Source organism: Apodemus sylvaticus, chromosome 7, assembly GCF_947179515.1.
Source record: "Apodemus sylvaticus chromosome 7, mApoSyl1.1, whole genome shotgun sequence".
NCBI lineage: Eukaryota > Metazoa > Chordata > Mammalia > Rodentia > Muridae > Apodemus > Apodemus sylvaticus.
In genome coordinates, this window is record NC_067478.1 from 1,507,756 (window position 1) to 1,651,934 (window position 144,179).

The window sequence follows — 144,179 nt, forward strand, 5'->3', positions numbered from 1 at the left end:
TGGCGTGGGTTCACAGCTCACCTGACGTGAAAAATGGAGGAACTGAGGCAGCACCTGGCAAAAGATCTGCTCTACCAGTGGCTGTTGATACAACACTGCCAAAAGGAAATAAAGATGCAGGACTCAGTAGAGAACAAGTGATGCCCATGGAGGATGTTCAGGGAGGACGCACAGGGAGGATGCACACCCGGCCATTCATTTAGCAGACACTAATCATTCTCAATGGCAGAAAATATGGGGCTGGAGAGGATTCAGGGGCGTGCAGGGCACAGTGAAGGAACCTGCACAGACTGTGATCACAGTTATCACCTGCCTCAAGGCCCCTGATAGAGAGTCTGATGCATCAGGGGACACGGGGCCAAGGATTCCATCTGTGTCCCACAATGAGGCTGAGTCAGGAAGAGTCAGATTCTCAGAGACGTCAGGTTCATGGTTTATGTGTTCTAATGAGATGCTAGAGAGATCATTCTAAGAGCTCCTTTTAGTCTGAAGGCAAACACGATTTAGTACAAATGCCACATCTGCCCTTAGAGGTTTGGGAATGGGGTGAGGGACCAGAGATTATAAGAAGCAAGAGGCTCTCCTTCCCAACTCTAAGGTGACAGAGACATAAGTGGCTCTGGTTCATCTAGAATTTGTCTGGGTGAACTTTATGCTGGTCAGTGTTTGCAAAGGACGTGTCCTGGGGTTTTTTTCCACTTCCTATGGGGTCCCAGCACAAGCCTCACACAAACAGCCTGCAGTACAGGGTTCAGGGTGTCTTGTCTCCTTATGCTACACAAAGGCAGAGAAGAAGGTCTTTATTTTTCCTTAGAATGTCAGAAAGGATGCTATACGGCTCCTAAGAGTCTGCCTGGGCTCTGAAAAATAGTGCCACAAGAAATTTTGTTAGACACAAAAATATTCAAGTTCAGGAGACCTTAGGTCTTCAAGTCTAAAGGGTCTCTGGCTATGACCACTTGCCAACTCAAGTAACAGCATGTGTGATCTTACAGGAGCCTCTGACATCTTCATGCACTAGTAACACCAAATGCTTGGTTCTGGTCCGTCCTTGTCACAGACAGGCACGTGTGCATGTGCCCTGTGGAAATCTTGCTCTCAAAGGACAGAGTCAGCTGCTTAGGGAATCTGGCACCATTTGGGGCACAAACAAGCTGCCCCTATAGGGGAGCCCTTTGAAGGCTACAGGGGAGTCACCTTCTAAGGCCATCATCCTGTAAACAGCTTCCTCCTCCTCCACTGCTAAGACAAAGATACCATTGCTAATATCAAAACAAAGAGCTGAGTGATAGCTCAGCCTGTAAAGTGTTTGCTGGCATGACAACCTGAGTTATCTCCAGCACCTATCTAAAGGCCAGGCACAGGAGCACACATCCTGGGAGGCAGAGTCAAGAGGATCCTCTGGGCCTGTTGACCAGCCACTCTAGAGCTCTCGGCTCACTTAAGACTCTGCTAAAAAAACAGATGGGATGGTTGGCGAGATGGCTCGGCAGGTGAAGGTGCTTCTTTGCCAAACCCAGGACTCACATGTAGAAGGGGAGAACTAACGCTTACAAGTTGATCTCTGACCTCTACATCAGTGGCTCTCAACCTTACTAATGCTGCAACTCTTTAATATACAGTTCCTCATGTTGTGGTGACCTCAACCATAAAACTATTTTTGTTGCTACTTCATAACTGCAATTTTGCTACTGTTAAGAACCGTAATATAAATATTTCTGTTTTCTGATGGTCTTAGGGTAACCCCTGGGAAAGGATCATTTGCTGGGTCAATGACCCCCAGGTGGAGAATCACTGTTACCTGTGTGTTATAGCACTAACATGCATACATAGAGACACTAAATAAGTCAATATAAATGGGGCTGAGGAGCTGGTTATGAGGCTTAAGAATGGTTTTTCGCTCTTGCAGAGGTCCAGTGCCCAGAACTTACGTGGCTGTTCATGACCCCTACAGCTCTAGTTTCAGGAGATTCGACCCCCGCCTTCAGAATTGTTCAGGCACCTACACTCATGGTACACATAAACTCACACAGGCACATGCACATACATAAATAATTAGAGTTTAAAACATTTTTAAAAAGAGAGCGAATTGAGAAAGATACCTCTGGCTTACATCCCCCATACACATGCAGACACATTCACACCCACACATATACACAGTTTTTTAAACAGTAACAGAAAAATAAAAGGAAAGAAAACAAAAGGGGAAAGTGGCCTGCTTCTATAGTCTCCGTGTGTTTTTAGACCGTCTGAGGAGACATTCACTTAAGAGCGCTCAGCCTGTCTAAGGGCCTGAGAACATCTTCTTCCCTCACGCTGGGAGGCCTGTTTGTGCTGTCGCCTATGTGGGAAGCTAATGCTGCCCAGAACTGGCGCTCTCTCCTGAAACTGAGCAATTTATGTTACAATAAACAGCAGCTTCAGTTCACCATGGGGCAGGAGCTGGAGAGTGACCACCTGTGATCTGGAGCCAGCCGGAGGAGTCCTGCAATGACCCAGGGTGAGGAGGAGGTTTCCTCACAGGCCGGTGCTCTTGCTGGTACCCCAGTGTTCAGGTGTCCGGATGCTCGATGCCTGTAGTGCAGTGTGACCCTGGTGTTGTGAAGTAGCCGTTCTTTGATTGGCAACGGCCTGATTCACAACACCAGCTGTCCCACAACACCATGCCAGAGGTTTCTGGAGTGGCCAATGGAGAAGGGGTCGCCTCTGCAGCACGTGTGTGCGTGCGTAGTCGCTGCTGGGTAGACCTGGGACGGCAGATAGTTGATGATCCGAAGGTGGCTGTGCAGAGCTGTTGCTGGAGGAGGGAAGACGAGGTGACAGTGAGGAGTAAGGCAGGGCCAGGATGCCTACAGAGCTTCCTTTCATCTCCTAGAGCAGACATTTTCTGTGTGTGTGTGTGTGTAAAAATATGAGTGTGAGAGAGTATGTGCATGTGTATGTATGAGTGTGTCAATGTGTGTGAGTGTGTGAGTGTGTGTGTGAGAATGTGTATGCATGTGTATTTGGGTGAGAGAAAGTATGTATGTGTGTGTGAATGTGTGTGTGTATATGTGATTGTCTGAATGTGTATGTGTGAATGTATGAGAGTGTGTGTATGTGTGTGTGTGAGTGTGTGAATGTATGTGAGTGTGTGTAAGAGTATGTGAATGTGTGTGAGAGTTTGTGAATGTGTATGAGGGTGTATGTGTGTGTGTGAGTGTGTATGTGTTTATGTGTGTGTGGTCAATCTTTTTGTCATTCCTCAGGAGCCATCCACACGTGACAAGGGTAACTGCTGAGAACTCAGACTGTCAGTCAAACCAAAAAAAGAAAAAAGAAAAAAACTGAGATAGTTATCAAGTAGTCCTCATGAAAGCCAGGGGTTGGGGAGATGTCTGTTGATAAAGTGCTTGCTTCGGGGACCTAAGTTAGAGTCCTAGACCTCACATAGAAGCCAGACATAGTGGTGCATGTTTGTAGTTCCAGCACTGGGAGGGAGAGACAGATGGAGCCCTCACTCTAGCCTACTTGGTGAGTTCCAGGCCAATCAGAGACCCTTCCTCAAAAGCTGAGGAGGATAGTGTCCTGAGAACCAACACCTAGGGTTGACTTCTGAACTACATACAGACACACACACACACACACACACACACACAGACACACCCTCATTCTCATAGCCTCATTCTCATATCCTTATTTGCACATATACTGTCACACACTCACTTGCCCTCACACACACTTACTTATTCACACATACTCATATATATTTATACACACAATCACAATCACACACATACGCTCAGATTTATACAACTTCACTCACACACACACTCACATGCCGTCACATTTATACTTATACATTCACACACACACACACACACACACACACAAATACACACACACACCAGTGATCCTACATGGCAACTGGCCTCTCTGTCAGCAGGTAACCTTGGAAGTTTTTCCTTTCAGTATCTGCCTGGATTTTATTACTTTTATGAAATTACTAAGCACCAACTGACATGAAATGGCATTGGAGGTTTAATTCCTATATCCAGATGTCAATAAATGCTTTAAATGAACAGCTCTTTCGCCCCAGTGGCTCCTGCCTGCTTCGTGGTTCTTAGTCATCCAGTAAAAAAAAAAAACAACATATTTCCTCTTTCTGCCATCTATCTTAGAATCTGCTTTAAGGACCTAACAAACCTAACAAGTTCCTAGCCCTGGCACAGAAGTTCTGGCCAGCATTAGTGCCCACAGTCTGGAGGTGCTTTGAATAAGTTACCCACTGAACTCCATATTATATCACATGGACCATGGAGCCTCGATATTCGGAAGTACTTCAATTTCCTGCCAGGGCACTGTGAGTTGCATAGTGCAGGCCACCGTGCTGTGGTATTTCTAGCCAATATGGCTATACATCCTAGATTCCCAGCAAGGACTCAAAATTAAATGTGACGCTTGCGGTGAACAGGGACAGAAGGTTGCTGCCACTGGACCAGGGGTGGTGCTAGGCGCTGCACCTCAAACTCTGTGAAAGTCATGCTCTGTGTCTCACCAAGGACATTAGAAACTGGGAAGGTGGGCGTCATGAAGGGTCTTGTGTGGGGAGGGTGGAGGGGTCTCACCACACTGGCATTGCCCATCTGCTGAGGGAGGCCCTGGAGCACGTGCCCCAGGTTCCACCCTGGTACTGCTCTCTAGACATCAAAGATCAACAAGCGGTTGGCTATGCAGCACCCGCCTACAGCTGTGGGAGCCAGGGTGCTTGGGCAGCTTCTGAGCGAGCCTGCCCTTTCCTTCCTGGGTTCCTGGGGAGTTTATGGACCTTTCTGGATTTTAGTTTCAATATCCACCAACCAATGTACTTAGCTCAGAAAGCCTGGCACAGGCAAACACTTGATAAATGGGCACAGTTGATGCTGACTACCAGTGCTGACAAAGGCCATGTGGCTGGCTCTCTAAGAACTGGGTGAACGGTGTGTGCTTCCTGTGGACTGTCTTGGGGGTCAGTACCACTTGCCAATGAATAAGCCAGTGGCTGACAGTGGGGCCAGCTGCTTGCAAATCACAGTGAGAAAACAGGGGAGTAGTTAGTCATAGTACAGGTAACACACACCTTTGGTTAAGATTCACAGGAAGATCTGGCAGCTTCTGGGTGTACACCTGAGTATGCTCCCAAAAAGTACAATTTCTAAACCCTTTGTGTTGGCTCCACCCCAACCTTGCACTAAGGGACAAGGGTCACTCAGAAACAAGGGAGAGGCTGGGGGCCATAAGCAGGCCATCTGTAGCCAACTCTGCTCCTTAGCTTAGAAAATGATTATCTCAAATTGAGTGAGTTGCCTTAACTTGTAATCTATGCAAAGATAAGCCCTAGCTGGCCTTCTCCTCTCCATCCCCATAACTGCTTTGGCTCCAGCTCCTTTGTGTTGGGTGTGCACAAGGACACACACACACACACACACACACACACGTGCATGTGGAGGTTAACCTATGGTTTCCTTCCTCAGAAGTTTTCTACCTTCTTTGTTTGAGACAGGGTTAATTGCTGGCACTGGCACAAGGACTGGTCCATTAGGCTAGGCTGGCTGGCCAGGGAGGCCCAGGGGCAGCCCTGTCTCCACCTCCCCGGTACTGGGATGATGGGTGTGCACCCCCACTCACAGGCTTTCATGGGTGTGTAGTGAGCACTTCACAGATTAGGCCATCTCCCTAGTCCTCTGACCTTGGAAACTCTGCTCCTACCTTGGGGCAAACCTAACAACTTGGAACCTCTATAAATGGCCGCTGGCAGGCAGCCCCGTTGCAATCTCAGCATTCTGGAGGCAGCTGCAGAGGATCCTCAGAGTAGGCCTGCTAGCCGGAATCGTCCATTCTGGTGAGCTCTGGATTCAGCTGAGAGGCCCTGTGTCAAAGAAAGAGGTGGAGTGCAGTTTAGGAAGGCTCCCTAGGTCAGGCCTTGCCTCCTCACTCCCCTAAGCCAGCCTGCAGGGAAAATCCTTCCCTGTGGCTACCTACAACAAAACAGGCCACAGAGAAAAGCCCCCCTCCAAGTGCTAGGGAAGCAGGTGTTATGTAAATGACCTGTGATGTCTGGGGGATGGGCTCTTGAATCTCAGACCAGTTCCAGCTCTGTGCCTAACCTGTTTCAAGGGCTCTTTCTCTTCCTTTTATCCCAATCTTTATTCAGCGTTCCTAGTCCAATTCTTTGTTGAAGTACACAAGAACCCGGAAACTTCAAGTGGGTGTCACTCACACCCTGACTCACACTTTACACTCCTTGTGGCCTAGGCATTCTTGTACACAGTTGCTCTAGGGTTACTGGCTTCTTTGGGGAGTGTGTCTAGTCTGCATGACTTACTCTCCAAGGACAGCTACCATCCAGGTACAGTAAAGAGCTGGTAGACAAATGCCAGGCTCTCTAGCTCTTTGGTTGGAATGATCTGAGGTGTATTTTATAGGATTCCTCAGAGGTCCCCACCTGCCTACATTCTTTTCCTCCACCACTCCGCCCATCATCCAGCTGTCTGCTGTAAGTGTATTGATTTTGAATGGGTATAGGTTACACTGTTCCTATGGTAACCTGCAGTAGGGCAGTCTGACTGGCAATGTGTGAATCTTTAGGCTCTCACCTTGTTCTGAGAAAGAGCCAGACTGTGGCACCTCCTGAAATGTCACAACCCAGGAGTCTTGCTTGTTCACCCTAGTCCCATACAGACTTTCAAGGAGTCAGAATACACAAGTCAGGCCAACAGCCTGGGTCAGGTAGGTATTTTCTTCTTAAATTTTATATTTTTTATTTTATGTGTTTTCCATGTGTGTGTATGCACCATGTATGTACTGTGCCTGAAGATGTCAGGAGAGGGCTTCAGATCCCTCAGAAGTGGAGTTAGATGACTGTTGGCTGCCATTTGGATACTACAAATTGAATGTGGGTCTTCTGGAGGAATAATAGCCAGGGCTCTTAATCACTAAGCCATATCCCAGGTGGATATTTTTTTACATGTGTTCAACCTGCGATTCTTCATTGCTTTTCCATAGGTAATAAATAAGCTTGTGAGTGGGATCTGCTTGAGTTTGGAGTCAGTAAAGGGCCCGTGCTATTGCGGGCACTGAGGACAGAGTGGAGATCTGAAGGCAGCTGGCTCACACGCACACATCTTGGCAGATGCCAGAGGCGGGATGTGTGGGAATCAAGTCCTGGTTCAAAGGCACTCCTGGGCCGTTGGAGCCCAGCCTGGAGTTTATTAGTACAGTTAATATTACATGCAAATAGATTTCTCCACTTTGGCCATACCCGTCCATTAATTCAGGTCCCGTCTGCTACATCTTTATCCTCAGCAGGTTAATCCTGCCAAATGCCTTTTCTGGAGTTCGCCTCACGCTGCGCTTGTGTGTTAACAAAGCAATTGTCCTAATCCTGTTGTATCAGCTTTGTGGCCCTGTCTGGTCAAGGCAACAGTGGAGGAAGGGCACATAAGATTTTTGAAAAAGATCTTTTCTACTGCCTGTCCTATGTTGCCTTATTTTCTTTCATTTTTTGTGATTTAATAGCGTTTTCAATTAAGTGGACGTAAGGTCAATGTGTTGGACATTGGTCCGCCAAGGCCAATTGTTTTTTTGTGGGCAGGAAAGCTGTTGGTGATCTTCAAACCTTTTCTAGCAGTTCCACACAGCCATCGGTCAAACTCACCGAGGACGGCTTAAAATGGGAAGCTGGGCTATCTAGGGCCTTTTTTGGTCTGATGGAAGAATCATAGTGTGGGTTGTTAAAAAGTTGGCTTTTGCCATCACTAGACAGGGTAGGAGAATGCCCAGGCCCCGTAGCGTGCTGTACCTTAAGTCCACGTCCCGGTGTTAATAAGGCCTTGAATTTGAACCTGGGCTTATCCCCAGAGGAGGGTCTGGGGATGTAGCTCAGTTGGTAGAGTGCCTTCCTAGCATTCAGGAAGCCCTGGGTTCTGTCCACAGTACCTTATGAACTGGGTATGATGGTGCATTCTTATAATCCTGGTATCCAGAGGTAGAAATACTAGAGAATCAAGTTCGAGGCTATCCTCAGCTCTGCAGTTGAGTCCGAGGCTGGCTCGGGCCTCATGAGATCCTGTGTTGTGAAGAAGCAAACATGGAACAGAGCCTAGGGAAGCTGCCTTCTGCTCTGATGTGGAGCGTGCTGTTTCCTTCTGGGGTCCTCAATTATAAAATGGGTGGCTCATCTATAAAATGGCCACACCACAGACCCTCTGCATAGGACAGCTCCAGGGATTTGGTTGCTGAGACATGTTAGCCATGCAGAATGCTGCACATAGCAACCACCAGGGGAAAGGTAGCTCATGGATCTGTAAACTGATCACACCTACACTGAGTTCCTGGCAAAGTTTCACGAAGGCACGCCTTTGAGGATCTTCAGACAGGAACTCCACTCTCTTGTCTGAGAGTTACAGAATATAGCAACAAGGAGACTTGTTTACCTCACTTCTTACTGTGGTGTCGTCTTCTGCATGATTCTGGAAGACTTTGGTGGGCCTGAGGAGGCACTGTAAAGAATATAAGGACAGGACCTATAATTCTATCCCAGCCCCTGGGTCCTTCACTAGCTGCAGTGACTGGGCAATTTAGCCAACCTGAGGCAGGAGGATTCTGAGTTCTGGGTTAGGCTGGGCTACATACCAAGACCCTGTTTCAAAAACAAACAAAAAACAAAACAAACAAAATAACAATAAAACACCAAACAACAACAAACGCACCAAAGAATAAAATAAAATGACCCCAAACAATAACCTCAACCCAAAAGGTATAGCTGAGGTTCCTGGCACACCTCTAAAAACACAGGAAATACCTCTTGTGGCTTTGTGCCTATGGAGTCCCCTGCAAGGGACCAGGGCTTTGTTTTCTAATTCTCACCCAGCTTTGTGCTCACAAGGCAAGGACTCTACCAACTGAACTACTCTCTCTTGCCTTCTAGTCTCTCCACTGCATTCATGGAAAGGCCATTACACGGGATGAGGAGAAAATCCACCAGTATAGCACTGGGCTTCTGGCTCAGGCTCAGAAGTGAAGTGCCCACACCGTCGTCTCCCTGTGGACAGGTTACTTGGCTTGTGTCTGAACATCCTAAGCCCCATGCAGCCTGTCCATTGACTCAAGCATGTGGGGTGTGCTTTTAAATTATGGTATCCATGTACAGATTTGAAACTACCCCAAATGAGACACAGCTGGCCGTGTACCTGGTGTGAATGTTCACACTCTTTCCAATGACCTTGATGTAGAGCTTTAAACCTATCTGGTGTCAGATATGTCATTACAGGAGTCTCCACTTTGCCATGGAGACAGACTTATTTTGCTAGAAGCAGGTGCAGCAGGCTGCCTTCAGGGATCCAGCCACCCCAACTCCTTTCTTTTCCTCTCCTGGATCCTGATAGATCTCCTTAGAACTCATACTATGCCCGTGTGATCAGATTCTATACCACGTTTGTTACCTTTTCTTCAAAACAACAACTAAAACATTCATTCATTCATTCATTTGTGTGGGCAGAGAAGGGAGGTGTGCAGACCAGGGAGCTTGTGTGGAGGTTAGAGGACAACGCATGGGCCTTGGTTTTCTCTGTGTACCATGGGTTCTGGAGAAAATACCTTTAACAGCTGCACTGTCATGCTTGCTCCAACCCCAGCTAATTTTCTCAGTTTTGACTAGAATGAGAGGCTACTGTTTTACCAGTTTCCCACCCAAGGAAACAGAGGTATAGACACGGTAACTGTCCTGACCAGCGGTAGCTAGCAGTCATTGTAGAGTCCAGGCTTGAGCTATGACGTACATACATATATATGTAGAGTCGAGGCCACTAAGCTATGACGTACATACATACGCCTTCAGTGTGATGTGATGTCTGCTAGGGCCATGGCTGGGCTTCCCAAATCACCAGTTTCATCTAGCATTTACTTATTCCGAATTGCAGCTATGCCTCCTGCAAAAATTCCAACCTCATGTTTGCTTTCTTTTTATTGTGTATTTTAAGGAGAGGGTTTCATGTATCCCAGGCTTGTCTCCAACTTCTTATGTAGCTGAGAATGGTCTTGAACTTCTGATCCTTCTGTATCCAACCCCTAAGGGCTGGGGTTATAAATATCCATCACAATGTTATATTTATGCAGTGCTGGGGACTGAACCCACTGGGCAAGGACTCTACCAACTGAGCTACATCCCTGGTCTCCTTTATTATTTTGATGAATATTGTATCTGAGTTTTTCAGGGCCAGGGATAGGATGAGGGTATATGTCTTATAGATATCACAATGATTAGAACAGGAACAAACACACACACACGCACACACACACACACACACACATCCCCCTACCTTAACCCAGTTTTCACTTGCCAATCTGTTGAGTAGAATCAGTCTGCAATTCCATGCTAATTAAAACACATTGGAATCAGGCTATTTGCAAAATTAGCAGTTCTGACTGTCTGCCCTCGGTGGCCCAGGGGAGGTCCACTGAAGCCTGCTAATGCATTGCTGAGAAGACAGTTTCTCCATCATGGTCTGGATCAAGTCTTGCCTACCTAGCAACTGCAAACATCTCTGAACTTTGTGCACTGGATAAGAGAGATTAGCTTCCCATTAGCAACTGTGAACATTTCTTCCAGAAAGATCAATCATGCTCCAGGCCAGACACATGGCCCTGGCTCATAATTCATTGTGGGAGGTGGGAGGCATAGCTCTTCCATGACGGGTCTAGGGATCTGGGTGTGGCTTTGGTGGAGGGAGCAGAGGAAAATTAGGTTTGGGAGCAGAATGGTAAGTAGGGCTTTGGGAGGATGATGTCTGTGTCATGTGATCAATTCAGTCAGCAAATTTGCTATATGCTTTATGCGTGCTATTGGAGGTTTTTTCCATACCTCAAATTTGGTGGTGTGTGTGTGTGTGTGTATGTGTGTGATATGTCTCATTCTCTTTTTATCCAAATCAGTGTTGACTGTGCTCCATGTCTTCATGTCCTTGGGATCCTAGGGCTGAGCAAGGGACAGGGTGCTTAGTGCTCTCTACCCAAATAATTCAGGTATGGTGATTTCAAGACATCCTGAATTCCTTTTACTTTGCCATTGAAATTCTGCTTTTCTGAATCTGAATCTGAATCTGTGTCATCCCCCTTAACCCTGCGTTTTATCCCCCCAGCACTGTCCTCACCTCTGTCCTGGGCTAGTTAAGGGGTTAGATGACAACAGGAAGTAAAGCCCTGAGGAACTGTGAGATGAAAGGCTCCCATAGGGTTGTTGGCCCCTTGTCTCCCCCAGTCATGCCACCTGATGCCTCTTCACACCATGGAAACACACACACACACACACACACACACACACACACACACACACACGAAGCTACTTCCCCCAGAGATCTAGTAGGACTCTGCTGAAAGCTACCTCCCTGCCACCTGGAACTTCCTATGAGACACACTCTATTTTAGGGACATGCCCCGGGGTAAGGAGAGTTGCTGTCTGCACATATCTCTAGGAATCCACAACCTTTCACCAGCCCAGGGACACAAACACAGTTCTCAGCCAAGACAATGCTTCTCTATCATGCTAGCCGCAAGATCATCACCCTCAGGAGCCCTCCTGCCTGTCCCATCGGACTGCATCAGAACTTCTAGGGAAGTCCTAGGCTTTCTGAAAAGCTCCAGGCCCAGAGCAACCGAGCTGTTGTCTCTTCCTGTGGGGGTTCTTGGCAATTCCATTTTCACAGCGCCACATGCTCTCTTGTCAGATAAAATACACAACTGTGGAGCTGGAGGAGCAGGTTTTCTGGGTCTGGGATCCTGGCCCAGCATATCAGGGCCTGCACAGCCTGCCAGCCTGACGGCATCCGTCTTCAGCAGACCCACTTCCTTCCCACGGCCCTGCTGTGAGGCCCTGTGATGTTTCGCTTGAAAGGTCCCATGACTTTTGCCATGATAGATTCGCCATCTGTCCAGTATTTCTCCCAAGACATTCTCTTTTTAAAAGCGCAACCATCAATGTAGTCACGGAGGACAATAAATCTTTAATGGAAGGGACACTCACAGATCAGTGATAGGAAATCCTGCTCCAGGATAGAATAAGTTACTGATAGGCCAACCAGTGCTCAGGGATGGCTTCCAAGGATGAATAGGGAGTTCCCACCACTCACACCTGCAGCCCTGAGCCGGGAAGACAGGAAACACAGGCTCCCTCCTGCAATGTCACCGCGTCACTTTCAGACCTGCTGGTACCTAGCACACTGCCTAGCAGTGTGGCAAAATGACCAGCAAAAGCACAGGCCAACCTGCAAGTGTGAACTGCTTCAGGCAGCCTAACTGCCACCTCTGCACAGGGACCACTGGCCTGGCAGACTATGACTGGACTTTATAGGGTTTAATGCAGCAGTGGCTGAGGATACACTACATCTAGCACTTCTGAGGTCCCCTGGAGTCCCGGACTATCAAGTACACTCCAACAGTGTTTAAGGGGCTGGGAAAATGGCTCAGACAGGAAAGGGTTTCATGCAAGGCCATCAGGACTTCAGTTCAAGTCCTTGAACCTCAGATCTCCAGGAATAACGCTCACCTGCATTACAAGTTTTGAGGGGTAGAAGACCAAAGAATTCCTGGGGCTTTGTCGACAGCAACTCTAGCTCACTCTGTGAGTTCCAGGTTCAGAGACCCTGTTTCAAAAAATAAGATGGATGACTCCTGAGGAATGACACCTGATACTGATCTTTGGTCTCTAACACACGTGTACAAATGGGCATGCACACAGGAATACACACACATGTGCACAACACAATGGCATGCACATAGGAACACACACACACAGAACACACGCACACACACACACACACACACACACACACACACTCTGCTGAGTTCCAGGAACAGAGGGCAGCCTACTGCACATGGAGCTGCTCCAGGCCTGAGTAATCATGGGAGAAACAGAAAGGTGAGAAACACAAGGTAAGATACCACAGTTAAGGGAGCAACATGGCTTCCCTAATAAGTCTCTGCATAATTAAATATTGACATCATTAAGTAAGGAATGCTTAAAAATTCCAGCGGCTTTGTGGATACATCTCCATACTCCAGAGATGATGTCTTACCTGGAAATGCTACGTCCTATGCTGACCGGTGCCTCGGTTTCCCCGTTGCTAAAATAGGATTAGCAACACCTTGGAGTCTCAAAATCAAACCACATGTGCTGGGTCTGAGGCTATAGCTGTCACCAGTTCAGACCTCACCAGCTGGCCCAGAATAAACCCACTGACTTGTTGTCACCCTGAAACAGCCACAGTCCTCATTCTGCAAAGACATCCACAACTGTCATCCTTAGCTAAGGCAGCTTTGGAACTAAGATGAGCTTCACGGCCAATGGAGGGTCCCTGATACTGTTGGCCTGACCAGAAACGAGGTTACAAAACTGAGGGCTGGGTGGGGAATGGCGGAGGGGGGGCTCTCTCCTGTGTGACCAAGCTCATTGACAAAGAGACAGGGCCCAGCTAACACTATCACGCTCCCCTCGAGGTACCTCTCAGCTCCTGTTTGATTCAGTGCTGTCATAGGCCTTTCAAGCACACGCAGAGAGCATTAGAGTTTTTGCTGTAGGCCTGGGGCTCTGATTGGTTGTCTCTGATGCTGACCTTTCCAGACCACCCCCCAAGCGCAACCCCCCCCCCCCCCCAGTCTCTTCACACATTGCTAGAAAGAAAAGCAAAATGGTGTAGTGCTCTGTAGATAAGGCACCAAATATACAGCTTAGCCAATGACATTCCCTTGTCCCCTCCTGGCTAGAAGCTCCACAGACAGTTACAGAGCTTCCAAGAAGATCTGGGGAGAAAGAAAAATAAAACCACCACCAACAAAAACCCTTACAATCTTGTCTTCTCAGCTGAAGAGACCTCGGACCTAGTGACACTGGTCTCTGTTTTGTCTCCATTTTGTAAACAGTGAGACTGAGAAAGAAGAGCTTGAAGCAAGCTTTTCTGGAGGGAGCGTAGCAGTTTTTGTGAAAAATCACAGGTTGAAAGGGCTTGTCCCTATATTGTAAACATCTTCAACCCTTCCTCAAAGCAGCCTTTGGTTCATGTCTGGTGCTATGCTGCTACAGTGGGTCCACAGCAGCAAAGCAAAGCAAAGCAAAGCAAAGCAAAGCAAAGCAAAGCAAAGCAAAGCAAAGCAAAGCAAAGCAAAGCAAAGCAAAGCAAAGCAAAGCAACGCAACTAACTCCTTCACAGGGTTTCACTGGACTAAGTTGGCAGGGGCTTGGGGTGGGCACGCTGTACTTTAGAGGTTCTCTGGGAGCACCCACAGAGACCTGAACTCCTGGGGTGGAGGGAAAGGTCAAGACAGACTTTGTAATTAACTGAGTCTCCCACTTTGACTGCGGGAGAAATGAGGCAAATAAAGATTTGTAGCCAGTTCCATTTACCATAGTCACCACAGCAGAGAGCTCACCCAGGCTTCCTTGTCTCCACAGAAATGGCCCCAACAACATAGTGTTCCTAAGACAGCTCTGCCAGGCAAGCCCTGAGGGGTGGTGTGTACCCTATCAGTCACTCTTAATAATGCCTTTGGGCATGGGGAACCATTGGTTCACAGAATCCATCACATTCTTGGAAATGTGGTTTTGTTTTGCTTCCAATATCAAAGCTTAAGGAGACAGCTGGGTGTGGTGGTAGACACCCTTAAATCTCAGCACTCACTCAGAAAGCAGCATCAGGAAGATGGCCTCAAGTTTGGGGATGCATATATTAAGGCTGTCAGAGTGACTGCAGTGGGCAGTGTTATAGAACCGAGGCTGCCAACATTAAGAGCACACTTGGAACCCATTAGTCACCACAACCACCTCATACCTAGAGCTTGTTCACCGTGACCTATCTTACCTTCTGAAATCAGAGAGCCCCTCAGAGGAGGATGCTGCACCCAGCCACCATGGGTCTGCTGCTCTTCTCAGGCACATATTACCTGGGACCTTGGTAAGAGGTCATCTTTCAGGTCTGCTGTGGAGACAGGCTGAGGACGTGAACATATGGAGCATTTATGGGATATATACTATACTATATGGGTTTCCAGAACATTCCATATACATCATTCCAAGAACTTTTGGAAGTGGAGCCCATAGTCCGACTTTAGCCACCCAACTACTGCTGTGCCTGTGGGGCAGACACCTTCTCTCTTCAAGGCTAAGGCCTGGGCTCTCAGACCCAAATCCTCCTGAGTTTCCAGGGGCCTCTGACATTTCTACCAGTGGTAACTGGCTCAGGAACTGAAATTCTCTGACAGAGATAATTACTTTGATTTTAGTGTCTTGCCAGAGGTGTAATCTTGATCTTGAAACTGAAGGAGGGTCTGGGGACGAAGGCACCTGTAGCAGGCTCATGACTTTTCTCAGCAGACCCAGGAGTCTGAGGTAGCCCACCAGCTCTGACTAGGTCTAGGAGTTTGAGGTCATTCCCTGGTACTCTCTGGCCTAAAGCAGCTGCTTTTCTGAATTAGTCTCCATGGGCTGGGGCCTAAGAAATAATGTTCACCTTCAGAGCACCTTGCTGTTCCAGACACCAGAGACTCAGCCTAAAAACTAACAGTCAGCAGTAGCCTAGTTCAGGGCTGCCGAGGAGGGACAGAGACACTGGGCAGGGCTTGCAGGTTCTGGAAACGCTGAGTCCTGCTGCCTCATTCCATACACATCTGCTTCTACCCTGTAGTCCTCTAGTGTGCTGGCTAGTCTTAAGTCAACTTGGCATAGCTAGATTTATCTGAAAGAAGGGCACCTCAATTGAGAAAATGCTTCCTAAAGATACAGCTGTAATGCATTTTCTTAATTAGTAATTGGTGGGGGGGGCAGCACATTATGGGTGGTGCCATCCCTGGGCTGGTAGTTTTGGGTTCTCTAAGAAAGCAGGCTGAGAAAGCATGGGGAACATGCCACTGAGCTGCATCTCTCCACGTCCCCTGTATCAGCTCTTACCTCCAGGTTCCTACCATGTTTGAGCTCCTGTCCCGACTTCCTTTATGACGAATAGCAATATCAAAATGTAAGCCCAATAAATGCTTTCCTTCCCAACTCGCTTTTTGGCCATGGTTTTTCATTGCAGCAATAGAAACCCTAACAAGGTCATCTACTGAGAGGGTATCATCAACCCTGGTTTGGGAGTGAGAAAATGGACACATCCCCACCAGTTCGTGTGCTTCCAGAGAAAGGAGGGCCAGACAGGGCAAATGCCTTTGTAATCCCCAGATGATGAACCTGCAGTAGTGCAGGGCACTCCTAATCACAGTAGGGGGAGGGTGGGCAGGCTCTGGGTAAGCAGGCTGCTGCAGAAGGTGATGGACATATTCTTCTCCATTTTCCTGCCTAGAAGTTCCTCCCTTCTCCCCCGTAATACTATCTCTAAATGTATAAGGCAGTCCTCTGCTGTGGACTCAACTCTTGGAAATCATCTTAAGCTTTGAGAATACTTACTAACCAGAGTGTCCAAGACTAAATGCTTTAAAAGCTCACCTCTGGTGTGTAAGTACAAAAGATACTCATCCCAGTTGGTAGTTTATTTTTCTTTCTTTCTTTCTTTCTTTCTTTCTTTCTTTCTTTCTTTCTTTCTTTCTTTCTTTCTTTCTTTCTTTCTTTCTTTCTTTCTTTCTTCTTCTTCTTTTCTTCCTTCCTTCCTTCCTTCCTTCCTTCCTTCCTTCCTTCCTTCCTTCCTTTCTTTCTTTCTTTCTTTCTTTCTTTCTTTCTTTCTTTCTTTCTTTCTTTCTTTCTTTCTTTCTTTCTTTCTTTCTTTCTTTCTTTTGGCAATGAGGATAAATAAATGTCTAAGTCATAAAGGAACTCTCACAGGAAATCATGGGCCAGGTAGAAAAATTCTCTTTTTGTGACCAGAACAGAGGTCCCAGAGGAAAGAATAAACTAAAACACTCTGGGTTCCCCTGTTCTCATCTGCCCTGTTCTCACCTGTGTCCTGTGATGCCTCCTCCTCTACATCATCTGTAGAGATCTGCCAGCAGGTCCCCAAGGCACACTGTCCCCATTTTGCACCCGCAGAGGTAAGAGGACACCTTTTGGGCGCTGTACCTCAGGAACTACCCTTGTTTCTGAGACAGTGTTCCCTTAGGATCTTGGGCTTACTCATTATATTAGCAGGGCTTGTCTGCCAGCCTCAGGGCTCTCCTGTCTTTGCATCCCCAGTGTTGGACTTGCAAGCAAGTGCCACCACACACAGCTCTTTCCTGTGGCTTTTGGGAACTGATTTCAGGTCTTTAGCCTGAAGGAGAAATGTCTTACCAGCTGAGCTATGTCTTACTCCTACACCTGGCCGCCCACTGTTTTTGACAATGTCCTGCTATTATAACCTTGGCTGGTCTCAAACTCATGACCCTCTTGCCTTTGCTATCTCTGCCGCTTCTGCATCCCATGTGTTGGGATTACAGGTATGTGCCTCGGGTGCCCGTCTGGTAGTTACAATCCTTCTGAAAAGGATTTGCAGAAAGCACTGTGACTTTGCTTAAGGCCAATGCTTAAGCTTGCTTTCTGGCTCTGTCATTTCCCTGCTGCGTGTATCTCAGTCTCCTCTTGTGTAGAATGGGGACAGTGTCCCTTGGAGGGCTGCTGGGCAGATCACTCCAGGTGATGTGGGGGGAGGAGAAACCATCACAGGGCACAGATGAGAACAGGGGAGCTTAGAGTGTTTTAGTTTTATTCTCACTGTTGGGACCTCGGTTGCGGCCACGATAAGAGAAAATTTCCTCCCGGATCTTGATTTCCTGTGAGAATTTCTTTATGATTTAACGCCAAAGAAGCTGGGCTTGATACCATAGAGTCTGGTGAGCAGTTATCCAGCACACAAGCCAATAAAAATCATGTAAGCACTGAAGGTAAGCCAGCGAGATGGCCCCTGCCACTGTGTGCAGGACACCAAGGTAGCCTGTCAGCCTTTGTTCATGAGGATTAATGGACCTAGGCATTAACTGTCAGCTACACAACCAGAAAATTAGTCAGCAGTTTCCAGTGACAGCTCTTCTTCCAAACAGTGAGAGAATAATCCAATGCTATGTCCTCCCAGTCAAGCTCAAGACCTGAGAAATAAGTGTGTCCCACCTGCCAGTCACTGGGGAGGAGGGATTTAAATCTGTGAGTGACAGAGTGCTGCTGCTGCTTCAGCCTTTATTGAATTCCTCAGGCTTATGGGAGTCTGGAAGGTCTGAATGTAACAATCACAAAGGGATGGGAGGGGTGGGCAGGCTGAGGCTTCTGGGTCTGGTTTGTGTCTGGATAGAGTCGGAGGGCACTGAGACAGAAGTGTGACTATTGGGGAAGAGCCTTAAGATCCCAGTGCACCTCACCGGGCTGGGCTGGCTCTTCCCCTTCCACTGAGATCAGCCTTGCCTTATGCTCTTAATGAGCAAATACTTCCTGCAGGGGACCCAGGCAGGCCTGTTGGAATGGTGTTTTGTGCTTTGGACCAGGTAACCCTAGCAGGTTCACTGCCTTGACATCCTGGTCTTGTTTCTGGTCCACCTTCAATGCAGGTTATCGGGAATCCTGGAACAACCTTTCCTGCCCCTTCTCTGTACTGCACTCCCCTCCCCCAGCCCTCAGTCCTGGCTGCCAGGGCTGATTTCAAGTGCGTATCATTAACTGACATTCATCAAAACACTCCTCCTTGTTCCCAGACACAAGGGCCGAGAGGTGGAACTGGTCGGCATCTCACGTTAATCTGGATTGAGGACTTGCCTGACAAAGCACATTACTGTAAGGGCTGCCAGCCTGAAACGAGGCTCTGTTTAGGCCTCACCCTGAAGGAAATGATGCTTCCCTTCTCTATCCTGAGCCTTCCACGGCTCGCCCTCCCCTGTCATCCGCACAGCCTTAACATTTAATTTCTCCTTCATGAGTAAAGCTTTTGTTGGCTATGTCTGCAAAATTATAATAAACATCTTGGGTTTCTGCTCTGGTGTCTGAGATTAAAAACACGAGACAATGAGTCTCGACATACTGCCTTTAATACATGTGATGAGTGGCATTTCCCAGGGGACCATGCTGTGGCCATAACTGCAGCTACATAACTGTGAGCTGTGGGCTGGGGAGGGGCGTACTGGATGCATCCATCCCACAGAGGATCCAAGCCATGCTGAATGATTCTCACACAGGAGGGACGTGAGGGCTCCTGTGTCTGTGTGCCAGGACTTCTATGTCCGTATGTCAGAGCTCCTGTGTCCGTGTGTCAGGACTCCTGTGTCTGTGTGTGTCAGAACTCCTGTGTCCATGTGTCAGGGCTCCTGTGTTCGTGTGTCAGGACTCCTGTGTCTGTGTGTCAGGACTCCTGTGTGTGTCCGTGTGTCAGGACTCCTGTGTGTGTCTGTGTGTCAGGACTCCTGTGTGTGTTTGTGTTTCAGGACTCCTGTGTGTGTCTGTGTGTCAGGACTCCTGTGTGTGTGTGTGTGTGTGTCAGGACTCCTGTGCCTATGTGCCTGTGTGCCCATAGCCCGGGCTCCTTTTTGGAGCCTGAGACCTTTACTTCTGTGTTTCAGGTTACTTTTGCCTGTAAAAACTAAAGGGGCTTCTGTCTCACATGGAAGATCTCTTACTTATTTTATTGTATTTTAGCACCGCCCACCTCCCCCGCTTTGGTCTGTCCATCTCCCTTTAGGGGCTAGGCACTCTGTAAAGGGGCCTTATTTTCTGGCCTGGTTTACAACAGAGCTTCTGGCCTGGTGGCAGATGGCAGACAGAGGAGGCTGTGAACGTCACAGGAAGCAGGGACACCTGGCCTTCACTGGTTTCTTCCCTCTCATCCCCCCTCCCTTCCTGTGGCTTAGAAGTTTGTGAGGTCACAAACCAACAGTCTGTACATCCTCTGAGGAATTCCTGGACATGCCCTGTGTTTTACTGAGATAGAATCCACATGCCATTCAGGGGCCAGACTCCTGGAACTATCCCCAAGGCCTTGAAGGCATGAAGTCTGGCCTGATAGCCTTGCTCTCCTAACCTTTGTGAGGTTCTGTGAGCAGGAGTCTCTCCAGGAAGTCTACCTCACTGAGAACAGGAATTGCTCAGTGCCATTCTGACAGCCAGCTTCCCAGGATTCTGCATCAGGAGATGGGCACAGAGTTTGTAGGCAAAGGGGTTTCCTGGGAGGAGTGGGCATCCAGGCCCTCCAGCTAGTGGTCTCTGGGAGTGGGTGGGCCAACCGTGTGTCATGGGAACTAGTTCTTACGACATGGAAAGTGGTACAGGGAAAACCAAGCTTTGTGCGGGGTGGGGCTACTTCACACTATAGAGAAGGCTAGCCCTGATGAGGTCAGGGAACTGGGCTGAATACAGCGCTTCTGTCTGGGACCAAGGCCCTGTGTGGCTCTTCTACTGCCAGGTGGGTGCCACAGATCACGTTGCAGTTGAAAGCAAATCTACTTTTAAACGGCTCACAGCTAAATTCATAATTCAAGTGTCCCAGGTTGATGCAAAAAGAATCAGCTCCAATGGCAAAGAAGATTATTTGTAATTAAATCCTGATGGATATAGCTTTTTCCTCTTCGGTACAAATCCATGCTACACAGGTGATTTTAAAAGACATAATTGGTTTTTTTTCTTTTCATTGCTGTGACAAAATGTCCCACAAAACCATTTTCAGGAAGGAAGGGTTTATTTTGGCTCATGGTTTGTCGGTTCATTCAGTCTGTCATGCTGAGGAAGGTGTGATGGCAGGGACCTAACATGTCCAGTCACAGCTCAGTGAGCTTTCTCTCTTTTCTCTTTTTATTCAGCCTGGGACCCCAGCTTGTGGGATAGTACTAGTCACCTTCAGGGTGGGTCTTCTCAGTTAAATCTCTCTGGAAACCTCCAACAGACAGACACACCAGAAGTATATGCCCCAGGTGATTCTAAACCCAGTCAAGTTGACAGTGAAGATGAACTGCCAATATGTGAGAAGATATTAGCTGAAGCAATAACTTCAGTTCTTTACCTTCTGAATTTGAAAGATAAATAACAGAAGAGAGCCTTGCATGGCTTGGATTTGGGGCAGATGCTATCAAAGTGATAAAAACTAATATTGACCAGCCACACAGTGTCTGGGAAGCAGGAATGAGGTGACATCTATTCTAAATCTCTCGTACCATTGTCTCACTTAGGGTTTCTATTGCTGTGACAAAATACCATGACCAAAAGTAACTTGGGGAGGTAAAAATTTATTTTAGGTCTCACGCTGTCATCAAGGGAAGTCAGGGCGTGAACTCAAGGGAAGACCCTAGACACAGGAACTGAAGTAGAAGCCACAAAGAAACTCTGCTTACTGTCTTGCTCCCCAGTGTTTATTCAGTATGCTTTCTTATATACCCCAGGACCACCCACCTATAACTGGCACTGTCCCCAAAGAGCTGGACCCTTCCACTTCAATCAACAATCTGGACAGTACTCAACACATTTGCCTACCCGCCTATCTTACAGAAGGGAACTGCTTCCCCAGTTATCATTCTCTCTCCAGATATGTCTAGGTCTATATCAGGCTGACCACAGTCCTGATGTGAGAATTAGGTTAAGTAAATATGCTCCATTAACTTCATGAACAGATATTAAATGGATACTTTCAGACCCCTGGCCTAGATTCAATCCAAAATGACCACCTTGCCTTGCCTCTGAGAGCTAGCTATCCGACAGCTTGATGCCTCCTTCTACAAACTGTCTGCAAAGAGCTCCAGGACCACGTTGGCTGCTCTCTGCAAACTCTCCGCATCTAGCCCAGTGGAAAAGAGGGAGCAGACAGGAGGCCTGAGCAGTGATGTACCAGCTCAAATCCCACAGGTAGGTGATTCAGCAGGAACCAGAGCCCAGAGCCTACAGAAAGTCTTGGTGACTCTTCTGGGTTTCATGGTAATGCAGCTGATTCTGATTGTAATGTTTATGCCCATCTCTTGTATTTTTGCACTAGGTACATCCTATGCCTCTCCATGGGAACAGGAGATCCTTAAGGATAGGATATTCTATGACTTGTTCAGCATCTAATGCTAAGTAGAGTATCTAGCACATAGATACACAGCATCCACAAAACCCTTTCCTAACCTGACCTATCACTGAAAGTCCAGGTGTATGGTGGGACTGGGCAATTATACATTTATTTTGCTGGCTTGAATGTAAATCTCCATGCCCTCCTCCAGTGTTTCACCCACATGAACTCTCCACCACTGAACTGGACTCCAACTTGCACGGACTTAACTTTCAACTGTTATTTACTAACCATCTGGCCTCACCAGGGATCTTTACTCCTCATTCTTAGGCCCTTCAAATGATCAGCCAACCTTTCTGTAAATGGTTAAGATTCTTATAAAAACTAAACTTAAGGGCAGAAGGACATTCAAATGGTCTTGTTCATTGCAAACGGAAGCGACTACTTCTTCCCTGAGCTCTATAGCTCTACACAGGAGCTGGGGGTGGGGTGGGGTGGGGGACTGGCTTCAGGCTGAGCCAACTGACTGTTTTTCTATGTTGGAGCAAGTCCCTGCTTGTTATGGAGTGTCTACTGCAGGCTGAGAGTTAGCCCATGAGAGAGCTGAGACAGGAGGCTGAGCCAGTACACTCGGCTAGCAGGGTAGCTGGGCGCTCAAAGCCGAGGGAGGGCCACGCCTAGCCTGGCTACACTCCAGAGGGACAGCACTCATCTTTGCTAGCCATTTTGAACTTGATGACCCACTTCAAGGGCTTAGATTACTCCAAGGAACGCTATGAGACATTATTCACAATTTCTGGGACTGTAGATGATAAACCAGCCTGCCTCCATCTTAAGTCATCCTATGATAAAAAATGAACTAGGGTTCATTCCTACTTATGATTAAATGTTTCCCAAGGATTGGGCAATGCCACACCTGTAATCTTAACTACAAACAACTCTATACTGCCTGTTTCAGGAAATGGCAACCATGCCACTGTTTCTAAAAGCTGCTATGACCACCTTGTTATGCCCGCCTTGCCACATATCTTTGTCTCAGGAATGTATTATGACTAGCTTGCTGTATTTATGTTCTGCTTCTGTAACACTGCCTACTTGCCTGCCAAATTCCCCCTCCCCACCTCCCCAGTTTGGAAACTCCCTACTCCTGAAGTATAAAAACCCCTATCTTCCCCCATGTCCGGTGCTAATCTCTTGAACCCCACCTTTAGAGAGAGGCAGCCTGTGTACACAAATGAAAACTCTCACTTTAATTAATCTGACTGTGATGAGTGGTGGTCAGTGATCTTTCTCCTCACAGCCATGGGATTAATAATAGCTCAGAGGTTAAGAGAAACTCTTCTCTTCCTGAGGGTACAGGCCCAGCTCCCAGCACCACATGGGGCTCACAACCACAAGTTCCTCCAGTGCCAGGGTGTCTGATTCTCTCTTCTAAACTCCTAGGTTGCTCTGCACACAAATGGTGCACATACATACATGCAGGGACACATGTAAGTGTAGGAGTGGGGCTTAGAGCTCGGCACAGAGAACTGCTGAGCAAAGCAGCCAGTGCTTCTCACTGCCTGGGTCAAGAGAAGAAGATTCCTGTAAAGGGCACCACGGGGGTAAGGAGGAAAATCCGAAGGTAGAGTCTGACACTTTACCAGCTCAGCCAACGCAATACAGCATGCAGCCGAGCCAAGACACCACCCCATTGTCATACTTTCCCAACTGTACGGTGTGTTGTGTTCTCAGGGAGTAGAGGCTGAAATTCTAAAAGCCATATGAACTCCCAAAGGGTTTAAGGGTTTTTTTTTGAGATGTATTTATTTTTATTTTATGCATATTGCTGTTTTGCTGGCACATATGTGAGGCACTGAATCCCCTGGAACAGGAGTTACAGATGGTTGTGAAGACACCATGAGGATGTTCAAAACCAAGCCTGGACGCTCTGCAAGGGCAGCCAGTGTGTTCCTGACCACTTTAGCCTTCTCCCCAACACCCTTGTTTTCCTTTCTGTTCTGAAACACGTCAGCCATAAACACACACTGCTCTCCAAGGACACAAAAGTCACATGGTAAGCTACCGACATCACAATGATTCCTATTTATTTATTGTGGTATTTCTGTGAACACCGGCATCACGTGGCCCATGATTTCTTTTCGTGTCACATAAAAACCTAAACTGTTTCCTCATTTTGGTGTCTTTGTTGGAAAACTGCTTGGGAAAGGAAATGATATTTTTATTTTATACAAAATTATGTAAAACAGATGATTTTTGCTTTTTTTTTTCTTGCCATAGTATAATAGGACTGGAATCACCTTTGGTTTTTTGATTATGTCAGAAAAATAAATTCCAGAGTCATTAGTATCTTCTACTTGGGTTTCTGAGGCCAGTACAGCATCGCCCAGGAAGCCAGACCATGTCTCACGAGTGTCCAACCATTGAGAAGAATTCACTTTTAGCATGGAATACTCACACACATACTCATGGACACTAAAATATATTTTCTTCCATTCAAACTTCAGATAATCAAAAGGATGTAAAAGCAAGAATATTTTGCTTGGCATGTGGCCTAAAAATTCTAAATTTATGTATTCTATTTTTGCTTCTTTCTTAGACTGGATTAGTTACTAAGCAACTGAAGTATTTAATTTCATTTGCTAATAGTTCCATGTGCACAGTGGCAGCTAAGCATGTGGGACTGTGGACGCCAGCACAAACACAGTCCCTCACACAGCCTCTGCTCAGTCCTCACTGAGCCCCAACACAGCCATCCTTCCGGTCTGAGAATCTGACTGGTGCTTATGGGGAAACTCACGTGTCTTGTGGAAATGTTTATGGTAGTGAGGCTCTGGTGTCTGTTATCCTCAATTGAAGAGGTCCTTGTGGGCGACTTTCAGACCTCTGGTTTAAGATGGCAGACCAAGCGCATATGTTTTCTTCTCTTCCTGAAGAAAAGAAATAAAACTTTAGTAACATACTGTGTTGGAAAAACAAACAGGTCATTGTAAAAAGAGCAGCCGGAGAGCAGGAGAGTCCCTGGAAATTAAACTATGTAAAAATGTGTACAGGGTTTTCTCCTGAGGGGAGGGCAAATTATGAATTCTGAATGAAATTATATCTTCCTATTAGTGGCAAAGTTTAAACACGATTTTAAGTAAAAAAAAAAAAAAAGAGCAGTAGGATGTAAAATTCTAAATCACTTCTCACCAAACACACACACACACACACACACACACACACACACACACACACACACATATACACTGATATGCTCACACACACACTCATACAGATACTACATTATACACTCATATACACACACACACATAGACTCACACACATGCTCATATACACTTACACATATACTCACACACTGACATGTTCACTCACACTTACATACTTACATACATATATTACACACACGCACACACACATATACTCACTCACACTCATGTACTCATACACACTGACATGCTCACATACACACACAGAGATATACATGCACACACAGACATGCTCACATATACATACAGATACACATGCATGCACACACTGACATGTTCATATACATATTTACATTTCTATACTACACATACATATACACATATATTTACAAGCTCACACACTCACACACATGCACACACACTGACATGCTCACAATATACTTACACATTTATACAACACATACTCATGCACATACATACATATATACTCTCACACTCATGCATACATGCACACACACACATGCACACACACATACACACATGCATGCATCACTCAAACCCCACTGATGCAGTGAGACAGGAGAGATGGGCAAGGAGCTGCTCACTGAGAAGCATGTTAAATAGGAAATGAAAATAAATGAAGTGATGACCCCAGGTATGCCAATGGGTATGATGTGAGGGACTTAAAGTTCTCCTATTTAAAGTCAGTCTTTTAGATGGGGAATGTATATAACCACCTATGTGGTACCTTGAGAAAGATTTTAAATGCCATAGCATGGAATAACTGGAAATAAACAGTGTTATCAGAAAGGAAAGAAGAAGGAAGAAACAAAGAGTGAGCAGGCATTGGTGTACTCAGAAGAAAACAGAATCCAAGGACAAAAATAAACGTTGTTATTGTGGGTTGAAGAACCACACTGTGTGGATTGGGTTGAAAACATAGGGGGCACCTAGGAAATCCAGGGGAAGAGTGGGGGAAACCCAGGCTTGTCTCTCAGAACCCGATTAACCAAGCTCAGGGACAGAGATGGTCTGAGCATGCAGGCATGGAACTGGTTGTTTCTCATTTACACTCAGTGCCAAAACTGCGCAAATGTTGGTGGTTAAATTTCTACAGAACACTTCAAAAATCTCACCGGTGTTAGGCCACAAGTATTATCTCAATAAAACTTACTTGAAAAGAGAAATCTTCCAAGCTCTGACTCAAGAGTAATTTATGAAGAAAATGAAAGGTGAAATTAGAGACAGTGCTGTGAAGTGCAAGGGAGGGCTCAGCTCAACGTCTCCAGGGGGTATCAAAGAGACGAAGGCTTTAAATGCACCCAGGGAGCAGGGAAGACCAAAAACCATGGTTATCTCAAGAAAAAAAATAAAGTTGATGGAATTCAATAAAGGAAAAGATGAAAGAGAAACAAGTTGGTTTGATCTTAGACCCTAAAGATGTCACAATTAATAAAAAGGAACTCCAAAACAAAACAACTCCCCCCTTCAAAAAAGAAAAATCCAGTCAGAAAACAAAAACCTTCAAAAGGTTGAACAATGCAAAATCAAGAACAAGCAGGGTGTTACAGGCATGGACTTGATTTCAAAATAACAACCTGCATGTATGTGCGAGTGCTAATGCGTCTGAAAGGGTAAACGAGGAAGCAGAAGCAATATGATGTGAACATATAAATCACTAAAACGAACTAGGGAACCAGGGAACCGGGATGCAGACCTGCAGGAATCCCACATGAAGATGGAAGGTTTAGGGCGCAGCACTTTCCTGTTCCTTTGACAACCTCTAAAGCATACGTTTGCCTCTGTGCTGGCCTGAGGAGACTCAAGGTCATGAGAAGCTTTTCTGTTGACTGCACAAAGCTCAAGAAACATGTACAGACCACATGACAACTCCAAATACCTACCAAGGCCAGGAGGGGGCTTAGTAGGAAGAAAAACTGCTATTCATTCTATAGAGCTCTTTAGAAGGAAGACGCCTGCCTGAAAGCAGCAGTTCAGCAACAGCAAGGGACATAAACAAAAATCCAGTACAGGTTCCTCAACCCAAATTGAGATTGTCTTACCAGATCAACACGGTCAGACCTAGGAGGAACAGGGTCAGCGCTGGAGACCCTTCAGCAACAGAGCAAAATCACCTAGTCACCTTGACTCAGCGAAGACCTCAGACCACAGGGCACATCCATTCCAACAGGCAAAACAGCCTACTACTTCCTGAGAGGTGAGAGGCAGGAGACAAACATGTGCCCATCCCCTGGGCCTGTCACACCTGGTCCTGGCCAGAGAATGAACCGTGGCGTAAGTATTAGAAAGGAAGAGGAAACAACGGTTTGCAACATCATCGTGTGTCATTTAACTAGGAGGACATGCTGATGAGGCCGGTTCGTATGTGAGCATTATAGAGTATATGTGCACAAGGAACCAGACATGACATCACAAGGTGGTATGATGTCACGGGAAGGACAAATGCCCGTAATAACACACAGTGTGAACAGTGGCTAGGCAGTGTGGGAGGCATACAGCTGGGAGTGGGTGAGGACACCCTTTAACCCAGGTGACATGCCAGGGACTGACAGGTAACTAAAACTTCCAGGAGCTTCCCCATGCCGTCAGTGGGATCTGCTAACTAAAAGTGTGCACTTGCCTCTTGCACACACCTGTGTCCAAGTGTTCTGAAACATGGCAACCACCTTCTTTTTTATTTATGTATTTATTTTACACTGTCACTCTCTTCAGACACTCCAGAAGAGGGCATCATATCCCATTACAGATGTTTGTGAGCCCCCATGTGATTTCTGAGAATTGAACTCAGGACCTCCGGAAGTGCAGTCAGTGCTCTTAACCTCTAAGCCATCTCTCCAGCCCAGCAAACACATTCTTAAAGCCATAGTGAATGGCAGTACGGTTCCAGCCAGTCAGTTGTTTTCTGTGGGCCAGGATGTAAATTCCTTTTTGCTCCTGGGAAAGCACCTTTACATTATCAATTTCTCTCTTAACCTCTGTGCTGTGTTAGATTGTGTCTCGCAGGTGCACATCTTAGGCAGCCTGTGTCCATCCCTGTGCAAAGCAGACAAGACAGGGAAGCCCTCATTGAGGATGTTCAAGTTTACATTAGAGCACAGCTCATGGTGCTCTTCTGGGAACCTTTACCCACAATCCCTTTGGAAGCATGTCATAACCCTGGGAGGCAGAACTGAAGTGGTCTCAAGACTCGAATTACTCAACCTAGCATTTCCTAGCCAGTGAGTGACTCAGAAACCAAATGAGGCTCTCCTGCCTCTTATTCTCAGCAGCATGGTGGGGAGATAAACACCTCTTCCGTTACTGTCTACTAGAGAGGAGTGGTCACTGGCAGGCCACAGCTGCCCTGCTTTCTGACTCGCTGGCTTCATCCTTATACCCGTTTTGCTTGAACATAAAAAATGTTTAAAAAATTGGTACATATTTATTGATGATCCACTATAATTAATGGTTTAGAGGCTCAACATGGAAGGGCCTAACTTAATTTGTAAAGAAATAGTGGGAAAAGCAACCTAGAATAAAGAGGTCTTACCTTCAAAATTATTTATATTTGTATCTATTATCTACCTGCCTGTCTGCCTGTCTGTCTATCTATCTATCTATCTATCTATCTATCTATCTATCTATCTATCTATCTATGTAATCAATCCATCAATTTGTAGTCATCTTTCAGTACTTTGTGGGTTCTTCTTTCTTCTACCCTTCCCAATATCTTTTCTTCTACCCTTTCAAACCCCTAACACTTGATAAGAGAGAAGAAAGAATAGAGATGAAAGGAAAGAGATCATTGAATAAGCTCAAGGATTTGAAAGGGGGCAACATTACCATTAGACTGCTTCTTGCTAATTATGGGCATCAAGTTCTGTGGGGCAAGTGGACTGTGCCACCAGACAGAAGAACTGGTAAGGTTGAGCAAGCCCCAATCCCAGGAAATCTCAGAACTGAGAACGGCAGGCACAGGCCAGCTCCCTGAGCTCTACTTGTCCTGGAAGCAGGACACCTCACTGAGAGGGCCTTGACAATCAGTCATGTAGGGACAACACCAGAAGCCCTTCCCATGCAAATAGAGCATCCCTAATATTTCAGATTGAGCCAATGGGAAGCATTTACTCCTGGATCCCACCCTACCCCCAAAATATTTACGAGGTCCCTATCTACATGGAATAAAGTGCACGAGTTATTTCACCTAGAATCGTCGGAGAGAGGCTGTATTATTGAGCTGAAACACTCCGGGAAAGAGTTTTCTCTCCCAAAGCATTCATCGCTGGACCTTGGGTCTGACTAACAGGCTGGGCTCGTGCCCCTGTCACAGCTTGTTGCTGTTCATAGCTACATCCAGCCGCCTGCTTGCTAGGGGCTCCAGCTGTGGTTCTCTGCTGCTTGCTGCAGCTTGCCGCGGACCACCCCCACTGCTACTGCTGGCATTGGTACTTTAACAGAATCAGGAGAGATCCCAGCTGCCTGCCCCTCATGGGCTTCCCTTGGGGGAGCTGTAACACTTCAGCTTTTCCAGACAGTCCTGTACTCTAGGGAACCTTTTATTCCAGCTGGACTTTATCCCTACTGGTTCCTCAGAGAACTACACTTGGAGACTGCTATCATGGACTTGGTTCTGTCTCCTCTGAGCAGCCATAAAACCTCCAGCAGCAAGCCAGATAGGCGGCCTGACAGCGTTCCTTAGGGTGAATTTGATCTTTGCCATCAGGATATCTAATTTCTTCCTGTTTTCTCTTTGCATACGACTACAGACTACATAACAAACCTCAACAGCAAACAACAACCAACCAACAACCCACTAGCAACCTCCCACCTCTTGGGCCCCCTAGTATTTATAGACCCTCTGAAAAGACCCCAGAATTCTAAACATCACACAATCACAGAACTATCTGAAGCTGGCAAAATAATGTCCCTGCCAGAGCATGGAGTAAATCATAGCTTCTGTGACAATCTGAAGCAGCCCAGCAGCCCTGCACCTGGGATTAAACGAAAACACATTCTTACAATATTCCTGTAAGAAATATCTATTTTTTAAAAGGAACAAAAATTCAAAAATTGTCACTACATATATTCATACACATATATGGGTGGGCATATGCCCACAGGCATACATATGTGTATAGTGGCATATGCCTGTAATTCTAGCATACAGGAGCCTGAAGTGGGAGGGTCATAAATCTGAGGTCAGTCTGGATTACCTAGTGAGTCTCTGTCTTGAAAGGTGTGTGTTTGTGTGTGTGTGTATGTGTGTGTGTGTGTGTGTGTGTGTACCCATGGAGGCCAGAGGTACTGAATCCTCCGGAGCTGGAGTTATAGGTGGTTGATTGTGAGCTGCCCAATGTGGGTCTCAAGAACTGAATTATGCTCTACAAAAGCAGTAAGTGCTCTTAACTAATGAGCCATCTCTCCAGCCCTGAAAATACATTCAGAAAATTCTGTTAAGCACAACAAAGCAACTGCAGCAGGCCTTCAGAGACTATGTTGCCTTTGTTAAAAGAGGCAGACTTACTAAGTCAGACAAAGAGTGTATGATCACCTACCACCTCAGCTTTAAACTCCTCCTTGGGGAAATACATGGCCAGAAGCTGCTGGGCCATCTTCTGAGGGAGAACACGCTGATGAATTCCACACGATACAAATACAAAAAAAAAACAAAAACAAAACAAAACAAAAAAAAAAAAACAAAACAACAACAACAACAACAAAAAAAAACCACTGGAAACAATATGGCAAACAACCATTGGGAGAGCCACTCAGTAAGAGGGGGGCTGGGACACAGCAGGAAGGCCAAGTAGCTGAGAGACCTAGGAGCTCTCTGCTTCAGAGGCTGTGAGGGAGGCTTTTTTAGGAACCATTGAGAGAGTATTTTTGTGATGGATCAAACAACTCCCTTCAGCCTGTGTTTTAAAAACATACATTCCTTAGTGCTTCTTAAGCCAATATTCACTCTAAGGTCTAGCCTAGACTAAGGAAGTTCCACATGTCTAAGACTGTGCTTGCTTTGAGAGCAGTGGCCTCACAGAAGCTGTTACATCATAACCAGGTCCTTCCCCATATCTACCCATTCAATTTAGGGCAAGGCTTGGAGGAGGAAGAGGAGGAGGAGGAGGAGGAGGAGGAGGAGGAGGAGGAGGAGGAGGAGGAGGCTGCTTTTCTTTCCTCTTTGTTTCTTCCTCTTTTTTCTTTCTTTTTGTCAGACAGGGTCTCATGTAGTCTAAACTGGCTTCCAACTCACTAGTCCAGGCTGGCCTTGAACTCCCGATCTTCCTATCTGTACCTCCCAGCTGCTGGATTATAGGCGTGTGCCACTTTAATCCAAAGGGGGCTGGGACTCTAATTCAGGGCTAACCCACCTCAGGAACCATAGACTGGCACACTGCCCACTGAGCCACACCTGTTGGCCCTGAAGTCTTGGATTCAAGCAATTCTCCTGCCTCAGCCTCCACCACAGTAGCTGTGACCGCAGTTACCACCACACCTGGCTAGAGAAAGCTTCTAAAAGAGAGAAATACCCCTCACCCAGGTACTTCTTAAGTCCTACAAGGTAGTCAGGTTGGGATATCCTGAACCCTGGATAACTGCCGCCTTTCCCACGCCCCTTTCCATCCTTTTCCTGGCCTGCAGTTACTGCAAACCTGGGGGGTGGTGAGGTCAGAGCAACAGCCGTCCAAGGAGGGATGTCCTTCTTTCCTGGCAAAACCAGCTGTGAAGCACTCTGGGAAGCCTTCATCCTCACCTTCACCTAAGCGGTAGCTAAGAGGCAAAGTAGCAATGAGGTTTGGTGTTCTCTGCCTCATGCAGGGCTCAGCCTCAGGGGGAAAGTGCTAAAAGAAGCCTTGATGGCTTCGCTGAAAATGTCCAGACACTCTTGCATTTTAAACCGGTGGAAAGGGTTAGCCATTCATCTCTGCCCTATCTGTACTTGGAAATTCAACCTCAGAGTTCATCTGACAAGTCATATTTTCCCACACCAACCTGGTAGGACTGTTCCTCTTCTGACACAGAAATCAATTTCCTCTCCCTCTCCCCTCCCTCCCCCTCCCCTCCCCTCTTCTCCCCTCTCCTCCCCTCCCTTCTCCTCCCCTCCATCCCCTCCCCTCTTCTCACCTCCCCTATCTTCCTCTCCCCTCTCCTTCCCTCCCCTCCCTTCCTCCTCCCCTCCAGGCTTCTCCTCTCCCCTGCTCTGACCCTCCCTCCTTCCCCTCCCCCTGTCCCTACTTTTGCCTACTGGCCACCCAGCTCCAGGACTCTGCTTGCCTCCACCTCGCCAGTGCTGGAATTACAAACTTGCTTCACCACACCAACCAGCACACAGCACACTCAGTGCGGGAGACTGAACACAGGACCTCACACTTCAGTGGCAAGCACTCCACTGGCTGAGCCATCTCCCCAGAAACCTCTGGGGGGGGGGGAAGGTGAGTTGTAACTGAAGAGATGTCTCATCCTCCTACAGCTGCACTAAAGGCCAGTTAGCTAAGCACAAAAGTCAGATGTGGAAGGCTGACCCTTGGGGAGAGGGAGTGAGGCTGGGCCACGCAAGCCCGGGGGCCCATGTAGAGCAACGTCAGCTGACTTAATTGCTTAAAATGGAAAACCAAGGCTTTCGGTTAAGACCATCAAATAAAAAGGCAGAAATTATCAAAGCCTTCATGTCTCAAATGCTTTTCCCTCCCGTCTCCTCCCATGGGGCTCTAGAAACAGACAAGACAAACAGCAACCAGGACAGCCCAGGTCTTGGCCAGTCTTGATCAGGGCTGGGGCTGAGGTCAACCTTGGTCCCACTGGCTTCAGACCCACACAACCCCTGTGCACCTGCCGCAGTTGTCAGTCCCTCAGCCAATTAAATGCTGCTGTTATCATCCTTCCCACTACTTACCCACCCAGCATTAATCCCTTAAGACTGGTCTTTGCTAGGGAATTCTGCTTTAAAAAAAAAAAAAAAAAAACAACAAAAAAAACAGTATGCATTTAATAAAGGCAGCCAGCCATGGCCTCAGCTTGGCTGATGGGCAGATGGCTTCTCTGCCTCTTCTTGCCTTAGAGGCCTGCCTGTCTTTACCACTTGGTCAAAGGCTTGCCTTTCTGGGCTAATAGACTGTCTTCAAAAATGGCATTTAATCCTGCCTTGACAAAATGTTAAGCCGCCCAAGGAAGAATTAAATATTTCAGAAGAGGAGGCGAAAAATTGGCAAGTGCTATTTTAGATTCTTTGAAAAATTTAAGCAGAAAAGCAAAAAATAGAAAGTGGCTTGTCTTGGGTACAATGGATCAGAGTTCACTTATGAACTCTTAATATCACGGGGAGCGGTCGGGGACAGTGACCACTAATAGGAGGGATGCTTGCCTGGAAAAACCAGTGCTTGAATTTCAGATGTCTAGAGACCGTTGGAGTTCCTTGGGCATGGTACAGAAATATGATTTGAAAGCTGAAGATTGACCTAATTTCTTTCTCTTGAAACAGGAAGCACCCCTTGCATTCTTGGGAGAGTGGGCTCTGGGATATGTTGCCTGGGTTGGGTTCTGGGCTTTGAACCTTGCCTCCACTGAGTTAAAAATCAGGAAGGCCAGGAGAGCATGCGGGCAGAGAGGGTAAAATACTAGGGGCATACCTTGGGGTATCGAGCCATCGGTACAAGCGATGCTGTGATGATACAGTGACCACACAGACTTAACCAGGTCACATTTTTACCTCTTACACAAAGTGAGAGAGAGAGAGAGAGCACTTTTCTCTCCTACGACGATGGAGGGAAACCAGGTAATTGTAAAAACGCTGCAATCATTTTCCTACCCTGTACTTTTACAATCCAATTTATTGCTCAGCTCCTCGCAGCTGCTTTCCAGAGCCTACAGACCCAGCGAGGTTCAAACCTATTAGCTGGGATCTGAAAGGCAGGTTTGAGGATTTATATATTTATGACTCACTCCAGAGAGGCACAAGTGATGTGACTTCAATTGTTTTAATTTGCTATATCCAGTCTCCAGCAGCCCTGGGGTACTTGGAAGGACTGGAATTTCCGGGTATGCTGCTACAAGGTTCTGGGTGGTAAGCATGGGCTGGAATAGGCACATTCTAGGGAACATTTTCAGCACATTTTGGAAGGTGTACCTCAGGTCACCCAGAAAGTGCCCAAGGACAAGTGCCCAAACTCTAAGACACAAGAGTTTGTGGCTGAAAGAGGGACAGACCCTACCACTATTCACACCCCAAGGATTCTGCAGGGCATGTGGCTTTTGGAGGTGGGGGACAATACCACTGTGGCAGAGAGCCAGGTATGGAGTGGGTGCAAGGGTGGGGACTCGGTCCTTGAGAAGATACTGTGGTTTTATTTTCTATCTCCATCTATGCAGCTCGGAGCCAGGCCTTGGTGTTTCTTGGTCTCAGTCTTCTCCATCTGTGAAATGGAGATTAAACCTACTACCTGCAGTACGTAGGAATGGGGAAAATTCAGTGAGAACTTTGTAGAAGAAAAGAGAGCAGCAGGAAGGGGGAGTGTAAAAAAGAAAGCCTTGGTATGAATACACTTGTGTGAATGTCATTGTGAAGAAAATCGTTTGCATAATTTAATAGAAATTAGTAAAACACTTTTGAGCACCCAGAGAGGAATGTGGGACTCTAGATGTTGGCTCTGGCTTAAGAGATTAGATGCCTGCTTCCCTGACTGTGTGGCACACAAGAACCCCCATTTGTCCACTCCTTGCATAGACCTCTCCCTGCAGAGCACTCCGTATTCCGGGCTTTGACAAAGACCCTTCTGCCATGTTCCAGTTTCCTCCCAAGTGCCACCTCCTCCATATGTGTCCCTGCTCACAGCTGTCCTTCCCTCCCTATCTTCCTACAATATATTATAAAGCCACTGTGTGACATGCTCCAAGCCACCATTGTCCGTGTCCCCAAGGCCCAAGACACAGCGCTCATGTCTTTGATATTCCTTCTGGCCACTCCACCGAGCCCCATGTAGAGCTCAGGCTAAGCAGGAAGGTATGCATGTGTGGACCCCATCTTGTATCATAGTCAAAGAAATAACCCAGCTTTCACAGCTTTCTGACTTAGAGGCCTAATACCCACCTCCATCAGACACAAGCCATGCTTCATACATAGCCTTCTAGAACCAAGGCAAGGACCTGTGGCTGAGGCCCCCAGGAGAAAATGCTAACCCCATATTGCATCTGTGTGCCCTGGAAGAGTCCATGGTGTTATCAGCATGCCTGGTGGGACTCATTGAAAGACCGTGCCTAGACTAATGCTCTGAGACACACTTGAAAGGTACACAGAATCTGCTTCTCCACCAAGACCTTGACATTGTTGGATTGCAGCACTTTAACTAAGAGGCTATTTTAATTTGAAGTCTCAAATGACTATGGTTTTGGGGCTGATTCTTTGTTCAAATGTAAGCAGCTACTGGTTAAGGACTTGGGTCCTGGAGTCTGTGGGCCTGATGTTAATTCTTTGCTGAAGATTCAGGCACAACTCCCAAACATCTCTGTGGTACGAGAACTGATTGTTCCCTAACCTCAAGGGTATCTGACCCTGCAGAGGGCCGTGCAGTGTGCAACAATTGCCAGTGTAAGGACTCAGCAGGGCTCTGGGATGCTACAGCAGCCTCCATCCCTGCAGGGTGGTTGAGATATGGAGAAGTAAGTTAAGCCTCTGCAATCTAGCATAAGTCAGAGATGACATAGCTGACCTGGTTCTGCTTGCTGAGTTTAGCAGGGTGCATAGAACATAAACTGGAAAGAGAAGGAAATGAAACGAAGTTCAGGTGTAGCAAGACCATAAGGCTGACAAAAGGCACCACTCCAGTTTTATAAAGTTTAGCATTCAGCAGGCTGAGGTAGGAGGATTGCCATGAATTCAAGGTTGTCATGGGCTACAGGGGGAGACCCTGTTTCTAAAACAAAAGGAAATGAAAAAAGAAAGGCAAAAGCAAAGATAATTTAAGAGGTGACAAGAACAGGAATATATTTGCAGCTCACCTCAGAGGCATAAGCGACTTGATATCTGTTGTTTTAATTCGATACACAAAGAAGGAAAAGGGTAGGCAGAGAGCGGACAGTTTCCTTTCTCGTGGACTTGAGTTTTGAAAAATACCCGTTCTTGTGACCTCAGCCACGTCCCCAGCTTTCAGCTCATTGCTAAACAGTCATAGGAAACAACTAAATGGCAAATCTCAGCTTTTGATCCACACAGGTCACTCTTAGAAAGAGGCTAAAAGTCCAGGGTCTGAGAAATCACCATCACCCATCTCCTTTGCTTTTTAAAACCAGAGAAGCCTCAACAGCCTCTTTAGCTAAGGAGCGCAATGGGCTCAGATTTGCTAGTGATAGTCAAGAGGGACTGTTAGCCTCATGGTTAGCGGTGTTAAGGAGGTGGCTAGGTTCACGGAGGCTGTGAAGTATCTGCCTCCATTCACAGGCTCAAATCACCCCGAGGAGCTGGAGGAAACCACTTTCTGAGTATGCAGCAGGCAGCGGGAGAAGGTGGCGCAGGGGAAGCTTCTGACTGTGAAGTAGAGCGCCATTTCAAGAAGGAAATCAGCAACCCACAGGCCAAGCTATTTATGATGCCCCTGCTATTCACAGGTAATTTACTGTGAGCTTGAGAGCCTGCTGCTGGCAGTGGCAGCGGCTTCAGCATCGTGAAGCTGAGGCTCAGTGTCCCAGAGAGCCAGCTCCTGGAGCTGCGGGGCTGTTTGTTCTGAAGGGCAGGAGAAGGCCACGCAGGGCGGTGTTTCCTCCGGTAGATGTTCACCATCTAGTTTCCATCCTGTGATCGCCTCACCTCATGCTTGATTTTTTTTTCTCTTAAATTCTAATCATCATGAAAAAAAAAGTCTCCCAGGGCCTTGCTTCATTTCCAGAGACCAATATCATCTCCCTGTGAGATCTGTGGCACCTATCCTAACCCTGCTGGGGGACAGTGCTTTTTCACAAGATCCTACATGTGCACCCACAGAGCAGCATGAGCCCTATTCCCAAGTAGGTTCTGATGGGCTGGGGAGGACGGAGTGCAGGGCTCCTTCCCATCCGGTGTTCAGTAAGTACTAGCTGGGTCAGGTCTTCAGGAAGGGAGCAAGGGGAGTAGTAGTTTGGGCATTGTGGGTTCTTTTTAACCCCCTCTTTTCTACCCTCCCTGCCTTCTTCTCCCTTCCATCCTCTCTTCCTCCTTTTTTTGGATATATGTAGTTCAGGATACATTTTGGATACAATTGATGCTAGGTAGTCTAGGATACATTTAGTTCTAGGTAATCCAGGATACATTTTGGATACATTTGATTCTAGGAAGTCCAGGCTGGCTTTGAATTCACTATGTAGCCAGGGATGGATCTGGCCTTTTCACTGTCCTGCCTCCATCTCCTGAATGCTGAGATTCTAGCCAGGGCTTCCCATAATGTTAGTCAAGCACACTATCAGTTGAGCTACATCCCTGACCCTGATTCTTGTTAATTTCATAAAAATTACACCACCGTAGGGTAGAAAGCCTCCTCAGTGCTATGGAAGTCTGCTGGGATTCTTCACCAGTTACCTCAGCTACACAGGTCATACAGGTACATGTCTTCTACTTATTGTTATTTTGGAGGGAGGACTGACCATACTCTGCCTGACTCTGGGACTCAGACCCACCCCCTTCCATCCTGGCTGTCCTCTGGTGTTGAGCTCTGATTTCTCCTCTGTGGTTTTATTCCTAGAGTCACACACAGTTGGCTCCCAGCTTCTCTACATCATGGGCTGGGCAGGCTATGAGGTGATCCGTGCCGGCTATGAGGTGATCCGTGCCTCTGTTCTCTTATTAACCTGCCACTATGCCACCCAGGCTGCTAAGTTGCAGTTGGGTTCTGATGTTTCCTGCTCCCACCTCTGCATACCATTTGCTGTCACCCTGCTGTGGCTTTGGGAGGCTGACAGGAAGGGACTTCATCATTGGCTTCCTCCTCTTCTGGCAGCAAGCACAGGATTCAGGCTCCCTTTCTACACAGAGCCATCAGCTCAGATCTGTTTGCAGCTCCTTCTGGTACCTGCTGGCCACTATGAGTCCCAGACAGGGCCACATCTGTGCAGGTTCATTCTCTGTAGTTCATAATCCCTTTATCAAACCCTTCTTAATGCAGGCCCATCTGTGATCTGTTGCTTCCTGGGCCCTTGACCAGGCACACACCAGGCTACTCTATACGCCTCACTTTCCTGAAGGCCCCGCTGGCTATTTCTCCCCCTTTGTTATTTTCTTGTTACACCCAATAGTCAGTTCCCCTCATAGCCTCACACATGGCATACTAAGGATGCGCCCGGCAGGCCAGCCTATTACTGCTAGCTGGCCGCAGCATTACCATTTGCTCTGTCCAGCTGCTACTGCTAGCTGGCTACAATGTCACCATGTGCTCTGTCCAGGGTATCTCCTCCTGTCTCCACCCATACTACCCTTGAAAGCGTCTCAGGAGTCAGATGGGGAGAGGCCTTGGACTTCTTCAGCCCTGGAGAACAGTCTCCCAAACTCCCTATGGTACAGAATACAGTGGCACACAGACCCTCTATGCCCCAAGTTCCTGATCCCCTAAAGTACCTTCCTGACAGCCTCCTACCTCCCACCCCAATCAATCCATCCCTGTGACAGAGACACTTTGGAAGATGTCAGCACAGCTTAGACACTGCCTCGGGTCCCCAGAATTCTGTCTCCTGGCATACAGTGCAGGTGAGCTGCCATGCCCCTAGCTAGTGTCCTTTCTAGCCCAGTGGAAGGAAGATCTGTCCTCCCCCTCATCCCTCTGAGTCAGACTGCTTAGGAAAACCCCAAAGGGCTCTGCTTTTCCCTTACTTCCTACTTTCTGCCCTACTTACCATTAAACAATTAATCATGTCCTATTTCTGACTGGCTTGAACAACCTCAAAAGACACACACTTCACACTTTAGCAGCCTGGACCTAATGGCCCCAGGCACACCTGACTTCTCCGGAGGTGTCGCTACTGTATCTGAAAGCTTCTCTGAACTTCTCAGCATCCAAGATCCAATGGGGTAGACTAGAAACCAAAGATGAGCATGCACCCCTCCCTCACACTTTATGACATGACATTTATAGAAAGATTTGTAAAGGTCTTTGTGAGTCTCACAGACAAAGAAGGCACACTGAAAGGGACTCCAGCATCTACATTCCCCCCCAAGGCCCCAACTTTCAATTGGCTCCTGCTTGCTCTCTGAACCTCATTACAGCTGATCAGACACATTGCAATTTCTACTTGAATATAGGTTGTGATGTACAAATCTCTTTTTCCACAGATACCGAAGAGCTTCTGTGTGGTGACCCTCATGTGACATTTTGCTGTGAAACAGTCACACTACCTCTGCCCTAAGGTGCAAGATGCCTCACTACAGCCTACCTTGGAGGTCACAGTCATTTTTAACAGGTTACCTCTCCCTTCTGCCTACCAGTCAAATCTACCATCCCCACGCAGTAGAAGGGATTGGGCAAAGAATTTATTAGGTCATTCCCCACCCTAACATCTCTGCTCCTTTAAGGATGCCCTGCTGTGATCTCCTGCCCAGAGGTAAACCACTGCCATTATTCCTCCTCAGTCCCTCATAGTGTGGCCTCATGAACCCATCTGACACAACCTAAGGTCACCGGGGAAGAGAAGTTAGGAACTAGTAGATTGATTACAAGACACACTTTCACAGAAAGGCCAGACAGAAGTATAGGAAAGGAAAAGTGGACCTCGGCGGCCACAGAGCACAGACTCAGATTCCTGGAAGAGGCTTTACAGAACAATACGTTTTACAGTCTCTTGTGAACACACATCACCCATGTGTTCAGTGTAATACACATGGTGGTGTGGGGGCTCCAAGGACCTTACTTCGAGCCCCAAGATTCCAGACCTAACTGAACCATCTGTTTTTATAGGCTGAAGCCAAAGATGAAGGGGCAGGAATGTCGGTGTAAGAACTGGGATAGTCTAGAGCAGGGCCTGTAACTCCTGTGCACAGATAGTTTCAAGAGAACCATTAAAATGGACACAGGTGAGTTCGTCCTCTACCTTCACAGTCAGCTTTGGGTAAGATGTCTCTTGTAGACATTGCTTGGTGTAGAGGCCTAATAAATGATACAAAGGACTCAGTGCCTCAAGAGGAATGGACTCACCTGCATGAACCTGAAAAAAAAAATCTAGGACTCTTAAAACGGGACTCTCAGGACCACAGAAAATGACTCATTCCCCAGGACACACAGTGCCTGAATTCTGCTGGGACAAGAAACTTCGGCTTTAACTAGACATTTGCATAACACTCTGCAACAATGCACAGTCTTCCTGACCCAGAATGCAAGTTACTCATCTCATTTCTGTGACAAAATACCTGACCGGAGCAGCTTAAGTGAAGAGCTACCCATTTGGCTCAAAGCTGAAGGGGCAGAGTGATGAGGAAGGCAAGCCTTCAGAAACACCTATGGCTGTGGCCGTGGAAGTGTAGGGTGCTTGTTTATGTCTCGACAGATCAGGAAGGAAGCGGTACCCAGGCACATTTCATGGCCTGCCTCCCTGACTTCTCCCTCCTCTAGCTAGGCTCCATGTCCCGGAGGCTTCACGGCTGTCCCAGATAGCAACACTGGTTGGGGAGCAAGTGTTTAAACCCAGGAGCCTGTGGGGGCAGCTCACATCCAAATCGCGCTGGGAAGGAGAGCAGGCATCAGCTTCTGGAACAGTTTAGTGTTCCCAGAGGGGACGGTCCAGCAGCTCAAGTGACTTGGCAGTTTCCAAAGGAGCTCACCCTTCAGCTCCACCCATGAATTGCAGTGAATGAAAACCCTATACTTCCCATCACTTCGTCTTATCCCTTAATTAACAGCTCAGTAGCCTGTGCTCTGGGATAAAGAACTGCCTGGTGCAGGCCTAGGCCCAGAACCCTGACTCTGTGTTCAGCCCATAGCTCATTTAATGCCAACCAGGTTCAGGACCCACCAGGCTAGAGGACTGACAGTACCCCCTCCCCCCTCAACTGCATTTAGCATGGGGTGTTGTTGCCTGTGTGCCTCTGGTAGTCACATCAAAAGGGGAATCCAGGGGCCCATTGCCTGAGTTGATGCAAGAGGAAATGATGGTGGCTGAGGCCCTCCACCCTCTGATTCTGTGTGAGGACCAACAGGACTGAAGATGAGCACAAAGACGCCTGCCTCCACAGCGGGAAAGGCAATCTCGGTATTTCAGAATGCATAAACTTATAGAGAAGGGATCAAGACTGAGTTGTCACCTCAAAGAGCAAAGGGATTGTTTCTAGAAGACACTTCTTTCAAGTGTGTTTAGAACTAAGTGAACATCATCAGATTTCCACCTCGAGAGTAAGCAGCTTGCTGGGGGGTGGGGGTGGGATGGATTCTGAGCCTTGTACAAAAGCAAAGCTATTAGGACAGTCCACAGAGGACGGACTCTGTATCTTCCCCTGCCCGCAGGAGAAGGCAGAGGAAGAAGGCTCTACCGAGTGAGTCTCCAGGGATGAGGAACTGAAGCAGGGGTATTGGGAGTTCCCATTCTTATCCAATACCCTTCCTCTGTCTTGAGAACTTCCCCTCTACACACAGGGTAGGGAGCATCCTTGTCCTCCCTTGACTTTAGCTTGCCCAGGAAACTTACTCTGACCAATAGAATGAGGCAGATGGGTAGTATGCTACACCGTCTACATCTTAAGAAAGCTCACGTGTGTTAGCTAGCTCCTCTGTTGTTGCTGTCACAGAGTTCCCCTGGCTACCTGATGGTCCACGGAAGAAGAGCCAGAGGAGTGGAGCTACTCAGCCAACCCCAGACATGGGGAGTAGGGAACACAGACACATAGGGTGATACCTGAAGCACTGGGATCCAGGAGAGTCAGCTCAGAGAAGCTGAGCTGTAACATCCCTGTGGGCCTGGGATAACGCTGGTGGAATGTAGGAGCCGCTGAGTTCTGAGACGGTTCTTAACTCAGCCATTGATATCTGGAACAGAGGCCTGGAACAGAGACAACTGGCACCAGCCCCTCTCCGGCTGCCAAGGCTGGGTTCTGCTCCAGGCAGCTCTCTATCCCAGAGGGCAGACTACTGGGCTGCTAATGGAGGGGCTAAGACAACTTGAGGACGGGGTCATTAATGACTCTAATTTTGTTATCCCACCGTCTCTGTTCTAGCACGTTGCTGATATTTCCCCCACAGTATGCAGAGAGACTTTGTGTCCTGCCCATTGGCTGGAGAGAGGGACACTTGTGCTGATAATGGACTTACAATTACTCATGCTTTGCCTTACCACATGCCTTTTCTCAGGTCTCCTGGTGTCTCCTAAGCACTTCCCCACCATCATCTGCAGCCTACAGCCCACTCTGCCCTGTGGGATCTCTCCCAGGCTCTTAAGTCAACAATTTTCTGAGAGGGAAAGACAAGGAAGTACCCATGGCCTCACTAATTAAACGACTCCCCACCAGTCGCTCACACCCGAGTTTGGCTGAGGTCTTCTCTATGACTGTCTTAGCTTAGGAAAAATCTGTTTTTGTGCCTTCCATCCTCAACATAAAGGCTTAAAGGAGGCTGTTGTGGTTAGCATAGCACTAAGAAAAGCCTGGCCCTATGCTTACACATGGAGATAGTATATTAGCTTTCTGTTACTGTATACAAGACAAAAGGTTTATCCTGCTCACGGTTTAGAGGTTTTAGGTCCATATTTGACTGGGTCTGGTTGTTTTGAGCCTGTGGTGATACATGAAGGTGAGCGTGTATGGGAACTGCTCACCTCATAGCAAGGGAGAGAGAGAGAGAGAGAGAGAGAGAGAGAGAGAGAGAGAGAGAGAGAGAGAGACAGAGACAGAGACAGAGACAGCGGTGAGCTGGGGGCCTAACAATTCTTTAATGCATGGGGGACATGGGGGGCACTGGTGGGTGTGGTAGGAACTGGAAATACCCAAAGGGAGCCATTTGGTTTAGGGGCACAGATTTCTCCTGGTCACAGAGCTAAAAGGTGCTGAGAGCCATTGCTGTATAAGACCTCACCTCCCACAAAGCCTGGAGCTTCCCAGAAGGACTCCTGCTTCTAACTTGTACAAAGGCATTGTGGCAGAGGACCCAGGGGGCTAAGCCTGAAGATGGGTTTGAGCTGAAACTTTTTTCAGACAAAATGAAGACTGTCTCTTCTCTCAGTGGCTTGAAAAGAAACACATGAAAAAGATTCACCTTTGCCCCAAAGAGTCTAACAGGGTGTATGTGAGAGTGTGTGTGTGTGTGTGTGTGTGTATGTGTCTGTGAGAATGTGTGTATCTTAGAGAGAGAGACAGACAGAGAGAGAGACAGACAGACAGAGAGAGAGACAGAGACAGAGAGAGAGAGCACCGTTATAGGGTATGTGGAAAGGCTAGGACTGGAGTCAGAGCCTTGACCTGACTTCTCTTGCCTAGCAATTTCTCTCTCCCTCCCTCCCTCCCTCCCTCCCTCCCTCCCTCCCTCCCTCCCTCCCTCCCTCCCCCCCCTCTCTTCCTCCCCCCCCTCTGTTAGACCCTGCAAGTTAGTGTGTGAGTATGTATAGCCATGAGAATGTGTATATCTCTGAGTGAGAGAGAGCCTGTGCATGCAAACTTGTGCAGAGGTCCAACCTTAGATGTTATTTTTCAGAAACTGTTTAGTTTGATTTTTAATCTCTTGGAGTAGAACTTGACAAGCAGGCCAGGCTAGCTGGCCAGTGAGGCCCGGGAATCTGCTTCGCCTATCTCCCCAGTGCTGAGACTGCAAGTATGCAGTCGTATACCTGGATTTTTCATTTTTTAAAATTCTTTTATGTGGGTTCTGGGGCTGGTGCTCAGATCTTCATGCAAGTACTTTATCTCTCCCCCAGCCTCTTTCGATTTGTTTTTTTTTTTGTTTGTTTGTTTTTTGTTTTTTGTTTTTGTTTTTTGCTTTTTGAGACAAGATTCTCATTCAAGCTGGCCTTGAACTCACTACATATTCCAGGCTAGTCCCTGACCCTGTTGTCTTTGTTTCCCAAAGGGCTGGGATTCCAGGCATTCACTGCTCTACTCCACAGGCCTTGGGATGTCCTCATCAGCATCCCGAAGGAAGCTGTATATAAATATCCTGGCTTGAGAAATGCCAATGTTATGTTTCTGGTCTCTTTGATCTAGGCTTAGGCTCTCAGAAGCCAACAGCAGGTCAAACAAACAGACCAAAATAAATAAGTAAACAAACAAACAAATTATCATCCCACAAACAAACATTGTCCCTAGCAGTTTATGTTTAAACTCTAGGATTAAAGCTCCAGCCATTTCCTTTGTGTCTTGTTAACAATGCCTTAGTAAATCAGAACACCCCCCACCCCCCCCACCCCACCCCTGTGGCTGGGCCAGGGAAAAGGGCAGGGCCTGGAAGGGAATGTTGGGCCAAGGGAACAGCTTGGGAGGTGGCCTGGTCCCTGCCAAGTGGCCTCTGATGGCACACTAATGATAGGAAAGAGCTCGGCCACCAAAGGCAATTAGGGAGGATGAGACACCGCACACGCCAGGCAGCCGCGGGAGCACGGGGGTGGGGGTGGGGGATCTGATTATCCCTCTGTCTTGTTTAATAGGAGTTAATAGTTGGAAAGGAATAGAAGAATAGTGTGTGAAGTTCACTGCCAATACTGTCTAATATGCATGCTATGTTTTTATTTCAAAGAGGATAAAGGCCCAAATTTTATACTGAAAACAAATGTTAAAAATTAATTATAAAGAAGATACCAGAGGGCCTCCAGCCTGTTCCCTGGGTGACTGATTAAATGCCTGCCTCATTTAGGCTGGTATAAACCCAATCTGTTGGAAGGAGGCCAAAACTATTTGCCAACGTCCACAGAGACTCTCCAAGAAAATGATCTTGGTGCCAGGAAAGAGAAAAACATGCTTACCACTGCTGCCCGGAGCCAGCCACCGCCACAGGGTGCCACCCAGGCACAGGCAGGACACAGACATTCTGCAGAGTCACTGGGGAGCAGGAGTCTACTTCATCAGTTGGTCACCAATGAGCCAAACAAACGGGGCTGCTCAAGTGGGAGAAAAGTAGCCTCCTACTCCTTCTCCCTGCAGGATGGGGCGGGGTGGGGCGGGGTGGGTGTGGATGGGAAAGTTTTTTGAGTTTTGTTGAAAATATCTGCCCAATTCTCAGAACATGCAAGCTCCAACCGAAAAGCTAGAGCAAGCCAGAAACTAAGCCAATGACTCCATTTTTTTCTTTGAATTTTAAAATCAATTTTAATGTCAAGATAACATTTTCCTTGTTCAAATACAACTAGAGGATTGCTCCAGAATGCTCACAGCCTCCGCCCCGATCTTAGTTCTCTCTTCTTCTTCCCCAAAGGTTACTGCTGTGAACGGGCAGGTGTGGGTCCTTCGAGAGTTTCAGAAAACACAAAGATAGTGGATGTCTATGCTCCTGGGTGGTATTTGGTGGTGCCTATAGTAAGACCCTCCCTATGTTTTATCTGTGCCCTTCCCCCTCCACTTCTCAGAGGCCCTCAGAATAACCCATCTGTTGACCCCAACAAAGGAGGCCAGGCGCTGCCAGAGAGCACAGCACACCTTCTCCATTCTCTCAGAGCTCCTCTCAGGGGTCTCAGGGGCGGCCACTACTCACTTCTCTGGACTTCAGGTCCATTCCCCATGTGTCCGGTCCTTGCCTCTTTTGTTGCATTGTTGAGTCACTGTAGGAATTATAGGCTAGGCTTCCCTCCCCACCCCTATTTTGAGACAAGATCTCAGAGCCCAGGCTAACCTCAAACTTGCCATGCAGCAGAAAACGACCCTGAATTCTGGATGCTGCCTCTATCGCCTGAGTCCTAGGATCACAGGGGCACACCACCATATGACTTATTCACCTTCCCATCATAATGGGTAGCTCCTTAAGGCAAGAATATACAGAAAGGATGCAACAGATGTTCAAAAACATTTTGTTGAATTAAAAAAGGCCTGGGAGCTAACTCAGTGAGTAAGAGAACTTCACACACACACACACACACACACATATACATACCACACACACACATACACACATACACACACACACACACACACACACACACACACTGGGAATGGTTACATAGGCCCTTAATCCCGGAGTGGTGGTGCTGAAGGCAGAAGGGTCACTGGATTGTGCTGACCTTCAGTTCAGATAAGAAAAAGCAGTCAGTGGGGATTCAGAGAAGCAGAGCACTGCTTGGGACTGGATGTGCGGTGCTGCCCTGGCTAACTAAAGATGCAGGTTTGACCAATAGATGAGTAATTAAGGGTGGGCCTGCCATCCCATTCTGAGTGTTACAGCCCACCATCCTCTCCTCACTGAGCGGTCTAAAGCCCACGGTCCCTCCCTTTCCACAGTGGGTACACCTGCCAGCCTTTGCCAGGTCTCTGTGTAGATGCATGTATCTAGCACTCCATTTCTGTTTACTCCATTTAGTCTGGGCATCTCTGCAAAACAGCACTGTCCTGCCAGCCATTAATCTGGCTGTTGCTTCTTGTTACCTATAAGTTTTTAACTCTGTCTCCACTGTTACAAAGTGTGTGGTGTGTATGTGTCTGGGTGCATTGGAAGGTCAGAACACAGCATCAGATCCCCAGAAATTGGAGTTACAGGAAGACTTGAGGTGCTTAGTGTGGGCACTGGGAACAAAACCTAGGTCATTTGCTAGAGCAACTAGTGTTCTTAACCACTGAGCCATCTTTCCAGTCCCCATAGCTGTACGTTTGATTCTCCTGCCACAGAGCCTCATCCTCGGCTTAAAGCAGACCATTGTTGATTTCCCTGGAGGTTGCCTGTGGGGACAGGGACAGTGATAACCTGGCTGAGCTCCCTGCCAGTGTCTGATATCTGTTTCAGCATCTGATGGGCACACCTTCAAGAACTGGCTTGGAATTACTGTGCAGAAAGCATGGGTTTGAAGGGATTGAGGCAAATAGGAACATGAGGCACCCAAAGTGCTTCTGCTGATATGATTGGCAGATGGGAAAAACCATAATTCCCGTCAATCTTGCTCGTCCCAGCACAATGAATGAACACCAGGCACTGGCAAACACAGAAGAGCACTCATGATAATGGGGGAAGATTAAATCAATGAGTTTAATTTCTAGCAGTCAAATGAGTTTTGGATATACTTTTGTTTTAATGACTATGAGGTTAAGTTAAAACCTATAGTGATCTGTGGAGCTTTCACAGCAAGCATTTTAAAAATAGGTACATTAAAAAGTTCCAGCAGGATTAATTAACTATTCTCATTTTTATTTCAAAAGCACAAGACAAAGAGTTACTCTGATATTGATGTAAAGAAGAAGATAAATGATTCCCAAGAACATTCTGTCTTTTAGACTGGTAAGCCCCTAAATCATTTATGGGGTGAAAATGGACTACCTAACCCTCAGGAAATGTCCCAACAATCTTTTATTTTATTCTTCATGAGGGAACTAAAACACTGTACATACTTCTCAGTGAAGGAGAATATGCCAGTTCTGTTTTGCCTGGGACGGCCATTGTCCCTAAAAGCTTGCGTTTAAAATGTGTCTTTCTTTGTCCATTGAACCAGAACTATGATTATTCCCACCGTGAGATCAGGCACCTCTGAAATATATCTGATGCTGGCTTCTTGAGACCAGCTGGGGAGAGGGATATGGAATCAACCTGCTCCCTTCATAGTTGAAACCAAATCAGCTTTTCTTTTAAAATGACAGTGGAGGGACTGGAGAGATGGTTCAGTTGGCAGAGTGCCGGGGGACCCGAGTTTAAGTCTTCAGCTCCCACAGAATAGTCTGGGGATGGTGGCAAGTGCCCGAAATCCCAAGGACAGGGACACCAAGTGTCTCTAGTCTCACTCGCAGAGACTCTCCTGCTGTGAGCCCAGATCCTCTGTGGCCCCACTTTCCAAAGCACGCAAGCCAGGGCGTGGCTCATGAAGGGGCGTGGGTGTTACCTCTGCTCTACCAGTCATATCTATTGCTCAGGTCTAACGACCATACTATCTTTGCTCCCAGGTCCAAGAGTCTGTAATTTAATCCGAGCATTTTTACACCAAGTCTGAGCCCTGCTCGCTTGTTCACCAGCTCTCTCGACTCCCTTTGTGTTTCTAAATTAGAAAACTAAATGTCAATTCTCTCAGATATAAAAATTCTCAAGGTCAAGGGAAAAGAATCAAAGCAATTAACTCTCTGGAGAAATCACAAGACGGCGGTAAAAGAACACACCCAAAAAGGTGTTTAAGAAGGAAACCCGGTTCTTGAAAATGCTGCTCTGTGGTGCCTTCCCTAGGCTCCCTTCACAGCCAGGTAGAGGCATCCCCAGCTGGCTGCAGGGAAGGGCTGTTCTCACACTGCAGGTGGGGCATGCTCCTGGATGTCTGGTGGGGCACATCTGTGGCTGATTTCTTTTCTTTTCTTTCTCTCCCCCTTTTGACACCTTCTTTCACCACCACCCCCCATAACAGAAGTTTCATTTCTGGATTTCCAGGGGGCCTCTGTGGTCTGTGTGCACTGCCTTCTGCCACTGAGCCTGGTAATTAGGAAAAAAACAGACTCTAGAAACAAAAGGAGGAAGGCAGGATTCTACTGGGTTGGTCAGAGCTTCCTTCACCTTTTGTCTTTAGCCTTGATTAATACGAAGCTTAAAACTTGCTTTCCTAGTGTCTCCATAAAAGTGAGAATGCGTTTGATCGGTAAACCTCTTTCCAATAGTCCACATGATGGCTCGGAGGGCTAACGTTACCTGCTGACCACAGCTAATGGATTTTAAAGTTACAGCTTGAGCCAGGCATGATGATGGACAACTGTCGGCCCAGTACCTGGGAGGCTGAGGCAGGAGGATTGTGAACCTGGGGTTACAGCCTGGGACACAGTGTAGGAGTTTGATGATTTAAAACACAAATGACAAAACCTACCTTGAGATGTATGTAGGGCTAAGTTCAGCATCTTGGAATTTCCACATTCCCATGATCCTGACTTGTGACTGGATTTCCTGAGATCCTAGTGTGGGCTGGAGATGCAGCTCAGTTGGGAGACTGTATACTTTCCATGCTTGAAGCCCTGGGTTTTATTGTTAGCACAAATAACTGAGGTATGGTGGCCATACTGTAATGCCAGTACTTGGGAGGATCAGAAGTCCAAGGTCGGCCTCTACTACACATAAATTCCAGGCCAGCTTGGCCTCCATGCGATGTTGGAGTGCTGTATCATGTGGCAGCCTCCTGCACACGATGTAGCTGTGAAGTCACACAGCTGTGACTACTTGACCAAGACTGGAGCTCTCAACTGAGAATGTGGGAGGGTCCTGAGAGGTCCCACGCCTCCCTGGGTACCTATGGACTATTCATGGCTACCAGGGGTAGGGAAGTCATTTCCCTTAGTGGGTTAGCCCCTGGTTAATTGCTCACATTCCAGTAAATAATCTCTCACTGGTGCTATGAAAGCAATCCTAATTAAAATGTAAAAACCCATAAAAATAGGAGAGGAACCTCTGAGAGGAGTTCAGCAGGCACTGGAAAGGGAGGAGAGGGTCACTGGGGTGGACATGATAAAAATGCACGAAGTCATGCATGAAATTATCAAATGATAATTTTTAAAAGTAAGCTGACTATGAACCACATGTACATAAAATTTAAAAAAATTAAACTACCAGAGAGAAAAAGAATGTAATTATAAATTTAATTAATCTAGCAAAGAAGGAATGAGAAAAAAATAAATGTAGTAAAACCAAATGTAACTGATAAAAAATGTTAAAAAGAGAAGGGGAAAAAGACACCAAAAGGGCTTTGATCTGAGACCATACGAGGTGTAGAGAGGAGCTGCAGCTGGCCCACCCATGGGTGCCCCGAGACGGCAGGACACACCCCAAGGGTGGTCTGGTCAAGACCTTGGCATGTCTGGTCACCTTCTGGCTATAGCTAGGAGCGGGCACACGTGACTCCAAAGGCTGTGAAATTCCTGGTGTATGTCTCCGGGGCTGTGGCTCATTCACAGGGTCTCAATAGACACAAAGGAAGACAAACCTGACCACAGAACTGCCACCTACCCTCCAACAAAGGCAGAGGGGCTACTCAGACAGGGACCAAGTCACCCACTCCCCTGACTTCCCAAACCCACCTCCCCGCAAAGGCCCGTCTCTCTTCTTCCAATCTCCCTGGTGGAACTCAGGTTTCCTAGGACTATGGAAAGACCTCACAAGCAGGTTCTGCAGAGATCCCGCCAATATCTTCCTTCGCCCTCCCACCCACGGACCACAGCACTCAAGTCTCCTTATCCTGGGTGTGGACATACTCCATGCTGAAATCCTCAATGGGTGAGGTTAGAAGAGGTGACTGGTACCAGGGACCAGAGGGGCTGCATGGGGATGATAATGAGGAAGGGAGGTGCTCTCAGAGTTAGGGTTAGGGTTAGGGTTAGGTTAGGGTTAGGCCCTCAAGGCACTCATGTCTTAGTTGGGGTGCTGGATGAGGTGTGGGTCTCACACACTCTACTCCTTAGGGGTTGGAACACAACCCCCTAGGAGCCTGGTGATCTCCTCAGTGGATTGGCCAAGGCAGCTGCCGGTGCCAAGAGGTGGACAGGTGCAGGAAACCCAAGGAAGAGGGCTGCTCACACCCTCCCGAGCCCCTGCCCCACAGGCTAAGGAGGCATGAGGCACAGTCCATCTGTGGGCTAAGGAGGCATGCAGGCGCAGTCCATCTGCGACTCATCCAGCTTTTGCTCTTAGGACTTTTTAATGCCTTTTATCCTCCACAAATGATCTTGTCAGGCAGCTGGGATGTGTTAGATGTTCAAGAAGGCTCAGGGGGGTAAGCATGCACACACAGCATCCTTTAAAAAGCACAGTTGTTTCATTCACAATAAACAATAAACACAACACACCTGCCTGCCTCAGACCACGCAGGGGATGAACAGCTTGCTGGTGACACCAGAGCTCCCACTTCACAAAAGATAGCAGACAGCTGGGTATTTAGTCAGTGGAAGGGTGGGTACAAGCCAGAGATGCCCTGGGTGTCATTCCCAACACAGAAGCAAGAAGAAGTGGGCCACCTCAGAAATATGGTGGGCAGGATGGAAGCAATGAGTGCACAGGAATTAAGATGGCTTCAGTCAGACAGCTTGAGCACAGACACTCCTGATTTTGGTCCACCTATTGACCTGGGCGTTGGGCAGTGGAACTGGATCCAAAGTGGGGTTAATAGGGCCGAAGAGTGTTAGTGAAAGAATAACACAATTTACAAAATGACTCTCTCAGCTGAGTGTGGTGGCCAATACCTGTAATCCCAGCACTTGGGAGGCAGGCGGATCTCAGAGCTGGAAGCCAGCCTGGTCTACAAAGTGAGTTCCAGGACAGCCAGGGTTACACAGAGAAACCCTGTCTCAAACAACAACAAAAAATAAATTATCCTCTCTTTATTATTGACAAAGGGTTTGATACTCAGCAATTGGGGGGGGGGATAGACAAGTTTATTTCTCAAATCTTCTCACAATGTGGGGGGCACCATTCAGTAGGCCAGGGTTCTGACCTGAATAAAAGGGGGTGAGCCAGCTGAGTTCATCTCTCTCTACTACTTGAGGAGGACAGGATCTGCCTCGTGCCCTTATGCTTTCCCCACCATCATGTCCTGCCCACATACCGTACGCAAAACAAACCCTCCCTCCCCTTCTCAGCTGCTTCTTGTCAGCAACAAGAAAAGCATCCACTATGGTAACTGATGCAAGGGAGGCCCCAGGAAATACACTGTGTAGAGGGGGGACCTGTACTCAGAAAGACCCCAGAAAAGAAGAGCCACCCGGTCCTTACGGTGCAGTGAGGAAGCCGCAGAGAGAGGAGGGCTGTTGGGGTATCAGGGATCTGGAAGGCTCAGGCTGGGCCATGAGTGGCAGACACGTGACACAGAGCAGAACTGCCAGCCTCTGCCGGGCGGAGCAGGCAGGTGGAAAGAGAGCTGGCGGCACACCACATGCTTCTGGGGGCTGTACAGGGCGTAGGGGACTAGTCTCATGTGAGGGTCTGCCTGGGAGGCTCTTGGTGAAGAGAGGGACCGGAGGGAAGGTGGGTCCCTGAAACCCGTTCAGGGAGATTTGGGGAGGAAGCAGTAGCCACAGGACAGGGGTGGGGGTGGGGGTGGGAATCCGGAAGGCTGTGGGAGAAATTAAGCTGTCATCGAGAAGCAGTGCTGGGGGTTGAATATGTGGCTGACCCACCATGGTGGGGCAGGGTGGAGACAGAACAGAACCGGGCAGCGAGGTGCAGACTGTCACCATCTCAGGGCTGCGGAAGCTGGCTTCTTCCACGGGCCATTAGACATCAGCATCTAGATGAGAGTCTACTTTGCGGCCAGAAGCCAGCAACCTGTGACAGAGCATCACCGTGCACTTACAAACACAGGCCAAGAGAGCTTGGCCAAGGACACACACAGGATCAGACACAAATGGGGAAGAGACAAGGGGGCCATTTTCAAAACAGGACACAGTTTTTAAGGCAAAAGAGAACTGAGGTTTATTGACAGCCTTTCTCAGAGTCGCAGACCCTCACAGACACTGACAGAAGGCTGGCCCAGGAGTCTTCAGGCAGGGTGAGAAAGAACTACTGGGCGGCTCTAATTCCTAGAAAGACCCTGGAAGGATTAAGGAGATAGGGTCTGTCTGGCGGGAGTACCAGACACTTTAGAGACTTTATTTTTAGATTAATGTGAAAAGGATTTTAATAACACTGGATTTCTGGCAAGAAACGGGCTGCAGAGATCAGGTGCATTCGATCTCTGGCCTCATTTCCGGCATGCCTCTCCCTTCTCACCTCCCACAGTGGTCCCGTCTCTCACACTGAGGGAAATCCTGCCACTGGGGAAGCTGAGGCAGGAAAATGGCTGTAGGCCATGAGCCACCCTCCCAGGACTACCCGAGCCTTGTCCTGTTAACGCCTCCATTGAGAGCACAGCTCCTTCTCAGGAGCTCTCAGCCACCACACTGAGCAGACATCACAGGCTTCTCAACCTCTCCAGGGCAGACTCACATGTTAGAGGTTTACCAAGCAAGCTCTTCTTGGAGCTGGTGGACTCCTCAGGCTGACTCGGACTTCCCTCCTCATTCTGATAAAATCAACAGAAGACAGAGTTTCATCTCACAGAGAAATTTGGTTTTCTTCAGTAAGCAGAGAGTGCTGAGCAGAGGGTTCAGCTCCCTGTCCTATCCTACAGTTGTGAGGTCAGTGCCACCAGGCAAATGCTGTGTGTGTGTGTGTGTGTGTGTGTTGGGGCATGTCCGAGTCTGTCTTTGTACCCCAGACTGGCCTGGAACTCCTCCTGCCTCAGTATCACAAGCCCTCGGATTATTGGCACAAGCCTCTGACCCAGCACTACACTGTGTTTGAAGAAATGAATCGAGGTAACTGAGAGAACCAAGGATCCTGTCCTCAGTGTTCCAGTTCACAGAGCACTGATGTCCCCAAACAGCCCAGTCATTTCAGAATAAAAACTCACGGGTCTAAAATGAGACTGAAGTGCTGATTTAAGGAGGAAAGCATACATTCTAGGGGCCACTTGCCACCTCCGTCTCAGGTCTACGTAGTTTTGCTTCGTTTCCTTGTCTCTTAGAGGTCCCCAAACTTTTTTATCTTTTTAAAATTTCTTTTCTGGGACAAGGCTTTATGTAGCTCAGGATGACCTCAGAATTGCCACGTCAAGGATAACCTTGAACTCCTGATCCTCCTGACCGTATCTGCCAAGTGCTGTGACCACAGGCACGCGCCACAGCAATGCTGGACTCCTCACGGCGTTTGAGGGTCAGTCTAACTGCTTTCAAAATGTTACAGAACAACCAACCAATCAGCAAGCAGCATGTGGTGCTCACTGAGAACCATAAATGAGCCACAGCCAAGAAATTCACCCCCTGCCTATCTCATCAAACGCAATACTGTGCGCTGACCACGGACATTTCACTCTTACATTGGGTCAGAGTGGCCAACATAACATATTTGAACAGCATGTGAATCTTTTCCTTATTCTCCAAAATACTCAGCCTGTGTGTGTGTGTGTGTGTGTGTGTGTGTGAGCACAGTATTACAACCATGTTGGTGCAGTACCTGTGGAGACCAGAAGAGGGAGTTGGATCCTCTGGATCTGGCAGTTCAACACATGGGTGTTGGAGACCAGCTGATCCTTTAGAAGAGCAGAATCTCTTAATCCCTTGGCCATCTCTCTAGCCCCCAAAACAGCTTTTAGAAAGAACAGTGCGTTCCAGGCTGCTTTATTCCAACTTTAGTTGGACTGGCTACTCTGGCCTCTTAGTTTAGTGGAAATCTTTTGCAGGGGTGGAGTGAATGGACAGGAGGGTTTAGAAAAGAAGTAAAAAAGGCAGATGTCTGGTGTCTGGGCTTTCTCCTTCTTATGCCCTTGGCAGACATTAATAATCAATTATAGGACCCTTGCTGAGCATTGATTAGATTTCAGATTTCATCTCAGATGGCAAGCTCAATCAGTCCCAGAAACTCTACACAAGGATCCACTTTATCTGTTAGATATAGATTTTCAAAAGCATTATCACTGGGAAAAGGACACAGGGTAACACCTCTGGTTTTACTGCCATGTTTTTATTTTAAACCCGTCTTTCTTCTGGTACTGATATCTGTGGCCCTCTTGATACCCTGTTTGAGCAGAACCACACCCTGATCTAGCGCACGCTCCTTGAGGATGCTCTTGGATCCTTCCTGGCAGCCAGGTGCCTCTCCTCCCACACCTGGCAGACCTCTGGCAGCCAAGCTGGACACTAGAGATGCACATGGTCTCTCCATGGCTCTCACTCACAGATGCTCAGGCAAACCTGCCTCTCTAGGGCACAGGAATGGCTCCCAGGTGGCCCATGGCCCAGTCACATCAGAAATTGCTCCCATTCAGCCATTTGTTTCTCCCAGGGATTCGAGGCTTTGCTGGGCTACTGTGTTCTTACACTCTATCAGCGCGAATGTAGATGTGGAGACCTGTCAGTTAGGGATGCTCTCAGGCCTCTCCACAGAGGTGTGATGAATCGATAGGAGAAAAGAAAGTGAGTCCTTGTCCCCATCACTCAAACATCACAGAGACAGGAGGAAACCCAGAAACCACAACTAGCCTACCTGCTCTACGAAGCTGGAAGACAGTAAGGGCAGGACAGAGTTCTCCTTGTCCCCTTTCCCCCCAGGACAAGCCAAGAAACAGAAGGACTGTAGCTTTCCAGTCCAGAAGAAGCAAAAAGGTTTTCTGCAACTTAGGATTTACAGCCCAGGCTGCCCTTGAACTCCCGATCCTTCTTTGAGTGCCATAGTCCCAGAGAGGAGGCATTAGCAGTCCACTTTAATGGAGAAGAAAATAGGCTAGAAAAGCTTGACCACTTGCCCACAGCTCAAAACCAGGAAGACCTGGAATGAGAGAGAGGTTTCAAGGTCACCACGCTTGGCCTTTCGGTATCAATTATAGCAAACATCTCCCTGTCTTCTCTGTGATTCTTAATGGCTTCAAGGTGGGACCAGTAGATGGAAACTCAGGACGATTTCTTAACTTAAAAAACACCAGTCTGGGGCTGGAGAGATGGCTTAGAGGTTAAGAGCACTGGGTGCTCTTCCAGAGGTCCTGAGCTCAATTCCCAGCAAGCGCATGAAGGCTCATAACCATCTATAATAAGATCTGGTGCCCTCTTCTGGCCTTCAGACACACATGCAGCCAGCTCACTGAATAATAAATAAAAGAATAACTCTTAAAAACAATAACAAAAACAAAACTATCAGTCTAGCCATGGAAGGGTTTATCTAGGTCATTAGTGCCAAAGACTCAGACCCAACTTTATGTCCTGACTAGGGGTGGCACCATTCAATGGGCTGTCTAAAAAGGAAGGGGGGGGCACCATCTCCTGCTGTTTCCTGGTGTCCTGACATTAATGGTCCTAGCTTCATTTCTGCTGCTGTGACCTCTGCCTTTGCCTTCCCTGCCACAATTCACTGTTCCCTCCTAAAACAAGCCTTTCTTCCACTTAAGCTACTGGGTGTTTGGCCAAACCTGAACACCAAGTTATCCTTAAAGATAAATATGGGAGAGTGAGGGGTGACGAGGCTGACGGCAGACACTGCAGTTTGTTGAACTACAGTAAGCTAAAGACACTGTCCCAGTGAGGTAAGATGATAAATCTCACTTCTTGTGAGGAGTGGGGTGTTTATTGGAGAAAGTGCACTGTGTGCAGAGTGTTAGGACTAGACGATAGCCTTTGGGTAGGGAGCCCATGATTCGAGACAGGTCGTCTGTCTAGAGAGGAGGGCAGGCAAGCATTTTTGCCTCTGAGGAGGTCAAGGTCCGGGCAGATGCGCACTGCAGGTGTTGTCTGTGAATGGTCAGAGTTTGTGCTCTATATTTCTGTTCCGGTTCCTGCTTCCTGTTTTCTCACAGTGGGTCTGTGTTTAGAAGCGCCATCCAGGCTGCTCTCCCTTGCTGAGGCCTGGGATCTGATGACTGTGCCCAGCAGCCCTGGGCTTGCAGGGTGCTGAGCTGGTGCTGGCAGGGACTTCCAGTCAAGCCAGACTTGGGGCAGAGAACCCAGCACTCAGAACTGCCCATCTCCAAGATGTTTTGCTCTGGAGATGGGAATGCAGGCCCAAGGGACAGACAAGGAGGCCAGCTGCTGAAGATCTTACTGGCTATAGCTGCCCTGCAAGCGCTCAGTCACATTTAGACCAACAAAGGCCTTCAGTTCCTCCTTGGTGGGTGTTCAACAGCCTCTGGGGGTGGGAGAGATTAGAAAGCCCCCTTGTGTCACCCCGGGAACTCCCACCAGTGCCACCCAGAGTTGGCTTCCAGGACGGGGAGATCAGGCTATTTACCTGTATGTAGGCCCTTCACAGCCTTTACCCTTCCCACTTCTCCACCAACGCCTCATCCTGGATCTGAGCTGAGATGCAAGACCCTGGCTCCTCTGCCCTTGCTGTGGGCTGCCCTCGTCAAGCCTACAGTTTCCCCTTATTCCTTCAGGGAAAGGAAGCATCTGAAAAACAACCCTAGCACACACACACACACACACACACACACACACACTTCTCATTGTACACACCTGTGTTACATAAGGACAGTCCCACAAATACATACAGCCTGCCTCCTTACTGCCCATCTCTTTTTGTCCCGCCCCCTCCCCTCCCATTCTCCCAGAAAGTTTTGCTTCTTCCCTCTTACATACATGGCTTCATGTAACCATATATCTAGGAACCACAAAGGAACGAAAACATAATACTTGTCTTTCTGAAACTTGCTTAATTCACATACTACAATTTTCTCTGTATGTATTACTTTCCCTCAAACAAAGTAACCTCATTCTTCTTAATGGCTGAGATAATATCGCTATGTGTATACATTTTCTTTTAAGCTCATGCCTCTGATGTGAGGCACTGAGGTCGGATACATATCACAGGGTAAACAGGGCTGTGGGAAGCACTGATGGCCGGGATCTCCATATCAAGGACAAACCATTTTAATAGTGCTCTGGAGCTGATTTCATGTCCTTCCTGCTCCAGAGACTTAGTGGAAACAAAAAAGTTTGAGACCAAACTCAGCTCCTGAGAGTGGCGGGTGTGGGGCTTTCTGCTCCAACGGCTCTGCATGACAGTAAGGGTGTGTTGGAGAGCATCAGACCAGACTTTGTGCTTTGTGTCAGCAACAGGGCAGCTGTGCAGCTTGGGAGGGTGAGTTAGCAGCCACATCAGTGCTGGAGATGTCCAAGGGCTCCCGCCTGTCTGATTCAGTACCACCATGCTCAATGGGAAGCCCTTTACGACAGCCTTGTGCTCTGAGGCAAAGACATAAGGCGCAGGGAAGAAGGACCCGTTTCAATTCAACAAAAACTTATTGAGATCCCAGGTGCTGGCATCGTGCTCAGCATGGGGAGAGGCCAGATGAGGGGGAAGAGAGGACAATTGTGTGAGGACTGCAGTACAAGTGTGTCTAAGTCAGCCGAGACCCTGGCATTGCACTGCACAGACTGGACAGTGAGTTCCTCACATGCCATTGTCTTCACAGGGCAGGCCACTCACTCCAGAGTGGGAGCACTGTGCCCTTTGAACAAATGGACACACGTTGCTTTCTGCTTGGGATGCTGCCTTACTGGAGCTGGCCCTGACACACTGCCCCTTGACAGGCAGCGGTGTGGATGCCACAGAAGTATCCAGATACTCCGGTGTGTGTGTGTGTGTGTGTGTGTGTTGTGTGTGTGGTGTCTCTGCCAGCTGCTCTCTTTTTACACCCTGTGCTCCTTGGCTCTCCATGTGTGGTGGTCAATCCTTAACCTCACTGGATTTAGATAACCATGGAAACACACCTCTTAGTGTGTCTGTGAAGGTGTTTCCTCTGAGAAAGGAAGAGCCGTTCCTCATGTGGGTGGCACCATGCTGCAGTCCTGGGTCCCTATGAGTACAGGATAGAAAACAAGCTGAGCCCCAGCATGTCTTCCCTCCCTTCCTGACTGCGGCTGAGACTGCGGCCAGTCTTCTCACTGGAAGGGACTGTCTTTGAACTGGGAGCCGCAGTGAGGATTTCCTTCCTTAAGCTCTGTTCATTGATTTGTCCCAACAACAAGGAAAACGACACAGGCCACAGGCACACCTTGGCCCGCCTCCCTTCATTTGTGTCTCTGAGTCTCAGCAACTTAACACACCAACCTCTGACCAGGACTGAAGTTGACTTCAAAATGGATGAAGCATTTCAAACATCAAAAAAATTAAGTTATCCTTAAAATGTGAAGACAAAAAAATTCTCTGATGAATTTGGATAAAATTCCTTTAAAAGAAGGGGACACTTTTTTGCTTGAGCCAAAGGAACAGTCGTATAAAGATAAGTAAAAATACCCACATCAAAGAAAAAGAAACAAAGGTACACCTACTCATTTACTCTGGTTTTAAAGGATTTTATACAAGACATAAGTGGGCCAAGATCATAAATGAAATTTATCCCCAAACCATCCTCCCATGAAAACCACCATAAGGTCTCCCCCTAACATCCCTGAGCCCCCGGGGTCCATACTGTCCTAAGACAAGTGAGACCACAGAGAGCTCCTGCAGAGGAGGCTGTGGGTACAATCTATATAAAAGTCCTTATTTCCTAAGGAAGACGCTCTGATCCCATGTGGCAGCTTTGCCCACAGAAGCAAAATCAACAGGTGCAGATGTGGAACAGACTCCACAGAACCATGTGGTTCCTGTGCTACTGAGAAAAAGATCATGGCTCTGTGGTGGCAGGGTAACCCTTACCTCAGGGAAACGGGTGCTTGGATCAGACACTGCTCAGCACCCAGAGGCAGAAGCTTGGTAATTTCCTGTTAGTTCTTCACTAACACAACCCTAGGCTCGGTGAAATGACAGCACTGCCTGGCAGCAGAGCAGGACCTTATACAGGAAGGCTGGCCCTGAGGGCAGGGAGAGAGCAGGTTGTCACTTCCTAGCTGGACACAGAGACAGCATGAACCAAGGGGATGAACTAACTATACTTCCTACCTCTTAAGCAGCAGCTCACTTCTGCACACCTCAATATCCCTGCCACGCTCCTTTCCCCAACTAGGACAAGAGTGTCTTCTCATTTAAAGCCAGAGGGAACTTTCCTTACCTACAGAGTATGGGCCCAAAGCCCAGGGCCCCTGCTAGAGAAATGGATTGTGGAAACTCTGTACCTAAGGTTGTCAGATGTCAACCATCAGTCAGGCTCAGAACTGCAAGAATGGATGGTCTGAAGAAAGCTGGTTCAAAGAACTCAGAAGGAATACCAACAAAGCCTGCACACTGGACCCTTTGTTTATCTGGGCTCTTCACAGAGAACAGTCCCATTCACAATTATTCACAAAGAGATGAACCAACCATTCACCAGAGACTTCTTGGGTTGTTGTGAATTGATCAGTGATGGAAGGTTCAGCCACTAGAGAAGACTGTTGGAATTTGGAACAGTCCAGGAGCCAAAACAGTGCTGTCCCAGTGCATTTCCAAGATAAGGAGACAGTCAGACAGGAATACAGTAGCTTCTGTGTCAGCTGGCTCGGGTCGCTCCTTCATCCTGAGCCTTGCTGGTTACCTTGCCAACTCTGGAGGCTGCCGAGGGCCTCCACTCTTCCGCCCTAGAACCTTGAAGCTAGGATGAACTGAGACCCTTGGCTCCCCACAAGCACATAGGTGCAACTCACTGAGTGGCCTGTAAGAAATATGGGTGCTAGAGATACTTTTGGATGGTTGGATGAACTCAGAGAGGTTCTTCTAGCTCCCATGTCATCCCCTGCGTGGATAAAGTGCTCCTCCCTATGATGTCACGTGCTTGCGTGCGTGTGTGCGTCCCTACATGTGGAGGACCAAGGTTGATGCTGGGAATTATTTTCCTTGATAACTCTTCCTCCTTAGTTTCTGAAGCTGGGCCTCTCTACCAAACCCAGACTGAGCTTGCTCATAGGGCTAAATTTTTTCAACTGGACAAGTGCTAGAGTCATCTGAAAGGATGACCTCAACTGTGAGAAAACACCTCTGTAAGACTGGCCCGTAGGCAAGCCTGTGGGGAATCGTCTTGATTAGCGATTGATGTGGAGGGCCAGCCTGTGTGGGAGGTGCTACCCCCGGGGCTGGCAGTTCCAGAGAGAATAAGTAACACATTGAGCAAGCCAGTGAGTGTTCCTCCATAGCCTTTGCTTTCATTCCTGCCTTCGCTTCCCTCAGTAGACTGTGACAGGACACATGTAAGAACCCTTTCCTCCCCAAATTGCTTTTGCTTGGTGCTTTGTCACAGCAATAGAAACATAAGTAAGACACCCTGGCCTCCAAAGTCTCAGGATGCTTTTACAGTCACCAGTGCTAGCCTCCTGTATTCGTTTGGGTTTCCCAGGATCCAAACTCTGATCCTCACACCCGTTATCAGTGGCAAAGGCACTCTAACCACTGCTCCATCTCCCCAAGCCTGAAGAGAGTTTTGCTGCTAAGAGATCAGCAAATAATCAGAAGGTGGTAAGTCACACTCTGGCTTTTGATTGTGCAGCTGTTGCATCACACTGTAACTTGAAACCAGTAAGAGTGAGCAAGATGTTAGAAGTAAATCTAAGAGTTTTAAAAAATAGCAATCATCAGGCCTATCCATACAATCATTTCCCTTGTATCCTGAGGAGCCTGCTGCAGTGGGAGGGGGTGACTGTCGGTGACTCCCGTGGAACGGCTCACAGTACCTCACATGTCAGCGTTACCTAATGCCTGTGTCTGGGGCGGGGGTGGAGGAACAGGTTTTTCTGAAGCAATCAGAATTCCTTTGATGGAGAACTTGGAGCTGGGAGAAGCAGGTCAATGCTTGCAGCAGCTGGTTACAGCTCGGGCCCTGTGTGGCTGGAAGGGCTTCAGGTTCGGATCAAGTCTAGGACCTTCCAAAGCCTGATCTCAGGGTGTTTTCTGATAAGGGGAACAGAGACTATTCCTGGGTCTGTCAGAACTGTGGTGTGTGTAGAAGCTGCCGTCCTCCTGAAGCTGCTGGGCATTCGGTTTACAATTTAAAAAAAAGTACAAGGAAAAGGCTGGCTTTCTCAAGTCTTACTCAAGAGCTAAGAAGTTACCATCTTTACAAACAACCTGTTCATACTGTCTTCTTCTCACCTTCGGATGAGGAAATACACACGCACTGAGAAAACTGGAAAATAGGGGCTCTAGCACACTGTTCAGGAGAGAGCTGGGGCGGTGAGGTGCTTGCTGTACATGCATGAAAGCCTGAGTTTGGATCTCCAATCCATGTACAAAGCGCCATGTGATGGCTCTAACCCTTGTGCTGAGGAGGCAGAAATGGGAGGATCCTTGGCACCTGCTGGCCACGTAATCTTACTGAACCTATGAACTCCAGGTTCGTTGAGGGACCCTGTCTCAAAAAAATAAGGCAGAGAGTGACTGAAGAAGACACCCAACATTGACCCATAGCCTTCATATAAAAACACACTCGTGTGCACATATCCCCCTCCCATGTACCCATGTACACACATACCTCTTAACACAACAACATAAGCAAAAAATGAATATAAGGTAAAAGGAAGGCATTTGAAACAGGGAGCAAAATTTTAATAATGGGTCTCCCCATCGACTGTGTGCTCAGTCCTTTTCTCAGACAGAAGGGGGTTGATGGCATTCTGTCTGTCTCTCTAGAAGGTTCTTCAGACTATGAGACAGAGCTAACAATAGACATCAAATGTGACATCTCACACCCTGGACTTCTTCAGGAAGTAATTCAAGTCTGTAGCACGTAAGCACACAAGGCTTAGAGGAGAATTACCAGAAGCACGCAGAAAACTGAGGGCTCTCAGTGTCTTTATCCATTCACCTTCTCTAGGTTAATAATGACTGGCTGAGGGAGCATGTATAGCTGTCTCAATAGCAGAGAGAGAGAGAGAGAGAGAGAGAGAGAGAGAGAGAGAGAGAGAGAGAGCTGTTGCTCTCCCTCAGTCATGTGCATATTATTCTGGGCACATTCACCAACATACTAACAGACTGTTCATTATCAGTATTAAGAGGATAGATAACTGTCTGTCTGTCTGCAATCTTTCCTTCCCGCAGTGGGTTATCTTCTGTTGAACAGTTAGGAGAGGGAAGTGTCCAACGCAATGTGGCTGGTGCTAACTCGCTACCTGGGAAGTTTCTGAGACAAGGGCTCCAAGAGTCCCACACATTCACTTCTTCCTCTGGCATGAAGAATTTATCAGCCATCACCTTGGAAACCCACATTCAGATATCACCAACAGCACTGGATTCTACCTTGGCCTAAAGGTCTCTCCCACAGGCCCTCAGGGCAGCTGAGACTTGGGATCTTAGTATGACAGATCAAGGAATGAGGCTTTTCCCACTATTTTGTGTGTGTGTGTGGGGGGGCAGTTTATCTACAAGATGGTTAAATAGACAAGTTTTGAGGGTTCATTTTCTGTTAGAAATATACAACTATAAAGAGAAGAGTGTCATTAATAATAGCACAGGATTTCAATGTTCTCATGAAAAATCTGATATCAATTAGGACACCAGAAAAGTCAAAATATTTCACAGTCGATAAGAAGTGTGCAGAATCTGTGTGATTCTCCATTTCATCCAAACAGGCTCTAAACAGCCTGAAGAACCCCTTCAAGTTCAAATTGAGTGAAAGTTAATGAATAATTAACCTTGAATTAATGCAAACCCAACACAAAACCTCACAAAAATGTTTCTTAACTCCATCTCCACATGCACCAGGTAGAGACTCTAAAATGTCAGAGCTCAAATGCTAACTAACACCCAAGTGTTAGCAGACAGTTAACAGTGACCAACCGTAGGATGAAGGAAGGGTTGAGTGGCCACCACAGATGTCAGAGGTCCAGGTGTAGGTCTGTATGTCCTGCAACCCATGTTATAGATAGATCTGGTGTTACAGAAGCTCCCTTTAAAATATTCTCTGCTAGAAAAGAAGGTTCTGACCTCAGTGCACCAGCAAAGTGGAGAGATGACTGGGAGGTCACTTCAGGGTGCTCTCCTGAGCAAGCTGCGGACGTCTGGGGGAAGAACCCTAACCCCACCAGGCAGAAAGTTCCACGAGGAGCCAGGAGAAGGGAAGAAAGAGTGACCTTTTGCAGGGCCACTGGCTATCCTCTGCATTGGGCACACAGCCATGGACCCCCCAACCCCACACTGCTCTGCGCTGCCCCCTTCTGGGAACTAAGGAGTAAGGAATATGTCTTGGATCCTCATCATATCCCAGCCGCTGGCTGACTTTCATTGTGTCTTTTTGCCCCTCCAGATATGCTAAGGAGGGTGAGTGGACCATTACAGTCCTCTCACAGGCTTCTCCTGAGTTTGTAGGCAACTCGATCAGTGTTTGTTAACATGCTGCCTGGACATCAAACACTAGCCCGTGAGTCAGCGTTATAAAGATGGTTTGAAGGGAAATGAGGGTCTGACCGTAGGACCACACTGTCCCAGCCAAACTCTCCAAGGAGCAAATGGAAAACAGAAACAAGGCTGAGACAGTCAGAGCTTTGCTCCCTCCCAACTAATACAAGACGGGACGAAATCAGAGGGCGGAATGGAGATTCTAATCGCTGCAGACTTGTGGGCTGTGCTTGCAGGACGGCCTTGACCAGCATCTCATGCAGTCCTGCCTTCCGGGTGTGACAGGCTCTACGTAAGAGCTCAGCAGCAGGCTGAGCTGCCGCCTTTCAGATTTCACTGTGCATCTCCTCAGATTTTAGTGTGCATCTCCTCATTACCAGCTGAATTCCCCCCCCCCTCACGTTTATACACTGCTAATCCCTTCCCTCTGTGGGACAGCTCAGGCCTTTACCCCCTTCAGCTTCTTGGTAGTCTGGGTTGGCTTCTGGGATCCCCTAGGAAAGCCGAGATCAGTTCTTGGTGACACAGTGGGAATACCTTCTCCCACCCCTTCAACAGGGTTCCTACTGCACATGTCACACCTTTCCTTAAATCATTGGTGTTTTGGTGGATGGCTCCTTTAAGACACCTTTCCTTCCCTGAGATCATAAAGATGTGTGTGTGTTTTCCTTCTAAACATTTTAAAACATGTCTTACATTTAGTCTGGGGTGTAGTCTGGAATTTTTTTTTAATGTCACATTTGAGAAAGCTATCCAAATTTATAGTTAGCTCCCTGTATGAAAAGGTAAAGCAAAGCAAAGCAAAGCAAACACACACACACACACACACACACACACACAAACCAAAACCAAGACAACAACAAAAACCCAGCAGGGCCTTCTGAGGTGGCTCCCTTTGCCAACTGTCGGACAGTGTCCCCACTGAAAATAAACCTGGACACACCCTATGCCTCAGGGGCCTTGAGCTTCTGGTGATCCCCTGCCTCTGTCTCAAGACTACAGGTGTGCCCACCAGAACCATGTATGCCAAACTAGACTCTCTGCAGGCTGGGCAAGCACTTTACACCAGAGCCACATCAAGTGTGTGAATGCCTTTATCGAAACTGTATCAGAGTGACATGCTAATTTGGGGGAAACTGCACCCCCATTTATGTATGGTATTTGTTTTTATTTAAATACTCTTTCTTCAGTGAAACCGTCACAGCTCTCTGTGCCCGCATTCCTTCACTATTAGAATTATTTCCGTTTCCCACTTTCCAGCTAATGGAATCCTTCAAATTTCATTTCCTACTTAGAAGTCACTAGTGCTTCAGAATGTTACCAAACGAGTCTCTGTCAAAATTCCCAGATGCACGGAATGCTTCTAATTATGTAGATTATCTGGGATTTTCTAGATAGACTGCCATATGGGTTCCAGAAAACTGAAATTTCTCTCCTTTTCAACCCTTTTTATTTCTTCACTAAGTTGCGGACCCCAGCCCGTCAGGATCCAGGAATGTGTCTTTGCTGCATTTCTCACAGATTACTCTCTGGCCAAGATGTTTACTTTAACTTCTTGATAAATATCCTTTATTCATGTCGGTTGGTAATTTTTTTTAAAAGACTGAGAATAAATGAAAATTTCTGTAAGAAATCATTTTATTCATTCACTGAAACACTGGAACTCACGTGTGACTGAGGTCGATTTACATTAGATTTTTATGTAACGCTACCCATGTGTTTCCCAGACTTCTCGAAGTCTTTTTTCTGCATTCAACTGACTTGTAGGCCATTTAGAATTCCACTGTCAACTCCTGTCTCAGAGCCTTCACATATATATGTGCGTATGCATGTGTGTATGTATGTGTATAATACACGTATGCATATAGAGTCAGACATTTTCAGAAGTTCTTAGTTACATGATAAAAAGTTAAAAAATACTTTCATGAGAGTTTTATAAAGATACCCTGGCATTGTGTAGCTATCTGACTTTTATATCCATTTTTATATCTTAGGACCTACCATCAATGATCACTGAAATCAAATGTAGGCTGGCAGCAATATGTCGAATTTCCCAAGTCGCTTGCTTGCCCCTGCAGGGCCAACAGGCAGGTGAACTGGTTTGAGCTTGTGGGAGCTCAGGAAGGCCAGGTCCACCCGGGGCTTCATAGCATCCTGGTCCTTTAATCTTACATCAATAGATAAGAAGTTTGGTATTCTATCCACTCCTCAGAGATGCCCCACAGATCCCAGGGAAACAAAATCCCCCTCAGTTTCTTGCTTCCTCCGAGCTTCAGCCAGCATGTTTGGTTTACCCTTGGCATCTTCTCCTCTCCTTTCCCTTACACCAGAGAAACACTGGAGACATAGAAGGAGTAGCAGAATGAAGTCACTTAACCTACAGAAAGGACATCAGAGTAAGAGAATCTGAGCAGAGAAGCTAGCAGCTACTGGGGCCAGGAACATGATGCTGACCATGGAAAAAGAATCTTGGTATATCACCAGGGACAACCACAGTCCTGTGACCCCACCTCTCTTAGGGCTCTGTGCAAGGGAGGCTGCTGGATCAGTCAGCATGTGCTAGCGTCACACATGCTCTGGCTGAGCCGAGGCTCTAGGGGTTCCTTCCTCTTGGGAAACCCCACCATTTCAATCAAGCCTTCTAGCCTCAGAAAAGAGGTGTCCCCTGCTACACACACACACACACACACACACACACACACACACACACACACACATGATGGAGGAGACTGGTTCTGAAATAAAGTAATGTTGTGTGAACTTCACAGAGCTGTGTGGTTTGAGTCTCATGTCAAGGGTCTGCTGTTATGGGAAAAAAGAAAAAGCCCAGTAGTTAACATTGCCATGGAGTGTGGTGCTATCTTAAATGCTAGGCATCTATGAATTTGTTTGATTCTTGCTGCCTTCCTAAGTAGTACTGCCATTATCCCCACTAACACCTCAGAAAGGGTAGCCAGCTCAGAGGCATAGCTTCTGTAACCAGCCTTTTAAATACTAGCTGTATTTCCCCAGAGATTGCAAAAGCACTCTAAAGAAGTGGCCTCGGGGTGGCATGTGGGGTTACCTACATGAGGGACACCTCAGAGGCAAGGACAGATTTGAGGCTGGTTTCTGAGTAACACTCTGGGTGTGAGCAGCCTCACACCACAAGCTGGGGCAACTCCCCTGATGTGCTGTGGGCAGCAGCTCACAGAGGACTTGGCTAGCCTGTTCTTTGAGCAGTTGTAGGAATGTCTTTACCCATCTCACCCCAAGTGATTATTTTAGAATTCTATGTGACACATACAGAGGTGTTCTTGGAAAGGCAATTTTCCTATGTTGGGACGTGTCCCAACAGCAGGGGTGCCTCAGGGAGGGACACTAATATGACTGCCTTTCATCAGCTGTCTCCTTAGGAAGCAGTGGGGTGGGTTGGTAGGCTCTCGATTTTCATGTGGCCAGATGAGATGCCCCAGGCAGATGCCTTCCCGTCCAGTGTAAGTCCATCACCCCAGGCAGACACTCAGTGTCACGTGAACTGAACAGGCTTCATAAGACAGCCCCAGAGTTCTGCACACATCCACAGTCTATACCGCACCTGAACAGAGGCCGTCTCTTTCTTGGTGCCTTGGCAACCAAGCCCAAGACAACTTGTTAACTGGTTGTCATCGGGTTCTGTGCTCAGAAGCGCCTGTCTTCTCGGTAACAGAACTGGGAAAGCCTGAGTGTGGGAAGGCTGTGTGTGGGCTGGGCAGGGCTGCAGCAGACAGTGCCTCCCAGCCTTGAGCATAATGTGCAAAGCATCACCCAAATCCACAAGATGTCACCCAGACCTGAAGGAGTGGAGCCAGTCCTCTGGAGATGAGGATGCTGGTCAACTACTGGTCTCCATCCGTGCTGTGCACGTGGGTGTCCACATATGAGTGTGCACACATACATATGCACAGAGGCCAGAGGACAACTCTGCTGTGTCTTTTCATGTGTCTTCCACTTCTGTTTTTTTCTGACAGGTTTCCTCACTGTCACTGGGACCTGGAGCCTGTCAGCTATAGGCTAGGCTGGCTGGTCAGCACAGGGATTACAAATGCTCACCTGGCTTGATTTTTTTTTTTAATATGGGTTCTGGGTTTCTCTTGCTTGCCTAGAAGGTACTTTACCAAATGGATTATCTTCCCAGACAGCACCCTCCAAACTGTGATTTAAAGTGGTGGTGGTAGAGACCCAAACAAGATGAAACCAGTGCTTTTCTGTTCTATCGGACGATGCCGGTACTTGTATTTCTCATTTTCTCAGAGAAAGCATCATTAAGCTCTGAGTGCAGGTGGAAGGGATCTGGATCCAACTGACCCTTGCCCTATGACCTCAGGCCCTCAGTTCTCAGCCTCAGAACAGGGCAGTCAGTATCCCCATTGCAGGGCACCTTTCTGAGCAGAATCCTATGTGGCCATCCAAGGGGTCAGTAGCAAATGACTGAGCACAAATTTGATTTTGAGAGAAATGAAAAAGGATCCTTAAGTGTTGGATATACATGGTGAATTCATGTGCAGAATGCACATGGAGGCCCTGTGTGCCATACTACATACATGACAGACCTCATGTTCTAAAGTGAGGGGCTGGAGACTCGCTTATGGGTTTACTAACAATGAACAATGGCTATTTACAAAACTTAGAAAGGAAACATTTGTTAGTAGGGGAACACTTAAACACATGTAGCTTGGGTACAGTCTTCAGAGATCACTTAACATGATGAGAGCATGCTCACCGAGGACAAAGAGGAGGATGTGAACCCTGACTTCGACCCCGTGTTAGCAGAGACCAAGGCAAAGGGCCTGGACTGGAGTTGGTCTCTCATTGTCCTAGGGTATGGCTGTGGGTGGTATTTATTTTATTTTTCCTGTGTGCTTTGCTTTGCTGTACTTTCCAAATTGTCTAAAATGAACATATCTTACTTTTAGAATCAGAGGAGAAAAAAATGGATAGTAAAAAATAAATGTGTGTGCCATACAGCTCTTGGGAGCAGCGGTGCCATTATGGAAATGAGGTACACTCCACAGTACTGTACTCCTAAAAGGGCGTGGGTGTGGGTGGGTGCGAGAGAGAAAACCTGCTCACTACTCCTCTCCACAGAAAACAGAGGCTCTGGCTCCAACCTGAAGACAGAAGAACTGAGAATGGGCTTCAGTATAAAACTCACTAGTACAAAAACCCAAGGAGTTATTTGAGCTATCTAATTGGGAAATGAGAAACCGGGGAGGGGGCAAAAGTCACAAAGTAGTTTCTCAATACAAAATTGTTTTCAAACAATTGTTTTATATGACAGAGAATATTCAGGAATTGCATTATTATTGTTATTGTTATTATTGTTATTATTATTATTATTATTATTATTTTGAAAAAAAAAACATAGGCTAGGGCAACAGCTCAGTCAGCAACGTCAGCCTTGTAAGCAAACATGAGGACTCCAGAATATTTGTTAGAGCAAGCCAGGTAGGGGTGGGGTAGTAGTTAATGGTGGTTGCTGCTCTTCCAGAAGACTTGACTTTTGTTCCCAGCACCTAACTATCTATAACTCCAGCTCCAGGGGATTCAAGACCTCTTCTGGCCTCCAAGGGCACATACACAACTCCCCGCCCCAAGACACACCATATACATGTGCATGCACACACACACAAACAGTAAATTTAAGTTTTCATTTTCTGAAATATGATGGCTTTAGATGTTTGACCTTAAATGATGGATAATGGAATTTAGCCCCAAATGGAAAGAATACTAAATCCCTGTAGCTATGTGTACTTGCACTGGGAGGAACTTTTCACTTATAACTTTCCTCTTTTCAAAAAGATCTGAAGTAGAGTATCATCTTTGATTTTAAGTTTTTGTATCAAAAGGTCTGCAGGGACAACATTAAAGAGGCCCAAAAAATATGTGAATTTTGTCATCCCAGAAACTTCATCATGGCTGTGTGGGGAGCGCTTAATTAGTGAGGCAGAGTACATGGGGCCGCTGCCAGGGAGGGACTGCAATGCTCCACAGCCTCCTTAATCTACCTGCAGCTTCAGTTATGGCTTCTAGTTTATCTGCTGTCCTCAGAGTGCACCACTGTGGTCTCTGTGTTGGCTAGCCCTTGCTCCCATGACAACATAAACTGAATCCCAGCTAGACCCAAGAGGCACCATGGGCTCAAGATACTATGAAGTCACATCCAGAAATGGTGACACTCTCAAGAATCTGGAAAAAAAAAAGAGTAACCAGGTAAATGGGCGCCCAAAACTCTGGGGTGAACACAGGAGAGGCCATCTAGGAGCTGCTACCCACAGACAAGAACTGTGCAGGTAACAGAATGTAGGTCTCTGCCAAAGGCTGGCAATCCTGCCTCAATTATCAAGACAGGGGTGACAACATCATTCACAAGGAGCTCTTTAGGGTAGCTGTTCCTGAACTGCCTTCCATGAGAACTGCAAACGGCTTCATTTGTCATCTTATGAGTAAACCAGGAAGACCTCATCCATTCATCCATCTAGCCATTGATCATCCATTTATTCACCTATCCATCTGCCTAACCATCTCTCTACCCATCTGTTCATCCACTTATTCATCATCCACCCCACTATCCATCCATCTGTCCATCCATCCATCCATCCTTCCATCTATCCATCCATGTATCTATCCATGTATGTATCCACCCATCCATTCATATCTTTCCCTTCATCCATCCATCCATCCACCCATTTATCCATATATTCATTCACCCACTCATCCATCCATCCATCCATCCATCCATCCATTTTTAGTTACCACTCACACTATACTAGGTGCTAATAGCATACAGTAAGATTTACCATTTCCTAGCCTTGAGGTCAGAGTTGAGCAAGGGAGACAATAATGTACAAAATGATAACAACAACCACCTTTAACAAGGTATCTGTAACTTTCCCTGATAAAGAATAGCAGGTTGGTGATATGGAAGAGAAAAATTGTAACCCTGGCAGGGACTTGTGGTCTTGTGTAGAGGCTAGCACTAGCAAACTCCTGCTTTATACCTGTTTACTGTTGTTATTCTTCGAAGTCCTGGGGAGTGAATCTGCAGTTCTATGCATGCTCTGAAAGTTTTCTATCACTGAGCTCCAACTCCAGCCTTTTCAATTTGTATTTTGATACAAGGTCTCACCAAAGTTACCCTGGCTGGTCTTACACTCAATTCTTTAGACCTTGGATTTGCACTCTCTGTGTCAGCCTCCCAGTAGCTGTGATTACAGACCTGTGATACCAGGCTCAGCTGTGTCCCAACTTCTTTAAAACTCTGAGAAAAGCAAGCACTTTGGAAGGCCTGGAGGGTCAAGCGGTCAGAGAGGGGTTTGGCATGAAAGGCTTATGAAGGGTCCCACCTGGACCTGGAAAGGCGTGTCATATTGCAGAGGCAAACCCCATGCAGAGGGAAATTAGGAGGGACAGAGTTTCTTGTTGCCAGTGAGACTTTGTTTCAGAGCAGCAAGCCTGACAGCAGCACTTGCCCCCTAGGGTGCAGCTGAGGAGTGCTGGGCTCCTGGATAGCTTCTGCTGTGTTCTGTTTCCTTCTCCTTAAAGGGGCAACACTTAGGATAACTGAGAGCTGTTCACACAGTATTGCTTGCTTGTTTTAATTTTGCCTCCTCTGAGTAACAAAGGCCTTCTTCTTTTAGAGGTAAGCCTGGTGGTGCTTTCTGGAGTGCTTCCCAAGCCTCCATCCATAATTCCCTGCCCCCCCTTAGATTTTTTTTTTTTTTTTTTTTTAGCAAAAAATGCCAATGCTAAGAATTTTATTTTAGGTCAGCGAGATATCTCTGTGAGAAAGGTGCTCGCCACTAAGCCAGGTGACCTGAGTTGAATGCCTAGAACCCTCACAGTGGAAGGAGAGGATTGATTTTGGAACGATGTCCTCTGATGTCTACACACATGCCATAGCATGCTCAACACACACACACACACACACACACACACGCATGTGCCTGTACAAAAAAACAAAAATCTACTTCACAATCTGGCCCCCTTTACTAATTCTACCCGCAATAAGTGTATTAAAAGGACTCTTGAAGTTGGGATTGCCTGTCCTATTGAAAGCAAGAAGCTGAAATCTGAGTACAGCAGCTGGGAGGAACATGAATGAAGCTGTGGAGTGGCCTTTGAGGGGAGACATCGGAGAAATAACAAAAGGCAAATGGTGTGGGAGGGAAGACATTATGGACAAGGTAAAATCTGTGACTTAAGCAGTCTCGTGCCTGACTGTGCTGTTGTGAGGAGGAGGAGGAGGAGGAGGAGGAGGAGGAGGAGGAGGAGGAGGAGGAGAAAAAAGAGGAGGAGGAGGAGGAGAAAGAGGAGGAGGAGGAGGAGGAGGAGGATGGTAACAACGACTGGGAAGAAGACTAAGCTCAACACTAGAACAGCAAATGCTCTGCTGGGATGCACACAGGGAAAGCCCAGCCAGACTCCTGAGTCCATTCCTTGGGATGATTGACAACTCACAAAACCCAAGCACTATTTAGAGCTCCAGGCTGAAGGTTCCTTCCCCTTCTTCCTCTGTGGAGCACACAGAACATCCGGTGTGTGAAGAGCCATGATCAGGTTTTGGAGCTGCGGCAGGACTATCTCTGGACATCAGGGTACTTTGTCTCTTACTTTAAATAGTATAAAGGAAGCACTTTTGAAGAATTGCCTTTTGAGTCGAGATCTGAAGACCACAAATAGAGAAAAGGGCCATATTTCAAGGCAAGAACCTTAGGTTGTGGGGCTATGTGGTTTGTCCAAGGAATTGAAAGGCCAGGTGGCCTGAGAGTGACTGGCAGTAGGGCTAAGTACACAGGGCAGTAGAAGGAGCTGTATCTTCCTTTCACAGGTAACAGAGAGCTTTGGATAGGGGTTTCCCTCACTCTCTCTTGAGAGATGCTTTCTATCTGGTGCCTAGGAGCTTAATTCTTTCAGAGAAGCGATTGTTACAGCCGGAGTCAGGCTGCTATTCCAGTAATTCCCTCATTCAGGGGACTGTGGCCGAGTCTGTCAAGGACACACCATGTAGCTGGGGCAGGCAGAGGGACCCAGGGCCGACACTTGGGTTAGAATCCCCTGTGGAATGTGCAGTGCTGCTAACCCACTGGATGACCCTTGGCAAGTTATTTGACCTCTACGTCTGTCTCAGTTCCCTCCAGGCTGGCTTCCAGTACTTTTTCTACACCTGCGGTCTCTCGTCTAAACACCACAGAGCTTGACTGTGGACTGAGTCTATTCCCATGGAATTATCATCTGTCAGTATTGGCAGAAGCATGCCCCATGCCATTTGAGACAGAGCACTACGCCCATCTTCTGTCACAGAAGCCTACCTTGAATTCATGGTCTCGTTGTCCTAAAATAGTCCAGGTTTCCAGTAAGTCATAACAATTCAGGGTAACCATGTTCTCTGGAACCTGGTAGAGTAACTCATGAGGTCTCTTAATTCTGCAGTCAGTTATGCATGGTCTAGCTTCAGGCTGGCACCATATAGAAGCCAACATAAGAAGGAACTATGAGGTATGACTTGGGAAAGCCTGCCTTTGTGACTTGCTGAATTAGAAGGGTTCTTCATGGGTCTGGAGAGTTCTGGAAGGTTGGACAGTTGAGAGCTTTGGCGAGGCAAGTCTCTTCCTGGCTTTAGGAAGCAATCAGAACAAATGGAAGAAGTGTATGGCCAGAGTTATCTTGAGATCTGTGCAGAAAGTGGCTGAAATCTGACTGACAACCTTTCTACCAACCAAACCACAATGCTTTCCCTATCTGGGTCAAAAACAAATGGTAGGAAAAAGTTTCCATTGTTTCCCAAACACCTAGAACTATGGAGCTCAGCATATGCATGGGAGGGAGGGAGAGAGAGGAGGAGGGAAGGAAAAAAAAGATAAAAGGGGAGGGAGGAGGAGCTGGGGCTAGCACTCTAATAAGAGGAGGTAAAGATGGAGATCTGAGTCCTCAGAATCTTATCTGGAAACGAGGAATAAAATAATTTTCAGCATCTGTCTATGCAAGGCAGGTTGACCTCACTGAGGGTGGAGAGCAGAAACTCCAGAAGGAAGCTGAGAGCCGAACCCACGGATCCAGCAAGCTTCAAACTGTCTCATTTCGCTGTTCCCATGGCCCTTGCCCACAGGTTCTCTCAGTTCCTGCCAACAACCCTGTGAAATAGAAGCTATTACCCTCTTTTTTAGGGATGTGAGAACTGAAGCTAAGAAACCAAATGAGACTGTCAGTCACAGGCTTCAGAAGGCTTAAAATGCAGACTCCCAACCCTGCCTTCAGATGAATCAGGAACAGCAGGCTAGAGTTCTACCCCCCCCCCCCAGTGGTCTCAGTGTATCACCACCAAGGGTCCATTGAGTCCCTGGGAGACCTCTGTGCTGGGAGTCACCCCATCCACATCTCTCCATCAATCTACCATCTCTAGAGACTTGTTTCCTAATTGATTATGGATTTCTATCATTTGGTGACTCCAGCAGAGCCAGATATAACCACCATCCTGGGCACAGAGCTGACAGAGGACTGGCTCTAAAGAGTGGGGGGGTTCACCAAAGCCACACCACCTCGTTTCTTCTTTTCACAATGCATCTTTGAGGGTATTTCATTCATGCTATACTGATAATAAGACAGATGATAAGATATTAACAATAAGAGGAATCCATGGTTTTTCTTGTTTGTCTTTTTTTTTTTTTTTAGTGGTCCTGTGTACAAAGAATCAAATACAGAAGGGTTGGAAAGTCAATCACTGTGTGTGTAAGATGCCTCTTCACCCCACAGGAGCATCTTGTCTCCTGTAAGTTAGAGGGGAAGAGCAACGGAAGTATTTGAATAAATCATGAGTGACAGCTGCTCTTCTGCTCTCACGGGCATTTTCAGCTATTGGTAATTTTATGCTCTTAACCCGACCAGTTAATGGTTTCACTTTTCAAAATGCAGCTTTCTTTTTCATCTTGAGGTTTTTAAAAACATGAAAGTTGGTTGAATTAAAAGAAACAGCAACAACAACAACAAAAAACTAAAACACTTGACCTAGTTCTCCTACTTGAAAATGTGGATACATTGTCTCAACTAAGTCAGAGGGTGAGGTAGATACATTGTCTCAACTAAGACAAGGTGAGGTGGATACATTGTCTCAACTAAAACAGAGGGTGAGGTGGATACATTGCCTCAAATAAGAGAGGGAGAGATAATGGCAACCTCCCGGCCAACAGAAGATAAGGAGTTGGCTTGAGCTGTAGCAGTTGAAAGTATATGCAGTTTTGCTCAAAAGATGTTGGTGGCTTTGCCCACAGTCCGTGGGAAGAAACACAGAGCACCACAGTGACAACATATCCTGCAGCAGGAAGAGGAAGAGAGCAGCTTTGCTTTTCAAAGCTTGACTCAGTGTGCTGATGAGTAAGAGGAGCATGGTGGCATGAGTAAGATTTCCAGACAGTATTTTAAAAGCAAGCCTTAGAAAGCAACACTAGGTGCCTTGGTTACTTTTGCTGTTGCTGTGATAAAATACCCTAACAAACCATTTAAGAGAGAGAGAGTGTGTTTATTTTTGGACCACAGATCAAGTGTACAGTTCTTCACTGGGGAGAAGTCAAGGCATCAAGGGCTTCCATAGAAGCAGCTGATCCTATCACATCTCTGGCAAGAAGCAGAGAGTGATGACTATACTCAGTTCACTTTCTCCTTTTTATAGAGTTTAGGACCCCAGCCTGGGGAGTGGTGCCACCATAGTGGATGGGTCCCCAGCCTGGGGAGTGGTGCCACCATAGTGGATGGATTCCCAGCCTGGGGAGTGGTGCTACCATAGTGGATGGGTCTTCCCAATTCAATTCACCTTATCAAGGCCAGGAGCCTCTCATCTATGAGATTATAGACCCCATCAAGTTAACAAGTGACTTTAAGCATTATACCAGGTAAGGAGTCTCTTTGGAACAGCGGGAATCCAAAGGCTTCAGTTGTGCTTTAGAGAAATGTTTTCTGGGGAGGATGGTAAAAGACCTAAAAGAAGAGAAATGCCTGCTATGTCCACTTATGTTCCATAGAGACCAGGGGTCCTTCAACTAGAATGGAGGATCACATTTAGAGAGTAGGTTTCTCAAAGTATGACTTTGTTTTACAATGGAAATACAATGCCATCTCATTGTGTGCAAGAAATCAGGACTGAAGATAATCTTCTTGAGTGCAAGGAAAAGGTGGAGGAGGAGAAGGAGGAGGGGGAGGAAGATGAGAAGGAGAAGGAGAAAGCCACGTTCAGACAGGTGAATTATCTTATGTTTTCTTTTATTCTTGGAATCTAGATTTGAAGGGAGACTATTAGGGAAGAGGAAAGAAAGTGGGAGGGGACAGGGGAGGAGATACAGGTGGAAATAAATGAAGTGATCAGAGGTAGTTATGTTTATGTATGAAAGTGCCATCGTGAAATTCATTATTTGACAATTAATATATGCTAATAAGAGGTTTAACAAGCCACCAAGACAATCTATCTACTGCTTATGCAAAGGCTCTGTTTTCTTTCTTCTTTCTTTTAAAAAGTGGGGTGGGGGAGGGAGGGAGGAGAAGGGGAGGGAGAGGAAAAGGGAGAGGGAGGGGGAGAGAGGGAGAGAGAGAGGTGTGCTACATGTGTGTGTAGGAGCCTAAAAAGACCAAATGATTGCAGATACCCTGGAGCTGGAGTTACAAGCCATGGTAAGCTGCCTGGATGCTGGGAACTGGGCCAGGGTCCACCGACAGAACAACCGCACTTGTCACTGCTGAGCCTCTCCCCAGCCCAGTCTTCCCCAAAGCAAAGATACTTTATTTTCCACATCAGTCACTTTGCTGATTGGTTATTCCTTGGTTTTGTAAAGGGGATGGCATGTAATTTAAGGCTGTCTGAGGCAGCAAAGCCCTGCGTCTGGATGGATAAATTATTATCTGTCATGTCAAGAGTCCTACGCAGTAAAGGAAACTGGCAGTCCCCAGAAATGAATGCTAAAACAAGAAATCTGTAATGTGCCACTGTGTGAACATCCTGGCCACTTTGATCCTTCTGGAAGCTCAGACACATCCTCTGGCTCCTGGCATATCCCGTGTGAATGACTGGCTCCCTCAGGGACTAAGAACTATCCCCAGAAGTCAATGGTCTATGTCTGTAATTCTGGAACTTAGTGGAGGTGGGGGATCAGGAGTTCAAAGTCATCCTCAGCTACATAGTGACTTTGAGGTTAGCCTGGGCTACAAGAACCCTGCCTTTAAAAACCCCATAAGCAAACAGATAGACAAATTAATAAATATTCTCACTGAGCTACACTCAAAACCCCAATTTTGAGTCATCTGTGATGAGCATGTGTGTAGACAACATGTCCACCCCATGCAAACAAGGAATGCAACACGCACGTGAGGAAGCTTCAATCACACGCAGCCTGATGGTGCGGTGAGGGCTCAGGCATCGAGGAAAGGAAAGACGGTGACAGTACCCATCCCTTCTGTGTTCCCATCCTCTCCAGCTTAAAGGCAGAAAGAATAGAAGACAGTTGGCCCACCTCACCCTCACTCAGTTCCACTGTGACCTGTATATCCTAAAATGTCAGAGGAGTCAATGGTGCAGGTCAGTTATAGCCCATCACCCCCACATCCAAGCCCCCACTGCGATAGGGACCCTCAGGTGCTGGTTGTCCACAGTGACAGAGCTAGTGGGTATGGGCTTCTACCCATCCCTGCACATTTTGAGTTCATTGGGGGAAAAAAAAAAGAATGGCTAGTAACGGGACCCTGGTCTCCTACACCACTTTCAGAGACTTGCTTTAAGTCAGAGAAGAAGAGCAGGGCCAGTGGGACAGGAGAGGAGGGATGACATTGGTGAAGAAGCAGTGTGAGACCGCAGGGAGGCTGAAGGGGGCCAGCCCCGGGTATGGTTCACCAGCACTTCACTTGGCTAGCTTGGGCTGCTGGGTAACCTACCACAGTTACTTGGTGTCCCTGAGCTCTAGTTCCCTTATGAACTACCCCATGTTAGAGACTGCCATGGAGCAGAGCAACTTAATTGGAGAGAGAGTCTTAGAAAAATACCGGGTCACCTGGCATGCCTTCTTTGCTTCTGTGAGTTCGTCTTATTCATTAGCCAGAGTTCCACCCAAGGACAGTGTCTGGAGCCAGGGCTCTCCTGCTAACAATCCAGCTGGAGTGGGGACAGGAAAATAGGTCAAGAACTCATAGGATCTATGTGCCGTGAGTGACAGGACCATCCAGGGAGCCTGAGTAGATGGAAGTGAGCGGAGGAGAGAGAGATCTCCCCAGGGCCCTCTGTTCCCTGTTGAAGCAGTCTGGCTGAAGTGCATGGGTAGCATAGGGCCAGAAGTGAGACGCATCCCTTCCTGCACCTGCAGGAAGCTGCCAGAAGCCATCACTAGGCTCTGCAAGGCTGCAAGTCGCGAGGACTCAGAGCACAACATGCCCGTATATTCCATTAGCAAATACTAACCACCTGCCTGGTTCTGGGTGGGGAGGCACAGCCCAGAACACAGGCACCTCTCTCCATCTCTGCAAAGGAAGTGACAATTGGGAAACAGGCAAGTGACAGTGAGACTTTACCTCAGGTTAAAGTACTCGAAGAAGATAAAATGGGGTGATGGGAAAGGCAGAAAAGTTCCTTTAGATACAAGGATGGCCCTCTCTGAGGAGGTGAAATTAGAGTGAGTCCTGAATTATACAAAGGAGCCAGCCACAGAATACAAGGGCTAATGCCCAGAGGTAGAAAATGGTTAGTGAGATCTAGAGACCACTTAGGAAGAAGAAGGAGATTCCAGGGGAACCACGGGTGCCAGGGCCAGCTCCCAGAAGGCATCAGAGAAGAGCCTGGATTTTACTCCAAGGGGATGGAGAAGCCAGCAGACCATCTTGAGGCAGAGGGATTACATGATCTGCTTGCTTTGTGGAGAAATGGGGCAAGATTAGAAACAAGAAGCAGGATGTGTTGCTTTTACAGGTCGAACATGGGTAGATACAGTTCAGCATGAAACCTGCTCTGGGGACTCTCACTGAGAATAAGGGCAGTGTCTTCAGGGAGAAGCTGAACTTGAAAGAGCTTGTGATGGACGTGCCGTGGGAGGGCCCTGGTCACACCCCGCCACAGAAGCTCATCTATCAGTTCCCCTTCCACTGTTTGCTGGACTCCCCTCGCTTGGAACACTCAGCCCTGCCCCCATACCATGGTGACACAGATCACCAGCTTTGCCACTGATACAACACAATGGGGGAAAGGATCCTGTCAGGGTCACTTTCTTCCTTAGTCCTCCTCCTGTCTTTGGGGTTCTTAGAAGACACAAAATTCTTGGGACCACAGAGAGGGGTCTGTTTAGGAGGTGACAGGGTGAGCATCCATTTACAGGGACATGGTGAGTCCCTGCCTTAAGGACCTGGGGGTTCAGTGAGATTCACCCTGGTCATTTTCCAAGTCTAAATCAGTACTCAGATCAGCTCTGCACAGTTCTCTTCCTCCTCACCACACATTACTTAGCTGTCACTGGTGGCTCTGCATTGGTGTGAAGGCTACGCTTTAAATAAGCGTAAGAATATGTCACAAGTTTCTCCTCAGGCTGAGGAACCTCATCTAGGATGCTGTGTTTGGCAAGCTTTCTTAGACACACCAAGGAAGTATCACCACATTCAATTTCTAAAATCTCCCACTGTCTAAATACTCAAAAGATGTCTCTGTGAGGCTGTGCTCTTTGACCTCACTGTGCACTTTGACCTTATGGTCATCCTTGAAGCACAAAGGGAAAGTATGCTTGACCTGTATGCTACCCGGAGGCTGGTGCAGAAATCTGAGATTTGACAGGAAACTTCATCCTATATTAGATCCCACACAAGCCATGATCACTGATCACCCAGAAGTCAAAGAAACTAACAAATGTCCACTGGAGTCCACTAAGAACTAGTTGCTTAGAGCCTTTAGGATTTCTAGGAAGTGATTGCTGGTGTATATTTTCCCGAGACAGGTCAAATTGGTAAGACCAGTCATCTCAAGTAGATAGATAAGCCACTGACCTACATACAAGCTATAAAGCAAAGGGACCACTAGGCATTTCATTGTTTTTGAGAGATGAATTCTGCAAAACTACACACAAACCTTGTTCGATCTCTCTCCCATGCCTTTCTCGCTGTGTGTGAAAGGTGGGGAGATACCGGAAGCCAGCCTTGGGTGTCATCCTTAGAAACACCATCCAGCTTGGTTTGGGAGCAGCGAGCAGGCTAGACTCCCAGTTCTTGGACTACAGGTGTGTGTTTCCGTGCTCCGGTTTTTGGTCTTGGGTTGTAGAGCTTGAACTCTAGTCTTCCTGATGCACAGTCCCTGCTAAACATGAGGGAAGGAAGCACTAACACCCCCAAAGTGTCCTATCTTTTTTTTAACTAAAGTTAGAAACACAAAAAATAGACTCACGTGCCGGTAAAATATCTACGAAATAGTTTCTAACCCTCTCCAGAGGTCCTGTCCCTCCCTGCACCACCCCTAATAAATGAGAGATCAACAGGACTTTCAGAGCGGAATTGATTCCCCAGATCTCTGGTGCAGCCACAACGGAACAACATACAGCCTTTCATGCCAACCTACCCCTTTTAATTATTCATCAAAATGAGGGAATGCTTTTTACTGTAAGTGAATATTTGAAACGATGGTTTAACATCAGGCAGGGCCAAGATATTTGCCTCAAATATTTCTGAGACTGGAAAAAAAACCCTTCATTTTAAATGGTTTGGACTGATTTTCTTTTTTAATCTAAAGAGGATTACATAATATTCAGGTTTTTGTTCAATGGATGTGTGTTCTAGTGTATGTATTTTGTAGAACACAATAGAATTCAGGCCATCAGTAAAAGATTTTATAGACCATAACCCTCCCTGGGGACTGAATGCTAACTGCACCTCAATAAACAAAGGCACATGGAGAGAGTGCAACACTCAAGGGGACCCAACGGTTTGTCCTCTTGCAAAAATCTACATTTTAAGCCACAGTATCTCTTGTCGCCTCGGCTGCATCTTAACCCCCCTCTCTCCTTTTTCCCTTCCTTGCACCCCTTCCGGTAATCTGCTCTAAGGTTCTTCTGTTCTCAAGATTTCAGAAAGCCTTCTGCGTGGCTCACTACAGTAACCAACGCTGTGCGGATATTACACATTCTTTCCATGGGCAATACACCAGCACGGTGGTTCAGACATAGGTGACAAGCTTTCCACACACCAGTCACAGACACCACACTGCTTCGAGTCTGCCCTGCAGATTGTCCCATAAGCACAGGTACCACCCTATCCGGATTTACAATGATGCTTCTTGAAAACTAATCCCTTCTCATACCACATCACAGCATTAATCGTAGGGTGACTTTTTCTGCTGACCATCAAGCATTTAGACAGTTTTGTAGTTAAGTGAGCACAATGAAAAGGCCATATTATTGCTCAACAACGTTCTGCCTTTGTGTCTTTGCTTCAGTGCTCCACAGTGGAAGGGCAGTCACCAGGGAAGCCTGTGGGAAAACTACAGCGAAGAAGCCTTTTGGTCCCTCATCGTGCGTGTGGCTTACAAACTATCGCTCTAGGATGACTTTCCACTTTACCTCATAAAGGTAGCCACTTCCTTATGGCTACCAGGATGGCTGTCATTTCTACCCATAGAGTAAATCACGCATGGACATATGCCCACTCCATCATTTATCTTAATATAATATAGCTCAACACATGTTAGCAGATCACGTTAAAAAGTGATAGGCACTTGTTGTGTAGAATATGGAGAAAGTTTGCAGAGAATGTAAACCCAGGACCAACGCTGCTGGACCTAATTCAACCTTCCACGGAGCCTCCTCTCCGAGTACGACAAATGCATTTGGAGTGTTTAAAATTGAGAGATATTTTGCATAGTGAGATGTCTATTTTATTATATGGGCTACTCCATACAGAGCATGCTCAATGCTTTAATGGTTAATAACATAAATATATTTAGTTAGAATGATTGATTAGAACTGGCTGCTTTGAGGAAGCTTTTATAGCGCTGAAAACTAAAAATAGGTTTATCAGAATCTGTAAAGATATTTCTGCTAAGTGTGCACTGGCCTAAAAATAATCTCTTAAAACAATTTAGATGATTTGGCTAGGGTTGGGCATATGTGAATATTGACCCAGGCTGTGATTTCCTGTGACGATGCCACCCAATGAGCAGCACCATCCAGGCCAAGTCTACAGGAGTAGCAGAGATCTTGGAAATAAGGAATGAGGTCGAGATCATCTTTCTTTAAATGCTCTAGCTCTGGATAGAGGAGCAAAGGCTGGGAGTGCAGCAAGATGAAAACCAAGTTCAAGCTAGAATAAAGGGGGAGGCAAACAACCCAGGCCCCATCTCGCACCGTTTGCAATGACACCCAACATTCATTTCACATGTCTAATCAACCTTATTAAACTATGCAGAATGCCTACCACAACCCTAGCATCATCCCCAAACAGTAGCCATACAGTGCCCTGCCCAATCTCTACCTTACAGACCAGAGCTGTTACCTGTCAAATGTTGTGGGGAGAGGGTAGCTGAGCTGAATTCATTTTAACTATACATGAATCCCAGGAGCCCCAGATTACATATATATGTGTCTGTGTATATAAACACACATTACACTATTAATTATATATATTACACTATATAAAAATATACAATAAATATATACATAAGTACACACACACACACACACACACACACACACTTGTTAATTAGCTCTTCATTGAGCAACATAAGTCTCGTCACCAGGCTAGCCATGGAAGGCCTGGGTGGCACCTTTGTCTCTCTTTTCTAGTCATGACTGCAAAGTCCAGGGGGGATTTATATGCCTAATGCCTCATGCCTAAAATAAAACATAGTATGTTAATAACTCAGCAATTCAGCCTGCGTTGTCAAGCCAGGCAGGGTTACCACATCCCAAGACAGCCTAAGACTGGGCACCAGAGTAGCTGTGGGAAGACATCTGAGAGGCCTGGGGAGCAGGAACTCATAGCTTACCCCAGGAAGAAAGGCCCCCAGAGGTCGGGGGAGGGGTGAGCTCGCCTTGCAACGTGGAGGAGTTCCGGCACCTGCTGGGCCCCCTGCGCACCTGATGCCAGCCCCAAGGCTGGCCACTGAAGCACGATCCTACTTACCAGGTCAGCGTCATTAGCAGATGGAATAGATGGATGCCGGAGGAACCTCTTTGTGTGTGTGTGTGTGTGTAATAAGGAAATTAGAAGTTAGAGGAACCCCGCAGCTGCAGTGGGCTCACCTCATGTAGACACGGGGCGGGGGCGGAATGTGTGTGTGTGTGGGGCAACTCTGCATTGCTAAAAATCAACGGGAAGCGCAGCAGACAAAGACGCTGCCGCTAGGGCTAGACCCGCCAGCGCACGCACAGGGAGCAAGGGTCCCTGCATACTGCCTCCCTTAGAGATTTCTCTGATGACACCAGGACACAGAATCCTGGCACTGTGCCATTACAGTGAGACAGGCATTCCGGGTTCTCCGGAGACTGCCCTACGCCCTACCCAAGACATCGTGGTCTCTCCCACACTCCATGCTCAGTGTGCGCACCTTCCTGCCAGGCCCAGCTTTGCCGGTGACCAGTTCTCTGACACCTCCTCAGCCTCAGAGCAGCTTTCAAAAGACCTAGGGTTTGGAAAGGGAAGAAGGAGAAGGAGAAAGAGGAAGGGAAGGAGGGAGGGAGGAGGAACGAGGAAGGTGGGAGGGAGGGGGGAGAGAAAGGAAGGGGGAGAATGAAGGGAAGAAGTGATGGAAGAGGAGGAAGGGGGAGGGGGAGGAAGTTCCTAAGCTGGTTAAGTAGGTAGTTAACACCAACCAACTATTGCTGCTTTTAGTTCCAAGACAACCTGCCTTTTTAAATAAATTAGTGGATGGACACACACATACAGGTGAAGGAAGAAAGGAAGAAAAAGAGAAGGAAAGAAGGAAAAGAATCTTGATAGAGGAGGTGTGATCTGAATACACTTTAGCAAGGAAAACCAAGCTCATCACAGTGGCTGATTTAGCTCTAGATGGACCTAGACTATCCTGGTTTGTCACAAACCCAGGACACAGCAGGGCTTGTGGAGCTGGTGACAGGAGCATCCTTTCCCCCTCAGCTTCATGGGAGGCTCTAGTGACGAGGTCCACTAATTCTGTGACCTACAGTGAGAATCGGAGTCTAGCCTGGGTAGGGAGCTAGCTGGCTGCTATGTGTTTTGACAGTCAGGAGGTTTCATTTAGCTTAGAAGGAACTCCAAAGCTATGGTCTTTCTTTTATATGTTTTCCAGCTTTGGTCCTGTTCATTAAGAAGCCTTTGTAATTATACCACCATGTGGTGGTTATGAATTTTAATTCTTTAATTCATATTCTATTTTATATTATCCATGAGCAACTGTGTCTTTCTTATAAGTAGTAAGACACCATTAGTCCAATTATTAGTTCTCAGCAATCAGTTGGCTTGCTTCAGTGAAAGCATGCCGGGGAAACCTGAGCCCCTCCCTAAGCCTTAGAGCAATGTTTCTCAACTTGGGGCTCATGGGCTTCAAATGACCCTTTCACAGGGATCACCTAAGGCCATCAGAAAACATATCAGTAGCAAAATTACAGTTATGAAATAGTAACAAATATAATCTTATGGCTGTGGGTCACCACAACGTGAGGAACTATATTCCTTCCTAATGTCACAGCATTAGGAAGGTTGAGAAACACTGCCTTAGAAAGTGTTCACGAATACCACAGAGAACAGGATAAAACCCAGTGAGTTTCCGAATAGCAGGTATTTGTAGAGATACACATATAAAGTAGAATGTACTTAAAAAGTGGCTTTTAGTGAATACCCGTAAGAGCTCACCAACAAGCTATTAGTCCCTTCAGGGTCAGCCTACACCACCCAGAGTCCGGCACGTGCCAGCTGCCCAGTAAGTCTGTGGAACAAGTCAGTGCCCAGGTAACGGCCCCATGCCAGCAGATTCCAGGAGAGACGCCGCTGGAAAGCAGGTTGGCACCGCTCACCCTGCGCCAGATCAGGAGCTGTTTTCTTTGGTTTTTCAAGGCAATGCAAAGCAAGGCTTTGTTGCTGCTTCCCCTCCCCCTCGCCTCTCCCCCTCCCATCTTTCCCCCTCCTAGCTGTAGAGAAAGATGCTGTGAGACTGCATCAGCCTGGAGTCACAGGGCTGGCTACATTAGCAGCATCACACGCACTAGGGTGATGCCTCTTCCCTCTCAAGCCCTCTAATTATTTACCCCGATCAAGCTCGACTGCTGGAAAATCAGCTCTCTCCAGGAGGTGACGGAGCTGAAAGGCTCTTTTCACAGAGGAACCACGGCCTGGTAGCTGGCATCTCGCCTGCAGGCCAGCGAGCCCCTGTGGGCAGTGTCATGAAATAAATACCCAGGACCACACCATTTTTCTCATTCATCCTCCGGCAAGCATCTATCCCTTTGAGAAACACTGGGAAGAGAAGAGCTGGGATGGAGAGGACACACACAGCCTGGGCCCCTAGAACAAAAGTCGCTGTTCTTAAAATTAACGTTGTGAAATGCAGAAAGATTGTGCTGAAGGGGCTGGCATTTCCTAACCAGTGCGCAGCTCACAGCTCCTATAGGCAGACAAAGCAGAATGCCTCATTGTTCCCACGGATGGGTGCTGCTCTCATGTAGGCTTCCTGGAAAAACGAAATGTTCAGGAAACATTTATGTTAGAATTTGCTGGAGTTCTTATAAAAATAGAAAGCCACCAGCACTGTCAGCTCACATACTCCTCCTCCGACTCCACAGAATAAAAAACCCTACAGGGAAAAAAATCAATGGAAATCAATCAATATCATTTATATCCATCTATTTTGGAGAGCTTCAGTAGAAGCAATGTTTCATTTAGATGCTTTCTGCTTTCTTTCTAGGACTGAAACACGATTGTCACGCATATGCAGATTTTAATGTCCCAGGTCTAAGGCAGACCTTAGGTCCCCGTCTTCTACATAAGGAACACGGCAGACCCAGCAGCCTGCAGGGATGTGAGGAATATACCCATTGAGGTATAAAAGTTACCCCTGTGCAATGACAACACACACACACACACATATATCACTTGGTATTTAGGTTATATGTATTTTAACATTAAAATCAATCTGTAGTCTCTGTATATGAAGGCACTTCTTACGGAACATCTGAGCATTTCCCACTTCCCAGGAAATGGGGAATTCTAAATCTGTGGTAGATAATTAGCCTGCTAATTAAATACCTCACACACACACATTAAAAAAAAACAAACTTGTTTGACAATTGATATTCTAATTCAAGATTGGCTATGGAACTCCTGTGTTCTGACATCTAACTGAACCTCTTTCAGCACCGCTGAGGTTTGTACTTGCTACTTAATTTCTCTCATGAAACACTGGCATCAGTGTTATGGCACCAGGGTTGAAAGTCCTTACCCAGCTGCTTGTCAGACACCAGAGAAGTCATAATGTTTTTCACAAAACACAGTGTTGAAACAAAGAATCAACAGAATTTTCAAAGGGGTATATACATTTAACTAGGTGGGGCTACAGGATCATCTCTATTTTAATCATTAAAGCCACCGCCCAGTTGTCTGTGACCCCATTAAAGATAAAAGCTCATCTCAGAAGAACAAAAATCAGCCTGCACGATATCTCACGTAACAAACCATTTTATGGGGGAAATTGGAGCACTCTGCATGAGGCTAAATTCATTGGGAGAACAAATATCAATTATAAACTTTTTAATTGGTGACTTTACAAATTTAAGTGTAGAAAAATTACTTGTTTCTAAGATAAGACAAAATCCCTACCATTCCCACAGTATTGAAGACAGATAACCTTGCTCAACTTTAGAATTTTTATCCTCTCTAGGAAACTGTTTATTGTGGTGATTACAGTGGAAACCTTGTGGCACTGGGGACGTTTCCAGTACTCAGAGGACTTGCAGCTGCTCAGACATTTCAGTCTTTTTGTATCAATTATACCTGCCTTGGCACAAACCCAGGCTTCTGTTCTGTTTCCAAGATCCATTTCCTGTCATGTGGCTTGTTCACAGGCTCTAGGCTGGGCTTGCTAGCTTTATTTTCCACAAAATAGTGCAAGATGCACAGTCCCTAGAGCCTGTGCCGCAGCCCTAGCGCACAGAGCAAGGACCCGTGTGCAAAGAGCCTGTGGACCTACTTTTGGACTAACTTGGTGGAGGAACTACAGGTAGCAAGGCCAACCAGCTCAGGGTTTGAGACTGCTAACTGGGGGTGTCCTGGGATAGAGAGGGTTCTTTGGGTCTTGTCTGCCTGCTCAGTTGCTTAGCCTCCTGGTCCTTCCTTCCATGAGATGTGATTGCCGAGGCTTGGCATGAGCTGCCACACCACCAGGGCAGTAGCACCACTGGCCTGAGAGTGCCATCTGAGTATCTCATAAGGGTGTAGCAACATAATTACAGAAATGGACGCCATCCCACATTAAAGTGTCGGGAAGGAAAACGCAACAGGCCCAAATGTGGTCGTATTTATACAGATTTGACCTTTACAACACTACAGCAAGCTTTGGGAGTCATGGATAAGCATTTCAAGAATCAAAATGTCAGCAAGGTGCTGCCCCAGGATTGTGTCCACTGATTTCAGGGTGCTGGAGGCTTGGAACACACCAGCTCATACCAGGATGGATCACCTGTCATTCCACAGGAAACCAAAGCTGGAGCCTTGGCAGGGATTTCAACCAGGACCACGCCATGTCGGTCATGCCAGTTCTGGTGCTATCCATGGGAAGCAGAATCACCCAATCAACCCAAGAGTGGATTAAAATGAGCTTGGTGGTATAGACCCCTCCCTGACTTGCAGCTCAGATTCACCTGGTATACATGGTAGTCTCTACAGCTAAGCCTTCTCAGGAGCAAGAATGGAGACCTGATGGTGAGGGGCCAGACTCAATGCAAAGGGAGAGGCAGCTTCCTGTCCCATGCTCCTCTAGCTGTGGGGTTTGGGGTGAGAGACCAAAGATGCCACCTCTTCCTATCTGTCCTCTTTTTTTTTTAATTTATTTATTTTATTTATTTATTTATTTATTTATTTATTTTGAGATGTGGTCTTTTTATGTTGCCTAGGCTGGATTTAGGCAATCTCCCTGCCTCAGTTTCTCTAGCCACTATACCTCCTAGAGTAGAAATTCAACTGCTGCTGGCTATGAGAGGCCCTAGTCTGAAGGACCTGGAGAAGCTGCAGTGAGGACTAATAAAGGGTTGCTTTCCTGATCATCTATCCTCAGGTCAGCCTCAGGAGGCAAAAGAAGAACCCCATGGCCTTGAGAACCTGGCAGAGAACAATCAGGAAGGTAAGATGGGAGACAGCAGAGCAGAAGAAAAGATAAGAGACAGGGTGGGCTGGTGAAACATTGACCATGACTTTGCCCCCTCCCATGAGCCTCACAGAGCCTTGCCAGCACAGCCTGGGAATTTCTTAGAGCTACCCCAGGATGGAGATACTAGCAAGGATGCTTGGGTGGTGCTCTCCGGGGTGGGGTGGCACTCCCTCTGTGAAGGGAGAAAGCACTTTGTATAGCATCCTGGGGAGAGGCTGTTCTGGGCACCGCTGAGGGGTTAAGGGGCCACTCAGTGGCGTGTCTGAAATCCTGACGACACACACCAAGGCATACATTCTCACATTCAATAGCCTCGTGAATTCTTTTTTCCAATTATTTTTCAGAGCAGGCTTCTTGGAGCTCAGGCTAACTTCAAATTCTCTATGTCAGAGGTTATCCTTGAATTCCTGATCCTTGTGCTTCTGCCACACCTAGGACCATAGGCACAGGCTGCCGTGCCTGGTGCCGCCTGCATTCCAGTGGCTACTGTCTGAGTTTCTTCGGTCTATTTCCTTTAACTGTCTCACTTCCCGCCACCATTTCGGGATCCTGCTTGCTATAACTCCCCTGCATGAATGCCACTCTCCAAACTCCCCCACCCCACCCCGCCCCGCCCTGCCCTGCCCCGCCCCGCCCCCAGTCTCACAGCCCCCAAATGCTGATATAGATGTGAATGAGGCCACACCCAGAGCCTGCTATTCTTCCCATCTCTGTTGCCATCCATTTCTTCCAACTCCACTCAAGTACTGACAACACTCAGTCCCAGGGTGAGACCTCCAGCCTGCTTGGTTGACACGCATATACATGGCCAACTCTCTGCTGGACAAATCCAGATAGTGCCAACATTCTGTGGGTAGAAACTCCGCCCTGCCTTACAACCCATCTCCATCTCTGAACTGCCCTGGTCTATGCTAGATGCCATCTTGTTGATAACCTGGAGATGGATGTGTGGATCACGGTGAAGCAGAGATTTGAGCACTCCTTCCGGGGAGGACTGCTCAGTGCAGGCTCATGGGGAAGAGAGGAGAGGAGCAGAGGGGAGGAGGGAGGGGAGGAGGGGAGGGGAGGAGGCAGTACCAACTTCTCTGAGCCCACACTTCCTCCTTGGGTGAGAAGTGAATGAAGAAGCTTGGATGTAAGTGAGCTGAGACTGTGTCAGCGCCTGTATCCACGACACAGGCCCTTAAAGAGCCACTTTAGGCTCTTGTGACATCCCTAGCATAGTCCAAGTTCAATACCCTTTATGGAGAGGCAAGGCCCTTTCCTTCATGCTCCCACAAGCACTTGTGCTGTCTGCCTGAGTGGGTTCTGGTGGCTTCAAAGGCAGAAGAAGACTCTGGGTGGCTTGGGGGCTTTCTTTAGTCACCTGTACCCTTCCAGTTACTTCCGATAGGTCCTCTCACCTGAGCACATGGTCCCCAGATATATCTTAATCTGTATGTCTTCTTGAGTTCATTTCTCCACTTCCGAGTCCTGATGGTCAGGACTGCTTAGGGAGAAGGTGCAGACAGTCACAGACACAGCCAGCCTTGGTAACATTACAGCCAACGGAGACCAGAAGAAGCAAGCTGTTCCTAAGCACATGACTAAAACTCCAAGGTGAGGATAAATTGCCCAGTAGAGGAGAGGAGGGAGGAAACAACACACATTCTTGTGGCCCCTGGATGATGGGTGGCTGGGGGAGGGGTGGGAGAGGCCCTGACCTGTGTGGGCCTGGGAAGCCTGGGCTCCGGCTAACGGCAGCTCTGGACGAGTGTGTGGGTGTGAAGGGGATGAAGATGCCAGGGTGACAGCAGGCCAGGGCTTACACAGTTGGCTGTCTGCGTTCTTGGTGCCTGGCAACCACAGGAGGGACTTCTTGTCCCCTGAGCCATACTCACATCCTGCCTACCAACACATGGCTGAGAATGTCCCACCAGGGAGCAGCCGGGGCGGAGGGCTGGGCAGGCGAGTTCCTAAACAACATTCCTTGTTAACAGGGTAGCCCTGGTGCCACCCTATGTCTTTCTTTGGGACTTTAGATATGGGATGGAGGCTGTGACAGACAAGAGCCAGCCCTGCTGTAGCACAGGAAGGACCACTGGGTGTGGCATAGCCTGCATCTAAAAGGACCTTTCTAGAAAGAGAAGGAGTCTATCAAAAGGAAGATATACAGCACTTATAGCAGCAGGCATAGTCAGCCCCCACCCCCACTCAGTACAGGTAACTAAAGGAAGAAAACACAGTCAGAGTGTACGAATACTTCAGGGCAGGGATTCTGGGAGCCCCAGGCCTGGTTTCAGAGCTGGACCAAGGCCTGCCTTAGCCTCATTTATTAAGAAGCAATTGAGAAAAAACAAGCAGAAGACAGAGCAGACTCTGTGGAACTCTGCATGGCTTAAGTAGATTAAATAAACCCTAAGACACACAGTCTCCCAGAATCCTGAGATGTGGCTGGCAGGGACCTCTTCTGGCTTTGGAAGGCTAGAACAGCTAGCTCCCCTTGTCTCCATGGCTTGTCACTGTGACTTAGGTTTGTTCTGAAAAACCCTTTCTAGAAGCTAAGCATACTTCTCAGGGTGGCAATGAGACTCTTTTACAGAGTCAACATCGGATTCTTTGAGAGGTTCAATTATTTGCCCAAAGATGCATAGCAGTGGGGCGGTGTCGCCGGGATGTGTCCTCAGATGTCTGAGTGCAGGCATGTGTTCTGCTGCACTCGGGAGCACACTCAGTAGCTAATCCCTGAGTGCAGGCTTATAGTCAATGTCCCCCACCAAAGCTTGCGCCCACATGCCTGTGTTCTCATTTTGCTGACATGGCCATGAGGCACCAGGGATGATACACGCTCTGCACCCCAGAGCATTGGCCTGCTCTTCAATCTTGATGGCTGATATTGATTGTCAAGTTGACTGGACCTAGAATCATAAAGGCCTGTGGACATGTCTGTGAGTAATTATCTAGGCTAGGTTAATTGAGGTGGGAAGACCCACCATAAATGTTGACAGGGCCATTCCACAAGCCGTGGTCTCAGACTGCATTAGAAGGAGACAGTGAGCAGAGCCCAGCGTCTGTCTCTGCTTCTTGACTGCGGATACACTGTGAGCAGCTGCCCCCTGCTTCTGCAGCTGTGCCTTCCCCATGTATGGACGCCAAACCATGAGCCAAAATTAACCCTTCCACCTGTAAGTTGCTTCTTTAGAAGATTTGGTCATAGTAACAAGAAAATTAACTGAAACACCTTTCTCCCCGCCCTCTTCTGGCTAAGGCTGTCCTACAACACAGTGCCTGGGAGTTGACCCCACCCAAGCCCATCTCCAGGGATGGGGGCACATGGCTACAGATTTTGCTGACACAGGGTCTAATATTAAAAAATAAAAATAAAAAATAAAAACAAAACAAACAAACAAAACCCAAAATAACAACAACAAAACCCAGTTCTGACAACTTTCGGAACATTTAATTGAGGCAGCTATAAATCCCTGTGCAGGATGTTCACTGTTCTAATAAGTAATGAAAAGGGAAAAGTTGAGGAAATGAGTCACTTATACGTCAGACAGAACCGAGTGGGGCCTGGGAAGTGCGTGGATGGTTGCCGGGGCCTGCGAGGCCAGCTGGGCGGAGGCAGCTGTGGGAAATGAGGGCCTGGAGCACATGCAGTCTCCAGCTCCATCCTTCCTTGTCTTCTTCACAGACCATGACTCAGAAGCACCTGCAGTGCGTGGTGTGGAGGGTCTGGAAGCCTGGGCCGAGACTGTGTGGAGTTCAGGCATCAGCAGGATGGCAAGAGGCATGCCACCTTGAGCCACTGGCCTGCCCACTCTGGGCAAAAATGCATGGGTGGTTACAGAGATAAAACAGAAACAGCCAGTCAGACACCCAGCCCAGGCAATGCTCCAAAGTCAACACAGTGGCCGTAATGGGGCGTGGGGACAGCGGTTCCCTTATATCTCAGATGCTGCTGCTCAAGGACTAGGAGGCCAGAGGGCCAGTGGACACAGCACACCCCTGGGCAGTCCTGATTCAGAGGCTCCCTGGCCCCTGGCCCAGTAGCTAGGTGTGATCCTGGCCCGCACAGGGCCCCACATTCCATACGCATCTGTTTCGCTGTCAGTCTATTAGGGCATGACAGGAACTGCAAAAGAGACTTGACTTGTATATCCAGCCAAGTGGGGAGCAGATAAGCCAAGATGGGCTTCCCAGATGCTTGTACCCTTAAAAATCACACCCGGTCCCTCTGAAGACACCTTCGGACCAAAATGCCTGGATGGAAAGTTCAAAGGTGTCTGTGAGCACCTTGGTGAGTGGATAGAGCACTCAGGCCAGCAAGCCCTTGTCCTTTCCATGCAAGCTTCAGGCACTGTGACATCAAGCCAGAGGCTCAGTGTGCTTCAGGCTCTGGGTTCCATGGTCCTGTGCACAGACAGGCCACTGTGTCCTATCTTGGATGGTTCTGGAGCTAGGCAGGGCCTGTGATCTGAATGCAGTCACGAAGCGGCCTCCTCACCTTATAGTCTCAATGACAAAGGCTCTGCCAGCCAGAGTGACCCTCATTGTGTCAGAACACCCCACCCCCACCCCCACCCCCCACTGAGCAAACTCAGAGCTCTTGGGCCAGGGCCACCTCACAGCTGGAAACAATAAACTCTCTCAGGATGCTTTCCATAGAACCACCAAACACCCTTTTCTGAGCGAGCCTTCTTGACCGTTTTCAAGTACAGTCCCTCCCATACACAAGACATAAATGGTGCCAACGGGGACGATTTGGCCATTTGTGGCATGAAAAGACTTCTCTGTGTAGGCCTGTTGTGAATTGTTCTTTTTTCAGTGGCTTAATTGTCAGCCCAGAGCCTGACAGCAAAGAGTAGAGGAGCGTTTTCCCTGAAGGCCCAGGCCTTGCTGGTGAGGAGGCGTGTGCGTGGGGGCCTCTCGGAACTGTCTGCCTCCTCTTAGGCATCAGGCCTGTGGGGCTAATAAAGGACAGGTCTTAGGAGGGTTACAGGAAGGTGGCAGGTCCCAGTCCAACGTACACCTGACTCTAGAAGGGCTGCAGCAGGAAGGTAACCTGAAAGAGACAGACAGAGAGAGAGAGAGAGAGAGAGAGAGAGAGAGAGAGAGAGAGAGAGACTGGCCATGTACTCTCCCCACCACAATGGCCTCTCAGTGATAGGCACGTGGAAATGTCCTACTCGATTTAGTAGTCACAGCCTGCTGGGATTTACTGTTCCCCCCTGTCCCACTGAGGCTGAGTGAGGTGAGGAAATCTGTCAGCTGTCAGCTCTGATCACACCTCAGCCTTGCAATGACCCTCAGCAGTCTGGTGCCTACTGTGGACACAGCAGCAGCACTTAGCAGTGATCTTATCAGGAAAAGCTGTTCCAGCCCAGCCAGCAAGGGAGGCTGAGGCAGCCGGAGTCCCATGTGGCCTGAAGAGAGAACTGAAGGGCCTATGAGAGCGAGGCAGACCCACAGCTGGCCCTGCTGGCTGCACTGCCTCCCTCCTCTCTAGCCTGCACTTGGCTCACCTGCGTACTTGGTGAGATACCTTTCACCTCCCTCAGGCTTGCACTGACAGGTGCTTCTCAGCTCCTAACCCTGCACCCCCCTCTTCTGCCTGCTTCTCACCTCCTCTTGACTCCTATCTTACTGGCAGAATGAAGCCCTCAGCACCCCAGCTCCCACTCTCCTCAACCAAGGTCACTCAGAAGCAGGGCCAGTGCTTGCACCTCCACACTGACCTATCCAGAGAAGATGTCTGAGGACCTTCCTGGGATGGAGGCAGATGACATTGTAATCATGGCTCAGACATCTGAGGCCACCATCAAAGCACCAGTAATTCTTGAAATGGGAGTTCCCTAGGCTCGGCCAGGAAGGACTGAGATGAAGCCATGGGTTAGCTTTGATCTAGCCATCCTAGAGCCAGGGAACTGGGGACATGGACTGGCCTTTGTGCTGTATAGCTGCCCTTGTCCGAAATGTCTTAAGGGCCTTTTTTTGTGATATCAGAAGGCAAGGCAGGGCAGGGGTGGGTTGTATTTTCCAAAAGTACCGTCATGGCTCTGGAAAGCACTTTGCAAATGGTGGGACAGTGAATAACTAGGATAAGGAAGGAAGGAGGTGACAGTGGGCAGGACAGGGTATATCATGCATGTGATATATATACACACACATTATATATATGTATATGTCTACATATATATGTGTGTGTGTATATCACATGCATGTATATACATGTATATACATCTACTGTATATTTGTATACGTATATGTATACATATATATATATAATCTGTGTGTATATATAAATATATATAAATAAACCTGTAATTCATATATATATATGTACACACACACACATATATATGTGTGTGTGTGTGTGTGTGTGTGTGAGAGAGAGAGAGAGAGAGAGAGAGAGAGAGAGAGAGAGAGACAGGCTTCCTCACCTTGCTCAATCTCAGTGGAACAGAGGGAAATGGGAAATGGTAAATCTCAGCAGGCTGTGATTGCAACCTGTGATTACAGGCCTGAGGCAATGTAGAGCCCAGGGCTCAGAAATCAGGATTGCAAAAGGCATGCCACCTTGAGCCACTGGCCTTAAATATATGTATGAGAGGATGGAGAGAGAGAGAGAGAGAAGAGAGAGAGAGAGAGAGAGAGAGAGAGAGAGAGAGAGAGAGCTCCCAAGCAGTGGCAGAAGCACACTCCCACCCAAGGGAAATACAAAGGCCTCCCTCACTGCCAAGAATACCTATTCAAGAGCACTTAAAAGTCACACTCCATTGACACTGGTGGCAAGTGGACACCGAGTCTTGGAGCTGCAGTGGCACCCTACGCTGATTCCCAAGAGGACTTGATCCTCTTAGACCAAGCCTGAGCCGCAGGCTGTGCTGTCCTTTGCCACCCCCATGCTCTGGCATACCATGGTTGGTACCACCCAGCCACCAACTTCCAGAGCATTCAGGACTTTAGTGCCAACATTTGCCAATCCGTCATCAAACCTGGATAAACCAATATGTAGAAAACATATTACATTTAAAACAATTTTAAGGTGATAACATTTAGTCTCTTAGACACTCTGGACATCTTTCAAGTGTGAAACAGCTGAACATATGGAAAACATGTCTGGTGCTGCTGAGGTCACAGCATGATACAGTTAAGATGCTGACACTGTATACAACCAAGTAAGTGCATGTTCGGCGCTAGTGGAGTTAAGAGGGTTCTGTCGTCATGGTCACTTTCAGTGGTATCTGTTGGGTATACAAAGGGAAAGAAGAAAATGCTAGCATTTGGCAGGTTTCCTTGCATTTAGTAATACCTCCAAGAAGCATCAGCAGTCACTGCTATAAATCCTCCCTGTGAACTGTTTTGTTTTGTATTTTGCTATCAATTTAAATTCTAGCTTTAGAGGCATTCCAGCCCTGCACACAGTGAGTGGGCTGAGGGGCATTTGTGGAGTACATTGGCAGAAGCTAGCACTCCATGACAGGCAGAACCTCATGGAAGCTTAAATTTTTGTTCTTTACGCCCCAAAAATGTTCAAGGATTGTATCCAAATGAAAGAGCCCAATCTTGTGGACCCAGGTAGGTTTCACATTTTAAAATCTTACAGTGAGCTCGGTCAGCTTTCATCTTGTTAGAGTAAGAGGAAAAAATGGTTTTGAAGCGCTTTGTGGGAAAGCCCAGGTGTCGAGGGAGCAGGAAAAGACCCTGGGTCTGGGGCAGGGCTTAGTGAGAACATGAACAAGGCTGGGTTCCACACGAAGCACAGCGGCATCCATCGATGAGGTGGACAGCATGATGCAGGTGTGCCTGCCTTGTCTGAGAGTCACATTGGCTCTGACACTGGATGTTCATGTCCCTGGGGACAGAACTCATAGGCAAGGCTACCCTCTACTTGGATGATTCAAAATCCAGTTCCTCACTCACTACGTTTGCATATCATTACCGTTACATAATTTTGGCCAACAACAACAACAACAACAACAAAAAAAAACCAACCAACCAAACAAACAAACAAAAACTCGAGGTCTGAACAGGCCAAAGCCACAGCAAGCCAAAAGAGGAAACTCAAAGTACAGTTTGTTGGATTCACAGATTTTTGGTTTTGGTTTTGGTTTTTACTTTTTTAAAAAATAAAATAAAATAAAAGAATCTAGCTCCTTAAAGCTTCCTCATCAAACAAAAATAAAAACAAAAACAAACAAATAAATCACCACTCAGTTTCTGGGAGGCTATGGTGATCTCCCTAGGAACAAGAAGATCTCTGGGTGTGCATGCAACTGTAGCCTTGCACAGGTCATGTTGTATCTGTGGAGGGCTAACAAGAACCTTGGGTACTTGTCCTCCTCTCCTTCCACCTTGTCTAAGGCTGGGCTCCCTTCCACACAGGTATGCCAGTGTCTGAGAATTGCGCAGGCTCCGCCTCCCAGTGTCTGGAAATCCCCCAGGCTCCGCCTCCCAGTGTCTGGGACTCCCCCAGGCTCTGCCTCCCACCTCACTAGAAGAGCACAGCAATTACAGATTTGCAATAACCACGCCCAGCTTCCCACGGTGCTGGGGACTAGAACTCAGGTCCCCACACTTGCTCTGCAAGTGCCTTACCCACTGAGACATTTTCACAACCACCCAAAAAATAACTTAATATAGTTATCTGCCTCACACAAAACTAAGTAGTGGAAACCAATGAGCTTGTTTTCTTTAATTTTACACGTTTACCCCATGTCTTTTTTTTTTTTAAAGACTTATTGATTTATTTTGTGTATGTGCATACACTGTCGCTCTCTTCAGACACCCCAGAAGAAGACATCAGATTCCATCAGATGGTTGTGAGCCACCATGTGGTTGCTGGGATTTGAATTCAGGACCTTCAGAAGAGCAGTCAGTGCTCTTAACCCCTGAGCCATCTCTCCAGCCCCCTACCCATGTCTAAGTGTTAGGCTTTGGTTAAACAGGAATGGTTTGGGCTCATTTAAAGTGATGTAAACATTTAAGCATCAAGGTACTTAATGACTCCATATTGCATGCTCTATATTTACTTAGTGCACATTTATCGAAAAGAGTGTTATACATCTCTGCGGACTTAACATATTCTTGCTTCTGTGGTGATCTAGAGGTTTGAGAGACACACAAAGATGACCTGGAGGCTTTTCAGTTTCAGTATTTCCTTGGGAAGACCAACTTGCACAATGCTCAGTTACATACCCTAAGCAAATTCCTCTCAATTTCCCCCTTGCAAGCAATAAAACCTTAAAATAAACTATTTACTAAACAGAAAGCTAAATTATTAAAAGTCATTTATACCCAACTACTCTGATGATAACTGTATTACTCCATATACTGATTTTTTTTTACCCAAATGTGTGTTTTATTAAAATAGAATTAGAAACCAACCTCGTAAGTTTTTAAAAGCAAATTATTGTCTTCATCTACCATGTTATCCTTGGTCGCATTTGCATCGCCGTGAGAACTAGTTTCGGCTGCCCTTCTGTTTGGTGGTTGTAACTCTAAACACGCTGCATTTAGGCTGCTGAAAACGCAGTTACAGAGAAACCAGTGCTAGGGACAGCTAGCTCTTTCTTAACTGCTGTGCCACAAGACAGCAAACTCCAGGGGTGGTGACATCACGCTTGTGAAACAGCTATACCTTCTGCTGCTTTTTAGGTGATGCTGGATTCTGCGTGCGTATGTGTGTGTGCTTGTGTCTATGAGTATCCTCATTCGCGTGCGCGTGCACATGTGCATGTGGATGTGAGCCTGATTCTGAGCGCATCCATATTCATGTGAGGCCAGAGCACACTCTCGGGGGTTGTTGCTCAGGCACTGCTCACCTTGTTCTTCTGAGACAAGATTTCCCACTGGCCTCAAGCTCACATATCCAGCTGGGATAGCTGGTGAGTAAACACCAAGGCTGCTTTCCTTTCTGCGTTGCTAATGCTAGGATCGCAAGCATATACTGTCATACCTGGCCTCCCCCACGTTGTCTTTTATAACATGAGTTCTAGGTATTTAACTCACATCACTACTCTGTTGACTGAGCTATCTCCCTGGTCCTTGAATATATTTTTAAATGAGGAGAAAGTATTACCAAAAATTTGGTGGGTATATGAAAGCTGTTTTAGATTCTACCCAATTTGTTCTAAGTATACGTTTAAAGGTGTAGTCTAAGTATAGGTTTTAAGCTGGCAAGAAAACAATGTATTTAAGTAGTGTGTTTATTTATATTACCAAACTGGATAGTATGTAGCCAAAAGTTATGTTAATGTTTTTTCCCAATGAGAAAATGGATCCTGTGACTAGTGTACCATGAGGGTCTAGTGCTGCAGCTTATGCCAACAAGTCTACAGGGGAAAAAAACCATTTATGCCTTATTCTGGCCCAGTTTAGTGAGATACATCAGAACACCGCCCAACATTCAAGACAAGCAAGGTCTACAAATGTAGATTTCCTATTCGAGTTCTTTGGGAATATTTTTTTCTTTCCAAGTTTCCCTTCTCTAGGATTTAATTTTCTCTTTCATCACAGACATCCAAGAAGTCCCAGTTTTCTTCCAACTCTTGCATATGTACTTCTCTGCAGGTTAAAATTCATGAGGCTGGTTCTTACAGGCGAGTTTAGACTTACCTTTCATAAAACGGCACCAGCCTGGTCTCCAAGCATAAGCTATGCCGCTGACTGACTCTGAAAAGCCACACACACCCTATACAGTTTTTAACTGGATCAAAGCTGTTGACATACATAATAATATATGTAGATTATTCATCAGACATATTTTATAGTAATCATTTAACCGTAAGGCCAGCTTTCCCATAATGCACATCCCTGAATTTCTAAATACAAGCTTTCTGGTGATCTGTTTTCTCAGCAAACTTTGTACCCCAGCCATTTGCTAACCAAAAACTTAAAAAAATAAAAACAAGTGAAAGACATTTCATCAAAGTAGCAGGGAAAACAAGGTGTGAGTTCTTGCCACGGGAGGGGAAGCTTGGAGCTTCATGTCAAGTACGGCCTTGGCAGCCATACTTGGCCGCGCGGACACACCAACTAGTATAAATGTCTCCTGAGGTGGAGACCATGGAAAACCACAACACTTCACACGTTAATATATTTTAAATGCTTCAGGAATCGGAAATAGACATTTGTCCACAGGGTGTTGATACCGTGTGGGTGTGTATGGGTGTACATATATACAAAGAGGCCAGAGAAGGAAGCCAGGTGTCCTGAGCTAAGGAGGCTCCCACCACACCTGGCCATAGGCTGGCAACTCACAAGCCTCAGTGGTCCTGTTTCTGTCCACAGTGAATAAGGAAGTTACAGGTAAGCATATGACCATGTCCAGCTTGTTATATATGTGCTGGCATCTGGGTGCAGGACCTCATGGTTGTGTAGCAAGTGCTTTTTATCAACTGAGCCATCTCTCTAAACATCAATTTCTTTTTGTGTGCCTCCCCCACCCCCGTCAACTACAGCATATCAGGACTTGCAGCCAAGCATGGTTACCTGAGTTTGATCCCTGCAGCTCATATGGTGGAAGGAGAAAACTGACTCCCACAAGCTGTCCTCTGACTTCCACAGCACACTGTGGTATGTACACCACCAAGCACGCACGCACGCACGCACACACACACACACACGCACGCACGCACGCACGCACGCATATGCTAAATCATTATATTTTTTAAAAATCCCAAAATGTGATTTTTGGCAATGGCAAAAGCCATTTGGTCGGTTTGCTCAGAGAAGAGGTAGCATACCTGATGGTACTGTGCTGCATCTTACCTAATCAACTGGGAAAACACCACACTCTGGTCTGCCTTGTGGCAGAACAATGTGCCAGCGAATGCTGCGGACCTCCCATGATCCCTCAGTAGCAGGGTTCTACATAGACAACCAGTAGCCACAGTTGCCAAGTCAGTGCATAAAGGAACCGGATACCCTGCCAGAAATGCCTACCATCACCCACCTGAAGGTACCACACTGAAGCTCCCTTCTCAGTGGGGACACTTAGCTTCTCAAAGATTGCTCTATCAGGAAAAGGGATATGTATTATTAGTAGTAGAAGTGGTAATTGTGCACATGTGTGGGTGCATGTTTATGTGGGTACACACGCATGTAGGTACCTGTGGGTGTGAGGGTTGAGGGTTAACCCCAGTTGTTGTCCTTAGGTGCTATCTTCTTTGTTTTTTTGAGACAGAGTCTTCTTTGGCTTGTAGTCTGCCAAGTAGACTGGGCTTGCTGGATAGCAAGCTCTTGGGATCCCGCCACTCCAGTCCTTTGTATTGACCGGCTACTTTGTTTTGCCTTGTGATGAGGTCTCACTAGCTCAGTAGCTCTGGCTGGCCTGGAACTCACCGAAATCCCCCTGCTTCTACTTCCTAAGAGCTAGGATTAAAGGTGTGAGCCATGAAGGCTGGAAATGCAACTGTTTTGATGGGGGAGGGGAGGTGTCACACTATAGCCCAGGCTGTCTTTGAACTCATAGCTATCCTCCTGCCTCAGCCTGTCCAGTACTGGCTTTGCAGAAATAATCCAAGACTTCTGGCAGGAAAAGCAGAATTTCATATAAAATTATAAAAATGAAATTCCTTCACAAACCATCCAACAGCAAGCTTAAAAGGGGGTGTGGGGGGGATTAAAATGTGGCTTCCCTAAGGCGTGGCTACTCCTCTGTTTGGTTGCTCTTAAAAATAATTTATGTAAAACAGGCTTCTCTCTAAATATACCGTGTGTTCCCATACATGCATTGAAAATATTTGCATACAGTGTGTGTATGCCCTGGTACACACATGGTAAAAAATTTAAAAATATGGACTGCATAAATCAGTAGCTGATTTTAAATATACATCAACTTAAACAGATTTGTTTGCAATTTATGAATTCCTCAGGTATAAAAGATCTTTCTTGCTGGCGGTGCTTCTAGAAGATGTTTATACTCTGTGGAGTGTACAAAATGCCTCTCACACAAACAAAGGAAAGACTCAGGAACTTGGCATTCTAACCCTGCCTTCCCTATTAAACATCCACCATGAATGCACAGGGACTGGCCGAGACCAGTGAGGTGAGCCTGTCATGCTACAGTAGACATGATATTTTGTGTGCTGCCCAAGACATTTTTTTCTCATAAATATAAGTCGCCTGCCATTTATTATGAGATTTTCCTCCGATTGACACCCCATTATGCATATTCAGTCAAGCTCGAAAGAGATTTCGGTGATCAATACACTATTTGTGTTGAAAGTCTATTAGTGACTCTAGCAATAAGCTACAGAGAAACAAAATGGAAGTGGTATTTCCAAGTGAAGTGAATGATATAGAAATTTGTGGTTTAGACAAGGAGGCAGACACAGGATGGTAGAAAAACAAGAGAGAAGATAAGAGAAGAGAAATGTCTTTTCTATTAAAAACCAGCTTTTCAGAGTCCAGCCACTGACAGAATGCATTAAGTGCCTGAGAATTTTTTAAAAATATTTTAAGTTACATGTCAAGGGCTATGAAGCAGCAGTGTGTCTCTCCCGGCACCAATCCCTTCAGAGCACTGATAATCTCCCTTGCTTAAAGAGTCACATTTGGAAGCCCTTGACACCCCATAAGGTAGAGAAGGTAGAACCAACCCCAGGAAGTCTGTAAAGTCTTGCCCTCTGCAGCCTCTTTGTTGGGCACTTTAATATATTCTATTTTATAAGCTACTAGTATAGCTTATACTAGTACTCTATGAGTATATATAGTACTCTATGAGTGCAGCCTTCATCACCTGGAAGCTGGCATCTTGGCTAGCGTATATGTAAAATTGCTAACCACAGAATTTCATCTGACCCCAAAGAATTCAGCTCCTGAATCTGGAGGTATCGACATATTAAGAGCCATCTGCTTGAACCAAGATATGAGAACACACAGGCCTACCCAGAAAGAAAAAGACATCTGGGAAATTCAGCAATTACCCAGCAATTCAGCATTACCCAGATGCCAAAGCTTCATGTCATATTACAATGTAGTAAAGAACTGTCAGAAGGAAGCCAGTCAAAGGCTGCGATGAAGCTTCACGGATTACAACGTAGCAAGAAAGAGCTCAGAAGGAAGTGGGTTGACAGCTGCAGTGGCCTAAGCAGTTCATAGAAAGTCTGTTGGATTGTAAATAAATGTCCCCAGGTCATACATTCCCCCAGGAGATGGTCTCCACCCCTCTCCCCTCTTGTGAAGCTGGAATCTTGAGTAGACAGACTGGAAAATCAGTATAGATCTCTAAATCTATCAATATTTAATTATTTGGTTTGCTGAACTTACAGTTTGAACTACTCTCAGGCAGAAGGGCAGCAGTCAGACCAGTCGACACCTGTAAGACCAAAATAGCCAGAGCATTAGCAGTTAGGGTTGTCTGCAAATCTGTGAGTGTCGGACAACAGTCGAAGTTGGTTGACCAGAGCAAATGATTTCTGAACTGTATCTGCGCAAAGCTACTCACAGTATTTTGACTCCAAGCTTTCAAATTAGCATCTTTAAAAAAATGACATTTTGAGACACTGAAAAAAGTTGGAGCATCTTGATGACCCCGAGATAGCCCAGCTAAATGGAATCAGACCTAACATCCACCGAAAGACACAAATAAAAATGCTTCTGACAACCCCAGAGTCTCCTCAAAATGAAAATCAACTAACCCTGAGCAGCAAATTCATCTGTGTGGGACGCAAGTGCATGCAGCAGAATGTGCACGCAGAGCGAATTCTTGCATCCTGCAGAAATTTCTGTGCAAGCATTTAATGCCACTTCAAACGAGGGAGCTGCGATTCCAAATGTCGGGGTGGGGAGTGCAGGCTGCGGGCTTCCTGTTTTGTTTGTTTGTTTTGAGACAAGGTCTGGCCTTTAACATGAATCCTCCTGCTCTGTTTTTCAGTCTTTCAAGAATGCTGCAACCTCAGGCATGGGCCGCCACACCCAGTTTTCAGTTTTTTTTAAGTAAAGCCAGTTTTTTACTGTCAGACACACTCTTACACACACACACACACACACACACACACACTCACACCCATGCACTGGAGCATGCACACATTCACACATGCCGAAGACAGAGAAAGAGAGAGAGAATAAAAAGATATTAATTTTCAAATATATAAAAACTAATGAATAAAAATGTATCAATTTTCAAATGTATAAAATCTAAAATTCTCTGAATTGGCTGATTTGCAAACTGGGTTTTCATCAAACCACTTATGAATCTCAGGTGTGATGTGACATGGGCAGATGAAAAAGATTCCCAGAGGCCCACTCTAAGTCAGACATCAGACACCCCCTCCCTTTGTCCTTCAATCCTTTCCAGTGTCCTCAAAAAGATGTGTTCATTAGCAACATCTCTCTTGGGGTAAAAAAGGGAGAGAGAGAGAGAGAGAGAGAGAGAGAGAGAGAGAGAGAGAGAGAGAGAGAGAGAGAGATTTGTTGGCATGCTTTAGCAGGGCAGGTGTTAATGCAGCCAGGTCGCTGGCTTCATTGAGATGTTCTGGAATGTTCCTCACACAATACAGTTTATATATTTACTGTGGGAACTCAAGGCAGTAATATTCTGGAACCTTCTCACACTGAAATCAACAGCAACCAAGTAGACAGTGCCAGCTTCCTCAGATAATCGCTGGATGCCTAAGGGAAAGACCCTCTGATGCATGGCTGCCCAGGCACTCGCAACCAAGCCTGGTGCCAGAGCCGGGATCTGCCCGTGTGAATCCTGAAGCTACTGAAATCGATTTTGATTTTTAGAATGACCTGCAATCACAGGCAATTTACCTGATTGCTTGTTCCAGTGACTCAAAGCCTTCAAGGTGCTGGAATTTGTAGTTGTGTTTTGTAGATTTAAAAGAGGGGAAGACAATGTAAGGGGAAGGTGTGTGTGTGTTGGGGAGACAGAGGAGCTTCACCAGCTTTGAACTCGAATTATCACTTTAAAACGGAACATGCAATTTTCACTCAGAATAATGGCTGAGGTAAGTGCTAAGAAGTCCAGCCGGATCTGGAAATGTGCTAGTTCATTCTAGCAATCGGGTGAGAAATATCTTTTTCTTCCTTTTAAATAATTTATCTGCCTTAAGAATGGATGGTAGGTAGCCAAGTGGGCGTCTTTCTAGAGATTTTTTTTTTTTTTAAGGAAAATAAAATGGTTTAGACTTCTTTTCCTCTTGGTCAAGCCTGCTGTCTGTGCGGATGATGCACAGATGGGTAGCAGTGAGAATTAGGAATGATGAATTCAGAACACCTCTTTCTTCAAAGGGCTTATAATACTTCCTTTCCTATAGATTTGAAACCCTGTCTTTGCAGAGGTGGCTTCCTCTGATCAGATGTGGCACGTCCTGACTCAGTTCTGCTGGATGGCGCTTGTGGTGAAGGGTTAGTTCGTCCATTTACTTCTTCTTCCAGTTCTCATGAAGAGACCAGATGCTGAACTAGAGCACATGCTGGTTTATTCCTCATATTACCTGAAAACCTCATCAAAGAAAACAAAACACTAAAAGCTCCAACCCTTATTTTTATCAAGAAATCTTATCCGGAGATCCAAAGCCTTTGCTGTTTGTTCTGGACGTGTCTTTCATTCTCCCAGACCGTAAAGTTTACAAGCAGTTCTCACTCTGTCCTCTCTAGGAAAATCAGCCTCTCGGAGTTATTACAAATAATGGTTTGTGAAGCTGACAGGTGAAGTGGAGGAATATCAGGTTTTGAAGCCTGCACAGGAGTTGAAGCCCCCCCCCTTTCCAATATTAGTGCACATAAGCACAGACATTGAAAAGCCAATGCTGCCTCGCCCTGCACTGCTGCAACTGCAGGGTTCCTTCCCTGGTGTCATGCAGACACTCAGAAGAAGGGTGGGGCTCCCTGGTCTTGCAGTGTAATGGCACAGAGATTCTCTGCTGTTCAGAAAACTGAATTGTTCACATTCTATCACATTCTAGTTCTCCAATATTCCCCACAAATACCTTGAACATAATGGGGTGGTTAAGACTGTCACTGTTTCTAATGTTACAAGGGAGATGAAAACCTTTGTGTCAAGCCAAATGAGATGTGCGCACCAGCGCGGATGGTGTTTATCAAAATGAAGGGAGCGAATCTAAAAGCCCAAGGAAAATCTCCCAGGGAGGAGACTGATAAGAATGAATATATATATATATATATATATATATATATATATATATATATATATAAAGGTTTAGAAGTGAAATCTAGCTGTGCTAAGCCCTGCTGGCATCCTTATGAGTCAGCACACCTCAACCCTTCAGCAAGTGCAACTAGAGTAAATGGGTAGAGAGCTGTCTTCAGACACACCCATTTTCCTAATCCTGACTCTCCCCACCCTCTCTCTCTCTCTCTCTCTCTCTCTCTCTCTCTATCTATCTATCTATCTTTATATTGCTTGGTGTCTGAACTCAGAGCTTGTATCCCAAACTGCACCCTTCCACCTCCACCAGGAAGATTCAGCTCCAGTGCAGAAGGGCTAGCCTTCAGCTCTTTCCCCAGCGTAATTGGATTGAGGCTTATTTCTTCCTCTAGGGGCAACTCCTACTTCGTTTTCTCTCCAGTCTGCATGTTATCAGCTTGACATTCCCTTCAGTGGCATATGACAAATTAAATTGGCCATCACTGTACTCATCGAAGGAGGCTTCTATTTCCCAGAAGCCCTGTTCTCTCTCTCTCTCTCTCTCTCTCTCTCTCTTACACACACACACACTCACACACATACTCATACACACACACCTTGGTATTTATTTATTTATTTATCTATTCTTTTTCTCTAGGGTTTTGTTTAAAAGGTTATAAGAAATATATGGATCATAAAGCCAAAGGTATAGTCGAAAAATATGATTTAAACACCTACATCTGTACTGCCTTGCATTTAAAACAAAAACTTTACAAAAACGCGAATTAAGTTATTTCCCCCATCTTTCCTCGTAATTCAACACTTCTACGTGTGTTTTCTGCCAAAAAGTCATAAAGTAAAAATGATGTTTCCTAGGTGCCTCCAAGTCTCACACATCCTTGGCAGGATAACCTGCAGTACAGGGTAGATCGGAAATGGAAGGTGTCAGCTGGTTAGCAACATCTACAGACACTGTTTCTTCTCTCCTTGGCATTTCAAGTGGCTTTGGGGGGCTAAGAGACCGGACAGATGCAGAGGCTTCGCCCTAGCCCTACCCAGGGATGATTCTCAAAAGAGCCCCCGCCCCCCACATTCAGACATTCCGGGTGTACCCAGCCTGCACCAGCTAGCTACAGCTACCGGCTCCTATCTGAGTGTCTTTTCAACCTTTGTCAAGTATCTCAAGACAAAAATTCCTCAAATCAAAGCGCTTTCCCAAACCAGGGACTGGGGAAACTCGAAAAGGAGGCCCAGAAGGCGAGTGACTTCAGACTTGTTCTGCAAGCTTGACTTAGTCATTACATCAAACCTCCGGAGCCTTAGAGGATCCCGGGGTTTCCACACGGTAGGAGGGCATCCCACGTCCGCGCTCCCGTTGGGCACTCACCTACTGCTAGAAGAAAAGTCACAATCTGTGGTCCAGACTTCCGCCGCAGAGAAGCCCAGCACGCCCACCCGGAGGGCTAGCGCGCCTCCGCGGGTGGTCGGATCACAGGGTGCCGAGTGTGCCCACTGAGGTGGTCGGACGTCTGGGTGTCTGAGCGCATCCTCCGAGGTTGTGTGATCGCCCGCGCCCGATAGGGCGGTGGGACCCAGGCAGCTGCTGCGAGGAGCGCTCCCGGGCGGGTCCGCGCCGAGCTCGAGCGAGCGGGCGAGCGGGGCGGGAGGGGCCATTTGTAACCGAGCAGACGCTACCACCGCCCCTTACTCGCGGGGGGCGGGGGCGGGCGGTCAGGTGATGGCGGCCCACCCCGCGCCGCCGAGCCGGGTGGTTCCTGCCCGGGAGGAGCCCCCTGGCGCGCTCTGATTGGAACTCCCGCTGCAGTAAGGGGGGAGGGGGACACGTGACCGCCCGGCTGGGCAGCCGGCGCGCCCCACCCGCTATGGGCACCCCATCTTTCCTCCCGGAAAAGCCGGGGAACACAGGGAAGGCGGGGGAGCACGCAAGGTGCAACCAGCCCCTTTAGCTGCAGTGCCTAGTGATCACCGCAGCTGAACCTGGGAAGGCTTTCACACTGCCAGCCGGCCTTCACAGTCCTCCTCCCTGCCCTTGGCAGTAGAACCCCCCCTCCTCGGCTGCAGCACACGCGCGCGCACACACACACACACACACACACACACTGACACTCTGGATAGACCAACGGGGCACTTCATAGTCAAGAGTGACCCCTCCCCTCTGTCTCTTTCTGCGCACCGGCGAGAGTGAGTACCCGAGAACAGCTTGAGGCGATGCGATGCATTGCAGACACCGCCCAGTTCCAAGGCTAGAAAACCCCGCAACCCACGACTAGACCACGCCCGGGGATGCCCGATAGCACCAAGGTCTACGAGCTTCCGAGCTCGAGCCAGCTCCCTCAGGATGAGGGAGCCGCAGTAGAAGGCCCACCCTCCCCAGAGTGGGCAGTGGTCTTCTGAGTGCAACTCCAGTCCTCAGCCTAGGGGAGCAAAGATCCAATAAAGGTCAAATTAAAACATAAGGTAGTGACGCCGCCAGGGACGTGCCTCATGGTTGTGGGAAGCCGGCTATTAACCACCCACGACCGGGCGTTGCTTTTCTCTTGAATGTGAACGCCTTCGGAGTTTCGCGCTGTTCCATGCTCCAGTTCTCTGCAGAGAGAGCGGATTCCGCAGCCTCGCACTCCACCTCCCCATGACCCCCTCCCTTGGTTGCACCATCCTAGAAGGGAGGAATTTGGAGAAAATGCGGTGTCACGCCCGCTGTGATGCCCGCGAACGCGTCTGCGACAACCCCAGCAGCACTTGGGGACCTTGAATCCCATGTCTGCTCGCCACTTGGGCCATACTGTGGGCATACTTATGCGATTATTAGAAGCAAACAGTCTCTGCCTACACTGGCTTCTTTCTAACTTCTGTCCAAGGGAGTTTTGTACTGGATGCGGTTTTTAGCCAAGGCAGAAACCGCATAGTCAGTCCAAAGCACGGATGGGGAAGAAGGCGGGGCTCTGGCCCGTGGTCCCATGGCGTTCCAACTTCTCTCTCAGCTTGTTCCCGCGAAGCAAAGCCTCCTGCAACCCACAGGGTCTTTCATGACACACGCGTGACTGGCTTCGCTGGGCACAGAACAAATGTCCAGCAGGTTTGCTTAGTAGGAAGTTTAATTGTATATAAAGCTTCGGGCGCCAACGATAGACAGAACTTTGGAGGACTCCGAAAAGCTACCCACGGGAGAGAGGTGTCTGTCAGATTAAGAAGCATCACTTTCCAGGCAGATGCCTACCTGCCCTTCTCAAAACTACACTATATATATGGGAAAAAATAATCCAGTTCTCTCTCTCTCTCTCTCTCTCTCTCTCTCTCTCTCTCTCTCTCTCACACACACACACACACACACATACACACACACACACACACACACACACACACACACACACACACACACAGTTCACTTGTGGCATCACCCGAAGAGATAATTTCTGAGAGTCTGGCGTGTATTCAAAGATCTGATATCCGGAAACCTAGACAGGAAGGAGGTGAACACTCCTTCAGAGCTTCAAGGTTGTGATTTTGAACTTGAAACTGTAGAGCCTAATTTTTTGATTTTGCCCCCCCCCCCAATGCTTTATCTTGCACGTCTGGGAATGATGGTGCAGTTAAATGCAACACACACACACACACACACACACACACGCACACACACGCTGGGTTCCGCACAGCTGGAGGTGTGTGGTATCAGATCCTGGACTTTCACGTGTTCTGCCCTTGGGTACCATTGAGAGAGACAGCTAGCTCAGTGTAGCTGTTGCGGCAACCAGACATGCCTTGCAGCATAGGGTGGGAGTGTTCGCGACAGTGTCTGTATTGGGTTAGGTCCCTGACTTCGACCCCTGCCTGTCTACAGGGTCACGCCCTGTTGAGAAAACACGCAACAGCCGTGATGAAGGGGGTGACATTGAACCGGACACGTCGCCGCAGAGCATTTGCTTTCAGCGTCCTCCTGCGGCGCGGTCAGAGGTCTGTTGAACTGTGCCTTTGGAGTGACCACACCTTAGGGTTGTGAGAAGCTGCTTTATGGCGACAGGGGTGGGGCATGTTAATAAAGTGCAGAATCTGTCCTGGTTTTCAATCTAAAAGGGATCTGGAGGTATCGACAGGTTAATCTTGGAAAGCTGCGAAGAGGGCGTGGTGGAATGGGACAAATGGTGGGCTTGGGGTCCCGGGATAAAAGGAATTTCGGAGGCTCCCTGTCTGTAGGCACGTTCTCCAGAGCTGCGCTAAGTTACATTCTTTACATTCATTACATTCTATAGCGCAGGCATGGTCCTCCTCTCTTTCCTTCCTCCAAGTCCCCATAGCTAAATCCCTGCACACCGGGTAAGCACCAGTAAGAATCTGAGCCGGCAGTCTCCCCTCAGGTCATTACTAGAGCGGACCAAGGCATGCCCGGACCACTTTGTGCCTGGCAGGCACCACATTGACCCTGTCGTCTCCTTACTGCCTACGAAGGGTTGCTGCGACAGTGGGACCGCTACCTTCTCTTGCTTTCTGCTTTCCCCCCCCCCCGCCCCCACCTGGCTGTTCACCTCGCGCCCCGCCCACCATCTTCGCCTCCAGCGCACTCTGCTGCATCCCCACTAGGCGCGCGTGGCTGCCCAGGGCTGGGCGCAGCCGTGCAGAGCACCCACGTCGGCGATCCGCTGCTGCCCCAGCACGGGGTCCACCTACGTGGAACCTGACTACTCCTCCAGGGTCCCGGCTTCAGTTGTGGGTAGAGTTCCCGCAAACCCCTAAGGTACTCCGTAAGCAGGTTAATGTCCACATGTCTCCTCTGGTCATCCATAGTCAGGGGTGTGAGCAAAAGGTTTTGGAAGCTCCAGTGTACCCAACCACCCTTGGACAAAGCTTTCCAGCTTCCCACTCTGGAAATTCAAGGAGGCCCGGGCAGCTGGGAAAAGACGCGCGTGGAGAGCGCCTCCAGGCGTCGGGCCAGGATGCGGTGCGGGCCGTGTGTCCCAGCCCTCCCCAGCGCGGTTGCTCCCGCGCCTGCACCCGCGCTGCGCTGCGGTGCTGCAGAGCTCAGGCCGAGCGGCGCCGGTGGCTCCACACCCACGTGCCTGGGTGAGCGCGCCCTCAGCCAGCCGCTGCTCCTCGGCTGGCGCCGGTGGGATCTCTCCAACGCCCCACCCTCTCCGCACTCTCAGCCTTCTTGGCGTCTCCGCCGCAGCTTCTGAGACCCGGCGCCGCCTCTGCAAACCGTGCTGCCCAGCACCCTTGCGGCGGTCGCCGGGAGGCCTCACCTCCGCACTGGGTCCGGCGCTCACCTGGTTCTGTGCATGGTGGGGTTCGGTTACTGCTCCTGGGAGGTTCGTTCGCAGCCCACCGCCTCCAGAAAGGTGCACGGGAGGGCGTTCCCGAGGCTCCAGCACCCTCCCGGAAACCTTTCTCCTACTGGCATTCTGCAGGGTTCCTTCTTTGACAGGACGGCATGATTTGCCCTGTCGCATTCTTTCTGGGCTTTGCCTCTAGCGCACATCAACGCCCACCTCTATACACACCTGATCGCAGTGAGGCCAGGCCCTGAATTCTCCTCACCCACTCCCAGATCCAACACTCTCCTGCAGTCGCTGACAGCAACGTGAAGGGGGGGGGGGAGAAAGAGTGCCACTTAAAAGCGAGGTAGTGTCCCCAAATTTAAGAAATAATCACCTGTTTCTTGTCTTTGTGTTTCAAAGCGTGTAAGACTATACATACAGTCTGGTAGCATTTGTACCGTTAGAAAATCAGACCAGAAGATTTTGAGAGAATCTTAGATTCACATGCAGTTCTAAGAAAGAACTCACGCGCTTTTTTTGGTGCTATTTTCTTTCTGCAACAGGGACTCATATTGTCCAGGTTGGCCTAGAACTTAACAGGTAGTCTAGGATGTCCTTGAACTCCTGACCTCCCCCCCCCCCCCCACACACACACCCCTTGCCTGCACCAGAGAGCCTACACCCGAGAGCAGCTCACACTACCAGGCGTGTGTGCATGGTGTTGAAGATGGAGCCCAGGGCTTCTTGGGGTCTAGGCAAGAACTGGATTAACTGAGCTATACAGCTCCCAGGCCCCTAACTAACAATTGCTGAAACTACAAACAATACCACACCAGTGGACTTTGGCTGAGTACTGTGGGTCCCCCCCCCCCATTTTTAATTACACCAGTACTTCTTTTATTCACACATGCAATTTTAGGTAAGTACCACCGCGCTGACTCAGCGAAGCTTCCCTCTCTCTGACAAGCACCCAGGGACAACACTCCTCCTTACTCCAAGTTTTGTCATTTCAAGATTGTTGAATAAATGGAATTACATAGGCATGTAGTCTTTTTCTTTGTCCTTTCGTTAGGGAAAAGAAAACAACTCAATGTTATTTCCTGGAATTCTATCCTACTTACAGTCAATAGATGGTCAATGGATGGCTTTCATGGCCAGGGTCATCCAGGGGTCAGCGTTTAACTGTCACACGGGGAAGCATACCCTTCAAGGGCTGTTTTTCTATTTTGGTTATTATGGATAAAAATGTTATAAACACCACTGTGCAGGTTTATGTGGGAATGTAAAATTTCTTGGGGATAAACCCAGGAAAGTACTTGCTGGGCTGTGTATTAGTATTAGAACACGCACACAGCGCGGTGTGCACAGGGGCAGTTTGTGGTGCCACTTATCAGCATTAGTGGGGTCAGTATGTGGTACTTTAGCCATTCTGACAGATGTAGTAATAGCTCAAGAAAATGTACATTTCCCTGAGAACTGGTGACAGTGAACATCCTTTTAAAAATACTGACTTAGTTTTGCTGTACACTTTTTAAAAAATAAAATATCTGTTCAAGTCTTTTGTGCACATCTCATTTAGAGTGTCTAGTTTCAGCGTTTAGGCCTGAACCTCAGAGCCTTGTTCGTACCAGGCAAGAAGAGTTCTTTGTGTAGTCCAGAACAGATCTTTTGTGAGATGTTCGCACACATTTTGTCTGAGTCCCAGGCTTGTCTGTTTAGCCTCTTTTCGGGAATTTGCAGAACAGAAATTTCCAGACTAGATGAGATAGATGCAGTTTACCAATCTTTCATTTTGGTATTATGCTTGAGAACTCTTGTCTAACCCTAAGTGTTGACAATTGCTCCTGATTTTAGGAGTAAATGTGTTTGTTAATTTGTTTATTTAGTGTGTGTGTGGTGGGGAGTGTGTACAGTTGCTACAGTAACAATGAAAGCCAGGTGGCCTATTTATGCGGGTCTGCTCTGTGGTCTACATCCTGCTCTGTCAGCCTCTGTGTCTGCCTGACTTCCAGTGCTGTGCTGCCTCACAGCTAAGTTGCAAGCTTCTGTGCCAGGTGAAGTATTCCTCTCATTTTATCCTACTCTTCTTAAGCATTGCTTTAGCCACTCCATATACATTACAGAGAAAACTTTCACACACACACACACACACACACACACACACACACACACGCACATTCTAGAATTTTGTATGAAACTGCATCAACTATAGATTAATTTGGGGGAAAGATTTTTTTTAACATTACTTCTTTTGGGGTATAGTATATCTCTTGTTATTTATCCATTTATTTTTAATTGTAATTTTAGAATTGACTTAGATTTATACCTAAGGGTTTTTCTCTTTCTTTTTCTTCCTTTTCTTCTCTTCTCTTTTCTTTTTGGAAGTAGGTGTAAATGTTATCTCATTTAAAATTTTGGTTTCCATATGATCATTGTCGGAGTACATATCCATGTTTGGGCTGGAGAAAGGGCTCAGGTGGCAAGAGCGCTCTTGCTCATGCAGAGGCCTGGAGTTCAGTCCAGCACCCAAGATGACAGCACGTAAACACCCGTGACTCCAGCTTCAGGGGCTCTGACATGCTCTTCTGGCCTTGCTGGTACTGTACACATGTGCACAGACCCCATACAAACACACAATTTTAAAAAATATATCTTAAAAAACGTATACATTGAGCTTGATCGTAGTAACCATTCAGATCTTACTTGTCACATGTAGGAGTCTCCTGCAGAGGCAATCATGCCATCTCTAGAAACAAGGGACATTTGATGTCTTCCTTTATACTTTTCCACTTTGTCTTATTTCAGTGGCCACAAGTTCCAGCCCTTAGTTGGCCAACAATGCTGACGTAAACAACCTACCCCATTCCTGATCTTCTGGGGAAAAAAAATCATTCACCATGAAGAATTCTAGAAACAGGGTTTATATGTGGTTTTAATCTTTTTCATGATTTTGCGATATGGCACATGGTTATTATTGGTTGGTTCTCAGATATGCAATCAAAGTAATTCACCTGTGTACATCCCAATGGGCAAACATATATTAATAATAATTTATACATATTTAGATGAGATTTTGTTGTGAATTTTCACATCTAAGTTCATGGAAGATGCTGACAGGAATGTTACTGCTTTTTTTCTTTGTTCACAGTCTAGCTTTATGGTTAGAGCCTCATGAAGTTAATTGGGAAGTGTTCTACCCTCTTCTGTTTTATGGAGTACATTATGTAAACATATTGTCAATTCTTTACATTTTGGTAGCATTCTCTTTTAAAATCATTTGGCCGTGGACATTTTTTTAAATAAACTTTTACTTTGTAAATTTAATTTCTCTTGATGGTTATGGGAATTGATGATTATATTTAATGCAAGTTTAATGTTAGTTTATAGTTTGAGGAAAATTAAATTACTTTCTAAGTTTTAAAGTTTCTTCCGGGGCTGGAGAGGTGGCTCAGTAGTTAAGAAAACTTGTTGCTCTTTCAGAAGACCAGGGTTCAGTTCCCAGCACTGACCTGACAACCACCTGTAACTTCAGTTCTAGGGCATGCATCGCTCTGGCCTCCGTGGGCACTTGGCCTCTCATGGGCATACCCAACATACACAGACATATAATTTAAAATAATAAAAATAAATTCTTAAAAATGGAAACTACAATTTCTTTTAATGAGTGGAGCGTGTAGTTTAGTGTACCCTTGCTTGTATGTTAATGCTGGTGTGCTAATGCTGATGTGTTAATGGCAGCAGGAAGGCGGTGATGTCACTAGGCTCGTTTCTGATATTGATGACTTGCGTTTTTCGTCTTAGTTTTTGTTAGTTTTGCAAGGGATGTATCAGTCTTATTGATTTCATTAAAGAACCAGCTCTTCATTTCACACTTTTCTGCTGTATTATTTCCAATTTAATTTTCTTTTTTTAATACATGTTTGTTCATTTGTGTCGGGGTGGGTGCATGTGCACATGTATGTTTGTGCATGTGGAGGTCATAGAACAATGTCAGATGTCATCTTCCAGAATGCCATCTATGTCCTTGGAGACAGGATAGCTTGCTGACCGAGTAGGATGTTTAGCCAGTAAGCTCCAGAAAACTGCTGTCTCTACCACCCAGAGCAGGGGTTACAGCGTGTGTCTTCGTGCCCAGCACATTATGTGAGTTCTGAGGATGGAATCTTTAGGGTCCTCATGCTTGAAAGAAAGTGCTTTGCTGAATGAGACATTCTCCAAGTCTCTTATCTTGAATGGAATTCTTTTTCTCCATATTTTCTCCTCTGTATCTTGCTTTGGGTTCACTTGGCTGTACTATTCTGGCTTCTTGAGGGAAGAACCTGTGTTATTGGCTTGCAGTTTCCCCCTTCTGCTGTAATCATCCACTGCTGTAAATTTCCCTTCTGGCATGGCTTTAACTGTGTCTTGATAATTTTGATAGGTATTTTCATTACAGTTCAGCTCTAATACATTAAATTTCCTTCTCAGACATCCTCTTTGACTTATAGTTTATTTATGAATGTATTGTCTAAACTTCAGGTGTTTGAAAATTTTTTTCCTGTCACCTTTATTATTGATTTCTAGTTTGATTCTACTAGAGTCAGAGAATACATTTAAAATTCAATTATTTTAAGTTTCTAAAGGTTTACCTATAAGATTCTAGAGGGTTTTCCTATGAGGCAAGGTAGTTTCTTTTGGCTGTTGAGTGAAATAGACACGCATGTGCATGCATGCACTCCCCCCCCACACCCCACCCCCCACCCCACCCCCCGACACACACACACACACACACACACACAGCCGTTGAATGAAGTGGTCCACATGTTGTTTACCTCCTCTGGATTGAAGCATTTTCTCCTGGGTACTCACAAGAAAGGTACAAGACAAGGTGTCTTCTTTTTCTGTTTTGGTGTGTGTGTGTGTGTGTGTACACCATCAAGGTTATACACACAGTAAAAGATTGCTGGGGAAGAGGAGACCTTTCCTTAACACTTCCTGCCAGCTGCACTGGGAAATCCAACGGTACACATCACCTCTCATGCTACTGTAAGTAATCTTGCACCCAGCTCCAGGAAATAACCCCAGCGCCCCTTGGTCAGTCAAGCTAGACTTGAGTTGAATCACTTCTTGAGCCCATTGTTGGTGCCCTACGTGGATGAACATTTGTTCATGTGACAGCAAAAGTCACAAACCTGTTGTCACACAGGAACCAATGGAATGAGTCTGGGGAGGGGAGAAACTGAATGATCCCCTGCTTCGGGTGATTATCTTGCAGTGGGGGTGGGGAGCTGATCCGTTTGAAGGAGGAGCGTTTGCAGGGCAATTCCAACATGGCTACTTTCCCAATGTGGTTGGGAACATGTGCTTCCTTTCTGCTGTGGTCCTTATTCATTCTCTCCTATGGTGCAAGCCATGCATTCAGGGCTAAACTGCCCGAGGGTTTCAAGTGTGCTGAGGGGGAACCCCAGGAAAGCTGCCTCCTACTTGGAGTAGAGTGGCATGCCTCCCAGATGAGTAGGATCCGTCATGTGAGTGTCCCCAAAGGGCTGATAACTAGGGAAAGTGGTTTACTCACTGAAAGTAGAAGGCATGGGGTCATAAGCAGGCTCTAACAACAGCTGCATGACCTTTGCTGTAGGTGATAAAACACACAGCTGAGGACTGGCTGTCTGCACAGAAAATCCTTGTCTGCATTAGGGGAAAGCAGGCATAAACTATAGCTGGAGTAAAGAGAACTTCCTAGAGTCCTAACACACGAAACCACTGGGAAAACTTGGATGGAGAGGAAGGAAAGAGAGGCTAGAAGTGAGGAGATACTCTGCTGGTGCAACCTTTATCACAGAGGAGAGGAAGATTCACAATTCAGTACACAGATGGGGCCTTAAGACAGAATTCCATAAGGGGATATTCTGCCTCTGAGCTTCATGAATTAGGAAAGATTTTCAAACAAGAAATTAAGGAGCCCTCACAGCCCACGGGATACAGGATGCTTGAGTGTCATGGCAACAGAGAAACCAAGGATGCCAGTGCCTGTCGTCCCTTGGAACACAGGCTGCGCAACCTGAGGTGAGAGAAGAGACAGCAGTCCCTCATAGCTCACAGGAGCCATTAGAATACGTGGGTTATGCACATCAGGGACCAGAAGACAAAGGAGCAAGGACAAGTGTCACCAGCTGATCTGGGCACGAGAGAGGTGCTGTCTGATCTTGCTAGTCCTGGGAAGACTGTGCTCCAAGGACAAGAAAGAATTTATCAGAGACTTCTGATTTGGTTCTGGGATTTAGTGGTTTTGCTGAGCCCCATGGTAGTACAGGATCTTTACAAAATATGAGATGCTGTGACAAGGCCAAATGGTTGTGACAAAGCCAACCTGGCTGGCACATAAGCCAGGTTCATAAAGCAATCAGGGAGGGATCAGGGAGGAGGGAACACAATCAGGGAGGAGGGAACACAGTCAGGGAGGAGGGAACACAGTCAGGGAGGAGGGAACACAGTCAGGGAGGAGGGAACACAGTCAGGGAGGAGGGAACACAGTCAGGGAGGAGGGAACACAGTCAGGGAGGAGGGAACACAGTCAGGGAGGAGGGAACACAATCAGGGAGGAGGGAACACAGTCAGGGAGGAGGGAACACAGTCAGGGAGGAGGGAACACAGTCAGGGAGGAGGGAACACAATCAGGGAGGAGGGAACACAATCAGGGAGGAGGGAACACAATCAGGGAGGAGGGAACACAATCAATCAGGGAGGAGGGAACACAATCAGGGAGGAGGGAACACAATCAGGGAGGAGGGAACACAATCAGGGAGGAGGGAACACAGTCAGGGAGGAGGGAACACAATCAATCAGGGAGGAGGGAACACAATCAGGGAGGAGGGAACACAATCAATCAGGGAGGAGGGAACACAATCAATCAGAGAGGAGGGAACACAATCAGGGAGGAGAGAACACAATCAATCAGAGAGGAGGGAACACAATCAGGGAGGAGGGAACACAATCAGGGAGGAGGGAACACAATCAGGGAGGAGGGAACACAATCAATCAGGGAGGAGGGAACACAATCAATCAGGGAGGAGGGAACACAATCAATCAGGGAGGAGGGAACACAATCAATCAGAGAGGAGGGAACACAATCAGGGAGGAGGGAACACAATCAGGGAGGAGGGAACACAGTCAGGGAGGAGGGAACACAGTCAGGGAGGAGGGAACACAGTCAGGGAGGAGGGAACACAATCAATCAGGGAGGAGGGAACACAGTCAGGGAGGAGGGAACACAATCAGGGAGGAGGGAACACAGTCAGGGAGGAGGGAACACAGTCAGGGAGGAGGGAACACAATCAGGGAGGAGGGAGCACAATCAATCAGGGAGGAGGGAACACAATCAGGGAGGAGGGAACACAATCAGGGAGGAGGGAACACAATTATGGAGGAGGGAACACAATCAGGGAGGAGGGAACACAATCAGGGAGGAGGGAACACAATCAGGGAGGAGGGAACACAATCAATCAGGGAGGAGGGAACACAGTCAGGGAGGAGGGAACACAATCAATCAGGGAGGAGGGAACACAATCAGGGAGGAGAGAACACAATCAATAAGGGAGGAGGGAACACAATCAGGGAGAAGGGAACATAATCATGGAGGAGGGAACACAATCAGGGAGGAGGGAACACAATCAGGGAGGAGGGAATACAATCAGGGAGGAGGGAACACAATCAGGGAGGAGGGAACACAATCAGGGAGGAGAGAATACAATCAATCAGGGAGGGGGGAACACAATCAGGGAGGAGGGAACACAATCAGGAAGGAGGGAACACAGTCAGGGAGGAGGGAACACAATCAATCAGGGAGGAGGGAACACAATCAATCAGGGAGGAGGGAACACAATCAATCAGGGAGGAGGGAACACAATCAGGGAGGAGGGAACACAATCAGGGAGGAGGAAACACAATCAATCAGAGAGGAGGGAACACAATCAGGGAGGAGGGAACACAATCAGGGAGGAGGGAACACAATCAGGGAGGAGGGAACACAATCAGGGAGGAGGGAACACAGTGAATTCTTCTGGGTAGCTCGAAGGCAATAGTGGCAAGATTTGTTTTCAAACAAAATTCTTTGGAAAAAAATCTGACAGAGTCAGACACTGTGCTGGTGGGCTTCTGAAGGCACTAGAGCAGCGGTTCACCAGAGGTGTGAAAGACAAGTGAATGGTGGTACAAGTGAAGAGTGGGCTTGCACCAGAAGCATACAATTCTTCCCCCAGAAAGTACCATATGCATTTCTTCCCTATAAGAGAAGAGCCAGAAGATGGATCGGCCCGTGGACAAAGATGCCTGCTTCAGGCATTACAATGAGTGTGACCCCCTGGAGCCACATGAAGTTTTCCTCTGACCTCTACATGAGAGCCATGGCATGCGTGCACCCACATGCACAAACACAGATAATACAAGTAAAACTATGCAGAAGACGACCTGTGTGGGTGGGGAAAGGTGCAGTCTAGGCATCCTAGGGTTATTGAGTACAGATTCCAGATGGCAGGATGTGCAGCGTCCCTAGGAACTGTTGGCCAGGAAGATCCCTGATACCCCACGCATCATCCAGGCTATTGCTACTGCTCTCAGTAGCGTGCCCAAACCTGACTGTAAGTCTCTGTTGCTGAGCACGCTTCAGTTGCAGGACATGGGGAAGTCAGCCTGAGACTGTGCTTAAACCCCTCCCAGCAGAGTAACTGTCATACCAGAAGGTGCTGTCAGGCTGTTGGACAGACTTACTGCCAGTTGTCCTGAGCAGTTACGGACCCTGCAAACTACGCTACCAACATGCCAGCAAGAAGTGCTCACGTGTGTAATAGGGGCACAACTGGAATAGGTGCAACCAATTCCTTTCCAGTTAGGTGGAGATCCTGCCCCACAGATGGCAAACTGGTCCTGTAAGCCAGGGAAGAGACCCATGTTGGGGGAGGCCTTCCCCCAGTGGGGAAGCTACTTGTGTGTGTTACATTTCTGTTGCTGTGATAAAACACTGTGACCAACATCGACTTATAGAAGAAAGCATTTATTTTGGGTTGAGGTTCCAGAAGGAGTCTGTAAGTGTCAGCAGAGGAGGCGTGGCAGCAGGTGACTGGAGCAGGAAATTGAGGTATCATGTCTTTAACCAGAAAACAAAGCAGAGAGTTAACTGAAAGTATGTCTAGGCTGTGAACTCTCTTGTCCCCAGTGACACGCTTCTCCCAGCAAAGCTCCATCCCTTAAAGGTTCCACAACCTTCCCGAACAGCACCACCAACCAGATTCCAAGAGTTCAAATACATAAGCTTATGGGGTGGTGGGGGGGGACATTTTTCATTCAAACTCCCAATGATTTGTTAGATGAATGTGATGTGTCCTACCACAAAGATCACAGAGGTTGAGCACCAATAACCCAAACACCCTAAACCTGAAAAGCTTTGATTTCTGAGCCATGATGCTACAAGCAGAAAACTCCACAGCTGACCTCTGGGGACTCCCAGTCACAGGATCAATGTACCACAGTACTGTTGCCTTCAGGCTACGTGAGTAATGTGTGCATGGAACACGAAAGGGAAAAACACGAATGGGTTTCATGTTTGAGTCTCCAAATCATCTCATTGTGTAGAGGCAAAATATTAAAAAACAATAACAACAACAACAACAACAACAAAAACCCAACTGAGATCAGCCTGGCTTCTGAGATGCTTCTGTCCCGGGCCCTCGTGTCACATCATCACATCGTCTACCAAGGCTATCTGCTACTTGACATTTGGAAACTGTGCTCATTTAGTTATCATTGGCACTCGCCACTCCTGTGATAAAGCACCATGACCAAGGCAATTTATAGAAGGATAGAAGGGATGATTTGTTTTGGTCTTATGGTTCTCCCTGGATAGAAGAATATTTCATCCCCACCATGGCCTGGAAGCACAGCAGGAGGCAGGCACAGCACCGGAAGAGCCGAGAGCTCACGTTGTAAACCGGGAACAGGAAGCAGAGAGATAACATACGGCATCTGAAGCTTCAAACTTCCTCCAGCAAGGCCCTACCTCCTCATCCTGCATAAACAACCCACCAGCTGGTGGCCAAGCACTCAGATGCCAGAAGTACCAGGACAGCTCAGGCAAACCACAACACATAAAAAATAAAAAATAAAAAACAAAAAACAAAAAACAAAAAACAAAAAAACCCATTCTTCTTCTTCTTTTTTTTTTTCTTCTGTGATTGGTCTGTGGCCATAGGATCAACAACTTCACTTAAATGTCCCAAATACTGAATTAAATTACAGGGTCTCTTGTTTTAAAATTATTAAGATTTTTTTAAGGCAGGTGTGGTGGCACATACCTTTAATCCCAATACTTAAGTGGCAGAGGCAGGCAGATCTCTGTGAGTTATAGGATGGCCTAATCTATATATTGCAAAACGGCTACATAGTGAGACCTTGCCTCAAAAACAAAGCAAAACCAGAATTTTTAAATGGAAAAGGCAGAATGTTAGATTAAGTACTGAGCTCCTTTGAGTAATGCTGTTCCAGGCCACACTCACAAAGACAGCCTTATCTGTCACTGTGTAAAAGGTCACCTTAATGTCACACCTGGGAAAACCTGTCAGCTGAGCGAGGACTCATACTTGTTGAACAGTTTTCTGTGAGGGTATTTTATGCACAAATACCACAAACGGGAGGCTGACCTTCCAACCCACCTTGTAGCCAGCATCTCTGGGAAACAATGTGCTAATGAACAGTCCCTGGTGACCTGAGAGTAACCAGGAGGAGAGGTGTCATTAACAAAAGCAGATGGAAAGGACTCGGAGTCTTCGTATAACAAATGTTGACAGAGCGCCAGCTGAACGCCAGGCTCCGCACTGAGTGTTCCACAGTGGTTGGATGACTGCAACTACGGACCGTCTGTCAGTCTTGGAGACCTTGGTTCTCTGGGTTGTTAGATGGGAACAAGAGTATTGCTAACTTGAGAACCTTCAGGAAGAGCACTGTAGATGGTTATTAGTTATGGTTTTTGCAAAACTTCAGTGGTGATAGTCTGTTAACAATGTTTTCAAAATCCACAATACATGCAGATTGTAACTTGAAGGAGCCTTTGGGTTTAATTTCTATTCTCTCTTTTTTTTTTTCTGTCTCAACAACATGGTGACAGTGTCCATCCCTAGAAATCATAACCAAGTCCTCCAAAATCTTTTGAGAATTGTGTGATTTCATTCTTGAACTTCGTGTACCTAAAAGATGATGAAGGAAATTCCCCGACAAATCGATTCTAGAGGCTGTGGTGATTCAACTTCAGGTCCACTCTCCTCCATTCAGATCACCCAGAAGACACTTCTCTGAGTGTAACTATTCTTGACTGTGTTTCTAGGGAGGTTGAGTTGAGGAGAGGAGATCTATCCTTAATGTGGGAGGCCCCATCTGTAGGATGGGGTCCATATACTGAATATAAAGAGAGTGAGCAGAGCCCTGGTAAAAAGACACCACGACCAAGGCAACTCTTATCAGGACAACATTTAACTGGGGCTGGCTTACAGGTTCAGAGGTTCAGTCCATTATCATCAAGGCAGGAACATGGCAGCATCCAGGTAGGCATGGTGCAGGAGGAGCTGAGAGTTCTACATCTTCATCTGAAGGCTGCTAGCAGAATACTCACTTCCAGGAAGCTAAGACTAGGGTCTTAAAAGCCCACACCCACAGTGACACGCCCACTCCAACAGGGCCACACCCTCTAAGAGTGCCACTCCATAGGCCGAGCACATACAAACCATCACACATGCCTTCCCCACCATGATGTGCTGTATATATACCCTCAACTATGTACCAAAATAAACCTCCCCTCCCAAATGACTTCACTTGTGCATTTTCCCCTACAGCTTTTACACAACTGATGTGTTCATTTAAAACAGAAAAACTCATTTGATGTCTGAACATAGGGTCATAGCTGAAGTGTTTGAAAGAATTTGGATATTAAATATATGAACTGAATTCTTTTGCAGAAGAGATACCTTTCATGAAGCAATGATTTGCTGGTTTTGAAAACTGGAAAAAAAAAAAAAAAGCAGACTTCCCTGGCTGCCCAAAGGGAGCCTGTGGCTTCTCTTCTTGCTCTTGGATCCTGAGGACGTACTGGTAGAGGGAGGATCTGGGAGGGCTGACAGGGTGTCTGCATTATCTGCAGGGCGTCTCATTCTTTTCCAAGCTAAACACAAATGCCTTCTAGAGGAAAACATGACTACAAGACCCAGGGGTCTTCAAAGGACCAACCTTGATGCTTTCAGGTATGTGGTTAGCTGTTAGTAATTAGATATCGAAGGATGTCAAGGATGGAGCCCTCCTTTATAATTAATATCTGATAGACGCAAGAACTGCAATTTCAGGAACCAGAATTATAGATCTGCATAAGATCAACTGCACAGCAGGAAGCTTGGTGGCAAAGAAGAAAGAGATGCCACTGCTCTCCTATAAGAGTACATCCAAACAGGACGGTGGGTCGGTCACTCTGAAAAATGCTCCTTAGCAAACTGTCTGCTCTAGAGACACCTTCCTAAATTGTAAATCGGAACAATGTTCTTCTCAGACGGTGTCCGCTCTCATCCCCTTATGCCTGTGATGAATCCCCAGGACCACACTGCGTTTCATCTGAATTCTCTCCACGGACATCACAAGGGCGAGTGGCCACTCAGAGGGCAGAGCGAGATCACAGTGGCAAGACCAGCTGCCCTTTTCAGCTTTCATACTGGGAAGACTGATGTCCAATAAATGTAGATATTTCAGTTGGTCAGGGTGAGGCTTCGTGGTGTGCAGGCTTCTGAAAACAGAGTCCTAAACTCTCAAGCAGGTGAGTGAGAAGCCGAAGACCATTTAGATGCCGGGTCTCAGATAACTAGCCTCCCGCACTCTGTGAAACATCGAAAAGTGTGTCATTGAGTAAAGAAACAAGTGAAAAAAATCTAAGAATAGTCAGTATCAAAAAAGCAATAAAGAATTTTATTTTCAAGTAAAATGTACTGTCTGGCTCAAAAGTAATACCACAATTAATAATAGTAGCAATTACCATTGTAATCTGGGACCAGATTAAACCAATGTCAAGATGTGAGGATAAGTGCTAGCAGGTGCAGCCACAGTGTGCTGAAGGTGGCTGGAGCCTGTTAAAGTGAGTGGACAAACTTAAATACAAGCAAGTCACAGTTTAAGACTGCTAGTGAGAACGAGTTGAGTTTATATTTTCTCTAGACATTTAGGAAAGAAAGGGTGGAACAAACAGGAAGTGAATAAGGGAATACAATAAAAGTAAAACATAATAATGAAAAATGTACAGCAAAGAGAAAACATAAAACACAGCAAAACACATTAGCAATAAAATAACTGTGGGTGTCTCAAATCCGCCAGTGTGTGCTGGGTCCAGATTGTTTGTTTGTTTGTTTTTTAATTAGAAAATGGATGCATGCCATTTATAAGAAACACACCTAGGAAGAGAATGACCCGGTTAGCCAATGAGTAGGACCTACGTCACAAAGCTTATCAAATAAAAAACAAAAAAAGTCAAGAAGGTCGGAAACTCAAGAATGCGGAGCAGAGCGGAGGAAGATGCACAGGCGGCCTTCCATCCCTTGGCCAGAGCAGTGATAATTGGTGGTAATTAGGAGACCGAGTGACCGCTGGCCAAACTCCAGCAGAGTTTGCTAAAATTATCCCAGTGGAATAATGAGAACAGCTAAGGCGTGTGTTTGAAAGAGAAACACGATGAAGATCTGCTGATTGCAGAGTGTGCTCTAACGAGGCCTTGGTCTGTTTTCAGTCCTATAACAGGATACCTGATGGTGGATAATTTACAAAGGGACGCAGCTTATTTTGGCTGCTGGTTCTGGTCGCTGTACCTCCATCGCATGCCCGGTTTCTGGTCAGGGCCTTGCCTGCCTGTGACAGGGCTGGCAGAAGTGTGTAGGAAAGGTGGGACATGAGGGGTGGGTGGTCTGAAGCTCAGGAATCAGCGCTTACAATGGCTTGTCCAAGCCTATGTGAGGAAGAATGAGGAAAGAACCCGACTCAAATACCTTTCCAGGGTCCCAGCGCCTGCTTGGGGAACAACTTTTAACATCATATCTGGGGGCAAGGCAAAGTAGCCACAAACCACAGCAAAAGTGATGGAGTCCACCATTGGCCTAGGACCAAAGGGATTAACAGAAAGCCAACCAGCTGTGAACTGACTGAATCAATAACTGTGGAAGAGAAAGACAGGACCTTCGATTTAAAGATTTATTTATTTACTATATGTAACACTGTAATTGTCTTCAGACACTCCAAAAGAGGGCGTCAGATCTCATTAGAGATGGTTGTGAGCCACCATGTGGTTGCTGGGAATTGAACTCAGGATCTCTGGCAGAGCAGTCAGTGCTGTTAACCACTAAGCCATCTCTCCAGCCCTGGGATAATTTCCTATTTACTTAGAGGAAATAAACTTAGATTTTTATCTCTTGTCACAAACAAATTGTTCCGGGTGGATTTAGGAGCAGCCTTGAGATAAACAATAGACAGTGAACAAGGACGCTTGCAGAGTTGAGAGTAAATTTAGCATTGAGAAGACACGGAGAGTAAAACACTGAGAACCCGTGTGCGGTAGAAACCTAAGGTGTGATTGAGAGACATGATGGAGAGAACTGAACGGTGTGCTGAGCCCCGAAATACGGCAATATACAAAGATAGAGCAGATGATATAAAAACCTACCAACCCAATAAAACCAGCAGTCTGTTTAAAACTAGGGAAGCTGGGCTTCGTGGCACACATCTGTAGTCCCAGGCACTAGTTAAAGGTCAGCATGGACAATGTCGTGAAACCCTGTCTCCAAAAGAACAAAGAAACAGTCACTGGGGAAAATTAGGAATAGATAGTTCACAGAAAAGGTAAGACAAGCCGGGCAGTGTTGGTGCACACCTTTAATTCCAGCACTTGGGAGGCAGAGGTAGGCAGATTTCTGAGTTTGAGGCCAGCCTGGGCTAGACAGAAAAACCTTGCCTCAAAAAACAAAAAACAAAAAACAAACAAACAAAAAAAAGTAAGACAAATTACCACATGACATGTAGTGTGATCCCCATATTAAGAATATGAAAATCGTGGCTCGGTTCGTAAAGTATTCTCCAAACACCACGAGGACCATAATATGATCATCAGAGCTGGCATCATGAAGCCTCTATGTGGAAACAGGATCTCCAGGCTTTTTGGTGAAATGCTATATGAACAGAAGACAGGAAGAAGGCACTAGACAATCATGTACTATCGGGGTTTGGCGTAGCGGGCAGTTTTTCACGAACTTTATCCGGTAGTGTGTTTCAAAATTATAGAGGGAAGAAATCAATATAGTAAAAACGAGCAAAGAACTGTATAAATTAGTTAGGATAAAAGTTTATTATTTGAAGAGGCCGGTCTTAGTAGCTAGATAGGAGGGAGGGAAAGATTAGAGATTGGGCAATATCAAAAAATGAAAAATGGTGTTTCCTACAGGCAGCAAGGCTAACAAACCACCATTCCAAATAATTACATGACAATTTGTTTGATGAGTTAGACAAAATAGATAATTCCTTTAAATTCTTTGACAAATACAAGTTACCAAAATAGGCACAGGATGGAAGAAAAAAAAAAACCGGAGTAGTGCTGTAATAAAAGCAGCTTTAATTTTACGTTTCCTGGCACATTAATTTCCTAGGCTCAGATGGCCTAACTGGAAATTCAATGAAACATGTAGAAAATGAACCAGTCTTATACAAACTTTCATAAAACAAGGGAGGAGGGGACACTCCTTTCAACTTCAGGAGGTAAATGCCGCCCTAATATAAAGATCAGACATAGATATCACCCCGGAAACTATAGACCAACAATATCTCTCATAAAATTGTAGATAGAAAGATTCCTAGAAAATTCTAGCAGACTGAGTCTCACATTGAGTTACAGTGATTATAATTCACAACAAATAGTATTTATATGAGGGATGCAAGGTTGGTTTAATTTTTAAAAGGATCAATCAATATGTTCAGTAGTAAAACAGAGAAGACAGCCTATATTATTGTCTGACTAGCTACAGATAAAGAGTTTAGCACTCAGCTCATAATAATAACTCAGAGTAAAAAGGCTATTCCTCAAATCGATGAAATTAATCTATTAAAAACTTAATAGCTTACACATGTCTCTTGGTAATATTTGGAATTTCGTCCTTCTGAGAGTTGGAATTACTCAAGAACTCCTGTGGTCACCACATCTGCTTGGCTTTGTATTAAACATGTGAACCATTTCTAAACAACAAGAAAAGACATAAGAGCATAAATATCAGAAAGAAAAACAGTACGACGGTTTGCTTATATTTGTAAATTACATGGTCTTAGGTAGGATGCTTCCTGGAATCTGTAAGATATCGATTGAGCCGAGAAATAAATTTAGTGATGTCAAAAGATCCAAGGCTAATACAGCAAAATCAATCATAATCAAACCATTAGAAAGAACGTTTGAGATTTATTTATTTTCTTTGTTTTTATTTATTGAAAAGGGAAGTAAAAACACTTTATGATAAAAATAAAGATTTACATGGAAAATATTTCAGATAAACAAGTTAAAATTGACAATTTTCGTGGAAAATTAAAGAGTAAAATAGTAGACATAAAGTGGTAAAACATTGCTAAATTAATTGAAATATGGGATAGAAACATTTTATGATAGAATTGAAGATTTATGTGGAAAAAATTTCTGATAAAATTGTAGAAAAACATGTTAGAATTTTATCATAGAAAATTTTATATAGCTGGAGAGATGGCTCAGCGGGTAAGAGCACTGACTGCTCTTCCAAAGGTCATGAGTTCAAATCCCAGCATCCACATGGTGGCTCACAACCATCCATAAAGAGATATGACACCCTCTTCTGGCATCTGAAGACAGCTACAGTGTACTTACATATAATAAATAAATAAATATTAAAAAAAGAAAGTAGTGGAAAATTTTATATAGATATACTAATGACAAACATAAAAGTATTCCTAAGTTGATTAAAAGTGGAATTATAAACATTTTCTGATAAGCTTGAAGATTTACATGGAAATATTTTTGATAAAATTGAAGAAATATATAGAAAAACATGTTAAAATTGAAGATTATCAAGGAAATTATATAGATAAAATGATGGGCATAAAGATAATTCTAAGTTGATTGAAGGTGGAATTATAAACATTTTCAAATAAAATTGAAGATTTACATGGAAAATATTTCTGGTAAAATTCAAGAAATACATAGACAAACACATCAAAATTGACTATTTGATGGAAAATTTTACATATAAAATGGTAGATATAAAAACTCTAAATTAATTAAAGGTGGAATTAGAAACATTTGTGCTAAAATCAAAGATTTACATTGAAAACATTTCTGATAAAATATAGGAAGTATATAGAAAGACATATTAAAATTGAAGATTATCATAAAAAAAATTCAGATAAGAAGGTAGACATAAAAAATTACTAAATTAGTTAAAAGGGAAATTACATTTTCTGATAAAATTGAAGATTTACATGAGAAGTATTTCATTAGTCTATGTCTTTTTATTGGGGAGTTGAGTCCATTGTTGTTAAGAGATATTAAGGAATAGTGATTGTTGCTTCCTGTTATTTTTGATGTTATTTTTGTGTTTGTGTGGGTATCTTCTTTTGGGTTTGTTGGAAGAAGATTGTTTTCTTGCTTTTTATAGGGTGTAGTTTCCCTTCTTGTGTTGGCATTTTCCATCAGTTATCTTTTGTAGGGCTGGATTTGTGGACAGTTATTGTGTACATTTGGTTTTATCATGGAATATCTTGGTTGCTCCATCTATGATGATTGAGAGTTTTGCTGGGTATAATAGCCTGGGCTAGCATTTGTGTTCTCTTAGGGTCTGTATGAGGTCTGCCCAGAATCTTCTAGCTTTCATTGTCTCTGGTGAGAAGTCTGGTGTGATTCTGATAGGTCTGCCTTTATAAGTTACTTGCCATTTTTTCTCTTACTGCTTTTAATATTCTTTGTTTAGTGAATTTGGTGTTTTGATTATTGTGTTATTTGGTGTTGTGCCAGGAGGACTTTATGTTCTGGTCCAGTTTGTTTGGAGTTCTGAAGGCTTCTTGTATGTTCATGGGCATTTCTTTCTCTAGGTTAGGGAGGTTTTCTTCTACAAATTTGTTGAAGATATTTACTGGACCTTTAAGATGTAAATCCTCGCTCTTGTCTACACCTATAATCCTTAGGTTTGGTCTTCTCATTGTGTCCTGGAGTTCCTGGATGTTTTGAGTTACCAGCTTTATGCATTTTGCATTTTCTTTGACTGTTGAGTCAATGTTTTCTATGGTATCTTCAGCACCTGAGGTTCTTTCTTCTATCTCTTGTATTCTGTTGTTGATGCTTGCATCTATGACTCCTGAATTCTTTCCAAGGTTTTCTATCTCCAGAAATGTCTTGCTTTGTGATTTCTTTATTGTTTCTACTTCTACTTTTAGATCCTGGATGGTTTTGTTCAGTTCCTTCACTTGATTGTTTGTGTTTTCCTGTAATTCTTTAAGGGATTTTTGTGTTTCTTCTTTAAGTGCTTTTGCCTGTTGACCCATGATCTCCTGTATTTCTTTAAGGGATTTTTGTGTTTCCTCTTTAAGACCTTTTACCTGTTGACTGATGTTATCCTGTATTTCTTTAAGTTATTTAAGTCTTTCTTGAAGCCCTCTATCAGCATCATGAGATACAATTTTAAATCCAACTCTTGCTTTTCCGGTGTGTTGGGGTATCTGGGACTTGCTGTGGTGGGAGAACTGAGTTCTGATGTTGCCATGTGGCTTTGGTTTATGTTGGTTGGGTTCTTATGCTTGCCTTTTGCCATCTGGTGCTAATTGGTATTATTGTCTCTGGCTGGAGTTTGTTCCTCCCGTGGGCCTGTAAGCCTGTGTCCTTACTCCTCTGCGCTCAGAAGTGAAAGTGCTGCTGGGAGATCACTCTCTCCTGGTGGGCTGTATACAGAAGGCTGTGGAGTTTCCTGGCTCCCTGGTGCAAATGGCAGCAGGAAGACTTCTGTCCCAGCTGTTCCACTGATCTTAGGCCCTGTGTGCTCCTAGCTGGTCCCCTCCAGAGAGAACATGGAGATCTCACCTCTGCACTCAGAAGTGAAAGTGCTGGTGGGAGATCGCTCTTTCCTTGTGGGCAATGCACAGAAGGCTGTGGAGTTTCCCGGCTCCCTGGTGCCAATTTGAGATTTATTTTTAAAGATGTCTGAGTAATCTGTGTGTTGGTTTGCACTCCTGAGTGCAGTTCTTGAAGAGGCCAGAAGAGGGCATCAGATTCCCTGGAACTGGAGGTATCCTAGTTCTGAGCCATCAGATATGGGTGCTGGGAGCCAAGCTCCTGTCTTCTACAAGAGCAGCCTGTGCACATGTCCCTAGAACTGAAGCTATGTTTGCGAGCCACCATTTGGATGCTGGAAACTGAATTCTGGTCCTTTGGGAGAGCAGCCAGTGGACTTAACCACTGAGCCAGCCCACTTTTTTGTTAAGGGGCAGGTAGTAAACATCTTAACAGAATATGGATGTGCTCCAACAAAACTTGATTTATAAAACCAGCTAATGGTTGGATCTCACCTGCGGTCTATACTTGCCAACCCCTTGCCAAGCAATGTGATTGACAGCTGTCCTGATTCTTTATGCCTTCTTGTTTCCATGTTCATTGCTACAAATCTTTGTTTTTGTCTTCTCTTATAGGCTCGGGGAATAGCCACATCATTGGCTTTAAATCAGTCAGATGTGTGATTTGAGTCAATTTGGTGTGAATGGCACAAATACAATGGTACTTGCTGGCTTTCGTGCCTCTACCTTTTCTCCTGCCCAAGTGCCTTGGCTGACTGCTGAAGAAGCATGCAGTTCTTTTCAGTTGTCTTAGTCAAGGCTACCCTAGATTGGCAGTCAGTCCAAGTAAAAATAAATAGAGCCGCTGTGCTGACCTCTCCAGGCACATAAGCAAGTGCCTATTGTGTAGCACTGGGATTTTGTTATGTGGCATTAGCTAACTTACAACTTATAAAAGAGAAACATGCCTGACTGATAACAGTGACAACCTCTGAGGACTGAATAGGTGTAAACTAGCTTTAGGAGGAGGAGAAGGAGGAGGAGGAGGAAGAGGAGGAGGGGGAGGGGGAGGGGAAGGGGGGAGAAGGAGGAGGAGGAGGAAGAGGAGGAGGAGGAGGAGATTTTAGCAGAGACAAACCATGCCACTTTTGAGATTCAGAAAAAACAGACTTCTCTCATCCTGTCAACGTTACTGGGAAAACTGAGCAAAGGCACAGACATAGTAAAGGAACAAGATTCGGTTACCACTTCTTTTCTTTGTCTTTGTTTCTAGTTTAATTCTTTGTTTATAGATAGATCAAGTCTTGTGTGTTCTAACAATTCTCCTTGACCTTTTTTTTTTTTTTAATCTTATTCTAGGCATCTTTTTTCTTTTTCAAAAGTTAGCTTGGGGAATAAAAGGAATGAGTGCACACATGTGTCAGTCAAACATTAAAATAAACAATAAAAATAAAAGTGTTCTTTTCTGCCCATTACTTCTCTGCTGCTGCTGCTTCCTGGAGCCAAGACCTTGAGAAGGATCTGCCTTCCGAATGCGATGCTGTCTCTGTCTCAGCTCCTTACATCAGTTACTTTTCTTGTGTTTGTGACAAAATCTCCAACAAAGGCACCTTCAGGAAGGAAGGGTTCACCTTGGCTCACATTTGATGCTACAGTCCACCATGGGGATTGGGGGAGGGCAGGGAGAGACGGGAAGCAGCTGATCACGTTGTGTCCATAGTCAGGGTGCAGAGCAATGAACGGTGCCCTTAGCTGGCTTTGTTGTTCCTTTTTGTCCTTATTAAGTCGACTGACCCAGTTCCCTTTCAGAGTAGGTTTTCTTGCCTCAGTAAGCCTCCTTGGAGACACAGGTACACCCTGAGGCATGTCTCCTAGGAGATTCTCAAGCCCAGTCCACCTGACAATGACAATTAGTCAACACACATGTATCTGGGCTCCTTTCTTCAAAAGATGGCGTTTGGCTAAGGAACTTTACCCCTCTGCCATTGCACAAATGATGTGTCTTTAAGGTTTTAAGATTTTATCTCTATAGTTGTAAATAATATTATAAAGCAGTTATTTTCCTTCTTAATAGTAATGTCCATGTTTTGTCAGGGTCATGCATCCGCCCCCATTAGATCCACTGTAATCCTTCCCAGAGGCCACTACTTCCAAATGCCATGTGCGCTATGGAGGCTAGCCATGAAAGAGTTCATGAATAAGCTGCTCCTTGTTGATGCATTTCTAGGGGATGCTGATGCCTCATGATTGGCTGACAAAAGGCCCGAGTTAGTAGGGAATAATAATTCCTGCCCCACCCACCTGAAGGAAGGAGCTGGACTGAGATAGCCTTAGCCCTCCACAAACCCAGATTGTCTCGATCAAGCCACACATTCTCCATTCTTCCCAATGCTGGAGAATATCTTCTCAAGGTTTCCAAGTGTCCTGGTTTGCCGTACACACATATCCAAGGTGACCCCAAAGACCCATGGGAAGCCTGCTCGAGTTGCTCGGACGCAGGTGCTGCTCTCCCCAGAGCTCGCTCTTCTCCATCCATCTTGAGCCCCGCTCCCACTGTTAGGTCACCTCACGTAATTATAGCATATTAAAAATTCGGATTGGCACACTTCCAACAGCTTTCATCTGCATTCTGACAGAATAGGGAAGGACTCTGAATGGGAGCCATGGAAGTCAGGCTAGCTCTAGCTTGGGCTCTTCCAGAAGCCACACAGCAGAAAGATTCAGGCATGTGTTGGATTGGGGATCCCCAGGAAATATCATGAGGGGAGTGGGGTGAACTGAGACTGGTAAGGGGAAGTGGCCAACAACAGCTTGGAGGAAAGTAGCTGCCTGTGGGAGGTCAGACTCACTCCTTTGAGAATCCCCAAAGTAACAAAAAAATCTGTTCAAAATTGAGGCAGGGGAGCTGAGGCGTAACTGCTTAGCTGTGTGCAGGATGCTCCTGGGGAAGTAATTCCCAACCCCTGAAGTCCACTGCACAGGCGGCCACAAAACAGCAGTAGAAACCATCCCTTGGGAGTTCAGCCACTTTCCACAGTCACATCCAGCATCTTCCTGCCAGGACAAGCCCTCAGGAGGCCCCAGAGGCCTGCCTATTCTTCCCTGGCCATATCTGCAAGTCAAATGCTTTGTGTTAACAGCTGTGAGAAGACTGTCTGGTGGTGAGGCAACTTGACTCTTATCAGAGTGTCACCTCCATCCAGGTGTCCTGAAGTTGGGGAGCAAGCAGGACCCCTGGCCTGGTATTTTGGAGGAGGGGAAGGCTCTACATCATGGAGCAGTTATTCTAATCTGTTATTCCCTCACAGGAACCTCTCTGCGCCCTGCTCACTTGTTTTATTTCCCCAGGAATGTATGTCAAGGAGATAGATCTGTGGAGAAGAGACGTGCAGAGGGGCTGTTTGCAAAGGAACTATTTTAAGGCTGCCCTTCCAGTCCACCGCATCCTGACACTGAGTATATTTAGTATCTTCCATAGACAGGGCTAATGGATTTTTAGTTGCAAATCATTATGATTCAAACCACGGCAGTCTTTATTTTTTAATTGCAACTGCATTACACACACACACACACACATACACACACCACTACATACACTTTCATAGCAACCTATATGTGTACACAAAAATGCTCCACTCTTCTGTGGCACTCAGAATCCTTCCCCACAGACCCCTTTGTACCTGGGGTAGGGACCGATGTTTCAGGTTAGCATGTGTTGCTTTCACACTGTGTGTGAAATGCACACCTACTTGGTCAAAGAAAAGAATGCAGGAAAGGGGCTTTAAATTGACAGCCTGAGACGGGGTAATTTAACACGCCATTCTTTGCCTCTGCTCCCATTGCCGCCAAGCACTGCCAATTCGCCTCTCAGAATACAAATTTAAACATCCCTTCCGTTAATATGGCTTCTTTTCATTCTCTGCATTAATCTCCTTTTTGCTGACACAATAAAGACTGTAAAGTAGCAAGTTCCGACATCGGGAACCAAAGCCAAAGAAGACTCTGCTTCCGAGTCTCATTCTAACGCAGTCCTGTGGGCTATATCCTCTTGCAAATTGAGTGTGAATCTGGCAATCAAAGGTTCTGGCCATGGGTCACCTCTGTCCTTGGCCACTGTGCTAACTGTCCTCCCATGATCCAGCTGCTCCATTCTGAGACTGGCTCTGATGTCACAGCCTGTGCTTGATTTCCTGCCTTGGGCTGAACTGTCAGCTTCTGAGGTAGACACTGTCTTCTCATAAATTGTGAATCCCAGGAACTGCAGGCTGCATAAAGTGGGACTTAGAGCTACTGTTCAGTCACCTGATCAGCTAACTAGCTGCTCCATTGGGTAGGGCAGGGGGCTGGCTACCAACCTGGCAATAACTCGCCCATCTTGAACAGAGGCTGCTCAAGAGCCCCTGGCTCTCCAGCATGTATATAGCATGTGGTCTTCCCAGAAAGTACTCCATAGGCAGAGTCCAGAAGGATCTGGGCAGTCATGGAAGCCCCACATCTTAGTGGCAGGCACTAGCCATAGCTATCACATGTCAGGGACACCCAGAACTCTTTGCAGAGATATGGCTGAAATCCTACCACAGTTGTGCTTGCTTTAGTGAGAAGAAACACAGGGAAGGAACATGTTATGTGGGCACAAGGCCTGCCACTTCTCCCTTTCCTTGCCATGTTCAGAGTGTTGAGAAAAGACTCTGTTTTCATCTTGGTTTTGTTGCACTAGTAAGGTGTGGCAGTGGCAAGCCACAGCAGGACTGAGGAAACCAGAAGGTTTGACTAACAAAGAGAAACGGGGAAGGAACGTTTGTGACAAGCATGATGGTGCAGATCTTGGACCTGTTGCTACTTTGTTTCCAACCCAGTTCCCCCGTTAAATAAATTTCAACTCCATCAGTTAACAAGACAAGCAACAAGCCTAGATTGGGCAGATCTCCCACTACACTACTTAATTCCATCTATATTATTCCATATAACGTGCGTTTTCTCCAGGCCAGAGCTTCTCTCTGCAGCCTCTCTGTTGATCCCTCATAGCTCCTCCCCATCCTGTTGATCCCACCTCCCCACATGGCTCTTCCCCTAGACTCTCAGCTCCTCCCCCTTCCTCCTGCCCAAGCATTGGCTCAAGTCTTTATTTGAAAAGTTAAGGTGGGGAGAAGGTTCACAAGGCAACTTCTCATCTACTGCCCCTCTGAGGAGTGGAATTAGCATCAAAATACAATCTCAGGGCTATCCACAACACAGATCTTCCAGACAGGTCTTGCCATTCTGCTGGGAGAAGCCAGCTGATTCGATGTCCCAACTGTGCAGGCTTTAAGTCTCCCTCGGCTTCCAAAACTCCATTTCCTGTTCCTTAGCACTCCTTGCCTGGTGGCACTGGAGCCCACGCGTTCTTTCTCAACTCTGAACTCTTCTACAGGTCAAGGTCTGCCTGCTCAGCCATGCAGCTTCTGTGTTCGCAGGTGTGGCCTCCTTCCAACTTTGTTTCAGTGTGCATTCTGTTGCCCTGATCAGAACCAGGCCCAAGAGAGAGTTAGGGGAAGAAAGGGTTCATTTGGCTTACACTGCCAGGTAACCCCAAAGCGCTGAGGGAACTCAGGACAGGGATTCAAGGCAAGACTCTGAGGGCAGGGACCACCGAGAACAGGGGCGGCTTGCCGGCTTGCTCCTCAGGCTTGCTCAGCCTGCTTTCTTATTCAGCTCGAGACCTCCTTACCCGAGCGAGGGTGGCACCATCCACCTGGGCTGGGCCTTACCATATCATAGGTAATCAAGATAGCTCTCCACAGACATGGCCACAGGCAAATCTGATCTAGGCAATCTTTCAATCGCGAATCCCTCTTTCCAGGTGACACTTGGTTGTGTGAAACTGGTAATAAAAACCACAAAAGTGGACTTTGGGGTGATGTAGCTACCAGAGTCACCCCGTTCCTGTGAGTAACCCCTTCACCCCTGCTGCGGTGAGCAGCCCCTCACTCACCCTGCTCCTGTGAGTAACTCTAATAAACTCACTGTTTTACCAAACTAGACTTAGATGCGATACTTTTTTTTGGCCTGCCATTAGTGTCTTATCTGGAGGTAAATAATCATTTATTCAAGTTTCGCCTAGAAAAGTCAAACAGCAAATATTTTCTATGATTCTGGGAACAATGATAACACATCCATTGAAAATACATACTACAGTGTCCCCAAGGATTATCAAAAGCCCTTGGGAACCTGCGTTGTCCCCATTGCTATAAATGTGTTCTAAGTACAGACATTCAGACTTCAAATTACGTCTTTTCTTTCTTTTCTGATCCTTGTTCTGGGCTCAGGCTCTGAGCAGCCTCATGGATGCCTCTGAGATGTTTTCCAGGCGCAAAGAACAGGAAGGAGCCCTTCTATTCCCAGAACAGGGCGGGGCAGGAACAGCTGGAAGTTGCTGTCCAAGGTTCAGCCTTCCGGACAAGTTACAGAAACCTTCTGTGACTCAGTTTCTCCCTCTATACAATAGAGGGGGAAACTGCTGTAAGAACAAGCTGAGAAGAAGAAAACATGCTGATATATGATATATTTTCAACAAATAACATTTTATTATGGATGGGGAGTCTCTCCAAGGCTCTGTCCGCATGCCTAGGGATGTCTTGTTTCCCATGGTTCAGAAGACAAGGGAATAGGGACCATCCACTCCTGCTCAGTGCCTGGCTGTGTGACAACCCTCTCTACTGTAGTCAGAACTAGTCACCTCTGCTGTGAGACTGATGTCTACAGGTGAAGGAGCTGGGACTCAGGGAGATGTGCGTCTTCTCATCCAGTTTCTCCCTCGGGCACGGCATGTCTTCACTACACAACCAACAGAGCCCCATACAAAGAAAGGAGGAAGCTTCTTACCTAAAAGTTGCCAAGGATCTCCAAGCAGAAAGTAGGACTGTGGTGTCAAGCACAGTAAGTTTCAACTTGGTGTCCCCACCGGTCTGTGGGGACCGTGAAACAGCTCTGAGTGTAGACCTCAAGTGAGGAACAGCAGAGAGTAGGCAAAGCTTACAGGGAAGACACAGACAGCATGGATGCCTAACACGCCAGGCGCACCTTGTGGGCAAGAGTTTATTTTTCTGCTCATGGAACAGGAAGGAGTTGCCTGGGGTGCCAAGGAAGGTAAGTGCTGCTCTCTCTGAGCTTGCTGTTGTCTTCAGTGGACCCTTAACATATGCAGCAACTGGTAGAGGTGGCAAAGGGAAGTAGAGAGATGCCGAGGAGCAAGCTGAAGGAGAGCTGTCCTCAGAAAGAAAGGCAGCAAGACCTCAGGGAAGGCTGTGGGATGAGTCTGCATCCCCTGGCTCCCTACCTACCTGCTGAGGGTTTGGGGGTTCAGGATGGGGATTCAGGATGGGGGTTGAAGAGCAGGGGGTATACTGGTACGTCTGCTCATCTCCCCCCCCTCTCTCCCCAGCCCTGTCTCCTCCCTCTCCCCTCCCTCTCAGTGGAGGGAATTGTTTGTTTTGTTTTTTTTTTAGAGGTATTTGTCACATTTTTAATGTTATTACATTTTGTCATTACTATTATTTTTTTGAAACAAATTTATATAGTTCTGGCTGTCCTTGAATTATCTATATAACAAGACAACTTTGAATTCACAGCTATCTTCTTGCTTTTGTTGAGTGCTGGGATGTTTGGTTTTTGAAATAGGGTCTTAGAATGTTCTTTAGATCTTCAATCCTTCTGCGCCTACCTCCGGAGTGCTGGGATTACTGGTATATCCCAACATGCCTGGGCTGTTGGCTTATTTTAGCCCACACAGCCAAGCATTTGTCTTCCTTATATTGGGGTTCTATCCAGTATCCAATGACTAAGGTTACATGGCCCAACCCCTGGGTTAACCTGGGTTGCGGGGCTGCCTGTCCCTGAACCTGAGTGACCCAGCATCTTTGGCTCAGCTGTGACTGGCTGCTGTGTCATTGCAGGCTGACACAGAGGCAGTCTCCCACTGCAGGTCTCTCAGCTTCACCATGAGTCTAGAAATCTTATTGGAGAATGTAGGTCTGTTCTTCAGCCTCTTCCCTGAACAATGTGAACAGGAAGGTTTCTGTAGAGTTCGTGGGTATCAGGGAACTCCCCCAGGAAGCTTTGATTCATGCTTGACAATTCTCTTCCTGGCCACAGGGAGGACTGAACTCATGACAGGTACGTGATGGGACTTGTGTGGTGTTCAAAAAGCATTTAAATGCTAATTGAAAAATCAGAGATTTCATGTCACATTTAGATACTTGGCTTCTCTAGGCAGGGTGAGGGTGGGGTGTCAGCTGTCAGCAGGCCCCAGCCATGCATCCATGTACAATTCAGCTCACCTACAGGGCTTAGCAGGTGTGTGCCCTACCTGACTCCACCTGTCCATCTACCCTGTTCCTCATTCCTGCCTGTGGCCTTGCTGCAGCCTGGGTTTTGTGAGACAGGCATGCGTGATGATGAAGTTTCTGATGCTGCTGCAAACACAGTGGGTGTCCCCCGCGGGTGCCTCCCACAGAGCCAGGCTTGTCACATGGGCATGAGCTCTGCTCTCCACAGCACAAGAAGAAAGACTGTGGAAGGGAAGGCGTGACCTCCGATGTCATTGATCACAAGGCTGCATCACTGAGAGAAAGCTTCTGTCCAGGGCTTTGGAGACGACTGATTGTGATTAATTTCAGAGTTGGAGCATTTCATTTCTTTTGGACATTTGATTTTGTTTGCTAACACTAATACGTATTCAGTGTGCAGGTACTTCAGCCAGTCTGGGACTTGGAAATGCACTTACTCCTAAGAAGCATCGGACCGGGGCAAACAAGACGCCTTAGTGGTGCACACACACTCTAAGGTGCTTTGGTTTTTTTGTTTTAATGAAAGGACACATCAGGCTGGGTAAGGGGACTCCACTTTTCTTCAGTGCTCTAAGGGAATTCTGAGATGGATCCCCCCCCCCCCCCCCCGCCCCCAAATGAGCACGGCAAAAGACCTGCATGGCAGATTATCTCATTAGCGGGGCCCTTGAAGGAGACGATGCTAAGCATGCCGATAATTGTGTCCTTGGTTCGGGGCCAGAACCCCCCTCTCCCTGCTTGGCAGCTTGCCAGCTAAGGGACGAGACCACAGGCTTCCGCAGCCCTTCTCTGACAGTGCGGCAGAAGCGAGTTATTTTAGTGTGTACGTGGGAAGGGGGGGTGGAGATGGAAAGAAAAGTGAGAAACTGTATATAAGCAAATATTCGAAGAGAAAAGAAGGGAGGCTCATGTTTACAGAATCATCAGTGGGACCCTGCCAGAGCCTCAAGTGAGCAGCAGGCTCGGGGCCTTCAAAGCCCAGCACACATTAATTGCCAGCCTGGGCATCGTCAAGAAAATGAGGTGGGCCCCACTGTCCCTGTTTGCTGGCTGGGAACAGGCACAGGACATTGAGGCTGCCTCAGGCCCAGCACAAAAACTACCTCTGCAAGCCAACACCTAGCATGTAACAGGCCACCAGTGCCGAAGCTGTATGACTGTATGAAGCATTGTGACTGGCTTACAGGACAAAGGAAGGACTGGTGGAAAGAAGGAGGGCCGGGGAGATGACTCAGTCAGTAAAGTGTTTGCTGTACAAGCATGAGGTCCTGTGTTAAGTTGCCCAGCACCCACACAACAGACCACACATCTGTACCTGTAACCACATGATTGTCCTGTAGAGACAAATTGATCCTAACCGAGCTCTAGGTTGAGTGACAGACTGCCTCAAAAATAAGGTGGAGACAGAACAAGACACCTAACATCAACCTTTGACTGCCATATAAATGTACATGCATATACACATACATACATATATACATACAGACACACATACACATGAGCATATACCTATACACATGCATATATGCATATATATACATATACATACATAAATATACATACACACATGCCCGCATATGCACATATACAATAATATACATACACATACTTACATACCTACATACATATAAATACATATACACATATGCATATACACATACATGCACAAGCCTACACACATACATGCAGACATGCATATAGGTACAAAACACATAAACAAACACTATATACATAAACACTTAACACATACATATCTATACATGTATACAACCACACATACACTACATGCACTCACATATATACATATACACATATGCATAACATACATATATATACACATAAACATACCTATGTGCACATATGCACACATACATACACACATACCCATACAGATGCATCAAGACACACACATACACATGCATACATGCACACATATGCACACAGGTGTACCAACACATGTGCACACAAAAGTCAGATGTGTTTTTACAAAGAAAGAAGGGCAGGAAGGGACTTAATAAGCTGGTTAATAACCAGGCAAACTTGCTGCTAAGTGAGAGTCATTTCTTCCTGCAGGCTGCCTTCCCCTTCTTTACATTTCACCAGTTCTCACATGGGCACTGTTCCCTTCCTGGGTCAGCATTATAGGCAAATTGAAAAGGCAAATGATGAGATTTGAGACAATACTGAGTACTGCAGAAGAGTGTGTCCAGAGGACTGTGTCAGCTGCTCATCTGAAACAAATGTTCATGACAGACAAATGAAATGGCGCCCTACACGCCAGGTTTGAGAGTATGTTGAGGCTTGTGCGTCTCTGTGTGCTGTGTTTTCAAGGGTAGAAATTGCTTCCAGTCAAGGTAATCTGATCCTACCCCATTTGAACTTAGCAAACTCACACTGTGTTCCTGTCTGTTTCTCTACTTGGTTGTGGCACAGGCCATAGAAGCACAACTCAGATTCACATTCCAACGTGACAAGGTTTGCTGAAGTCAAACAGCATAGTTACTCACAAAAAACAATTAAAATACCAGAAGCTAATAAACGAGAACGTCTAGAGGAACTTAGATTTGCTCACAGGAACCTCTACAAGCTGCTAAGTTGAAGGCCCCATCTTCTACGGCAAACTGAGTGAGGGGTGTTAAAGCTGAGAGCAGCATCCTGGCTCCCTGTGTGTGGTTCTGGGTGTTTACAGGTGTTGGTGATGACGTAGATGAAGATACTTGGAATGATGGTTGTTCTACTGAGCGGGTTTTGTGGAAACATACACAGACCATTTGTGGAAAAGTGAGTGTGTCTGAAGCTGTCGGTTGCTGGCCTCACACTGGCCTCAGCCCATCAGACTCACCTACCCCCACTTTTCCCCCTCATCATAAGCCCCCCAACCTTACCCCCCCCCATCCCCACCCTCCAGCCAATGACTGAACTGCATGAGACTTCACGGATGACCTTTTGGTGTAATTCACGCTTCTGAGCTTCTGGGGGCCGGCCAAGAATGGTCCCCAACCCAAACCCACTCCCTTGTGCTTCATGTGGAGTCCGTCTGTCTGCTCCTAACACTGCTTTCCCCCAGGTTCTTATGACCTGAAAGTGCCACTACCTTCTGAAGGGACTTGGATCTGGTCCAGACCCACTCTGCCGGGCTCTCATCAAAGGCCTTAGATTTTGGTTCCAATGGTCAGGGAAGTATTTGTGACTTAGCACAGTGGCCCCCTTCTCTGGGATTGGTACCTGTGAGCCCATTCGGGGCCACCCTTCCTGCTCAGGATCCTGTAGGTGAGTACAGATAGCCAGTTCTTAATAAGAACATCAGAAAGTCAGAAGATGCTAATTTCTTTCAGAGTGGGAAAAAAAATTTCTTTCCAGCAAGAATTCCAGCTCCTTCTAGTCATCGCCTAAAATGCAAAGGAAAAAAAAAAGGCGGAACAATGGGAAACTTTCAGGCCAGCAATTCTATTATCAGCTGCGGGACAGCTCTTCCTCCTCCCTGTTCTGAGCAGAATTGTTCTTTCTTTCCTTGTGTATGTTCCTCACAGCTGGAAAGGCCTCTAAGCTCGGGAAACATTCACAAAACCACACAGCTTTGTTGAAGAGAGATGGCACATCCTCCTTTCACCTCAAAGCTCTTCGGCTCTTTGTTGGACAGACCAGCAGCAACCCAGTCTGTTCCAAAGGTTCCACATTGGCGAGGGGGGCCTTTAAGACTAGTGGCCACACTTTCAATATGCCCGGTGATCCAAAATCCTGTAATAACTCTTGCTGCAGAATGTAGCTCAATGGCAGAGGGTTTGCCTAGCATGTGCGAAACCCAGAACTCTGCCTGAGAACCAACGCAAATAAAATAAAATAAATAAATATGGGAGCACAGGCATTGGCAGCATAGGCAAGGGGGATCAGAGAGAGAGAGAGAGAGAGAGAGAGAGAGAGAGAGAGAGATTGGGATACACTGCTCTCTGATGGGCAGGGGCTGTGACTCACCTGCTAGACTATGACATGGGAAGCCTATGTCACTTCAGAAAACAAGTTACTTTTGACCATCTGCAAAGAAAGCACCTGTTTGGGTTGGAATGAGCTGGAGGGGGGAATCTATTTACTCTGAAGCAAAGCATTTCTAGTACCCAGGAGCCTGGTATAAGACACCAGGATCAGATGCTGCGGACACAAGACCTGAGGCTTTCTCCTGCATACAGGAAGCCACTGGGCTAGAAGCAGGTGTGTGGAGGAAAGTGGGCAGTATGTAAGTGGTATGTAAGTGTCCCAGCATCTTCCTTTATAATAAGGAATGTTCAACACCATTTCTCCTCAGCCAGGGGGATGGAGCCCATTAATTTCCTTAAGGAGATCTACACCATGTGCCTTTCTGTCATCTATCCATCCATCCATCCATCCATCTATCCATCCATCTGTCTGTCTGTCTGTCCGTCCATCCATCTGTTCATCTATCCATCTGTCCATCCATCCATCCATCCATCCATTCATCCATCTGTCTGCCTATCCATCTGTCTATCCATCTGTTTGCCCATCTGTCCATCCATCCATCCATCCATCCATCCATCCACCTGTCTGTCCATCCATCTATCCATCTTCCCATCCATCCATCCACCTGTCCGTCTATCCATTTGTCTATCCATCTGTCTGTCCATCCATCCATCCATCCATCCATCCATCCATCCATCCATCCATCATTCAATGATAACACTTGCTACTCCCTAGCTTCTATACTAAGTTAGAGAGGGACAGCCTGGAACATACACATGACTAAGGTTTTCTTCCTCCTTCAGGGATAGGCAATGCTAGAATAGGGAAGGCTGCATATTGTTGTAAGTCTGCAGGACAAGTTAGGGTTGCTGCTGTGGACACCATGCCTGCTGTTCCTAAGTGTGATTCTCTTTCAGCTCTTGACACATCAACTATACTTGTTTTTTTTTTTTAAGTTTAAGTCTTTCCCCCACCCCCCAGAGTTCACAATATGCATTAAAAACATTACATTTATCACTTATATATGAGAGTGGGCATGTGTGTCTGCATGTGTATGTATGCCTTGTCATGAGTCTGGCAGTCAGAGGACAGCTTGCAGAAGCCAGTTCTTTCCTTCCTGGGGATGGCACTGGATCACCAGGCTTAGTGGAAAGTGCCTTCACTTGCTGAGCCCCTCTTTGCCCTTTATAGTGTTTATAGTGAGCCCAAGACCATTCTAAACAGTGCAGTGCTGCTTTGGGGTGGGGGTGAGGTGTGAATGATATTTTGTCATTCTTTGGATTCTTCTGGGGTTGGTACCACCTCTGCATACCAAATTCCAGGATTGCTCAAGTCCCCCTTACAAATTTGCGTATGCAGAATAATCCTCCCTGGAGCTTTAACTCTTCTCCAGGAAACTTGCAAGGTGTCATCCAGCTAAAACTGCATGCATAGTCCTTATCCCGTATTGTGAGGAAAACCTCTGTATGTCTCCAGATGCAAGCTCTCCCCTGAACATTTCAAAGCTTTGCTGTCTGCAAGTGAAGATGTGCACAGATGCAGAGAGGGAGTGAGTCTCTCAATTGGCTGGCCCTACAACACCTGCCATTCATTTCTGTTAGAGTGACCTTTTACGATATAACTCCAAAGTCCATGAACTTGAGTGAGATAAAAATAAACTTGGAGTTCTTCAAAGCTGAATGGGCCAGAGCCAGTATACCACATGCTGTTTGCAAAATGGCTCAAAGAACTCTTCCCTCCCTGTACTGTGCACCCTTTCACAGTATGACTCTCCACTTCCACTGTGTGTGCACGCTTGTGTGTATGTGTACCTGTGTGTGTGACTATGGAGGTCAGATGACAACCTTGGATGTTGGTCCGCAGATGCCTTCAATCATTTGTTTGAGATAAGATCTCTCACTGGCCTGGAACTTCGCCAAGTAAGCTAGGCAGGCTGGTTAGAAAGCTCTGGAGTTCTGTCTCTGATTGCCACCTTGCCATCACTGGGATTAGGAGCACACATCGCAGCGCCTAGCTTTGTATGTAGATCACAGGATACCAAACTCAGGTTCTTAAGCTAGCCAGGCAAACGTTTTACTGACTGAGCTGTTTCCCAAGCAGTCACCCACCCCCGCCGCCCCTTTTCATCCAGAGAGAGG

At 46.8% G+C, this 144,179-nt stretch overlaps 1 long non-coding RNA gene across 1 annotated transcript; it reads right to left on the bottom strand.

Annotated features, from left to right (window-relative positions):
* Window positions 1-14,254: 14,254 nt before the first annotated feature.
* LOC127688360 (uncharacterized) lies at window positions 14,255-107,005 on the bottom strand. The gene is made up of 4 exons (XR_007978686.1): window positions 106,774-107,005; window positions 102,560-102,608; window positions 24,721-24,850; window positions 14,255-14,997 (listed from the first exon to the last, which is right to left on the bottom strand). It is a non-coding gene; the product is annotated as an uncharacterized LOC127688360 (long non-coding RNA).
* Between the last annotated feature and the right edge of the window lie 37,174 nt (window positions 107,006-144,179).